Source organism: Strongylocentrotus purpuratus, unplaced genomic scaffold (assembly GCF_000002235.5).
Source record: "Strongylocentrotus purpuratus isolate Spur 01 unplaced genomic scaffold, Spur_5.0 spur5_scaffold_1, whole genome shotgun sequence".
Lineage (NCBI taxonomy): Eukaryota > Metazoa > Echinodermata > Echinoidea > Camarodonta > Strongylocentrotidae > Strongylocentrotus > Strongylocentrotus purpuratus.
In genome coordinates, this window is record NW_022145594.1 from 36,910,612 (window position 1) to 37,054,790 (window position 144,179).

At 37.6% G+C, this 144,179-nt stretch overlaps 5 protein-coding genes and 2 long non-coding RNA genes across 7 annotated transcripts; all 7 read left to right on the forward strand.

The window, feature by feature from the left end:
- The first annotated feature begins 152 nt into the window (after positions 1-152).
- LOC115921494 lies at positions 153-5,622 on the forward strand. The gene is made up of 4 exons (XR_004062905.1): positions 153-268; positions 1,679-1,764; positions 3,096-3,203; positions 5,584-5,622. It is a non-coding gene; the product is annotated as an uncharacterized LOC115921494 (long non-coding RNA).
- Positions 5,623-37,464: 31,842 nt separating this feature from the next.
- On the forward strand, positions 37,465-66,096 carry LOC100890655 (rho guanine nucleotide exchange factor 11). The gene is made up of 11 exons (XM_030978754.1): positions 37,465-37,860; positions 38,401-38,592; positions 45,108-45,215; positions 47,281-47,379; positions 49,192-49,234; positions 55,347-55,584; positions 55,852-56,020; positions 56,610-56,721; positions 57,864-58,001; positions 58,530-58,616; positions 65,840-66,096. The coding sequence occupies exons 1-11, from the start codon at positions 37,594-37,596 to the stop codon at positions 66,094-66,096; spliced, it is 1,710 nt and encodes a 569-aa protein (XP_030834614.1). The 5' UTR covers positions 37,465-37,593.
- A 6,729-nt stretch (positions 66,097-72,825) lies between these two features.
- On the forward strand, positions 72,826-78,175 carry LOC115921495. The gene is made up of 3 exons (XR_004062906.1): positions 72,826-72,909; positions 76,889-76,969; positions 78,156-78,175. It is a non-coding gene; the product is annotated as an uncharacterized LOC115921495 (long non-coding RNA).
- A 10,582-nt stretch (positions 78,176-88,757) lies between these two features.
- On the forward strand, positions 88,758-93,597 carry LOC587904 (rho guanine nucleotide exchange factor 11-like). Its single transcript, XM_011672493.2, has 5 exons — positions 88,758-88,905; positions 91,281-91,398; positions 91,903-92,157; positions 92,696-92,860; positions 93,185-93,597. The coding sequence occupies exons 1-5, from the start codon at positions 88,777-88,779 to the stop codon at positions 93,322-93,324; spliced, it is 807 nt and encodes a 268-aa protein (XP_011670795.2). The 5' UTR covers positions 88,758-88,776; the 3' UTR covers positions 93,325-93,597.
- Positions 93,325-106,499, forward strand: LOC105441410. Its single transcript, XM_030978755.1, has 6 exons — positions 93,325-93,608; positions 95,708-95,802; positions 101,096-101,351; positions 102,969-103,102; positions 105,843-105,907; positions 106,410-106,499. The coding sequence occupies exons 1-6, from the start codon at positions 93,325-93,327 to the stop codon at positions 106,491-106,493; spliced, it is 918 nt and encodes a 305-aa protein (XP_030834615.1). The 3' UTR covers positions 106,494-106,499.
- Positions 106,500-113,189: 6,690 nt separating this feature from the next.
- LOC115921352 lies at positions 113,190-128,278 on the forward strand. Its single transcript, XM_030978756.1, has 7 exons — positions 113,190-113,289; positions 115,949-116,047; positions 118,266-118,367; positions 121,603-121,803; positions 125,482-125,595; positions 126,251-126,385; positions 128,084-128,278. The coding sequence occupies exons 1-7, from the start codon at positions 113,230-113,232 to the stop codon at positions 128,276-128,278; spliced, it is 906 nt and encodes a 301-aa protein (XP_030834616.1). The 5' UTR covers positions 113,190-113,229.
- Positions 128,279-130,915: 2,637 nt separating this feature from the next.
- Positions 130,916-138,230, forward strand: LOC105441411 (probable serine/threonine-protein kinase roco11). The gene is made up of 5 exons (XM_030978757.1): positions 130,916-131,114; positions 131,508-131,702; positions 135,722-135,860; positions 136,620-136,777; positions 138,108-138,230. The coding sequence occupies exons 1-5, from the start codon at positions 130,935-130,937 to the stop codon at positions 138,228-138,230; spliced, it is 795 nt and encodes a 264-aa protein (XP_030834617.1). The 5' UTR covers positions 130,916-130,934.
- The last annotated feature ends 5,949 nt before the right edge of the window (positions 138,231-144,179 follow it).

The following is a 144,179-nucleotide window of genomic DNA, read 5'->3' on the forward strand; positions in this document are numbered from 1 at the left end:
AGCTGCCCAAGATGTTGACAGAAATGACACTTTCGTGAAACAGGAAACCACCATGATTCGCTCCGATCTGCACAGCTCAGTTACTGTACTACTAGGTCTACTAGGTCTACTACTATAGTACTAGCGCTTTGATTTTGCGTCACACGCAAAGTCCTTCTTCCCACCACCAGGCCCTGTACGACTCGACACACAAGCTTGTATGTATGTACATGCAGACGAACGAGGGGTTTCCTTACCCACGATTATAACCACAGAAAATTACCACCTGGTAAGTTTGGCAAATTGGGGATATCTTTCTTATAACTAACAATTGTCAACCTAAGTTAAAGGCTATTTGATCTTTTTCGTTGACCTATCAATCATTCTCATGAATTGTTATATGTTTTGTGTATTTTATTTTACCTTTACCCAGAATCCGGAACTTGGTCTTGGAATAGACAGTTTAGAACAAGAACTTTTCTTCACACCAATTCTCAAACATAAATATCTCCTCCCGATATTTACGTTCATCATGGAATTATGCCATGGATCATGCCAATGATAGCCTTGTCATCAGCGTACTTAACAATTGAGACATTGTCATTCGACGAGATACAATCATTTGTATTCATGATAAATAATGGTGCTGACAGCACACAGCCCTGGGGGGAACATGTATTCGTAGTGACGTAATCAGACAGGACATTATGCAGTTTTACCCTTTGAATTCTGCCTGTTAGAAAATCATGAAGCCAGAGTATCAGAGAGGGTTTTACATTAAGCGGTATGCTTCATCAAGAGGTGGGGCTGTATTGTGTTGGAAGCCGATGAAAAATCGAATGTTGTACGAACATAGCGACCCAATGTATCAATATGCTGTGCAACCAAGTGATTTAGCAATAAAACGGCATCATTAACAGACTTGCGTGGTTGGTAGGCAAATTGTAAAGGATCTATGTCAGGCAGTATCTGAGGGAAAATGTCACTTCTGAAGAATTAAGCGTTCAAAACATTTCATGACCAGTGAGGTGAGGGATATGGGCCGATAGTCATTGGGTTCACATGCTTGGGGTGTTTTGGCTGCTGGTACATGTATTATTGTCGATGATTTCCAGCACAGTGGGACATGGTTTTGGTCCAAAGATTCTTGAAAAAGAGTGACAAAAGGGGTGGCTAATTGCCAGGCACATGTTTTGAGTACTTTCCCACAAATACTGCCCAGTCTCATAGATTTTCTTGGATTAGTGCATTTGAAGTACCTGACAACATCATTGTACTGACATATAATAGGTGTGTCATTGAGCTGTTTCAAAGTATTTACAATCCTATTACTTTCGGCATCAAAACATTTGTCATCAAATCTTGGATAAAATGTATTGAATTCATTGGCTGTATCATGAACGGATCTAGATTCTGACACTGGTGGAGATTTCTGCTTCTTTTTTTAACCTGTCATCATTTGCATACACTTCCAACCTTAACGTGGATTATGAGTTCTGAATTTACTCTCTAATTGTTCTTTATACTTTTCTTTCGCATCAACAATTTCTTTCTGAATGTTAAGATTAATGATTCTGGTTAAGGTCAATGTTGTGGTCAAGACCTGAACCCCCTAAGACAAGGCGAGGGCTATGATCATGTAGCTTCACCTTATCTATTTGTTGTTGTTATAAAATTATTTATTTATTGTTCTTTTCAGATTGGTGGACCTGAATAGCTTCTCTTGCAGTGAGAGAAGACCGCCCAGCTGGTCCCCAATGTCCAGCTACCCTGATATGTACAGTGGTAAGTTTGCTCTTATATTGTTTGTCTGGAGCCAGAATGGCGTTAACACAGGTTTCATTTCATTTATTTTATGTAAGCACGGAGGGCCTTCCTCAGCCCAAGTACTGTTCTTCCATGTGCCCTTGCAAAGTGCCCTTGCATATGTATTAACAAAATACATACAACATACAATTGGGCTATTGCCCTCGGCACGCCTCGGGCAATAGCACAATTGTAACCTTCCCTTGAGCGTATAAAAACAACTATTTCTCTCAAAGCAGTCGTTAATACTTTTATATGCCAAAAAAAAAGTCAACTTATGACACCATCTTGGCCTTTCTCTAGTTTATCTGCACGGTTGTTTTTTATGAGTGTATCTTTGAGAGTATAGACTAGATCTAGATTCTAGTCTAAGCAAGACATTTTCACAATTTTGGGGGTGGGCCGGCCCTGTGGGGAATATGGAGAAAAACCTGCGCTTTCATATGACACCTCACTTATTGAGTATCACCTTCAGGATCACAACAGATAAAGGTTTGAATCTCAAATTGAAAAAAAAATTGACTTTTTTTGCATGGTCGCGCAACATCCGGTGCGCGATCAGACACCCTAGACTACTAGATCTATTTTCGTCTACGTCTATGCTGGTACTCGTCAAAAGCAACTAAACGAACATGTTTATGGATAATTTCACGTACCCTTTTTGTTGTTCTTGCTGTCAGCGAGTCTTGCATTTGATAAGTTGAAATCTTGGGAGAGTTTCTTCAGCCATTTTTGTCTTGTTTGGAATTGTCTTGTCTTGTATTAAAATACCGACCAATTCTTCGCACACGTACGGTATCCTCGATCGCTCAAACCATTTTTTAACATGTGAACCTATGGGTATTTCACCAAGACTGAACTATTTTCCCGGTAACCATGGTAACTGGGATTTTAGAACTATTTTTTGGAACTATTACATGGGTTTGGAATTTTACCGGGAATTTTACAGGAATAGTTAAAGTTTATGAATGTAATTTCGACCAATCAGATGGCTGGATTTCTTAAGTGAGGTATATAATGATGAATAACTCCCCCGTTTGTAGTGTACACAAACAAAAATCACTAGTTTCTGTTTTTCTTCCAAGTGCCTTCACCCTTGGGGCACAACTCAAAATTTACTATTACAGGTCAGGTCATACATTTTTGAAAACTTGAAATTTTGTCTGTTGGAACAAATAGGAAAGGTGTCCGCCACTGCATCAGAGAGACTTTACTGATTCAGCCAATTTTACTTTTTATTTGTTTTACAAAGTATATAAGGAACCTTTAACATTGCTTGTTTTAATATGATTTTCCTCATTTTTTTCCAGGTCCCCAGCAAATGCTTCAAAGATGCGTGATTGTACAGAAAGATGAGAAGGGATACGGGCTAACGGTTACCGGCGACAACCCAGTATTTATCCAAAGTGTCAAAGATCGTAAGTCTAGCTTCATCTCAGCCATATTTTTCTTAGAGTCAGAAGGGCATTAACTCTATAGTAAAAAAAAGTATATTAGTTAACGCCCTTCTGGCTCCAAAAAGATAGTATAAAAAGTAATACAGGGCTTGATACTAACGGTTGCCTGGGACATACGGTTGCATTAAATCTCTGTCTACATCCTTAAAAAAAAACATCAACAATATGCTAATCCAACCACAACTGTGTTTGCATCCTACCTGCTACCTATTTAATACCTAGGTGGAGAGTAGCAATGTAGATAAAATGCCTTGTTCAAGGACATAAGTGCAGCGCCGTGGCTCGAACCCACGACCTTCGAATTTCCAGCCAAGTAACTAAACCACTTGACTATGGGTGCGTTTATTGACCAAATTTGTGGCTAGAATCAGGTTTCTCAAACGTCTTTAAGGCAAATTTAGAAGGTGATAAACGCAAAGCCTTGTTTAAAGGTCTTTAGATATGGGCATATCTAAAGACGCAAGAAAGTGTGTTTTGAATGTGACATACAGCCAGAATCACGTTTCTGAGAGATGATAAACGCAAAGCTGTTTTGAACCCCACATACAAATCGGACCACCCAGGTTAATTTCCGGTTCGGAGGCAAGCGCGCGCCATGTGTTGTGTACAAGCATGTGTGTGTAGTTGACCTCCGAGAAACTGTCTGCTTCCCGGGTCAAATGGCGCAAAACAGCTGCGCAGACGCGACATCCCGCAAATCACTTTCGTATAGTGGGGTTCGATAGTGGGGTATGATAGTGGGGTACGATATGTACATATCTAGGTGGCAAGACCCAATAAAGGCACCCTATGACTAGGAGCACCAATGAATACAAAAAAAAATTGTCAGGTGTGTCCACAATTTAATGCATTAAACTTTGTAAAAGTTCAAGGGTGGAGATGAAAAGTATAATTAGAAAATTTATGTAAAAAAAGAAAAGAAGAAAGAATCCCAGGTTTTTGTATAAGCCCGATTCCACTTATGATTAATATATAATCCTTGAGGCTTACTTTCATCTAGATACCCGAGAGGGAGAACGAAAAAATAAATAAATAAAAGTTCCCAGGTTTTCTTGCTTTTGAATGAAACGGCTTGTAGTTTCCATAGGCCTATGTTGCCTCTGACATTTGGAGCCGTGAGCCAAACTGAGATTGCATCTGGAGTTGGCTTTAATCACTTCATTCCTCTTATGCAGTCTTCCAATGAATACCAATTATATTCTTGAAAATCCACCAGAAATATCAAAGGTAGTTTCCAATCGAGGGGCAGCGATCTGCCTCCAGAAGGAGAAGATATAGATTGGAGGAGATGGCAGGATGTAGGAATAAGTGTCTCATTTTACATCCTCTATTTGCGTCATCCGGTTAGCATTGTTAGATAATGTCTAGTCGAGAGCTGTTTTGGTGGATGAAATTTGGGGCATGCTGGCTCCGTGATGGAACCTGGGAGAAGTGCGTTTTCTGACCCTTCCCAATGTAGTTTGATTCAAAATACATGTATTTTGAAGGTAGAGGTGCCGTTGTCTAGAGGACAAGTCACTAGACTGGCATTAATACCTTTGACGAGACCTTAATCTAAATTTGCCACTCACCACCCAGGTGTAAATGGGTATCTGATACGTTCGAGCACTAGTTACTTTGGCGGCTCGGCTATAACCAGGCTGATAATATGTAAGGCGCCATGAGCATCACTGCGTGACGGATATGATTCTTCATGATTAATATTATTTATATTATTATTATGATTATGATGATGAAGATATATTAGGCTTTAATGTGTAGCATATCATCATGTTGCACACCAGTTGGACTAAATGGTACACAGTGATATGAAAGGGGGTTGTATGGTCTAGTTCGTTCACTTGATTCTTGATAAAAAAGGTTGAGAGTCCTAATTCCGGCCGGGTACTTACATCATTTAGGAAGACGTTTATCCACATTTGCCACACTTCTGTTTCCCCCTTGGTTTTAATGAGTACCGATAAACTGGAGCAGATTTGGCCGCTCGACTATGACGGGTGCAATTATGTATGAACGCCATACTTTTAGTACGTTTTATCACATCGTCTTCTTGTCTTCTTAGACAGGGCGGCATACAAGGCAGGAGTATAGATTCCCTGAAACATCAAAGGTCCTACACTGTTACCTTGGGGACTAGTAGGCCAGTGATATAAAAAGGGTATGTTCGGATAACTCTGTTTAGTTTTCTGTAGAGATATGCTGCGTACAAGGCAGGAGTACAAAGTCCTTGGAACATTAAAGGTCCTAAACTGTCACCTTGGGGACAGGTACAAATGTAGGCCAATGATATGAAAGGTGTCTGATAAATCTGTTCACACTGTTGTTGTTTTTCCTTCCTTAGATGGGGCAGCATACAAGGCAGGAGTACAGACAGGGTATAGGATAATCAAGGTAAGTCTTAACCCATTGTTTACCAGAACCTGGTGGTTGGCATATTTAGCATATGCAACTAAGACAATTCAGTGCTCAACAAGTTAATGCCCTTCTGGCTCCTTGCTGACAAAATATAAGATATTTATACATGTATCTTCAATTTCATCTGCTGAGAGCCAGAGCGTTAACTCATTGTACAGAGTTAACATCCTTCTGGCTCTTAACAGACAAATTGCTCTATGATTTTTATGAGTTGTAGACTGCCTCTAGACAGGAATATTGGGATACTCAGAGTACATCAAGAATGGAGCTCTACTAGGTGTAATGAAAGTTGATAGAAATAAACATTTATATTGTATTCAATTGAGCCCATCCCCCATTAGAAAAAAGCTCAGAATTCAAAATTAAAAGATTTTGGAGGATTCAAGCAAAGTATGGTGAGTAGTACTTCTGACATTGACCTTTCCCCTTGGAATCCATGTTTGAAATATGTTGTCATGAGGGATAAATTCAACAGTATTTCAGGATTGATGATCAGTTTCATCGCATTGCCCAAAATCTGGTGTTGCTTGGTTAATGCAGCATCCTGAAAGCCACTGTTTGACGAATGGTCATCCTTCAAATCTTTCAACATCTAGAACAAAATTCTGTGATATTGTGACATTAGGCAAAAGATTGTCTATGTTCTGAACAGTGGCAATGCTGTTTTTGTGCTGTTTTTTGTTGTTATAAATCATGGGTATTTTTTCCTTCATTATATCGACTGAAGCAGCAATTTTACAATCGACAGTCCTTGTACCATTTACAGTAAAGAGCATTGGAAATGATACTTTCAATGTTATTGTTTCATTATTCCAAACTAGTTCATAATGTGTAGAACACAACTTATACATGTAGATAACTTCTGTTGCTTTCTATCTATCTTTATATCTCAAATTGTGAATCGCTAATGCCACAGTCACACATTTGCGTATTTGGCTTGCGTATTGCTGCGTACTTTATATGGCAAGCAATTTTAGCATTTATTCCTATTCTTGATATCAAGAAATGAATTCCTGATATCAAGAAATCGAACTCAAGAATTCAATTCTTGATATCAAGATATAGGAATACATGTTAAAACGGCTTGCCATAAATACGCAGCACTATGCAAGCCAAATACGCAAAGGTGCGACTGAGGCATAAGACTAAGAAGTAGGCTTACGTATCAACTTAAAAAGACATCTCGTAATAATTTAACGCCCACTCCCTACTTGTACATGTAAATGGACACTTCATGAAATAAATGACCTTTTAGGTGTAATTTTGGCAAGCTAATAGAAACCAATATAATAAATGAGTACAAGGTCCATGGCTTAATAATTGTTTGACTCACAGCGGTATAGCAGGCCTCCACTGTGCTGAAATGAGTGCCTCCATTAAGGGCTTTGCTTGGGAAAAGGGTCCGGTTGCAAACCTTATTGGAATGGAATTTGTGTCAGGTAACCCTTGGAATACAATCTGATTTGTTGCCATAATCTTGATTGGGGGAGGGGGGAGGAAGGTGAAAAAATAATATACTGCTGCCACTCTAGAATGCTTTGGGAAATAAACAAACAGAAAACAAAAAACACTTCATCATGTAAAAAGTCACTTATATAATTTCTCTTTGATATAAAGTCTAATCATTATATTGAAAAGAATTATGTAAACATAAAATAACAGAGGTGAGAGGAGGAAGGGGGGGGGGCATCAAATGTTTGATTTGCTTCTACATTGGTAGTTGAAAATTCTGACTTTGTTTCATTTTCAAATTTTGTCTGATTTGCAGACAATGATTGATGTTATTCTTCTAATGGCCAAAGCATACTATGCTAACAATAACATCCATTTCATTTAATTTTTAAATTAGACGTATGATTAATGGATGTAATAATCTAGCTATCCACAAAATATTTCACAATTTTGATCATTTAAAGTTATGCAGAGCAGTGCATAAAGAGTAAATATTTAATTTGCTCTCAAACATCAGTGTGTGTGTGCTATCAAATTACATGAACTGCCCCCTCTCTGTCAAGAGACAATTAGTTTGCAATTAATAATTCATGCATTGGAGAACTTTTTTGTTGTTGCCTGTGTTTGCTTATTTATTATCCCCTCGCCGACGAAGTCGGAGGGGATATAGTAACGCTGCCGTGCGTCCTTCCATGCGTCCTTCCGTGCGTCCGTAACAAATTTGTTTCCGATTGATAACTTCAGTAAGGATTGACAGATTTTAATAAAATTTGATATGAAGGTACATGATATCAAAATACAGGCTAAGTTTGATTTTGGAGTACGTAGGTCAAAGGTCAAAGTTCATAGCTCATTTAATATGCGAAAAAATACACATCTGGTTTCCGATCGATAACTTCATAATGATTGTAAAAATATGATGTATTTTCAAACTTCCAATTTGGTTTCTGAGAAAAACACAGCACCGTCCATGCTTTAATGTCTTTTGTTGAGAAGGTTGCCCACGCAATTGATACATCGTCACACACTGTAGGTATATTCCTGGACTTCTCCAAGGCCTTCGACACGATCAATCACGAAATTTTACTTTACAAACTATCTCTCTATGATGTACGTGGAAAGGCCTTGGAGTGGTTCAGGAGTTACCTCTCTAACAGAAAGCAATATGTACACTTAACCCTATCTAGCCCGGGGGGGGGGCTTTAAAAGGCTTTAAAAGCCCCCCCCCCCTCGACATTTTTCGCAAATTTTTTTAACGCAAGAAAATCTTGCACTGAAATTTTGTGACTTTTTTCTTTCGAGTCTTGCGCATCTTTTGAAAGAAATTTTTCGAAAATCGGACCTACCATTACAAAGTCACGTGTCCTTTTGTCTTTGCATGTCAGCCCGAAAATCGCTCATTTTGTGATTTGTGTACCAAAAATATGGAAATCTCATTTTTCAAATAAAGAGATAAATCATTGGTTATTTGGTCTTGTTTATAGTTTAGGTGCTTATTTTGGGGTCAAAATAGTTGAATTATAGTTGGAAATGAAATAAAACAACAAAAACAATGAAATACATAAGTTTAAAAAAAAAAAATACATAAGAAATTATCAAAACAATAGATAACATAAGGAATAACCCTGTTTTTTTCAATTTTTTGTGTTGTATCATTATTCCAAATGGTCTAACAAATATATGTAGTGAAAAAGAATGCTTAAATATGAATAATGTCTGATTTATGGGCAAAATGTGAATTTTATGACCTTATTTGCATAAATTACCATAAATATGCAAATGAGTAAATTTTTCAAAAAATGGAAATTACCATAGTAGTCTATACACTTCACTTGACATGTATGCAAATTTTCGCGGCGATCGGTCGTTTCACGGCCGAGATCATAGGCTTAAACGAGCATGCATCTGAATTATGCAATATTAGTTGTGGTGTCCCACAAGGTAGTCTGCTAGGCCCGCTTCTCTTTATTCTTTATATAAATGACTTTTGTAAATTGTCTAACTCCCTGTCGTTTAATTTATTTGCAGATGATACTAATTTATTTTTTTCACACAAAAATCCAAACGTCCTGGTTGATATAATCAATGCCGAGTTATTAAATATATTGCAATGGATACAAGCAAATAAATTTTCACTTAATCTCCAGAAAACGAACTACATGCTATTTAGTAATTCTTTGGATTCATTACCCTCTGACATTATTTTTGACAATACCCCTTTGAAACATGTCCCTCTTACCAAATTCTTGGGTATAACAGTCGATGATCAATTTTCTTGGAAACCACACATTGATAATATTTGTAAAATCATTTCGCGCAATATTGGTGTTATTAATAGACTAAAATTGTACCTACCACAATCATCATTATTTATGCTGTATTCTTCATTGATCTTGCCATATTTGAATTACGGTCTTCTAGTTTGGGGCAATACACATCATACATTGTTGGAAAGAGTTCTATTGCTGCAAAAGAGAGTTATTCGTATTATCTGTAATGCCCCTATACGCTCCCATACTAATCCTCTGTTTTTGAAAATAACATCTTAAAAATTAAGGATTTGTACTTATTTCAGCTCGGTCAATTTATGTTTAATTACAATAATGGTATACTGCCCTCTGTGTTTAATGATATGTTTCTTAAAATCCATGCTGTTCATAGATACCCCACTCGACAATCCAATGAGTTTCACTTACCTCTTTTGAGAACATGTTCTGCACAGAACACGTTCATTTTGAAGGCCCTAAATTTTGGAATACTCTGCATAACGACTTGAAAAATTCCCCGTCACTAATTACTTTAAAAAAATTGTTAAAATGTTCCTTATTACAATCTTATAATATTTATAAATTTATTGTGATAGAACATCTCCTTCCCAATTTTTTTCTTTCCCTCTTTTCTTCTGCCCATCTCAAAAAAAAAACTGCTTGCCATCATGTTCTTGCTCTTTTTGTTTCAGCTATCTCAAGGTTTTTGAGCGCTCCCTATTTCGTGCTCGATCTCTACAATTTTCCTTTTCTCTCCTCTCCTTCCCTCCAAACGCAGCCCATATTTTTCCCCCTTTTTTTTTCTTCTTCTTTTTTCTGTTCTTTCTTCGTCATGTAATTTGTTACGTCTTCATGTTTACAAGCATTACGTGTTTTAATAAATGTTCTCTGTTGGCCACTATTCTTCTTTGATTGATTATGTATTCCATATTTTTTTCACACTCATGATTATCTGAGGGGTCCACAATTTACAAGCTCTGCTTTTCAGTGGACCTCTCCATTTCCTCAAAATATAAATGCAGTTAAATTTTAAAATTCATTTTTTTTCTTCCTAAAATGTATAAATTATTATTAAGATTTGTTTATTACAAATGTAACTATGTTTTGTATACATTTTACATTGTATTCGTTGTTATGTATTATATTTTGTTGGAAATGAAAAAATAAAAATGAAATGAGGTTCTGATATCCGCTCGGGCGTCAGTTGCTCTGGGCATGTATTTTGTCAAAATTGTAGGGTAAGGGTTAGCGTTAGTATCGCAATTGAGTTTTACTTAATAGGTTTTGAGTTCAGGTCATGGTTGTGTGTCCTATTGGTCCGTGGTTTGATTTCACGAATTCAGTTAGTATTTATAGAAAAATGCTGTGGAGCAATTGTCAGAGGAATTGTGGTACAACCCTTTTTGTTCTCTGATAAGCATTGATACATTTTTGCAGGTGTAGGGTACAATGGCTCTAATTATTCAACTATTGCTTGTTTGTCTTGCATACATTGTACAATGGACTTAAAATTCATATCTATTGTTGTATCTTGCAAATAAAAAGTAAAAGGTTCTAGACATCAATTTCTTTTTTGTTGCGGGTGGATGATACAATGGCTCTAAACATTTATATTTCATCATTCAATCTTGCATGTGAAATGACTAAACGGTGCAGTCTTCAATTACAAGATCGAGCATGCGATCTTTATTTACTGGGTGCAAGCCAAAACATTTCTTGACAATGATTAAAACCAGACCAGAAATGGCCTGGTGGTAGAGTTGCTGCCCGGCAAGCAGTAGATGGCAGATTCAAATCCCGCTGGTTCCAAGATTTGTCCTTTTTTTTTTTTCAATACAAAATCAGGCACACAATATTTTATTTACTGGTTGCAAGCCAGAAAATGTCTTTACAACAATTTAAACTTCTCACAGGAAATTCGAGATTAACGGTACAGTGTCGCTAAACATGATTATCTTTTGTATTTTATCTTGCAGGTTAACGGTATCTTGGTAACATCATGCAACCACGTGGAGGTCGTTAAAATGATCAAATGTGAGTATTCTCAGCATTTTCTGGGTATTTATTGTTCTTAATAATGGTAATGATAATTGCCAGTTACAGTCAAACCTGCTTTAGTGACCACCTGTCTACAAAGGCCTCATTTGTTGTTTCCCTTGAAAATGGTTTCACATTGAATCATGAACTAAAGGAACCTGTCTACAAAGACCACATGTCTACAAAAGCCACTTTTTGTGCCTCCCTTGGGCGGTCGCTATAGACAGGTTTGACTGTATATACATGTAGTTCTTATATGTTGTCGCACAGTGATGCTTATGGGGCTTAGACATAATTGAAGTCACTGTCAGTGTCACAAGTTTTTTAAAGAAAGAGAAATGTCCAGGAGCAGAGAGAGATTTTAGCACTACAGAACTTGACAAGAACTTTGAATGAATTTAATAGAGCTCTTTCGAGGGAGGGAGGGAAGGAGGGGGGGGGGCAATAATGCACTTTTTTTTTCTTTTTCACTTTGAATATACACTGTCGCTCATAAAGGTGGAATATTTTTTTTTATTCCAATTTATAGAATAATTTTAAAAATAATTTAAAAATAATAGATCTAGATAATAGTGTACATTCTCAGATTTTATTGAATAATAATTTGCCAATGTGTGTTTTGCATGACTGCTAAACCATGTGTATGCTACTATGCTTATCAACTAGGGGACCTATGCCCTTAAGTCATGAATGACAGTAATGAGGATTAATGCCCCACAAAAGGGCACTAATATAGCACATCGACACGGTTTTGATCCTGGGGCCTCACAGTTACGAAGCCATTGCTTTGTCACTGAACCATGACTGTACGCAGCGGGGGCTAGGGTAGGGGGCAGTTTCCATAAATTTAAAAAAACACAGAAAATGCAATAAATTTTCAATAATTTATTGCATTTCACCCCGGTGCCTAACATAAAAAAAAATTCTGTGTGCCCATGCCTTTAGCCATAAGGCATGGCCGTCCAGAGGATTTTTTAATGTTGGGGACCGGGGTAAAATGCAATAAATTATTGAAAATTTATTGCATTTTCTGTTTTTGTTTTAATCTATGGAAACTGCCCCCTACCCTAGCCCCCGCTGCGTACAGTCATGGTTTAGTGACAAAACAATGGCCTCGTAACTGTGAGGCCCCAGGATCAAACCTGTGTTGATGTGCTATATTAGTGCCCTTGCGTGGGGCATTAATCCTCATTACCGTCATTTATGACTTGAGAGCGTAGGTCCCCTAGTTAATAAGCATAGTAGCATACACATGCTTCAGCAGTTCCGCAAAACACACATTGGCAAGTTATTATTCAATAAAATCTGAGAATGTATACTATTATCTATATCTATTATTTTTAAATAATTTTTAAAATAATTCCATAAATTGGGGTAAAACTAAAATATTCCACCTTTATGAGCGACAGTGTATGTACTCTTTTGGCAGCATACCAGTGTAGTAACCCCATTCAATTCACTTTTCTTTCCTTTGTAATGCAGCTGGTCCGTTTGTAACTTTAACATTACTTGGTAAACCGCCTGGGCCTCCCACCTCACCCCCATCCGGCCCTTACCTTGGGATAAGCCGGCATGCAAGTTCAAGACAAACTGTAACTTCGCCTCAGCCCACCAATGTAAGTATACATTGTAGCTCATTAAGTAATTGATTGGAATTATAAAAAACGCCTACGTCGAAATGCAAGTCTACATTGATAAATAATGTTTGATGCAGTATAAAAGTGAGTACTTTGTTTACAGAATTTAGTCTGCAGCTGCGTACAAAGTTTTATCAAAAATAATAATAATAATGAATAAAGTGGGTTCTTGTATAGCGCTCATGTCTGTCAGACTTAACACTCCTGGCGCTCCACAATTATTACCCTGACTTTTTCATGGCTGCCGTTATGGCGCTCTAGCATTTCAAGGAATTTTATTCCTGGCAGGTTCCTATTTACATCACCTGGGTAGAGGGTGGCAAATGAAGATTAACGTCTTGCCAAAGGACATGAGTGCCGAGGCAGGACTCGAACTGCAGACCTTGTGATCCACAGTTCGGTGACATATCCACTCAACCACAACACCTCTAGATATGCCCTTATGTAGGAAGGTTGGATTTCATTTTTGCTAGTTGGTTTGTTCAGAAGACACAATTTCATGTCATTTTGTATTACTGTATTGTATATAAGATCCCTGTTGAATATTCAGATAAGGCTCTCTAAATATGTGATGACAGGCAAGTATTGAAAAAGTTTACGAGTGAGGCGTTTTATCACAGAGTGCCTGATCAGAACTTGGATAATATTGATTGCATGCTGTTATTTTATCTCAATTATCCATATGACACACTCTCATGCCACCGTATATGAATCATACATCCAAACATTTGTATCCACATTGCCTTTGTTGTAAACATGAATCATATTCATTTGGATTTTTCTTCCATTGTTTTTTGACACATCCCATTATTAATGCAGTGTGTCGATGTGTAAATGATGAGTTATGGTCGCTGATGTTGTTGTATATAGGCTCATATTTTGTTCTGCAGGGAGGGGGAGGGAGAGGGGAGGGGTGAGGGAGAGGGGAGGGGGGAGGGAGAGGGGAGGGGGAGGGAGAGGGGAGGGGGAGGGAGAGGGGAGGGGGGAGGGAGAGGGGAGGGGAGGGGGAGGGGGACAAGGAAGAGAGAGAGAGAGAGAGAGAAAGAAATGAAAAGGCATTATACATGTAGAAGGAGGGTATAGAAGTATTATAATGAAACATAATATCTATATTTACTAAGAAAGATATATCATCGACATAATATTGTGTCAGTTAAATGTTTTGCTTTCGATTAGAATCTTATTATGGTTCATATTTCTGATGCATTAATAAGTTTGAAGTGACATTGATGCACTCTCACATTAAAGTAAAATTGTAATTACAATTTTATGGCCATTCTCGCTGGACCGCTCAGGTTGAACGTTCGCACCATAGCAACCATATAAACAAACGCCGCCCCTTCGTCATTTCCTCCAAATAAAGAATAACTTGCATGTTGACTCAAAACCTATTCCATTCCCTCAATATATATAATCAACATTTTATCCATAATTTGTTAAACTTTTCCAGCTCTCTTCAACCTTTCTCATCTGTTCCCCTCTTTCTTCACTTATTTCATCTTTTTCATACATTTTATCTTTCTTTACTTAAAATTTATGAACTATATTCGTTAATAAACATTATACAATACACAAATCAAGACAACAAACGTAATGAAAGTGGGTACAAGTCAAGACTGAAATACATTATTCAATGTATTGGCTGCTGAGAGCCAGAAGGGCATTAATATGTATCTGCTTTTAACATGGAGATTATGCCTTTTTAGCTTTCAACACATCATACTGTGGGCATGTCATAATGTTTAGGGTGCACATGATTTGTGAGGGCATAAACATTATGAATCTAATATTAATATCATGCCAGTCGTGAATGTTATTTCCTAATCATTTTTTCTCCATTCGCTAGAATACTGGGGCTTTGCCATCATCACGGTGCAGAACAATTTAACTAATTTTCTTTTCATTTGCAGGTCTTTTAATTTGCAGGTCTTTCCATTTGCAGGTCTTTTCATTTGCAGGTCATATCTGTATGCCGAAACATCTGATATAATTGTCATTGTTGCATTAAACATTGCAACATTATTTGTTTGCTGAAAAATCCAATAGCATTTACATTGGTGGATTTAATAAACATTGAAATATCGTCTGTTTGGATACAAAAAGGGTTTAACTTGTATAGTTTTCACCCCTCTGGCTCCTAACAGATGGCCGGTATAGCATAATGCCGGGCTCGACACTAACAGGTGCCCGGGACTCATGGGCACCCTAAATAGGTCTAGACCCTCAAATTGATTTTTTTTTTTTTTTTTACATAGCATGTATTCTAAAACTTGCATTCCGGACCCCTTCTGAAGAGATTTGGTGGGGGGGGGGTGGGGGAGGAGGTGGTTAATTTGAGGCCCTGCATAATGTGATAGTGACGAGTTCTGTATACCTTTGAAAATATGAAAAGGACAAATATACCATGTTGAAATAATATGATGTAGGTCTTATCTGTACGAGAATGTTTATTAAACTATTAAAGTTCATTATACATCTAATCATTCTTTATTGCTTTTGTCTTATTCTATTATTACATTATGCCATTGATTACCTTACACATAATGCTCTGTATATTAATGTCATTATTAATCATCTTACACAGTTGTCCTTTGTATTAATAATACTGTTAATAATTAATAATTAATAATAACAAGCACATAGCTAATGAAGTCGAATGTCTGGAGCCAGAAAGGCATTAATCTATGTCATTTAACACAGAGTTAATGCCCTTCTAGCTCCAAACAGATGCAAGTGTTAACATCGGAAGCGTATTGATGTTGCATGTACCGTATTCCATTTCATTTGACAAGATATACGTCTTCTCAATGAAGTAATGATGAATGAGCTAAGTGATTTATGTCTTCGCAATCAAATGATGAGGAATTAAATCATGATGTATGTCTTAGCAATTAAGTAGTGATGATACAATAACAGTTTGCCTGGCTAGCAGTATTTAAATGCTTTTCTTGTAATAATTACAGACAATAACAGGTATAGTTTCATTCTTGAATACCACTCACATGTACAATTTACAAGAATGATTGTGGTAATTTGCTCTGGATCCTGCAAATATGCTAATTATGAAACAAAATGTTAAAGATAAACTTTAGTACTGGTAATGCGATTGCATTGTGAAAGAAAAGGTGTGGAAAGGATCAGAAACAGTTGATCATGTAGCATGTAAGTATTGGTGTGCACTGCAAGGTTCTGGAGTCATCAAAATCATAATAAATTTGACCGAGTCTTGGTAAAGTAACAAGCACTCACATAGAAAGCTATATATGGGACAACACACATGGTGTCGGGGCTAGTACTACCTTGGTTTCCTTGTCTTTCTATGCTCATTACTCAGCTAGTATACATTTTCTTCCAAAATTGTTTGGCACATGTCATTTATTTGTAATCTTGAACATTCAGTGTAAGTTTCGTTTGATTCTGTGGGAATTATTTTTTATTTTTTTACCAGTACTGGAGTTTATCTTTAATAACCATTTTATTTACTCTCACTTTCTTTTTCCTTGTAATTTACGAATTTACTTTAATAAAATGCACAGCATTTACACCCAGATGTATATTAGAATGTTAATAGTGACATATACAATGTATTATTAAAGCATAAATAGTGCAGTGTAGACTGTAGACATAGTAATGCTGAAAATTCTCTACATTGGCAATAAAACGGAATACATGGTTTTGTACCTAAGGTAATTCAAGTACACTTTGAGCAAATTCATTAGGGGAAAGACAGACTGGAATAATAGCTCGTTATTCGGAAACCAATGGCAATTTGGGCCTAATTTAGAACCGAGCTGTGTGTGCGATATTAATGCAGACAGGTGGTGACAATATGCCTGGCACAGCTCAGTATAATTAGATGTTGTTGAATGATTTGTTGTAGAAATGATGAGGTGGGGGTGGGGAGGGGACAAGGGAGGGAGGGAGAGGGGGGGGGGGGGGGAGTGTATAGGGAATGTTCAGGGTATATAATTATGCCAGACTTGTGGCCTTCTGTATATATACATAGCAGCCAACCATTCACATTTTGGAACAATGATTTCTTAATTTTCTTCCTTCAAACTTTTGAATTTGAGCCCTTTATGAGAGCCAGAAGATGACCTGTAATGTATCCATACTCTGTGTATATAGCTTACAACAAGGGGTTACTGTCTGATATTGAGAGCTAAAAGGGCATTAACTCATCAACACACAGTTACCACCCTTATGGTTATAAATAGACCATATCTAATACCTCTACATGAACATCTAAATTGTAATAGACAACATCTAATGGAACACTCTAAGAAAAAAGGGTGCAAAATAAGAGTTTGCACCCTTTACATAAAAAATCACAACTATTCTTCGAGTATGGAAGAAGGATTGCACCTTTTAAAGGGTGCAGGACTGAACCCCTAAAGGTGCTACAATTGTATCGGTTTGCACCCCTAAAGGAGCAGGATTGAACCATTAAGGGTACTAACATGTCTCCTAAAAGATGCAATCTGGCACCCTCCTTAAAGGGTGCAGGATTTAACCCCTAAAGGTGCTGCTATTGTTGCATCGGTTTGCACCCCTAAAGGTGCAGGATTGAACCATAAAGCGTACTAACATGTCCCCTAAAAGGTTCAATCTGGCACCCTTTTAAAGGGTGCAGGATTGCATTTAAAGGGTGCAGGATTGCACCTTTAAAAAAGGTGCAGGATTTAACCCCTAAAGGTGCTGCTATTGTTGCATCGGTTTGAACCCCTAAAGGTGGATAGTTGCACCGTTTTTTCTTAGTGTGAAGAGAGTACAGGTTTTGGGGCTGATATTAAAGATCTGCAGGAAGAAATTAACAAATCAGTATTCCGAATTTGTTATTAATATCTGTATATTTATGATTTTATTTTCCCATATTCTTCATTCCAATTGTAGTCTCAACAAGACGCACAAGTGAAATCAGAAAGACGGAACACATTCAAACGCATGCTGGAGCAAGAAAGGACTTTATTAGACGTAAGTACCAATATCATCAAAGTAGGACTTTTCTAGTATTCATCGCATATCCCAAACAACAGAGATTATTTCCTTTGAGATCTTGTGCAGTGTTCTTTTAACTGTTCAACTTTGCCAACATCCCATCGATATTGAAACATTATTGAAATCAGTGCACGTTTCAATGGGATATAGGCGAATTTGTACCTACATGTATGATGGTTTCTGATAGACAATCCATATGTTTGGAGCCAGAAGGGCATTAACTCTCTGTTTAGTTAACATAAGTTAATGCCTTTCTGGCTCTTAACCTATGATTTATTGTAGTGATAATAATGGCGGTATTCAGTTTTTCGTTTCATGTCGTCATCGTAGTATTGATGTTTGAATCACAGGCAGGTGGATATGAATTGTATTGCTTTTTTTATAGAATAGATGAATAAGCAAAAAATGATTGAAGTTATTAATGTCATGTGATATAGGCGTGACATATTGATATATTCATGACAAATATATCTATTCAGAGCTAGAAGGGCATTAACTCTGTGTTAAAGATTATGACTTAACGCCCTTCTGCCATGGCTCTAAATTTAAGTACTGTTAGAAAATAAGCTGTGGTGGTATTGTCATTAGGAGGGTATTACATTGTAACTCATGTCATATTTCATAGTGTTTTAACAACCTTCCCTCTCTCAGCACTATCATTTATTGGTTATAGATAGGTCTTTGAATTGGCAACTCCAAATTTAGTAATGATAAGAAATGAGTAAAGAGAAATGAAGTTATGAAACACCATACATAGTCTTGGCGTGATATCGTTTAGCTTTGTACGATAGTTATTTTGTCGTTGTAAGATAATACAATGTGTTAAATTTATCAGATTCTTAAATTGGCAACTTCACCTGCACGAAAGGAAAATCGATAGTGGGTAATTAAAAGAGATTGAATGGCCTAATCAGTATCATTTAGTCATGACTTAATGATCTTTTGGGGGTAATAAAGCAAGTGTCGATGGAAGTTCTAGGCAAAGGGAAAAGGAAAATGACAGCCTTTAGAGACCTGTTTTTCGGAACATTCACTTGCGCAGCAATAAACTTGAGAGATCAATTGAGGATTAGGGAGGTTAAAGTCAGTCAAAGTTGGGGGTGCGGCCTATGCGGCGGTGCGGCCTTATCGCCGGAAAATAGGGTATATAAGATTTTCAAATTGGAACAGGCTTCTGATTCTCTACTGAGTTTTTATTTAAAAACGATGCCCAAACAAGTGCTTTGCTATATGATGTTTCATTATGAATATTCTCGCATTCAGTGTTGCCAATCCTCAACATGTTCACACATTTAGTGGCTGCAGTGTTTGAAAGGCAGATAAAGCAAAAACTCTGGAATAGCAGCTAAATGACTGAAAAAGAAAGTATTCTCTTGCAGGAAGAGTAATATATCATTGAAATCCAGAATTTGACTTGCCAATTCCATGCATTACAGAATGACATTTCTGGAGAACTATCAATTTTTGATAAGGAATATTATAGATACTTATTAAAAAATGGTGTGATTTACAACTAATATATATTGTCGTGTTGGGATCGGTGTATTGAGTTATTGGAATATTTAGAGGTACATAAATATGAAGAAGCAAGGATAGACTATATTAAGAGTATCAAGAGTATTTATTATCTCCAAACTTTGGAGACTCGAATCCGTCACATCATTACAAACTTCCACACGAGATGAAGAGAGAGCCAGCTAGAAAGAGGGTCTTGATCTAATGGTGATCAAAACTCAACTCCCTTCAAAAAGCCAGAACATGTCATCTTTATCCAGAAGGATACAAGTAATATGAGGGTAGGTTACACTGTGTCAAAGGGACAAAGACATGAATGAGGGCCGCCAAAACAAAGGACTACTCGATAGTTTTATGTATGGGACTATAAACATATTAAATAGAGGTGGTCTTTCCTGGGAAGGGGATTATGAATGCACTTGGTCTTTCTATTGAGAAGGATTATAAAGATATAAACTTGGCTTTTAAGTGCATCTCAAATATTTGACCCGGCACCACAAAACCAACAAAAAGTCGCAACCAGCGATTCTCCGTAATCAGCTAAAATGTCAATTTAGGTGAAAAAAATAGATTTTTGTTTTTTTGCATTTTCTGAAAGAGTGGTCTTTTCTGTACCTAGTATCAAAATTTGGAAGTCTAAAACATAGTAGAAGATGTGTTTTAAACGGTTTTTCTAGACCAGTTTTTTTCGCACAGCCTTCGGTCTCTTCCAAAATTTGATCACTTTTCCCGAGCGAAATTATCGTAGTCCGGAAATGGTCGGTCGTTGCTAACGGGTCGTGCTACGCGGGCTGTGATTGGTCCGTTATAGCAATCAGTGCGGCGCGCCATTTTGTTTGTATCCGCTTTCACATCCGAGTTCCAGATTTGCGTTCGTCTTATATTCTCCGTTAACGACTTCGAGTAGCTTGATTGTACATCACATATCCAGAATTTGTTGATCAAGAGTAGACCTAAGAACATTATTATATTTTATACATTTGAGAGTGACAAGTTGCGAAAAAGTCTACAACGTCGTTACAATGCCAGGTTTTGTACGTGAGCAGAGCCGTGGGATGGTACCGGGGTGCACCAACGCAGATGCCCGGGTAGCTCTGGCGGTCAACGAAGCGATGATGCGGGGGCTAGCTGCGGGGGATCAGGCCAACCTTACAGCTTTGCTTACTGAACACTTCGGGCAAGACAGCGACGAGAGAATTCCTGATAATGTGGTTACAAATAATTGCCCAGATGTATACAAAACAAGATAGGTGACAAGCAGTGTTATGTAAGGGGGAACAAAAAGACTCCGGGTCCACCATGAATAGGCATTGTCTAGTGCAGGTGTCTCGGCACTATGTTGCAGTTCACTTAATCTGTCCAATTACAACTCTATACATTTACAACATAATAACTTTTGAAAGACTTAAGTCCACACATTGAAACCTCAGAAACATAATGAACAGACTATGTTTGACCATCAGGCCAAATTTCAGCCTAATCTGAAAATCTCTTCATAGTGGTTGCTATGGCCTTTTGATTCACCCTTCTATTGATTTCCCTGTGGTTTGCTTGCTCCGCATGCTTGAATAGCCCCAAACTTTAAAGCTCTCTTTCTCACAATTTAATACCAGTAACCTCTCTCACCAGCTCTTTTCATTCACTAAATTGAAAGGGTTAGGAAGCTTTAATTTGGACAAGTAATATACCATTTTAATGAGGAGAACTTCTTCTTTCATAATCAGATGAAATCAGGAAAATAATTTTTTGCGACTTTTTGGTGGTTTTGTGGTGCCGGGTCACATATGGTTTGTTTGTTTTGTTTGTTTGATTGATTTTATTTCTGCGTTCAAAAATATACAAATTCAAAGTCAAAGTACAAAATTTCGAACAATAACAAATACAATGAATACAATGTTTACAAAAGTAATTAAATGACAAATCATGTATAATTATATCATTCGAAAAACATGTACGAAGCATACAATAACATAAGAAATATGAAATATTTTCAATAAATTAGAGAGGTAATTTGGAACGCAGGAGACCACCATCGTGAGCGGTTAGGCTGGAAATGGATGGCGGCCTCGTAAAAGAATTGGCGACATAACTCTCTTCGAAAAAACTGAGTGACCAAGAGGGTGCGGTGCAAGTGCAGGTGCAGTGAGCAGTTGCATGATAAAGAATAATTAAGTCACGGTTTTGTTATACTAATTTAAAGAGAGGGGAGCATATGATTGTATTATTTGTCGTTTAAGTGTAGCTTTTAAGGAGTAGATGGTTGAACAAGACTTTATGTTGTCGGGTAAATCATTCCAAATGTCCGGGCCAGAATGTCTAACAGATTTGTGTGTTATTGATAATTTGGGGTTTGTAAGATGGAAGTTTCCAGATATGCGAGTAGAGTATGAATGAACGGAATTATTAAACCTAAACATGTTATCAAAGGATGGTGGAAGCAGATTATTAATGTACTTAAACATAATAACTGCTACTTGAGTAGTGTTCAGATCGAAAATTGTTAGTGTTTTAAGTTTATAGAATAAAGGATCAGTGTGAGCTAAGAAATGCGAACCTGTACAAATACGTATGGCTTTCTTTTGCAGTTTGAAAATAGAATTAATTTTTGTCGAACCACAATTTGCCCATACACTATTACAATATGTTATATACGGGAGAACTAGCGAATTATATAGTAGGAATAAGGTTGCATGGGGTAGAAGAAACTTTAACTTGTAGATTATTCCAATACTTTTGGAAATGCACATTGTAACTTGGTGTAAATGATCATTCCAAGTCAAGGCTTCATCTATAAGGACACCCAAAAACTTGGAATTAGTTTTCTTCTCTAGTAGCATACCATCGATTTTAATATATATAGGTGTTTCTGTATTATGAGAATGATGTTTAAAATACATGAAATGAGTCTTTTTTGTATTGAGTGAAAGTTTATTGGATTTAAACCAATCGGATACTTTGTTAATTTCATAATTCAAAGTATTGTTTAACATATTAAGATCTTTATGGGAATAAAAGATATTTGTATCATCGGCAAATAAGATAAAAGAAAGAAGGGGGGATGTATTGATAATATATCATTTACATAAATAAGAAATAACAGTGGACCTAAGATGGAGCCTTGAGGAACACCGCATTGAATTAAAAGAGGATCAGAATCATAACTATTAAATGTAACATATTGTCTTCTGTTTGTTAAATAATCTTTAAACCATAAGAGTGGCTGACCCCGAATTCCATAATGACTGAGTTTGGAGAGTAGAATAGCGTGATTGAGCGTATCAAATGCTTTACTCAAGTCACAGAATATACCTATAACATGCTCTTTGTTAGCTATGGCACTTGTAATTTTGTCATAAATTTGAATTAATGCTAAGTCAGTTGAGTAATTTTTTCTGAAGCCATATTGATTTGAATTGAGTATTTTGTGTTTAGTGATAAATTTGTGTAGCCTATTATGAACGATCTTTTCTAAGACTTTGGATATACTTGGAAGTAGGGAAATTGGACGATAGTTACTTATTTCGTGAGGATCATCTTTTTTGAGAATGGGGTTGACTTTAGCTAGTTTTAATAGATCAGGGAAAACACCTTGCGATAACGAGTTATTAAATATGTGAGTTAAAGGCTTTGCAAGTGGATACATTATTTCTTTTAGGAGAGACATACTTATTTTATCAAAACCGTGCGATTTTGAGTTGTTAAGAGATTGGGTAATGTTAATAATTTCGCTAGGATTTGTCGGATTTAAAAAGAGAGACTCTTGGTTTTGATTGGAAAGATAGTCTTTAAAGTGAGCGTGAATTCTATTAATTTTGCTGGCGAGTTCAGGGCCGATATTCGTAAAAAATGAGTTAAATGAATTTGCATGAAGACTAGGATCATGTATTTTAGTGCCATTTAATGTGATATTATCCGTGGGTGGGGGATTCGTTTTTTTTCCCATTACCTCTTTGATAATTTTCCAAGTTGCAGTTGTGTTTGAACTGGCCTTTTTTATTTTATTAGAAAAATGCAATCTACGGGATGTACGGATAAGTTTTGTTAATTTGTTTCGATAAATTTTATATGTGTTTAGGTTAGTGTCAGTTGGACTGTGTAAATGTGATTTGTAGAGGCGATTGCGTGTTTGTATTGATTTCAATAAACCTTTCGTTATACAAGGATTCCTGGGTTTATTTCGCTTATTACTCATTTTGCCTAAAGGAATATTCTTTTCATAATAATATTGCAATTTGTTACTAAAATGTTTATATGCAGTATTGACATCATTTACACTATATACCTCAGCCCATCCCTCGAAAAATAAATCCTGTTTCAGCAATTCTATATTACGTTTGGATTCTTTGCGATATATAAGCTCATCAAATGATTTACGGCCAGATAGTTTGCATTCACAAGTTAAAAATATGGGTAGGTGATCCGACACTTCAGAACACAATATTCCACCGATGGTTTTGTTGTTATGTACGTTTGAAAAAATATTGTCAATCTGAGTTGATGAATGTGTATTTATTCTGGTGGGTTTATTAATAATCGAAAAAAAGCCGTATGAATGCATCAACTGCATACAATTGGTTGAGTTACTGTTATCAGATGAGGGTGAGAAGTTGATGTTAAAGTCACCAAGGATAAAATTGTGTTTATTTTCATCCCCTATTTTATGAAGATGAAAATCCAGTTCGTCACAGAATAAATCACAATTAGAATCAGGGGGTCTATAAATCAAACCTATGATGACATTTTTGGTATTTGAGTTATTAATTTCGATAAATAAAGATTCTGCTTGTGTTAGTTTAGTATCTGAACGGATTTTGAAGTTTATGTTTTGTGTAATATAAAACGCAACGCCGCCACCTCTTCTTCCTTTGCAGTCCGCCCTAATCAACTTATAATTAGGCAAATTGAACATATCTGGAGAATTCTGATGTAACCATGTCTCACTTATTCCAATGACGGAAAATGCAAAATTATTTAAAGAGTGTAAAAGGTTTTCAACGTATTCGAAATTTTTGTTCAGACTTCTGGAGTTTATATGTAAAAGTGAAATATTGTCTGGTTTGTAAGAAAATGAATTTTTGAATTCTTGAGGTGTGTAGTATTTGCTCTCGTTTATATCGTCGACAAGAATATCGGGAGTGTGCGCGTGCGAATTCATTTAACGATACGTATTATGTAAAGTACCGAAAATTTGGAGGATGAACAACTGCATGTGTGATGCTGGTGCGTTTGTGTGTGTACGAAGTGCAAGTGTGCGGGTAACTTCAAAATATAATACAAATGAAAATACAATAAGAACCATCTTGGTCACAGTTACAATAATTGCTTAGGAGCAACAGAGCGGAGCCCGACCGCCCAAGTAAAGGGTGTATTTTTGACACGCAAAATAGAGGGGCTGGGAAGAAACAAAATGCTTGATAACAATAATGACAAATCGGAGTACGATTATTAAATGGCAAAGAGGGATTTGACATTCCCGCTCATCAAAACTAGTTCAGTCTATAACAATGGATTCTGTGATTGACACAGGAGTTTTGCAAAACAAAGAGATTTGTTGTGCGGAGGAGAAAAATGTATGCATGTTAAAGCAGACTCTGAGATGATGCTTAATAGCAATAACGTCATTTCGGAGTACAATAATATTAAATGGCAAAGAGGGTTTTGATATTCCCGCTCATCAAAAAAAATATTAAAAAAATCAGTCAATTACAATATAACAGATAGACTCAAATTTTTGGAATGCTATACAGATAATAATTATTGATAAAGAGTGATTAGTTCGGTTTTAATAATCCCATTAATCAAGATCAAAGGTTAATAAAAACTTGTCTCCAGCTTCCAGCCCAGTGGAGGGTAAGCTATTACATTCCTGCATGATACAAAATGGAGCTGCATGACACCCGAATGTATACAATCGTAACAACTTAGCATTAGTGAAAAAGTACAATTCCTTCAAGATTCAAATGTTTTACGTATTTGGGCGATCAAATTTTCCATTATTATTGGTCACAAAACAATAAGACACACCAAAACATAAATGCAGATTCGAAATGAAAGTAAGGCTGCTCAAACAATGGACCCATCGCTCTATGCGTCGAGTATGTTTGTGATAGAGCGCTACAGCGGGCCGATGTGAAGATCGGTCAACCGCGGCGCGGAGAAGCCACGCCCTGTTCCTATACGTCAGACACGCGTAAACGATAAGTCCATGTATTTGTTAAGGTTATAAGCACACGAAATTTCGAATGTATTTTTGATTGACACAGGTGATTAGAAAGATACATGCATGCTAAGGCAGGCTCGTAGGTACATACTTGATAACTGTTATGACAATTCGGAGTACAATAATATTAAATGGCAAAGAGGGTTTTGACATTTCCGCTCATCATAAAAAAGAAAGTTTCGTCAATTACAATATAACAGATAGACTCGAAACAATTGAATGCTATACAGAAAATAATGAATGATAAAGAGTGAGGACTTCGGTCTTGATAATCCCAGTCGTCAAGATCAAAGGATAACGAATACTTGTCTCAAGCCCATTTGAGGGTATACATTCTTGCATGATACAAAGTTCTACTGCATGTCCCCTGGAAGGAATACAATCATGACAATTTAGGATTAGTGACAACCGTACAATTCTTTCAAGATTCAAATGCTTTACCCATTTGGACAATCGAATTTTCCATCATGATAATTGTCATATACAAAAACCAAAAAAATATAAATAAATAAATAAAGTTTTGAGAAGAAAATTAGGCTGGTCAAACAATGGACCCATCGCACCCATGCGTCGAGTATTTCTGAGATAGAGCACCACTGCGGACATGGTACATGTACTTTACGATTAACAATACTACACAACAATATGTATATATATTTGGGTTTCCTATCAACCATTCATCAAATTTATGAAATATTGAATTGTATATAGGGATGCTTTGGAATGCTTCTATACAGTGCGTCCCAGAAAAAACGAAACCGATAAGTATCGATGTTCTATCGTAACTTAATCACAACTATAATTAATGAATGATACATATTTGGAAAGCTTAGATCTTCCTCTTTCATTTGATGCAACTTATATGATGCATATTTTACGCATGAGTGATTAAAATCAATTTGAAGAGAGGCAACCAGAAAGTCATTTGGCGGGCGGTATCTGAATTTCGAAGAAAAATTCACATTTCTAGAAAGTTGAGTTTCTGCCCTTTCATATGAAACCTCAATCAGGAAAAATGAGCGAGGAATGACAAAGTTCTGTTTGTTTAAAGTAGTGCTTGCATTTCCATAATTTTATTTAACGAATTCGTTTTCACTGGCTGCCTGCCGTATCAATAAACGAAATTAACAAAAGACTTATGGCCCGGTCCCACTGGCCGACGGACACAAAACGTATGCATAAAGGACACAGCGGACGAGCACAATTTCGGGGGTGGCTCCATCCGTTTTCATCCGCTCCAGAATGGACAAAATTTGCGAAAACAGAATGGAAAATAACGGACGTGGTTAGTATGTAGCGGGAATGTTAAGCGGATGTTCATCGGAAGCCTAGCGATGAAAGCGGTTGGAAGTGGATGACAGCTTTGAATCCTTTATATACGAGATGCATACGCTTACATCCTTTTCATTTCCGTGCTACTAACGATATATAGACGTTCCATGTACCTTATCTTTCCTCCCTCTTTCCGTTTTCAGCTGCAGCGGATGTGAGTTGCGAGGATGCCCAGAGGATGCAGAGAGGATACAGCGGACGTTTAACGGATGATAACGGACATAGAACGTTTGTTGCTCGTATTTGTCGCGGATTTACATCGTACACGGCGAAAGTTCATCCGTTCTAAAAGTTTTGTGCAGCTCAAAACTTTTTGCGCGGATGAAATCACAATGGACGGATGCTCGATGGATAGAGCGTATGAAACACGTATGCAATGAGTAACACAACGGATGCATAGCGTTTTTCAACGGATAGCAAGATTTTGTTACGTTTTACATCCTCTTTGCATCCGTAAGTGCAGTGGGACCGGGCCTTTAACTCCGTTTCGTTGACAATCAGCCGTAGACGAGAGTCTTCATGCATGGCTGATTGTCAACGAAACGGAGTTAAGTCTTTTGTCAAATCTGCTTTTTGCTACGGCAGGCACCCAGTGAAAACGAATTCGTTTGTTAAAATTATGAAAATGTAAGGGCTACTTTAAACAAACAGAACTTTGTTATTCCTTGCTCATTTTTCTTGATTGAGGTATCATATGAAAGAGCAGAAAATGAACTTTCTAGAAATATGAATTTTCCTTTGAAATTCCGATACCCCCCGCCAAATTACTTTTTGGTTTCCTTCCTTCAAATTGCTTTTAATCACTCATGCGTGAAATATGCATTATCTGAGTAGCATCACATGAAAGAGGAGACTCTAAGCTTTCCAAATATGTATCATTCATTAATTATGGTTGTGATTAAGTTATGATAAAACATCGATACTTCTCGGTTTCGTTTTTTCTGGGACGCACTGTATACATTTGTAGGTCACTTATTGGTCATTTTGTAAGAAAGATATTGAAAATTCAATCTTTTATAGTTTTGATGAATGGTTGATGGGGAGCACAACAGTTCTGAAAGTATTTTGTATTTCTAATTTCATTATAATAACTAATTTTTTGTTTTCTTCTTCTTCAATTTGGAAAATTCTCTGCCATATTTATAATGCTTGGAATGAACTTTTATAACATTCATGCCTTCATACATTTATATTTACACGCATCCATTACAAAAATATGAATAGACCATCTGTTGAGAAGCGGAAGGTTGTTAATTCTGCATAAAATAAGATGAATTCACCTCTTTCAAGCTCTCAGCACACAAGATACCAACGACATGCAATATTTTAAAAGCTGAAACATTCAAGAATATCTGGGCAGTGTCTCATGAAACCGTCATAAGTACAAGTTCACTGACATCCCATTGAAATGCGTGTAATAAGTTTAACACAGGTTTTAATGGGATGTCGGTGAACTTATGACGGTTTCGTGAAACGCTCTGATGTGTATATGCTTTCTGCTACTTGTTTGTGTGAAATAAAATTATACAAATTAATGCCCTTCTGGCTCCAAACAGATTATTTAGAGGATGAAATCATAACTTTGACTATTAAAAAATGTGAATTTGATGGGTCCCAGAGTCTTGCATTCTCGGGGCCCCCGATTAAGTCTCCCTCCGTCAAAAGGAGAGTATGGCAAAAAACGCAAGAAAAGCATCATTGTTGAATCCATCAACATTTTGAGAATACAGCACCTGTTACTTTTTATCCAATCAGTTTACTTTTTAGCTCTGTTTTATTTCTTCTTTATTATTATTTTCCACCCATTTAATTTTTTTAAATTTGGCTCTGAAACTGTTTGTTAGTGGGCCTCGCCGTTCAGCAGATGCAAATTGAGTCTGCACAAGAAACGGTCCCAGAGTCTCACGAACCTCGCGGCCCCCAAGTCGCCCTCTGTCAAAAAGAGAGCATGGCATTTAAACGCAAGAAAAGTATCGATGTTGATTCCATCGACGTAAGTAAACGAAAGAAACCAGAAAAGAACAATTATTTGTTTTTGATTTTGCATCGCTCTCAGCTTGCCATTTTGCTGTTCATAAGCTTTCTCTTTGCTTCAAAATTCTTTTTAAAAAGATTTCTTTTCGAAAGTATGGTCGACTTTTTGCGTAAATTGCATGATTTTATGCCACTCTCAAATTTGTTGAAATTTTGGTCTCTTTTTTGATGTCATGCATTCATTTTTTCTTTATGTTTCTTGTTATTTTGAAGGAGATTTGTCTGTTTTTGTAAAAGATTCCTGATCATTGGTTTGTTGTATGCATCTTGATTTTTGCATTGGATGTTTGAAAGCTTTTAGAACAAAAAAAAGGGAAAGATTTGGCATAAAAGAATACCAAGTTTGATTTGATTCTGGACTTTTTATTAAGAAAAAAAAAGGAGACAAATACAATTTGAATGTTCTAGACATGATTATCACATGATTTTCTGCAATCTATGCAAAGTCAAAATAAAGCTTTGAATCTGGTATAGAGAGGGAGCAGAGAAGAATGACAATAAACTAACAATGCCAAATACCGGTAGAAAAAAAAGTAGTGCCTTCTTTCCAAAGACTGTATCTTGAAGCTCTTCATACCACCAATTGCCTGACTTTCGGTATGTTTTGTGAACTGTTTCTTCATTTTTTTCGACATGTGTGTTGATTTTTCAATTTCTTTCTTTCTTTAGAACTCTCCTTTTTCTTTTGCTTGTTAAGTTTCAAATTTTTGATCCATTTCATATTTCCCCTTCTCCTGCACTGCTGATCGCCTGCAGCACACAGAAAATGAGTACTCGAATGATCCGTCTGAAAAACTCCTAAAGGACATAAATGGAATTAAAACGAGAATAAGCGTACTAGAGAAGCAGCTACAGAAGGCTGCAAAATCCATGATACACATCAAGGTAAGTCAGAGATATTAATTAAAATCCTCAAAAATGGTCTGCAATTGATATCTCTTCTGCAACTATATTATCATACTTGACGTTGATATCATTGAAAAACCCGTTCATTCCCCTTTACAATAGGCCTGTCTGCATCAGCTCAAGTTTGCCAAATAACCCGCTATTTTCAGACTCTGGATATTATCCCGAAGCTCAAAATTGCCTCTTCACCAGACCGAAACGCTCATCACAAACTAGCTCGGACGGGCGGTAATTATCCTGCTATTTCCCAAATAGCGGGATATTTGGAGCGAGACCAAGATTTCTTGCGATATTTTCTCGACCGAATATCCCGCTAAATAATACATAGTCATTACAAATGGGGCATCATTGTAAAGGGTAATAAAGAGGCTTTTAAATGATACCAACATCAATTCTTTCAAAATCGAATATCAGTTGGGAAAACAAATGAAAAATTGCCCTGTGATATGTTTCAATTTGGAACCAAACTTTGCTGACTTTTGGCTAATCTTGAGAATTTCTAACTTGTCCCTGCATAGCCTTTAAACAAGGCCACTTGTCTGATAGACGCCGAGCGACTAAAACGAGACTAATCGCAAAAACCTGAGTGAACGAGAGAGCGATAAGCGCTTCCAAGTAGCCTTTATCAATCCAGGTTGGATTTCTTATGTTAACCTTTGTTTCCGACTGGAATTCTCTACCGAAATGGTAGCGTCCAATCAGCGAACGTATCCTCGCATCGGACGTCAGCATATAGTATCCATCACACACACACACACACACACGCATGCACAGTAAACTCTACGTAATACGAACATATGCTCTACTATGAACTAAGAATGACGTACAGGCTAAGACCTCTGACCTCTACATCGAACGAAAACGAGTTGGACTAGAGCGTATTGACATGCTAATATGTATCTATGAGTAATTCATGCGGAGCAGTGATATCTACATTGCAAAAGGCCTCGTGACGGTCGTCACTCGGTCGCGCGTTCACCCCGGGTATCTAGACTCATCTCAGCCGCTTAGCCAGAGTCACGAGGCCTTGTCAAAAGGCTAGTCCCTGCATTGATCAAGGTATTTTCATAGTAATTAAAAGCATTTTACATAACTAAAATTATTCATACTTAACTAGAGCAAATTAAATTCCTATCTTGGTACATCACTTGAGAGAGAAACCTATAAAAACGAATATGCATTGAGTGTTGCGTAGATTTTAGAAAGCAATATTGTGTCCCAGAAAACATTCTGAACCCTGCTGGCATATATCTTCTTTAAATTTTTAAATTCTACTTAAGCTTTATTCCGATTAGCATAGAGAAAATGGAAATTACTTGATAAATAATTTAAACTTGCAAATGCTGTAGTAGTCGCCGCCCGTGAAATGTCATGTATAAATCCGCTAACACTGTTGAGAATACTTAATGCAGGAAAGGAATTGAAAATATACATGTACCGGTAAATGTGGGATGGATTAGAAAGAATGATAAAGCTATAAAAGTTGCAAAATGTATTAAAAAAATGAAATATTTCTAGTCGCTCTTTCAACTTTGGTAATTAATTGCTCTGAAATGTACTACATGTGTGCTGTAACCCTAAACCTAATACCTATCCGCCAGTGTAAAAAAAAAAACTTTTCTGTGTGCGGGACCTCCTTTTTGGGATTTGGTTTATATATATGTAAAAGCGATATTCTCTAAGTGATGCTTGATAATTTGTATCCACAGTTCTTTGGGAGATTTCCAGAGCTAAATATTTAACTGCTCCCATGTATTTTGTCAACAGTAGTATCCTGATTTAATAGATAGATAGATTTACGCGTACTGAAAGTAAATTTTTCATGAAAAGAAGTAGCAATTTTGTATGGATCCCCCCCCCCCCATGTCGGTAGTATTTCATTGAGCTTTTTTCATCAAAGTATCTGCAGTCATGCTTTGTATACTTTTTTTCTTAAATCGTCAATCATACTGTATAGATAAAAATCATACCAATTCATCCAACCTTTTCATAAATCACTGGTTTAAAGGGAAAGTTTTATCATTCAACATTACCTGTTCAATTTGTTTTTATTTACTTATTTTTGTGCGTTGCTTTTCATGTTGTAGTGGAGTTATATTCTATTTGATTTTCTTCAAATAACATTTTCTTTAGGTTTCCTTAGTCCTTTGTTCATTGAAAGTGAAATGTTAACATAATGGCAGCTACTTATAAAATTCAACTCAAGGGTAATTTCAACACCCTATTGTACATTCCATAGATATGATGTTCAGATTACGTCATATGTCATTGTCATGATCACACATTTCAATAGGTGACACACTAGGCTATTGAAATTGCCTTGGGTTGATTTTTTTTAAAGAAGTTGCTAATATATTTGTTGTTTTAACATTTAGCATCAGTTTGATTTTGTTGTTTTGTTTTCCTTTTTGAGTTTATAAATTTGCTTACAATTTTTTTTTTTTAAAGTTAATCCCCAAAACTCAACGGAATGATTGTTGACTAGGTTCAGATAAGTGCAATGCATATCATGTACATAAATCGTGTATAGTATAGCGATGTAAATTTATGAGCATTTTTTTTTAATGGCCTTTGGGTGGGGGGGGGGCTATTTAGGATGTGTACAAATGCAAATGACAGGAACATTGTGAAAATTATCTGTGGTTATTCAAATTTCAGTTTTGTAAAAGAAACTTTTACCTTCCTTTAAAAAAGATTCTCTATTAAAGTTATTTGATCAATACAATTTGAAGTGATTTTATCATGAATGTACCCCTGTTGAATGTGTTGAAATGCACTATTTAAGGATGCCAGTTTTCAGGCAATAGCCTGAATTCAGGCCCTGGTGAGTTATTTTTAGACCATAGTTTAGGCTTTTTTGTGTACAAAATAGCTTATTCTAGGTGATTTTCAGGCCCTCTGATCAATTCTAACTGGCATCCCTGACTACTACATTTAGGGTTTGGTTCCAAGATCCTAGCCGTAATCTTATAGAAAGTTGCAATTAATTTGAATTGATGGCAGCTGTGTACTCCTAAGATATTAGTTTGGACTTGTAATGGATTCAAATCAGTCGCAACTCTCTATAGGTAGCACGTAGCAGGGCCTAGCTTATGTGATGTTTGGTTAGTTGTTAGTTTACCTGTCGGCATCTTTCATGTTACAGTCTCTCTTTTCTGCTCTCCCTTTTCTTATTGTTTCTGTCTGTCTGCCTGTCTCCATTTCTCTTTGTTTTTGTCCGTCTCTTTGTCTTTTTCTGCCTCTGTCCCTCTGATTCTGTACATCTCTAAGTGTGTTTCTCTGCCCCCTTTTACCTCTCCATCTATTTCTCTCTCTTATCTTTGTTTCTGGAGGTCTAATTTGTTTCTTGACTCTTTCTCCCCCTTTTTCTTAATATATACACAAGACACTTCCTTTTCTTTTGTTTTTGTCTCTTTTTCTCTTTCTCTCTCTCTCTCTCTCTCTCCCTCAATCTCTTTCTCTTTCTCAATCTCTCTCTTTTTCACTGGTGTCGGGCTAAATATCGAGTCAAGTCCCAAGCTTTGTCGGCTAATCCACTGTTCACCAATAAACGGGCAAATGAGATTGAATTTAGGAAGACTCACAAATTTTCTCCCTACAATCAGCCTTCATAGAGAGCCGATCATTTTTTGAGTGATGTCTGATCTGCTTTGCTCAATGAAATCTATGTCAAATGAAACTGACAAATGATAGTGATTTCATTTGTCTGCAGATACAGGTCTGTTTATTTCCATTTTACTCAGAATTACTCTTTCTTACAGGAACAATATGTCCCTGAAAAAGTTAGGTACATGCATTTTGTGTGTGTGCCTATGGAGCTTTTAAAGCTTTGAATATTCAATAACAGTGGTGATAACTTATTAGGGAATATTATATACTGCAATTTTTTCATTAGTACCACAGACTAATAACCATGAATGTCCCCCCCCCCCCAAAAAAAAGGGGGTGGAAGGTCACTTGGCAGAATACATTTAGGTGTGAGAGGCTAAAATAGCAAGAACTTTTTTTTGCAGGTTCGTATGAGATAGAATTGTAGTCTTTGTCCTCTTTGATTGCAGTTTGTTCTCCATAAGGTCTTTTTTCATTCCTCCTTAGCACTAGTGCTTAACCCTTTCTGTGCTGTGGTTAAACAAATATAAATAAAACATGTAAAAAGCTGCCTCTACCATCACCATTACCGCTACCTCTGATGGCAACGACAACAACACTGATATTGATAACTGTGATGTTGACAAGAACAAGAACAACACCAACAACCTGCCTCCTTAACTGATATATTCATATTTTCTGCCCCCCCCCCTTTCTTTTCTTCTTCCTTGAATAGATACACATATTTTCGGCAGTGATACACGTATTTTGCATACCTACTTCAACCCATCGGTTATGAGAACAGAGTGGTGTTTATAACAAACCTAGGGGAATGAGTACATTAAGCAGTCAATGGGTTAACAAAAATATAATACTCCAAATTTAACCGTCATTTATTTTTTCAAAAAGAGCATCTGTGCTCTGAGGACAGTCGTTACAATCTGTGAGAGTGTCAAACGAAACTGTCAAAAGTGACACTATTTAAAATGAGATCTGCTCACTCTGGAATTGCCCAACAATAATTGCTCTGCAAATTTTTCAGGTTTCTGAGATAAAACAAATAAAATCCATACCTTTGCACTGTCTTTCAAAACTCAATGCTTTCAGATTGTGAAACTTTACTGCAACCACCCTACAATAATCCTTCCTTTTATCTTATGTTGATAATGAACAAACATGTATATATTTTGATGTTTTTTAAAAGAGAGTGAAATCAATGAAATGAAATAAAAGCTCTCCAAACTTGAATCTCAGGGTTTCTGAGACAAAACAAATACATGTACCATTGAAAATGTCCTATAAAATAAAATGCTTGCTGATCGCCTAAAAGAAATTTTAGTTGCTGTATAGAGTCTGTCTTTACATGAGTGAATCCTCATTTTAACAAAATATATAATTTTCCTTTTGCTATTTAAAGAAAGTGAAAGTTGCTGCTTTCACTTTATTTGATCACAATGATAACAACAACAACAACAACAAATGTTTTGTATCCCCTAATGATATACATGGACTGTAAATGCTAAAGCTTATGTAACGGAATCAAACAATAAATCTGAAGTTTCTATAACTTATCAGGCCTAAAATTTTAATATTTTTAGGGCAAGGCCACTTTTCTGAAGGGCACATTCCTATATTACAGCACAAATAGGAAGAATTGGAAAGGGCTGAAAAAATCTCCAAGGCCAATGAGAGGGGCATTGAGGCCAATCAAAGGGGCATCCACGGCCATGGCCTTGGTGGCCTTGGATTAATTTGAGCCCTGATTTATTCACCATTGCCATAAATGTAAACCTCAAATAGTTTCAGCAGTCTTTTCCCCAATCTAATGTGTATCATATCTTTCTTCATAATAGAAAAAGAAATAAGTTCATTCTTTTCTGCCTGACATAATTTCTTTTTTGCATATTTTCATTAACTTGCCTAACAATTTGCATGCTGTATGTTTTTTGTTTTGTGATATCTTGTCTCTTTCAATCTGAATGGGCAAACATCCAAACAGGACTAGAAACAGATTTATAAAGAATTAAATAATTAAAAACTAGCTCAAATTACTAAAAATGAATATGCATTAGTCTGTGCATTTACATCGTAAAGTCTATAAGCTTGCTTTACCCACGGTATTATACTAAAATGGGTGTTTGTAGTGTAAGTACGGTAGGTTTTAGATTCAATTTTTCAAATTCTCCTAATTTATATGAAATAAAAACAAATACAGTCAAACCTATCTGATAAGGCCATCCACAGGAAAAACAAAATGTGGCCACTACAGACAGGTGGCCTTTCTAGATGGGTTCTTCAACACGCATTCAGGGGCGTCGCCAAGGGGGAGGGGGGTGTGTGAGGGGTGCGACACCCCTCCACCTGTCAGGATATTGTCGGTAAAATTGCGCTGCCGTCAGGAAAAAAGAGAAAAGGGGGAGGGGAAAAAAGAGAGGGAAAGGGAAAGAAAAGAAAAAAGAAAAGGAAAAGAAAAGAAAGACAGGAAAAGAAAGGAAAGAAAGGAAAAGAAAGGAAAGATAAGAGAAGAAAGAAAGAGAAAAAAGAAAAAGAGGGAGGAGAGGAAAGAAAGGAAAAGAAAGAAAAGGCGGAAAAAGACAAAAAAGAGTAAAAGGGAAACAAAAGAAACGGGGGTGAATACACAGCAAGACGCAAGCCAAATACACAAAGGTGTGACTGAGGCATTAGAGACCGGTTTTTCAGAACATTCAATTGTACAGCAATAAACTTGAGAGAACAATAGAGGATTTGGGAGTTTAAATTCAGTGTGGTTGAACCACTTACCGGTGGCAAGAAACAAGAAAAGACCTTGAGGCGATAGGAAGGGTAAGAATACGGTACAACTGTCAACAAAGACCACCAAAGGGGAAAAGAAAACGACGGCCTTTAGAGACCGGTTTTTCAGAACGTTCACTTGCACAGCAATAAACATATTTATGGCAACCGTTCTAACATTTATTCCTATTTCTTGATATCAAGAATTACCATTGCTTTACTACAGAAAAATCAATAAATGTTAAAACCGCTTGCCATAAATACGCAGCAAGACGCAAGCCAAATACACAAAGGTGTGACTGAGGCATTAGAGACCGGTTTTTCGGAACATTCAATTGTACAGCAATAAACTTGAGAGAACAATAGAGGATTTGGGAGTTTAAATTCAGTGTGGTTGAACCACTTACCGGTGGCAAGAAACAAGGAAAGAACTTGAGGCGATAGGAAGGGTAAGAATACAGTACAACTGTCAACAAAGACCACCAAAGGGGAAAAGAAAATGACGGCCTTTAGAGACCGGTTTTTCAGAACGTTCACTTGCACAGCAATAAACTTGAGAGAACAATTGAGGATGAGGGAGGTTAAAGTCAGTGTGGTTGAACCAGTTAACGGTGGCGAGAAACATAGGAAAGACCTTGAGGCAATAGAGTGGGTAAGAAAGGTCATATGCTTGGAAAGGTTTGATATCAGAAGTAATGATTAAGTCTGTCTCGGGCCAAAGAAGCAGCAAGGCAGACAGTTTGGGAAAGCAAAGTCAAGAGGCGAGAAGGAACTGAAAGGAAAGACTCTGAAGCAATAGGAAGGCTAATAATACAGTCCGACCTGTCCAGAAGAGGAATAGATAAGTGACCTTTATCGATAGGTTCATCTAAACGCGTATTTATTTAAGTTTGTGTCGCTATGGAATCTCCAAGAATATAGACTCATGCTGGTTTTGAGAAACTGGCCTGTAGTTACTTCCCATGAAATAAGATCACCTTATCCCTGCCACAGCACTAATGTCCTTCTGCAAGGCATCGATCTAGAGTTGTCGCTATCCACCCAGGTGATGTAAATGGACACTTGTATGATATTCCTTGAAATCCTCTGTGCATTGATGATGGTTGATGGTGCTGAAACCAGGATGATAATTTCCAAAGCTCCTAGGAAGCACATAGGAATGTTGTACACAATGTAGCATGAGCTACACAAGAATGCAATATGATGATAATTTCCAAAGCTCTTTGAAAGCACATTGGGACGTTGAATCACACTATAGCATGAGCACAAGAATGCAATATTATCCATGTTATTTGTCTTCTTTCTCTTATCAGACCAAGTCATTACCAGGAGAGGCGATGGATCCCGAGTTTGAAGATGGCGAGGCAGCTACCTCTAAGATGCTTGGCATGGAGTCTGTCACCCCTATGGAAGGAGTGGTAGAGGCCAGTGTGCTAGAATCAGATGTAAGTATCTATCTAGACAATTCTATTCCGAGGCGCACAAGAAAAATAGAAAGAATAAGAGAGTTTGGATGAGTGTGGTTGTGCAAGTACAGGGTATTGTTGAAAAAGATGAGATTTCAGCTTGGATTTAAAGGTCTCTAAGGAAGTTTTGATTCTCAAATTAAATGGTAAATTATTCCAAAGAGAAGATGCTGCAGCTGAAAAGACCCTTTCACCACAGGCACTCAGGTCATGGGGATCTTAAGAAGATGCTGGTGTGATGATCTTAGACTACCAGCTGGTGTATAAGGCATAACAAGGTTTCGTAAATAGTTTGGAATAGTTTGGATTTACAGCCTTCCATGTTGGGTATGGTACCATTGATATTGTTTGAGTAATGAACGTCCAAAAATTCTTTGTCCTTCAAATGCTAGCACTTTAGCCTCACCATCATCGTCCTTATCATCAGTATCCTAATCATCGTCATCATCATCTTTATGACCTTCATCATTATGCCGTATAATGTATAATTTGGTTTGATCATCTTTTCTCACCAAGCAGGCCAGAGTGACGACCGACTCTGCGGACATGCCTCAGTTCCAGATGGCTACCGTCGAGAGGATCGATTTGTTCAGCGCCCCTGCAGTCTCCGAGGTGCACTCCCTCCACGCCCCTGGACCCCCACCTCAGGGCCAGGGCCAGATGAAAATCATGTGTATAGACGAAGACGACTTCCACTTCGATACTGAACCGGTAAGATATCTATAATAATAATAATAATATGGATATTTATATCGCGCCAGGATCCGCCGGGCTCTGACGCTCATGGCGCTGTACATATTAAAATCACGAACATATCACTTTCTTAACTCAAGTAAAGGTAAACTACAGCAACACAAATTGTTACGCCACAATTATAATTGTCACAATTAAATAGCACTGTTTAGAAAGATAAATATGTGGTAGACAAAATGCTTTGTTGACATGATCCTAACAAATGATAACTTTTTTTCAATGAAGTTTAGTTATCACATCCAAAGGATATTATGTCTTTGGAAGAAGACAATCCAATATTTGGCAGGTAAGTTTACCATGGTTGATTAAACACTAGGCTTTATATACACATAGTTTTTAACTACAAAAAGTAAAAGTCGTCAACAGGATTCTCTCAAATAGTTAGCATTTTGGGGGTCATTTTAGTTATGTATGAAGAACATCATGTATATGGGCAAGGCAAACTTCCGATCCAACAACAAACTGGCTACTATCTATCCTCTATCTCTTTCTCTCTCTCTCTCTTTCTCTCTCTCTCTCTCTCTCTTTCTCTCTCTATAGTCACGTAACCTCCAAAATATGTTAGTGTGTGTTTTAAGTTCATGCTCAATCCATGTAGTATATTTGTTGCTCTTTATTTAAACAATACAGATTTCAGGTCTTTTTACTAATTTATTCCCTTCTTTATTTTCATACTTTATTCTTAGTTGTATATGTGGTTGTTTGAGCTGTGCACCTTTTTATGCCTCCGTTACGAAGTAGCCGGAGGCATTATGTTTTCGGGTTGTCCGTCCGTACGTACGTCTGTACGTACGTACGTCCCGTTCTCGTAATCGCGTTATCTCAAGAACCGACGGATGGATTCCTACCAAACTTTGGTCATGTATGTAACTTGTAGAGCCAATGAACTGATTAGATATTGGGGTCACGAGGTCAAAGGTCACAGGGCTCATTATGTATGTAAAAATAGCTTGTGATCATGTTATCTCAAGAACCAATTGATGGATTCCCGCCAAACTTAGGTCATGTATGTATCTTGCAGAGCCAATGAATTGATTAGATTTTGGGGTCATGAGGTCAAGGTCAAAGGTCATGGGGCTCATGTGTGCAAAAATGGCTTGTGATTGCATTATCATTAGAACCGATGGATGGATTACCATCAAACTCAAGACATGTATGTATTTTGCATTTGGGGTCATGAGTTCAAAGATCGAAGGGTCATACATGTATATGAGAAATAGCTTGTAATCATGATATTCTGAGATCCTGTTAATGGATTACAACCGAACTTGAATTTGAAATATTTATTCCGTTATGGTTTGTAAAATTGCTCTATGATGGAGGCATCACTTTCGACTGCGCGCAGTCGAAGTTCCATCGGCTCCGGAAGTAAGTCGAAATGCATCATTTTACCTAAAAGTCAATTCTGCATTTTGCTCCAAGATTGATAGACTGTTTCATGCTTTTGTCCTTGTTTGAGCTTGATATGTGTGTTTGTGTTGCATTCATCATCGTTTGGTTTCGCAAAGAGTTCAAACCGTCCAATCACTTGAGGTATTGCGGGTCATGTGACTTTGTGACGTTCAGTATCTTAGGCTGGGAGACAATTTAATTTTAAGACAATTATGGACAATGATTTAAAATGTTCCACTAAAAATAGAATGTAAAGGTTTATTTGGATATTTCTTTAGTACTTACACTATTTAAAGTGATTTATTATAAAGGATTTATAGTTACATTTAGATATTATTATACTACAGGGTAATATATACCGTAATTAACGTTGTATCAACCGCCCTCGTGTATTAACCGCACCCCTCTTTTTCGCCCTAAAAAAAAAAAAAAAAAAAATTGCTGACTTTTTTTTTTGCCGACTTAAAAAACAGTAGAGGGCCTAGGATAGAACCTTGTGGTACGCCGTGTAATAGAAGAAAAATTGGAGGAATTATTATTATAAACTACAAATTGAAATCTATCAGAAAGATTACTTTCAAACCAAGATGACAGACAAATTTGAGTGTTGTTCTAGTTTCCGAGTGGTGAGTCAACACACCGATTACTGAGCTGGGAGACATTGCCAGGCATATAGCGCTAGGTGGAGGGGCATAAATCGAAGAAAAAAAATTTCGGCGGCAAAAAGGTGTGGTTAATACACCGTTAATTACGGTATTCTATTGCACTGATAGAGGGAGACTTCAAATTCTCCAAAAGAAATATCCAAAATAAGACCACTAAAACATTGCACTTTCATTTTGTAGAGTGCAGTTCTATTATAACAGTGACTTTCAGATTACTTAATCCGAAATCAGGGGGATTCCCTAACTTTGCATGAGCACAGATGTATTTTAATGATAAAGTAAAAAGAAAAAGAAAGAGAATAAAACATGAACAAAAATAGAAAAATAAAATATCAACCAAGTTTGGGATCAAAGCTTGGTATAAAAATCTATCCATCCATGCACTGATTTTTTTCACAAGTCACTTCAAAGGACTTGACATTATCTCAAGAGGTTGTAGGTTTAGGATTGTTTACGATACCACCAACACAAGACCTTATCAGCAGAAAGATCATTCATTCCAGACTGCCGCTCCATCCACGGGAGTAGATGTAGGAGCCGGTAGGATGAGAGCATACAGAATTATTTTGGAATTCTGCAGAGAAAGAAGAATTATTGCATTTGTATAGCTAATAACTTTAGTAATACGATTTTAGAATAGTATTCAAATATCTATCAACACATTCAGAAGTCAGAAACTTTGCCATCTTATGCCAATTAAGTGAGACCAATGATGCGAACATCTGTGAAAGATTATTCAATTAAGCTTTTAGGTCTTCTTTAATAACATAGGGGCTGGGTGTGCAGGAAAGGAGTACAGAAAAATAGTTCATAGATCTCTTCTACATTCTCGTAAGGAATGATAGGCAGGGATAAACCCTGTCTTTCAGCATAAATACACCTACCATATTCTTTGGGGTGAGGTTTCCTTTAACCCTTTTCCCTTCAAAATTGGGTTTAACCAAGGGAGTTAGCCGAGGTCTGAATTTTTGTTTGTTAAATTTGATCTTAGACCTAGAATCGGGTTTAACTGAATAAGTAGAAAACGGAGCACAATATGCATAGCTATGGCCTTCTGGCTTTTAACAGAAGACGTAGATGGTACGCTATACTGCTGATAAGGTCTTATGTCACTCTCTTGTATCATGTATAAGCTACACCAACATACGTCAGCATCACCACATCAAGAGGCACTGCTATACATTCTAAAAAGTCCACACAAATTTATTCATTAAGGTGATATAAACATCTGCCAAAATCATAGCTGACAAAGGAAGTTCAAAGGTCATATCCTGTTCTATTCTATGGCGGGCAAGGTTTCAGGATCAACCTATATATTACTTTTAATACAACCTTGCATAATGTGGAAGGGTCGATATACTGACATGATAGCAATTTACCCTTTAGCTGCAATGCTGCAATCTGTTTCATTATACACCGTATTGCTGAAAGAATCACTTTCTACATCTATAAATCTGTGCAGATGCATAAAGGCTTATTGATTACATGTAGAATAAATCTGCAATATTACTTACCATGGCAATAAGGCTATGCTGTCGATAAGGTATAAATTATTCATAAACAATCTTCACAGGGCTCAACACTAATGTGGGTTTGGGACAAGCAGGGATGTGTCCTTTATGAAGATCGAAATGATACATCTTTATTTCTCCCAAACCCTCCATAAAACATTAATTAAACATTAATAAATAGAAGAGATGAAACGTGATACTGGTCCTGTTAACCAAACCCTGAAATTTTTCACCCTGGAGACTACTATTTGAAGTAGAGATGTCAAGGTCAAGTGGATTCGTCGCTGGACTGTGAATCACATGGTTCGCGGTTTGGCCCCACTGCGGCACATATATCCTTTGGCAAGATATTAATCTGCATTTGCCACTCTCCACCCAGGTGTAGTAAATGGGTATCCTGTAGGGAGAATTTCCTTGAATGCTTGAGCGCCTTCTCATGGTAGCTAGGCTAAAGGCGGGTTAATAATATGATATAAGGGCCCTCTGGGAGAACAGTATTTATACTGATAAGGCTGTAAACAAGACACGTTATTATTATTATGTATATTACCAGATTCATCTGGTTCTGTGGTCATTGGTGAAGGCTCATATACGAGAGGTCCTGGGTTCAAATCTTGCTCGGTGCTTACATCCTTGGACTAGGTGTTTCACCCACATTTGTCCCTCTTGACCCAGGTTTATTCAAATGGCAATGCTGGGATAGTAACAATTGCAGGGCCCGTTGGAAGAACATTATGAATACCAACGTGGCTATCATGCTGGGTAAAAAAAGAAAAGAAAAATTAAGATAAAAAAAGAACCAAATGAAATTAAATGAATGAAACAGAGGCCTAAGTTATGAACATCCGATACTTTGCTCCAAGACATCCAAGAAAGAACAAATGTATGAGGTACTGGTTAACAATACAAGATGGCTGCCCTTCAAATTTCAGACTTATAAGAAGGGTATTTCCAATTTGACAATGTGAAAGATAAATCATGTTGTCATATATAAACTAAGCTTTTACATGTTCATGATATGATTGTCTCCATTTTTTCAATGTTAAGCGTGTGTGTTGCCTGTGTGTGTGGCATTATGCAGCCGTCTTTATATCAATGTTACATTCATGTTTTCCTCTTTTCCTGAGCAAAATACTATTAATTTACATATTTTGAGTAGTGCCCCAAGAGTAAAGGTACTTGGGAGAAAAACAGAAATTAGGGATATATTTGAGAGTGTGACAAATGGGAGAGTTATTCGTCACCACATCACAATTCACTGACATAAATGCCAATTTGAGATTCGCACAGATGTAGTGATCTCACATTTTAAACATCCATAACTTTCTTATTATATATTGGTCCCATTTATATCAAACATTTTCAATTCTGTCTCTCAGATTTTTCTGCTTTTATTTAAATGAACTTATTTCAAAGATTGGATTGCCCTTCACGAGACAATTTAACATACATTTAGAATAAAGTTCTTAATATATATATGTGCAATTTAATTTATTTCATTTCTAAATTTTGTTAAAATGTAAGCTTTGCTTAGATGTACATGTACTTCTGCATTATATGCAATTACATGTATGTAGTATCAAGAAAAGGGTAATTCTAATCTTATAATAATTTTAACATTATTAATCGCCAGGTGATTTCCATTTGTTTTGATATACTTAAGAAAATAATGTGATCAAATGTAATTCTAACATTTTAAGAATATTGCAGTTATCTTTAACTTGTTGACATAACATTTTAAATTTTAAATATGAGGAACGTGAGTTTATTTCTTTGAATTGAACTGTTTCAGAATGCAGAATGTGTATCTTGTAATTGTTTGGCACAAAATAACATCTTAACTAAAGGGCACTACTTTCTTTTAGTAAATTCAGCTCACCTTTTACTAACATGTTCTTTATTTTTGGTTACATTATTCAGAAGTGTTATTTTTGTTATATGAATGTATAGCAAAGAATCATTGTGTTGCCATTTGTGACTGCTTCATTTCATGGAAGAATGCCATAAGTAGAATCCATGATTAATTCTTGATATCGATTGGAATTAATATTGTGCTATCTACCGCAACGAGTGATAGTTTCAGGTATATCTTATTATGAGGTTTCTATAAAGATATAACTAGGAACAAGACATTGAAAAACTATTTATGATCATATATATTATGTTGCCCTTAAATATTTGAATGATTTTCCCTCTTTCATAAAATGTTTGTGAGAAATGTTATTCTTGATAAGTAAAGATTATATCTTCTCAAAACTTTACTGATAGGGCATCCTATTTTCAATTCAGACATCCAAATTTAGTCTTGGCTCTAAAAGTTTGAGTGCTACAATGTACTTGTAGACATGTGAATCTGACATTTCATGACGTGAAGCTGTTTTCATCCATGAAAAATATATGTACAGGGTGTATTTATGCTAAACCTTTATTTCTTGGGCAAAATCTACGCGTTTTCACCTGTCACCTGACCACATGTCACACTCAACCCAGGTGATGTCAATGGGTACCTGGCAGGAATTATTTTTTTGAAATGCCAGAGCGCCTTAATGGCAGCACAGCTAAAGCCGGGTAATAATCTCCAAGTTCGGAAGCGCTTAGTGATTGTAATACGCGCTATATAAAGACTGAGTACTATTACAATATACATGTGTTGTTTTCTTCTTTGTGGTTTTTTTGTTTTGTTCTTATGTTCCTAGTTTCCCCTGGTTTTTTCTGTGAGAAAGGCCCAAGGGTCGTAGGAACTCAACATTCCTTTTATGTCCATCCAGGCAACTTCAGGAAGAGCAGGAGGGGAATTTGAATCATTTTTTCTTATTTTAGATCTCATGTCTTCATTACAGTAGTGTGTCTTTTGAATGCTAAATAGAGAATAATAATAACCGTTATTTATTGCACTCTTTTACAGCCTGAAGACCATGGGCCATTCAATGAACTTGATCAGCTTCAGAAGAAGTCAGCACACATGGCAGTATTCATACACTATCTCATATCCAACAGTGACCCCTCAAGTCTGGTAAGTTGAAAAGCCATCCACAGGCTAAACCACTGGTCGCGTCTTATATTTTCGTACCACAGCGAGCCCAGATTCCAGTTTGAACTCCTTTCCATACATAACAAGCTATGAAAGCTTGCAAAGAGGTCACAAACAATTAGACTTTGGTTATTTATTGCTTTGCCTCACTATTTATAAAGGCAAACAAACTAAAGAAATACTGAGATTCGAACCCTGAAGTCTACTCCAAAGTTCTTAGACTCCTTACCGATTGCGTTTTATGTAGGTTGTCTTTTCAAACTAAAACGTTTTTGTTTGTGTTAATGTTACATTAACACAAACAAAAACGTTTTAGTACAGTACAGTACCTAAGATATCTAGTAGTATATCACTGTGTATTATGTATTGAGTATATGTTTTTATTTGTTGTTGTTGTAATTTTTACCATGTATTGTCACTCGCCTACAGGGCTCCTTTGAAAAGCAGGCCTTGTGGCTCTGAAAGGACTACCCTGTTTTTTAAAGAAGACTGAATAAATAAATACATGAATAAATAAGTTGAGCTAACAATGAGTTTATGAAAGTTTGATTTGTATAATTACTTTCACCCTATTAACAACCCTACCGGATTCCATGTGCGCATGCGCTGGTTTCCTTTGCGAGTGCGCATGCCCAGGTTTCCTTCGCGAACACAATGTGGGCGCGCTATGGTACAAAATAATAAGACTCCCCCCGGTCAGACCTCCCTGATTATATAATGATGACTGTGATAATAAATCCCTCCCAAATGGGCCATGTTCGTTATGTAACCAAATTAAACGCCTACGTCCTTGTGAAGTGCGTCGAAACAAACGTGTTTTATTCACCTGTTACAAATAATTGTTTCTGTAATAGTCAAAATGCTAATAGCATGCATTACCTGTTATGTAGGGCAATCAATCATGTTTGTCCAACCTAGCAACAAGTAATGTTGCAATTTGCATTCTTATTATTGAAATGCAAGGATATATAACGGGTGAATGCAATATCCCGTTGCTGGGTAAATGTGTATAAATATTTATACATTTTGAAAATCGTCTATTACTTGGATCCTTGTTATTTATTTGGAAAATGAATACCGGTAGACCTTTTTACTAATGTATTTCAGTTTATCCAGACATGACTAGCCGTGTTGACGCGATGGCAATTTTGGTTGGCATAAGGTCGTGTTTAGTGCTAGTCAGCGTAAATATGGTAAAGGTCGGCGAAGTGACCGTCTGAACGATAGTAGTCTTAGCTTCGTCGACCTTTACGCCGACTGATAATACTCCTGGAGTTTTCCAAGAGAAACGCGCTAACACGACTGGAGGGTTGTGTAGTTGACCGTGAGGATGCTCTCACTTGGCACTCTGAGTATCTGTGACCTTTCACATGGGTTGTTTGTTTACAATCTAAAATGAACATTAGATTCCGCGCAGTTAAGAGGCCGACCCTGGGTTGAGGTCGACTAGTGCGGGTCCAACCACTTCCGGAAGTTACGCGAGTGAGTCCAAGTAACAGAGTATGAAAAACTAATGGTGTAATTCAAATATTTATGGAATATTTATTGCTGCAGGAAAAAACCTGCGCCGACCAGGAAGCCCCGTTGAACATGGCTATCGTCTCCCAAACCCCTCGCTATCAACTATTTTTTAATGTGCATAGCATTTTTATGGATGGAATTCCCTGTTTAGTTGTTACTTTGTGGGACAATCCTCTGGCATCCTTTTACTCGTCAAGATTAACTTTTGTTTAGAATGTATGCATAAACAGGTCTATTGGGAAATAATTTTATTGCTGCAAAAAACGTGAGGTCTGACCACTTGTTATTCTTATCTTTGAGAGCTGACCAAGCCTATAGAACACGAAGAAGAGGAAGACAAAGAGGAATTAGAGGGAGGAGGAGGAGGGAAGCAGGGAGGGAGAAAGTAAGAGAGGAAGAGAAAGAGAAGGAAAATAAAATAAAAGAATTTTAGATTAGCAATTTTCTTGACTCACATTTGATTAATCATCATGTATAATAATGTATAATTCATTTCTTCCCTCTTTGCATTTGTTTTGATATACAGTTTTTCTACCTAGTAACAGATTCATATGCCAATGGTAATTTGAGGGATATGAAGAAATGGGTCTACGACATCTTTTCAACTTTCTTGGGAAGTGCAGGGGTAAGTAGGGGACATTCCTGAATTCATACTAGCCAATTAGAAGGGTTGAGTAAATCAAGTAAAAAGGATAGTGACAGAAATCGTATGATGAATATATTACTGTTTTTACCAGGAGATACCGGGCTATTTGAGGTCTTAATACGGACGGGGGGGGGGGGGGGGGGGGAGGGGGGGGGGCATTATACCCCCCCCCTTAGATCTCGGCCTACGGAGGTCCAATTAATGTGGAAATTAGCATGGTGATAGATTGAAGTATTTTTAATAAGATGGTTAGTTTATTTTTGTTAATGTTTTTTTAAAAATTAATATTTTGATGACAATATGCATTTTTTTCTTCAAAAATGCGTGATTTTAAATATTGCATGGGCAGATTTGATTTGAAATTGCTGTTTTAGTTGAGTAATAACATTAATCAATTGAAATATAATATTTTCTAATACAATCATACAAATAAACATACACACACACAGGTACAAATATGTTTGCTACAAGTTGTTTTCATATGAAACTATAGTTTGTACAATATTTTGTGGGTGAAAAGCGTCAGTTTCGTTTATACAGTGCGTCTCAGAAAAAATGAAACCGAGAATTATCAATGTTTTATCACAACTTAGTCACATTTATAATTAATAAATGACACATATTTGTAAAGCTTAGATCTTCCTCTTTCATTTGATGCAACTTATATGATGCATATTTTACGCATGAGTGAAGAAGAGAGGCAACCAGAAAGTCATTTGGCGGACGGTATCTGAATTTCAAAGATAAAATCACATTTCTAGAAGGTTGAGTTTTTGCCCTTCATATGACACCTCAATCAGGAAAAATGAGCAAGGAATGACAAAGTTCTGTTTGTTTAAAGTAGTGCTTGCATTTCCATAATTTTATCAAACGAATTCGTTTTCACTGGCTACCTGCCGTAGCAACAAGCAGAATCGACAACAGACTTGTTTCGTTGACAATCAGCCATGCATGGAGTCTTTTGTTTTGTTTTTTCTGGGACGCACTGTATTTATAATTACCAATTTCTTATGTATTATACTGTTTTTAACTTCTTATGTATTTCATTATGTGAATAAAAAAATAATTGGCCAATACTAAACAAATATAATCATGAATGTATGACTGCATTACATGAACTAAATCACTCATGATTTTGATAAAGATCATATAGGAACTATAAATATACTTACACACGCACATTTGTGAGAATTACATATTTTGATTGACATGTAATGATATTTTGTCACCTAACACCCGAACCATAGGTCCGCCCATAATAAATTTGGTATTAAAATGTGTGGGAGACATGAGGAAAAAACTCATGAAATTTCAGCGCCACAGGTTAGGGGTTTTGATGCAGCGGCAACAATTTGACAGGGAGGGGCCATTATACCCCCCCCCCGTCCTTATCAGGGTTAAGTAAAAAGTGCAGGGATAAGTAGGGGACATTCCTAAATTCATAGCCAATAAGAAGGGTTGAGTAAATGAAGTAAAAGGATTGTGACAGAAATAATATGATGAATAAATTACTGATTGTTACCAAAAGATATAGTTATGTAGTGAAATTGACAGTAAAACCACCCTTCTGGTTTGCCTTTTGATAATGCTTAATTGATTGTTATGTTTTCAGTCATGTAGACGTTGATGTATTCTTTCAATGTGTGTCTTTCCTCGCAGTATATTTCTAAAAATACATGTAAATAAATACCATCCTCATATCTTGATTGCTGTCATTGTTCTGATGACCATATCAAATCACTGATAATACATCTTGTGCACCTTTCTGTCTCTTGTTTTGAAAACATCCAGCCTCTAAGAATACAGATGGAAGAGAGTCTAGTGAACAATATAGGTAAGTTGCGAAAGTATCAACACTTTGTATGGTTTCGAGTTTGAAGTTTGAGTTCATTGGTTTCACATTTCACATGCAGCTTCAGTACAGATAACACAATATATACAAGACATATTGTGTCATAATTTAAAAAATTATTATGGTATTAAATTGACATATTATCAGACTACAAAATTACATATCACCAAATATATTTGACAACTATTATCATTTAAAAAGAAACCCACACAGGAAAAGTACATAACTGTTAAACGTACAGGAACCTATATAAAAGCATTTTGTAAGAAATAATTAATGCAAGCACCCTTTTATTCATTGATGTGTTGAAAATTTAGCATGCTTTTTTCAAAGTCTAACAACAAGGATTTTTGTTTAATTTTTTTAGAATCGTAATGGATTCTATGAATCTGATAGAACCAGTTAGATGATGAAAACCTGTCTAGAAAAAAAAATTAAATGGATTTTAAGATCTATTTTGTATCATCCCATTTCAACAATTGTCTTTTTACTTTTTTGGATGTTTTTTCTTTTATGTAGTAAATGGATCCATCAACTTTCAAGAATCTATAGAAATGAAAATTAAAAATGAATGTAAATATGAAATGAAATGATAATGGAAATGGAGTTGGAAATGGAATTGGAAATGGATATGGAAATGGAAATGGAAATGGAATTGTAAATGAAAGTGGAAATTGAAATTGAAAAGGAATTGGTAATAGCAATGTAAATGGAGCTCAAGATGGCGCACTTCTAGAGACAACATGCATTTTTGCGAAGTGAGAAAACCCGAGGAAAAAAAGCAGAAATGTCTGCTAGGAAAAGGATCTTAGAGAACCTAAATACCATCGCTAAATACTTTGAACAACCTGGAGACAAATCAGATAAAGAAACATAAATTATGGACAGTAGCGGGGACAAAATGGATACTCAAAGTATGAGTGAAGTACCTGCCGGTCACATCGATAAATCTATCCCCGAAGCTCTGGGCGTGGAATCTGCCATCAGTACGATGGACCATGTTGACAAGAAACGACGAACAAACGGCAACGGAGATCAGGCAAGTAACACCGCAGCTAATGATACAAAGGAATTGCTTATGACGATTATTAACAAAATAGACAATACAAACAGTAAAGTGGACAAAATGAATAATAACTTGACATCCAGACTAGATGTGGCTCTGCAGAAGATGGGCGAAAACAGGAAAGACATCGACGAATTGAAAGACAAACAACAGCACAATGATTTTGAGCTTAATGAAACAAAAGACAGAGTAAAAGAGCTTGAGAAAGAAAATCAAAGAATGAAGGAACGTTTGGTTGATCTTGCAGCTAGAGAAATGAGATGCACAGCTGTTTACTTTGGCTTTCCTGAGGGCTGTGAGAAAGGAAATTGTGAAGGGCTGATCCAGTCGTTTGCAGAGTCACATCTGGATATGCAGGGGCAAGACCTACGTATAGAGAGAGCGCATCGCTCTGGGCTGGCATCTAAAAGAGGGGCTCCTCGCCCCATAATGGTGGCTTTCAATCGGTACACGACGAGAAGTGCCATCCTCGCAAGTGCCAGAAAACTCCTAAAAAACAAACCTTTTGTGTATGAGGACAAGGAAAAACCCATTTTCATTGATGAAATGCTACCTAAGGAGATAAGAGACCTACGAAAGAAGATGTCACATACCAGACAGAAGCTGAAGGAAGAGCACGGAAGGGCTTACTTCAAATATCCAGCAAGGCTCTTCTACCGCGACAAGCAAACACAGAAGGAAGTGGAGTTTAAGAAAGGTTGAAAATTAAAGACACCATCAACAGAAAGAAGAAGAATTAAAGCAACAAGTAAGGAAAGAGCAAGATGATAAAACAACAAAAGGCACTTTTGATTAAGTTTGTTGAACAAGGAGGGTTATATCAGATAATTTTTAACAACGCGATGTGTCGCTTGAGCTACGATGAAAGAGGCTGAGGGAACAACCTCATGCACACCTTTTTTTGTGCATTTTTTCCTATTGTAACTGTTTATGTTTTTTGTTTGAAATAGTGGGACCAACATTTGATGGTTACATGATGGACAATGGATTTGAAATTAATGACGCATAATGTAAATGGATTAGGGGACTTCAAGGCTAGGAAGCGATACTTCAATTTCCTGTTAAAGTTAAAAAAGGATGTAACTTTACAGGAAACACATTCCACCGAAAAGAACGAAATCTTGTGGAGAAATCAAATCAGATCAAACATAATATTCAGCCACTGAACATCCATGAGCAGAGGAGTGTGTATAATATTCAGAAGAACTTCGGACATTAAACTTATTGACTCGGTCAAAGATAAAGTAGGACGCTTTTTATGTATCAAAGTTGAAATATACAAGAATTTTTTTGTTATAGCCAATTTTTATGCACCCAACAATGAAAAAGAGCATGTAGAGTTTTTTAATGGTTTTAATTCAATACTGCAAGAATTTAATAATGAAGGTCATACATGTATAATAGGTGGTGATTTTAATCTTATTCAGGATTTGGGCATGGATAGAGAAGGGGGTGCTATGAAAACAATTTGGAAGCATTCTTGTACCCTGGTAGACAGTTTGAAAGATTATTTTCATATTATCGATATTTGGAGAGTAAGAAACCAAACAACTAAAAGATTCACTTGGAGGAGATATACACCATATGTCCAATCAAGACTAGACTTCTGGCTAATCACAGAAACTTTGCAAACTGACGTTGTAGAAAATGATATATTTCCATGTGTGCTGTCAGACCATGATTATGTTACATTGCACTTACATGTTAAGAAACAGAGAATGGGGCCTTCATACTGGAAATTCAACAACAGTCTATTAAATAATGAGGAGTTTGTTGAGGCTCTTAGTGACAATGTCTCTTTATGGGTTGATGAATATGAACATAAACATGACAAAAAAATGCTGTGGGACTGGCTAAAATATAAAATACGAGAGTTTACTATCCCATTTTCAAAAAAGAAAAAATGTGAAAAGGAAAAGCTGAGACAAGAGCTAGAGGAAGAGCTGAAAAAAATATATGAAATGGAAGGGGACAGTTTGAAAGAAGAAACTTTAATTAGAAAGAAACAAATTGAAGAGAAATTACATAAAATTTACGACTATTTTGCGGATGGGGCAATTTTGAGGTCAAAGTGCACTTGGTATGAAAAGGGTGAGAAAAGTAACAAGTACTTTTTATCATTAGAGAAAAGCCTGGCTGAAAATACATGTGTTGATGTGTTGGATACAAAGGATGGGCTTATTCGAAAACAAGCAAACATCCAAATGTTTATTAAAGAATCCTTTCAAACATTTTTTGAGAATAGAAATATGGTATATCAAGAGGATTGTATGGAATATATTTGTCAAAGTAGACTTGAGCAGTTAACAGAATCAGAAAAGGCCTTGTGTGAAGGTTGCATATCATGCAATGAGGCAAAAGAGGAATTGATGAAAATGGCAAAAAATAAAACTCCAGGAAATGATGGCATCACAGTAGAGTTTTATGAGGTATTTTGGCCTTTGGTTTCAAAATATGTGATTGATTCTTTTAATGCTTCATACAATGACGAGTGTATGTCAGTTTCACAAAGGCAGGGAGTAATAAAATTAATTCCTAAGCCCAACAAGGACAAACTTAAACTTGGTAACTGGCGACCAATCACTCTGATAAATGTTGACGCAAAAATCCTTTCTAAATGTTTAGCCAAAAGGATATCTAAAGTGATAGAAAATTTGATCAACAGTCAACAGACTGCTTTTGTTAAAGGGAGATATATTGGAGAAGGGATTCGATTAATATCAGATCTCATGTTTTATGCAGAAAAAGAGGATTTACAAGGTATAATAATGGCATTGGATCTCACTAAGGCATTCGATTCATTAAGCCATTCATTTATTTTCCAATGTATGGAAGCCTATAACTTTGGGCCCTCACTAATACAGTGGGTTAAAATTCTATATAAAGATATCAGTAGCTGTGTTTTGTTAAATGGGTTCACTACAGGTTACTTCAAAGTTAGCAGAGGAGCAAGGCAGGGTGATCCTCTTGCACCTCTGTTATTCATTTTGGGATTGGAAGTATATTTGAATAGAGTAAGAAATAATGGCAATATTGTGGGTTTTGAAGTGGGGGGGGGAAGGAAATAAAATACACAGCTTATGCTGATGACATAACATGTTTTTGCAAAAGTAATGAGTCCCTAAAAATTGTATTTTCAGAGTTTGAGGAATTTTCAAAAATGTCTGGTCTTTGTATAAATAAATCTAAAACTGAAGGCATGTGGATCGGTAAGAATAGGCATGAAGGTGAAAAGGACAGTGCTTATACATGGCCAGAGAAGGGCATAAAAGTTCTGGGCATATATTTCTCATATGACTTTGAAGAACCAAGGAAAATAAACTTTGAAACTCGAATTAAAGAAATGAGAAATATACTTGCTAAATGGAAAAACCGAGGACTAACATTGATTGGCAAAACACAAATCTTAAAAACCTTTGTAATGTTGAAAGTAATTTATCTCTTGTCCAACATTTCATTGCCCACTGAATTTGTCAAAGAAATTGAGAAGCTCATGTTTTCATTTATGTGGAACGGTCCGGACAAAATCTCAAGAGCAACTATGTATGCTGATTACTCAGAAGGGGGACTGAAATTCCCAAATATTCAATGTATGATAAATACTCAGCTGGTAAAATGGGTTCAACGATATTTTCACAAATCAGATCACAGCTGGACTATTCCTTTTGAGAATTTCTTAAGGTTATATGGTGGTAAATCTATTTTTGTCAGTAATTATGCAATTGAGAAACTACCAAAAATCGAGGATATTCCTCCATTTTATGTTGCCTTATTGAAAGCATGGTTAAAAACAGATATTCATTGTGAATTGGTTACTAACGATAGAAGTCAGGTCAGTATACTGAAGCAGAGTGTCTGGAATAATAAGTTCATTCTGGTTGATAACAGGTCAGTATACTGCAGAGCATTACATGAGGCAGGGCTTTGTAATATATACCAATTGTTTGATAACAATGGAAAAATTCTCCATTTTGATTTTTTGGAATGAAAAAGGTGTTTCAAACAAACATTTTTTACAATACATGGCAATAGTGAACTCTGTGAAGAAAGAGTGGAAATGTGAATTTGTTCCCTTGGTATTCGAAAAAAAATTGAATAGAGAAAGTGAAGAGCACTCTCAATTAGAGTTCCTGTTATCTGAACTATATAAACTCAAGTCGAAAATAGTGTACAAGGGTTTTCTTGCTGAAGTAATAGCAAGACCAGTTTGTGAACAATTATTCTCTAGCACCTTTGATATTCAAGAAAATGACTGGTCACAAATCTATATTTTACCTTTCAAGTGCACAATTGAAGTAAAAATGAGAGTTTTCCAATTCAAACTGTCACATAACATACTTTATACTAATAACAGATTGTATAAGATGAAATTAGTTGAGTCAGAGATGTGTACCTTTTGTAATTCAACTTTAGAAACACCTGTTCATTTATTTTATGACTGTGATGTTGCTTCTAAGCTTAGACAGGAACTTGTTGATAATATTGGCACGAAATTTAAAGTTAAGTTTGAAGATCTCAGCAAGAAAAGAATAATGTTTGGATTCATCAAAGATTGGAAAGGGCCCAATATGATGTTACTGAATCACTTGTTGCTTATGTTTAAAAGATATATTTATATCCAAAAATGCAAAAACGCAAAACCATGTTTAAGTGGGCTCATGTCTTTTATCAGTAACACGAAATATATAGAACTTAACATTGCAAAACAAAAGAAGATTGAAGGAATGCACTATAAGAAATGGTCCCCTGTGGAAGAATTATTTTGATTTTAATCCTATGATATATACTGTAGAAAAGAAAGTGTTACCCACTATTTCTGTATTGTTGGACATTTTTCATTTGTTTTTACCTTTGTAATTATTGTGCAGTGATTTTTATGATTATTGTTATCATGATGTATGTACGAATTACTTGATAAATAAAAGTAATGTAAATGGAAATGGAAAAGGAGTTGGTATTAGAAATAAAAATGGAAATGGAAATTGAAATGGAATTGTGAATAGAAATGTTTACCCTCTCTTTCTTCAGAGCATACCATCAACACACAGCAGAACAATGAAGAGGCAATGAGGAATGTCTTCATTGCCGCTCGCAACGTTGCCAGGGAGGAGGTGGATGACCTCCTAGCCGACTTCCGTCACACGAGGGCGCGCGGTCCGGGTTCCATCTTCGGAGACCAGTACCTGACCAACGAGGACATGCCAAAGAGCCAGGAGCTGAAGATTGTGGAATCGACACTACTACCCCATCTTGACAGGCTTACTTCGTGAGTATCAATGCTATTATGTTCTCTTCAGGGTCAAACCTGCTATAGCTGCAACCTGTATAGAAATACCACCTTTGTGTAGAGACTCTTTTCGGGTTGTCCGTCTGTACGTCCCGTTCTCGTGATCGCGTTATCTCCAGAAACAATTGATGGATTGCCGCCAAACTTGGGTCATGTATGAACTCTCTTCACTCCCTTCTCTCTCTCCCCTCCCCATTCTCTTACCCACTCCCCGTCCTCTCTCATTCTCCTGTTCCCTCTCTACAGATCTGAAGTAGAGAAGGAGCCTAAGAACCAGGCCCTTGCTGCATCACTCAACACCTTCATGAAGCAAGCCGGTGTGAAGAACCAGACTGGTAGTGCTCTAGAGAGGGCCCCTAGCTTCATCAACAAGGACAGGAGAGGGCCCCTCAAGTTCCCCCACTCTACCAAAAAGGTTAGCTTAGCTCAAACATTGATTGTACCTTTCTTCGGTGGAATAATACAATTTAATAACCAATTTTATTTTGTTTAAGGAGAGCAAAAAAAAAAAAAAATCATCTTTACGGAAAGCCAGCTTACATTTTCAGTTTGCATGTGGTGCTGTTTTTGCACTACCTAGATTTCTTTTTAATCTTACAATATTATGAAAATAAGAAAAGAAAGAAATCATCAGAAATTGATGGAACAAGTCTTTATCACCCCACTCGTGATATACTGATGCAGTACTTCTTCAGCTTTCAAATTCTTACATTCATCAAGATCCTATCCCTATTTTTTCCTGATAGTTAATAAAGGTCATGTGTACGCTGTATTGCTTTGCATAAAATGAAAATCATACATACTGTAATCGTCATGTTTTCAAGAAAACAAGTATTTGAACTCTGCTTTCTACAACAAATGCAATGGTTTTGAAACTCTTGATTGATGAATTCCTCAATCCTACTATAAAGTCTGTTTTGCCTTCAAAATATTGATTTTTTTTTTTAGCATGCATTTCTTCTCAAACTTAATCTTTGTCATTCTCTTTTCTCTCTCTGTTACAGCAGTCGGTGAAAGGCCATGTATTTCAAAAGAACCAGTATTTAAACACCACCTTCTGCAACCAGTGTCATGGTTTACTATGGGGCATTGGCTACCAAGGCCTTCAGTGTACTCGTAAGTTTTGCCACATTTAATATCGTAGTTGTTGTTTTTTCTCCATATTTTCCTGAAAGAACGGTTTACTTACATTCTCAAATGTTAAGCATCCATTTTAAACAAAGGTTGTTCTTGACAACCTGAAAGCTTGTCTGAGACTTGCCCGACATAGAAACATGTAATCTATGCAGACTGGGTTCCAAGTATTGTAGTCCATTCATTAACAACAGGTTAAAGGAATAACCCATCGCTAGGTCCCCAGGAAGAAACATGCTTCAATTTGAATAAGTTTTATTAAACCGGTCTTTTGGGGGTGGAGAAATAAAATGGTCCCTAGAAAATGGGGAAATGGGCATTCCAAGGAAATGGAATGGTCCCCAGGAAAGAAACATCCATGAATTTGAATATGTTAGTAAACGAGTCTAGTCTATCCTATGATAACCTTTCTGTCTTTGTCTGTGTTTTTCGTTGTTTCTTTCTATTCAGTTTTTTAAACCAAATTGAGGGGGGGGGGTATAGGATACAAAGCACAAGTGTAAATTTCCTTTAACAAATGTAATTTAAATATGTACATGTAGTATTAATATGTCACATGATTAATTAATTTAGTCCTACTAAAAAACCCATTTGGCAAATTTCACTCAATACGGACAAAATGTAAGCAAAATTTATGCTGAATACCATGTAAAAATATTTGAATTCCCTAAAAGATCCACAGATAGTATGAATTTGATGGGATGTACACTGTATTGTCTTTCAAATAATCGGTTTAATGTACTTATCTCATGTGAGTCAGGTTCATGTCTGGACACAAATTACCACAACCCAAGATAATCTGAATTACATGGAATGTATGTAGACCGCTGTATATCAGACTGCAAGTTTAACTTTAACTTTCACGAGTCAAGTCCATTCCCTGAGCAGATTTGAACAGAATTGAAAATTCTTGTAATAACCCAGGATAATCTGATTTCTTTTTTCTTTCTTTTCTATAATATAATCATCTTTATTCAATATTGCTCTTGACTTTGCAAAAACATAACAAAACATATATATAGAGTTGAGAATTCTCAAACTTTTATATTATGTATATACATGATATAAACAATAGAATTTAAAAAAAATATCTGATTTCTTGATTGTAATGTATTTCTTTTCAGATTGTGAATTTAATGTACACAAACAAGGTCCCTGTCTGGAGCAAATTACCTCGGAATGCCCGGGCAAGAAGAAAAAAAGGGACAAGGAACACAGAAAAACAAAAAGTAATTTCCCTGCTAACATTGCCATCGGCCAAGGTAAGCATTTGTTTTCCTGTTTTACATCTTTGAACATTTTATTGTATTATCAAAATATATAATGTCTGTGTTTATTTATTAATATTTTATCCTGTTCTATACTTGTTAAAATGATATGTTAATAATAATAATAATAATAATGAATGTTACTTGTATAGCGCATATCACTAACACAAAGAAAGTCCCTATGTGCTTAGGAAAGAAGGAAATAGAGATAGGGCGCAATAGAAATGAACATTTAAGCCTGATACATGAACATAATTAATTACAAACAACAATAATGATACGTAATTCCTATAAAGCTTTCATGTAATAGATTGTACACTCAGGTAATACAAATTTTTCAAATGAAAATTAAATGAAATTAAATTGAATATTAAATATGTACATGATACTATAACCATGTTGTATTTTCCTATCCATTATCTAACTTATCTAACTTCAACCCTGTCTGTATTTTTCGATGTGCTACATATACTGAATGCTAACATCAACCCTGGACTTGTTAAACTTTGTCAATAATACCAGGTAAAGATGATTCCAAGGCGATTCCTACCCCTCTCAGTTCGCCCATTACTAACGTCATTCACATGCAAGGAGACAATGAAGAACTAAGTAAGTGATCTAAAGAAGTAGACTTCATTCTTCACATTCGTAATTAGCTAAATGTCAATTATGTATCTCATTGTGTTCAATTAATGTATATTTCTTTTCAGTATGGGGTTAACTACTGTTAATTGTATTTTTGACTATGATTGTATGTGATAAACTGCTGTTTATTTATTTCTATATTATGTGCAATGGACCTTGTGGCAGATTAGCCCTGTGCTAAACAAGTTATCCAATAAAGTCTATCTTCATGCATGGAAGAAAAGTAATCTTTTTTGCAAGACATGGACGAAAATAGAGAAGGAAAGCTATTCGTTGCTGATGAAAGATGATCTAATGCCTATCAAATATTTTCTAGTTTTGTGCTTAGTATTATATTGCATTCTTCCCCTTCTTCCCCCTCTTCTCTCCTCCTCCTCTCTTTCTCCTTCTTTTCCCCCTCCTCCTCTCTCTCTTTCTCTCTCCCTTTCTTTCCTCCTCCTCCTTCTTCTTCGTCTTCTTCCTTATCTCCCTTTTCTCCTCCTTCTCCTTTCTCTTTTCTTCTTCTTCTTCCTTATCTCCCTTTTATCCTCCTTCCCCTCCTTCCTCTCTCTCTCTCCCCTCCTTCTTCTCCTTCTTCCTCTTCCTCTTGTCCTCTTCTTCCATATGTCTTCTGTGCATTACATCATCATACAAAGTCACTGGTATCTTATGTTCATCAATGAGGTCAACCAATGATTAGTTTACATCATCATTGCATAAAGTCTCTATCATTTTATTCGTCTCGCCAAGGTAACTAATCTGCATTCGATATTTAATTACTTTATATCGAAAAGTCATTAATGCCAATGATATCGGTCCTGGCATGTTATGACCAGTATCATTGTTGTAACGTATGGATAGTTTGTTTATTTGCTGTAATTACACTCAAAATCCATCCATGATGTACATATAAATGATATCTCTCTTGGTCACACACAAAAACATTGTTCATTTTTTGTATTAAAGACCAGTTATGGTCATGCGATTGCATTGTGAAAGAAACGTTGTGGAATCGATCAGAAAAGGTTGATCATCTAGCATAGAGTATTGGTGTGTACTGCAAGGTTCTGGAATCATCAACATGATAAGAAATTTGGCCCAGTCTTCGTAAAGTTACAAGCACTGTACACAGAAAGATGAATATGGGACTACGCACACGTGTGCGACCTGTGCGTTTATCTCTCACACACCAATAGATAAACTAATTTACCAAATATATCAATTAGTAGGCGGTTTCCCGGCAAAATTTGTATCATCATGTATTAGTCAAAACATACTCTTTCACATGATTGGTAATAAGAGCTTCCATTTCATTTTTTGAAATTGGGGCGTTTCCAATACTGGTCTTTCCCTGCAAACTCAGTCTTACAGAAAACCAGTGTTGAATTTCTGTTACTGTAGTAAGAGGTGAATTACTCCTATGTCAACTCATGGATATTGTTTATGCATTCTATCTGTCACAGTGACAGCCATTTTGAAGCTCTCATACTGTTCCTGTAGCTAGAGAGACACTTATCAATGACATGCAATATCTTTCAACTAGAGTCGACCTCTACGATGACCTTGTCCTGTTTCAAGTTTTTCCTATTGTAAAATCGTAGTCACTATAGGCCTGTTCTCATCAGCTCGAGATTGCCAAATATCCTGCTATTTCAACTATCCCAATCCAGTTAATTTGCGTCTTCATCAGTCGGAAGTTGCAATTAGCGAGATATTTGGTCGGGATAATCATCCCAAGATATCTTGGGATAGTTTGCAAAATATCCCACTATTTGGCAAAATTTCCTGCTATTTGTTTGTAGCGTCTTCACCAGCCCGAAGACTCGTACTATGCGCGAACGCTTAGCAAAATATCTCAAGCAAATTTCTCAAGGTCGAGTTTCAAGTTTTGAGGTCGAATCTCGATCTGATGAAGACGGGATTTGTAACTTCAGGATTATTTCCCAAATCAGAAATAGCGGGCTATTTGGCAATCTCAAGCTGATGAGGACAGGCCTTATTTAAACAGAATCCAAAATGTCATGCACTGTGATTAGCGAGGCAGGATGTAATTTGTAATGAGATACAGCATTTATAATATACTGTTTGAAGCTTTTGTACTTTTGTCACCAGAAGTTTATATGTGTGTACACATAGTGAATATTCTGAAAGGGAATTACAGTTTGTATTTTCTGAGGGTTTGCTAACATTATGATGCAATAAACTAGTGTGTGTGTTTTTTTTTTTGTTTTTTTTTTGTTTTTTTTTGGGGGGGAGAGGGGGGGGTTCTTTTTTAAAAGAGGTATTAAAGCATAATGCACTACACATTCTGTATCATCTTGATCTAACGCGTGGATAAGGACTTTATGTGTATGACCTTTTGTGTAGCTTCTTTCATTTTTCATCCCAACTTCATATTCATTACATGTTTACATCCACTAAATGCACGTTCAGATATTACATAATAACACCCCCCCCCCCCACAAAACAGCAGCGTTTTTTTAATGTGAAATGTGTAAATGAATAGCAACTGTGTGCAACAAAGTATCCTCTGTGTTATAAGATACAGAAAGGTGAAGCATATTACACTTGAACGTCATACAAAAATTATTTTAAGAAACGAACTTGTTTTACCGCTGCATACTGAACTAGGCTTAACATATTTTATGTGAACATGCCTCTAGTACTACAGATAGCGTGCAGTAAAATTGTACTTTGAGAAGGATGTGATGTCTTTATTGTCTCATGGCAAATGCTACAGGATTGATTGATGTAGCAATATAATGTAGATAATACAATATCAGTTTCATTTTCCACGTAAGAAACCTTGAAAAGTGACGGAAATATTAGATTTGACATTTCTAGCCGGATAGATATCAGAAATTGACAAAAAGCTGGCTGAAGATTCTAATGGATGCAGGATTTTTCAAATGAGTTTGGCACAGAAATGGTTGAATATTATTTATAAATATTGTAGGATTGTGTAAATAGACATGCTACCCAACTATATCACCAGTTCCCTCTTACTTAGAACTTTTAAAAGTCTTTAACGTGGAAGAAACTTTACATTGGAAAACGGTCCATAGATATTAAAGCATATGTCTATTTGCATCAGATTCAAGTATTACCAAGAAATAGAATAAAGAAGCATGTGTGGAAGGAGAAGAATTATTAGTAGTAATAGTTGTTGTTTTTGTTGTAGTAATACAGTTTTGTAATTGTAATAGCGGTAGTGGTTATAATATATCTCCCAGGTAGAACATGTATATATGAAGAAATCCAAGTTCTTTTGAAGCAGAGAAGTCTTATTTCCTCGGTATGAGAGTACAGTAGTATTTATATATTGTTAAATACTTCCTCAACCATTAGAACAGTATTTAAAGACACATATTTTTAATAGACATTTATGGGGAAGTTAATTGTATAATTGATGAGTTCTTTCAGTTTCATTTTGTAACTGACTTGTCAATCACTGATGAATATTGCTTAAAGTAATACATTCTGAACCTGAATTTTGTCTTGCATAGTTGACATTGTAATTGTATATTTTTTTAGCAATGTTATTGTAGTAGTGGTGGTATTTCATGAGTCATCCTATACAGGTAGTACTCATCGAACATTGTTATTAATAGGGTTGGTGTGAAGTAAACGACTGAAAGTCATAACAAAAATGTCTACAACTTTTAGGGAGGTATCATTGTTTGTTTTTTATCGGTCATTTTTTATGATTCACTCTGTAGTATTCAAAGAAGATTGTAATGAATAGGGTGGTAATGGGATATAAAGTAAAAAATTATATCAATCTTATGCCTATTTTTTACGAGTTATTTTTATGGGTCACTGTGTAGTATTCTTGAAAAGTTGTGATTGATAGGGTAGTAATGGGATAGTAGGCTTTAAATAAATAAAATCTGTAGATTTTTTTGTAAACTGGCTAATTCATTAACAGCTCTTTTCTACTTCATATTTTATGAGTCACTCTGTAGTATTCATGGCACATTTTTAATAACGGGGTAGTAATGGGAACGTGGTTCACACAGCAAAGAATTTAACTCTAAATATTTGTTTCCTAAGTGTTTTGAAGAGGGGGGGGTATAGTAATCCAATCTGCTTTTTTTCATTTACTTTTGTAGTCACTCTGTAGTATTCATGGAACATTATTCAATGTTAACAGGGAAGTAATGGGATGATAGAAGTATAGAACTTTGAAGCCTCTTGAATTGTTTCTTCTTTTCTTAGACTACTTGATCACTTTATGAGTTACACTATAATATTAATAAAACATTGTTGAATAGAGTAATAATGAAATATAAGAAAGTTCAGAACTTTTAGCCATAGCTTTGCTTCCGCAATGTACACAGTATCTATTTGAATATATATATGCAATTTAATCCCCCTTTCTGACCATTATTTTATGAGTCACCCTATATGATTCATGGAACATTGTTATTAATAGGGTAGTAACAGGATCGCAGAAAGTTCAGAACTTTTAGCCCTAGCTGTGCTTCCGTAATGTACCCGATATGTACATAGATGCAATGTAATTCGCCTTTCAGACCATTATTTTATGAGTCACCCTACATGATTCATGGAACATTGTTATTAATAGGGTAGTAACAGGATCGCAGAAAGTAAAAAACCAAAGCCTTTACGATTGATACCATCGATACTACCATCAACAATCACATACATTCTAGTGTTACATGAGATCCCCCACAGATCCACACAGTTCCACTCAGTTCATATAGTATTAGCGTGGGGGTCGACGAGTGTGTAACAAGTACTAGAAAGAAGCGTAGTTCTTTTTCTTCTGTCAAACAAGGACATATTTATTTATCGGCATGCCACGGAAGTCATAGACGCCTATGGATCTCTCTTACTTTTTTTAACTTAAGTTGTATTTGATGGAGTAGAATAAAGGATATTTCTTTGCAGATTGGATTATCTCTGTAGTGTGAATGAGGTAATTCCTTTTCTGTATGGATAAGAGGAATTTGAATGTATAGAAAAGGAAGCATTCACACAAGAATCTTCGTCTGGATCCGGTCACGATACAGTGTCAGCTCCTCGCATGTTGACAGATTGTCGACAGAAGATTATTCCGATAAACCCGATGTTACAACTGATTATTTATTGACATTTAACCATAGACTTTGGTAACTACAGGCTACATGTACAAGTACAGCCTCAGTTTTTATTTGTTCAAATACGTGTACATGTATGAACATGACTTTGAGTTTGCGTTTTTCAGTGAAGGTGAATGTAACGATGTGTATATTGAACCGGAGAGCAACGGCGTGAGAAGGGATCCCTTTGGCCAACTGGATGAACTACACACTGTATTGAAATCATCTTGGAGATTAACTTGGAAATTTACCTTGAAATTTACGTGGAAATTAACAATGCTAACTACTATATCTTCAAGAATGCTGCAGTATAAACACAGAGGGTGTAATTGGAATATTGCTGTTGTACTTCTTACTAATCAATTATGTATCGCTTTCTCCTCGATTGCTTCGTCATGCCATTATCCATACAGCGCAATTGAAACAAGATTCGCAAAATGGTAGGAATTCAACCAGTCTTCAATCCCTTTTTTTAGATTTATATTTTTGCAAATGCAGCATGAAATGTTTTCTTTTGAATTGCAGGAGTTTTATATGCATGGTTTGCAGCCTTTTATATTATTTGCAATTTGCAATCCACCATTTTAGTTTGAGTTTTTTTTTGTTTTAATTGCATCTTGAACAGTTGAGTCGACTATATTAGTTTTCTCTTGTTGTCATTAGTTTGACCTAAATACATGTACATGTATATGACAGAGCTCAACACTAACAAGCACGTGAGACACATGGGCACCCTAAATTTTAGTTCAGATCCCCATAATTTTGACATTTTACATAGGGTCTATTGCATACAGACTGTAAATTTTTTGATCTGGACTTCCTTGTAACATTTAGTGTAGAGCCCTGTACATGTACATGTATGTGAGATGAATTTTGTAGCGTAATAACTTTTCATCTGTGCTTCGATGCCTGTTTAGATATAGACGTACATAAACAAACAGATTTTCATCTGGGTATTCTTTATTTGGATATCACCCCCTCCCCTAGCTTCATTTTTAGTTTGAGTTCTAATACTGTGAATGATACATGTTCAATGTAGACAGGTCATTTCCCAGAAAAGCATGATTTTACCAGTGTTTGAAACTTGTAGTAGTACAAGTAGCAGAAACTCCAGAATGAATTTTGATTGAACGTAACCCTGTCCAGATGCATGCCAGGGAGTGTTTGGTCATTCAATTTATTTGCAAGCACTTTTGAGCATCACTTTTACATTGCAGATTAACCCATTGATTCTTGGAACCAGGTTGGCTCCTGTAGTAAGCCTGCGGGAATTAAACAATTCAATTGCTGAAATATTTTATTGCATTGCACTAGATTTGATTATGTTGGTGATAACCTGTATAAAATGTTATGTTGAAGCTTTGGTTTATTTGCATGAATGGTGAATGTTTTACTTTGTTTTGGGGTCATGATATGAATGGTAACATTATTACTTGCTAAATATGTTTTATTATTAATTTGTATCACAGACATTAAACAGTAAACAACTAGATTGTTCATACACTTACCAAGTTTGGTAATATTTTAAGTATGTGAAATTTGATTTGTCCCGATTTATGTTTCTTGAGAATGACATATTAACGCTTTCATCTAAAAGTATTCAACAAAGGCCCTAATTCTTTCAGTCCCCCTTTCATTTTTGAGTTACGTACAAGGAGTATGAATAATTTAATTGTTAACTGTAAATGTTCTAGTCTTTTGCTTATTATTTAATTAATGGTACAGTGTAATTTGAATTATAGATGCTATAAATGGCTTCAAAATCAGCTTTTCTTTTGATTGTTTTGAATGCAAAACAGATTACAGAAATATTATCAACTCGTACTAGTACATGGTGTACTTGATCGATCCTTCGTAGCAATGAGAAAGCTCTGGAGGAAACTACTATGAAATCGGTAGAGCATGTGGAGGTGTTGTGTTATAGTGGTTTATTTTCGGTTCAAGTGTTGGGGGTTTGAATCCAATCTCCGGAACTGACGTCCTTTGACAAGACATTTATCATCATTTAACCCAATCGCCTGTCTGAACTTGGGTATTCTATAATAAGCCTATGGGAATCAGAGAATTCAGTGGTTAACATTTTGCTCTTTATTTCTCTCACAGTTCAAGTCGCCAAGAACATTGACGTCTCCAACATTGTGGACCAGTTCGAGAAGAAGGACAACCTGCCCAACTCGTCTCTGGACAGCACGGTCCTGTCGCCCTCGTCTCTGGACAGCCAGTCCCAGGGTGATGACCACAGGGGGGCAAGCAAACAGCCCAAACAGAAGAGGAACATCATCAAAAGATCGGCTAGTCTCAAGTCTGAGGTTGGTCCAGCTTTCTGCATGCCATTGTTTTGGTTACATGTCCTCTGTTAATCTAGTTTGTTGTCCCATTAGTGATCGCTAAATAAACATCAAAAGATCGGCTAGTCTCAAGTCTTAAGGTTGGTCCCGCTTTCTGCATGCCACTTTTTGGTTACATGTCCCATGTTAATCTACTTTGTTGTCCCGTTAATGATCGCAAACATTCATTTTTCACAAGAGTTCGGCTAGTCTCAAGTCTAAGGTTGGTCCCGCTTTCTGCATGCCATTTTTTGGTTACATGTCCTCTGTTAATCTAGTTTGTTGTCCCGTTAGTGATCGCAAACATTAATTTTTCACAAGAGTTTGGCTAGTCTCAAGTCTAAGGTTGGTCCCACTCTCTGCATGCCATTTTTTGGTTACATGCCCTCTGTTAGTTAAGTCTGTTGTCCCGTTACTGATCACAAACTTTCATTTTTCACAAGAGATTGGCTAGTACAAATTCTACGTTTGGTCCCGCTGTCTGCATGCCATTGTTTGGTTACATGTCCTCTGTTAATCTCGTCTGCTGTCCCGTTAGTGATCGCAAACATTCATTTCTCACAAGAGCTCCGCCAGTATCAGTTCTATGTTTGATCATGCCGACTGCATGCCATTTGTGTCCCGTGTTTTCTCTCGTAGTTTTTAAAATTGTATTTGATGAATGGAAATTTACCAGTCGACAGCAGAAATGTCGATCAGTAGTTATTCTTGTTTTAAGGCTGTCTATCGACATTTAGTAGTGTATTGGCTTGTTGCCCATTTGTGTTTTCTGTTGCCATTTTGGCTGTTCAGGTTATTGTTCCATTGGAAATAATAATTTTTTACGAATTTGAATAGAACACCAGCTTTTCTTGTTGGACGTTTTAAATTATCAATTTTTGATGCTTCGTTTATTATTCAATGGATGATCAGAAATGGCCAATCTCTTGTAACAGGTTTTCACAGTTTCAAATCTGAGGATCAATCCTGCTGACTGCACATCATTTTTGTTCCATGTCATCTTTTGTCGTTTGTTTCTTATGTTTGTTGGCCGCCCCGGATCGGAAATGGCCAATCTCTTGTGAAAGTTGTTAAAGAGATATCGGCCATTCTCAGTTTCAGGGTTGGTCCCTTTGACTGCATACCATAGATGTTCCTTGCCCTCTTTTGTCCTTCAATTTTGTAAATATTAGTTTGTCGTCCCATTGCAGAGCAGAAATATTCAATTTACATCAGGCCCACATGTACAGTCTCTTGTTAGATGTTTAAATAGTTTGTATCAAACATACTCCAGTGACAATCAGTATCTGCATTCAGTATCCTACCCCAACAGAATCTGTAGTTGATAAAAAAAAAGTTAGATTTTTTTTTGGAACCTGCCATCTACTGCTTGCTGGGCAGCGACTCTACCACCAGGCCATCATTGGTCCACGGCACTTGGTGCAAGCGCCCAAAACTTATTTAAAACAATTGAAACTTCTCTTAGGATGCCTTAAATTCAAAGAATCTATTACTTCATCTCTGTTCCAAACACATACCCAATGGTCCTAACCCAGACCCTTGCTCTTTAACCTAACCACAACATAATTGCAACCCTAACATTATATCTATGACCAAAATCAAGCCTGGAGCCATTGTCCCTGGAGCACATATGTCGGGAGCTCCGATTTATCTTGCCCTTCTAATTTATTTTCATCTGTTGTTGACCAGTACATTTTGTCTTTAAAGTCCTGAATGGTCTTTGTAGTAGCATCTGTCTTCAGTTCATTCGTGTTTCAAGTTGTCTATTGGCATTTGTTACTTTATTATCCTGTCGCTAATTGAAACTTTACAGTCCTCTTTAGTTCCATCATTCTGTAGACACTTTTTTTGTTGATGATTTACCTCAGTGTATTGGCCTTTTCCCCACAGTTTTGTTAGATATTTTCTCTTTTATTGTTTGTGAAGCCCACCAACCTTCTCTTTTACTCGAAATTTATCAGACGTTATGTTGCAGTAAGCACCGATCTTCATGTGCACTCTATTATTTTGGGACGTTTTATGTTCTCCTTAACACCATTTGTTTGATTTTTTCAGTCTTAAGTTGCTTTGATAGTAGTTGTTTGTTTTATTGGTACATGTTTCATCTTGTTATTTCTTATGTCATTCACCGATTGCTAATTGAAAATTTCTCAGTTCTGAACAACCACATTGGTCTGCAATTTGTATTTTTTTTTAATACTTTTCGTTATCAGTTAGTGTTGGCCTATTTGTGATAATTAAGATTCATCAGTCCTTGTAAATAATTGTATATGAGTCTGCTGTTGATTCTTGTTTGATGTATTCAGTCATTGTTTTGTTTATTGATATGTTACTAATTTGGAACTACCCAGGCTGCAGTCTACTTGATTTTTATTTTTATAGACCATTCATCTTGTTGGATATATTTTTAAAGTTATTTTGATTTATTTTCCCATCACTGTCTACAAAATTGGTCAGTTTTCAACAAATTTAAGGAAATATTATTTTCCTCTGTCGACATTGTATTGTTGCTTATTTGTTTCATTGTTGTGATATGAAATAGGGATGAAAAGCTTCTTTTATTATTGTTTTTTGTTCAGTTCATTGATTTCTATTTTGGTCTTTTTTGTTTTGTTTTATTTTGGCGAAGCCTTGCTTATGGAATTATATTTCATATTTTTTATTTGAAATATTTTATGATTTTCTTTGTTAGGTGTGTTGGTATGTTCAGGCAGGAGTAGAAATTCTGATGGTGTACATGATGGTGATATGCTAGTGTTAGGGCTTTTTGTGGTGATGTTGCATATAAAGAAAATGATGATGGGATGATGGTTCTTATTAGCTGAGGAATGCTGGAAAGAATACTTGTGTGGGAAGTTTTGTTTTTCTTGTTGATGTTATATCTTTTTCATCAAGTTCGTAAGAATTGGATACATTATTGTGAAATGTCTTTGCATTTCCCACTTGCCTTCCAGTTCCATAAGAGCACTTTAACTTTCTGTTGCTCTTATTACATATCATCAACGTAATATTTTGTTTCACATGCATCCCACATAAATATATAATTTCTGCTATTATCAGTTGGTGTTTTATGGTTCAGTAGTTTGGTACTTTATTTGTTTTCATAGTTCCACCGTCGCTGTTTGAATGAGAGAGAATTAATTGTAGAGTGTTTAATCATGAAAGAGGAGCGTGATAAGCTATAGGGTACAGGGTGCATCATGGGAGTTAGGGATGTGATAAGCTATTATATCCTGCATCAAAAATGTGTTGGCTTTTGATTGGTTGAGAGCTCGTCACATGACCAGAAATATTTGAACTATTTTTAGAAAGTACTATAAGAGTACTATTTGGGTTTACTATTTGGGAGTTTAAAAAAAAATTGATTTAAAAAAAAAAATTAATTGAATTTTTGATTTTCTTAAATCTTAATTTAATTAAAACAAAATCTTTAAAAAATCTTTTTAGATAAAAATTGACATTTTTTTTGTTCTACATTTTTTTTCTTTCCCAAACATCTATACCATGCCTCTATTTGAGGTACTCGTTAATACTATTGGAGTCACCTCTTGCGCATAGTTTTAACCACAACCTCTCAAGACATGTATATTTGTATACTATTCATGGGGTGTATGGGGAGGATGAGGGATGTGATAAGCTATGATATATGGGGTATGTATTCAAGTTGTATGGTGCAGTTGAGGGATGTTATAAGCTATAATACAGTGGTGTATCAACAGGGATTTACATGTAAAAAGCTATATGAAAGGTGTACATAGGAGCAAAGGGGTGTGATAAGCTACTATTCATGGGGTGTATGGGGAGGACGAGGGATGTTATAAGCTACCATACAGGGTGTATGGAGGGTGTTATAACCTACCATGCAAGGGGTGCATGATAGGGGTTGAGGGGTGTGCTAGTGGAAGAGAGACATGTGTATTCCATCCCTTTTACAGAAATCCACATCCAGCAGTCTGGAAATTGAACATCACAAGAAGAAGATGAATTTTATCAAACGATCATCAAGTCTGAAATTAAAGGTTAGTTAGAGATAGATCATGAGGTTTGTTTGTATTAAAACAAATGGTGTTTTCAATAGTTGCTCTCTTTTCCAAATTAAATAATAGTGATAACAATTTGGTCGCACCTCATTTTTATCAGGGTCAATAAAACTGTAGGAAATGTTAAGGAAAGGGCTCAAACCTAACAGGTGCCTCCCCCTCCTCAAGAATTTTCAAAAATTTGACGAAGGACTTTTGGGTCCAGTCCTTAGAGGCTCACTACACTACTTATAGCTACTTGCGCCATCTAACAGTGCCTAATCGGTGCCTGATGATCCCCCTTTTCTTATGTAAATTGAGAGCTGATTTGATGTGATAACCACCTGGCGGTGAACTCGCAGGGTGGTCTAATCCCCCTGGCCAAAATAGTACAGATGGGCTTTAAAACTTAATCCTGACCCCCTTGGAAAAAGTTAGTGTGGAGCCATCTTCAATAGACCTGCACCTGTCAATCATAATGTTAACATTTTCATTTTTATGTATACTTTTATGGATACTAATTCATTGACCAGTACGTGTGCAGTGACTTTGGTTATTGATTAATGCAGTCGTGGCAATGGTGATAGTGATTATGAAGAGGAGAAACGTAAAATACTATATGAAGATGATGATGATGATGATGATGATCCTGCTGCTTATGATAATGGTAATGATAGTAACAATCATTGTGATTATTATTATTATGATATGATGATTATGATGATTATGATGGTGATGAAGTTTATGTACCCCCCCCCCCCTGAATATGTTTACCTCAACCCAGTCTTGATCCACGCCTTCCTTTGTCTGACCTTTCTTCACCCTCATCGCGCCTCTTGCCTTAACCCTTTACCCCCTTCCTTACCCCCTTCCTATAACCCTCTACTCCAAGCACCCAACCCCATGGGAGCTACATCATTACCACTCTGGACCTCTTTACCTCTCAACCTTGCCCCTCTATTTACCCCTCTAACTACCCCTCTATAACTCACCAGTCTTCATTCCCCTCTTCCCCTGTCTGACCTTTCTTCCCCTGTCTGACATTTCTTCACCCCATCCCAGCCATTTCCACACCCCTTCCTTATCCCCCATGCTGTACCCCTCTACTTCCGGCACCCAAGCCCACAAGAGCTACATCATTACCCCTCTAGACCTCTTTACCTCTCAACCTTGCCCCTCTATTTACCCCTCTAACTCTCCATCCTTCCCCCACCTCTTCCCCTGTCTGACCTTTCTTCACCCCTTTCCCACCGCCTTCTGTACCGCTTCCTAACCCTCACCCTGCACCCCTTTAATCCCGGCACCCAACCCCTCAAGAGCTACGTCATTACCCCTATCAAAGTCATTACCCCTCTCGGACCAAGGGACCCATCAGAACATACTTTGAACAGTGCAAGTCTTAAATGTCATTATCAGTGTGCCAGGAAGGCCGTGACCAGTGGTCGTTGCTTGCTGGAGTATGTGGACTATGTTATAGTGATGGGCTGTAAGTACATGCACTTTAGTTTATCTGTGTCTTTGTATTGATTAAAAGAAACTTACAATGATACTCCGATGACCACAATGTCTTCCAAGTTCAATTTGCCATAGCAGAGGCGTCTTAAGGCCCAGCAAAATCTAAGCATTATGTTATTTTAGGGGAGAAGTGTTAATGGTGATGATGACGGTAATGTTGATAGTGATGATGACGGTAAAGTTGATAGTAATGATGATGATGATGAGAAGGGGAAGGAGGAGGACAATGAAAAGTAGGATGAGGATAGTGAGGATGATGATTGAGGAAGAGGAGGAGCATGACAAATAACGATAGTAATGATCACAATGGTGTTGATAAGAATGTTTTTGTTGATGATGATAATACTGATGATGATTATGAGGATCAGTGATAAGTACTTTTTTAAATAAAATTGATGCTTTCCAATTGAACCTGTTTGGGATTTGAATATGATAGCTGTCAACCGTTTCCATTGTGGACTTGTTTCCCTATTGTTACATTTTTAATGTCATAGATTTAAAACCATCACCATGTCTAGAACTTTACAAGCGGAGAGGCTGTCATCCATTCCTTAGTACGCCATAGTGGAACCATCTGTGTTGTACATGAGTCATATATATATTTCTTTAGTATATTCCCATCGCAGTATTTTTGTGCATCATGGAACACGTCGTTAGAGAAATACATATGTACTTTTGTATAGATTGTTGTAAAGTACTTCCTGTTAATACCATATCTTTGTTATAACATTTTTATCAATAATTACAATGTATGTAATAATAGTTTGTGGTATTTATTTATGTGTTATTTTATTGCCATAATCTTGTTAACATAAACCATATCCTGTTAGAGTCGTTGGGTGGAAAGAAACCAGAGGAAAAATGAATAAAAACGACAAAGGTTTTTTTACTGAGAGATTTTGTTTAGCAACTGAAATTTCTTTTTTGAATTCCAAACATACTTTTGATGTCTACATTTGAGTAATTCATTTAATTCATTGTTCATTATAAGTCTTATGCAAGAATATGTATCAATTTGAAACTAAGGTAATTGCTTTTAAAAAAACACCTCAAATTGCTTAGTATAGGTAGATAATTATTTTATTGAAAAAAAATTAGCATTGAAATAATATCTCTTTTGTTTGTAATGCTGTAACGTGAAGGATAGTGCTATTTGACACAAAAACAATTTGTCCATACTTATGTACTCATTAATTGACCTTTGACCTCTAACTTCATTCATGTATCATTTCTAGGGAGAAAAGAAGAAAGAAGAGAAGAAAGAAGAGAAGAAAGAAGGAAGGAGAATCAGTGAGAACAAGCGATCAATAAGGTGAGTTACTCTTTTAATTATTTTTGAACTTATAGATCCTTTTAATTCATTTCATTTATATAATTGCTAGTTTTCCATTGGATGTATCAATTGATAGATAGTCAATGGAGTAAAGTGATGGTTCAGAATGTACATGAATTGTATTAATAACGATTCATATTTGTATAGAGTAATATTTGTTTATGACAAGCGAGTGATGATAGATGCATTTCTATACCATTTCATTCAGCCTCTGTTTTTCAAGACACATTTTTGCATTTTAGTAATCATCCATTCGGATTATTATGATTAAATTTGTATAATGATTATAATTATAGCTATGATTATAATAGACCAGTTCACGGTTAGCACATGGCTGCAATGACCCCGAATATCCACAGATCTTCAAAACATGAAGAGGTCCCACTTGTTACATTTTGAAATAATCACTCCTACAGCGATGGAGATGCTACATACTTAGCAGCCTTTGTGTCCCCTTTTCAAAGAATACTTCCACCTGTGTATCATGGACTGCTCTGCTTGTGAATAAATGAATAATAATTACATAACTTTCATGAGCACGTATCCAGTATTCCGTCTCAATGTATTTCACAATTCGTTCTGCAATGACCTTTATCTGCTCATGCTCAGACTGCAACCGTGAACTGGCTTATTAGTATCATGATTGTTACGTGAGATGTTTTTGTTTGAGAATCCTTAACATGACAAAGATGACATTTTACGCCAAAGATTGATTTGCTTCCAAATTGTAACTAGAGTAGCCTCATGGCAGGCTATGAGTTAAGAGCCAGAAGGGTTTTAACTCCTTCAAACAACAATGAGTTAACGCCCTTCTGGCTCTCAGCAGTAGACATCAAATAGAGTTAGGTTGCATGGATTTACTTTAATTTTGGTTGTGAATGAGTTTACTAATGAATGCACCTTGTGTCTCTCTGTGAGCAAGCACCCTTAACCAAGGAGTATGCTGAACATTGTGTACTACTTTGGGAAAAAATTTGATAGCCAGAAGGGGCAAGTGATTTGTTGAAATCTGAATTTTGATTGATAGAATTTAGCGTTAATCATATACTTGGTGCAATTTCAACTACAAAATTGACGTATAGCAATGAATAGAGACGTAATAAAGCTTTTCGTCTTACACTCATCAGATTAAATTGCAAGAATGAACAGAATTTCATGTTTCTGTTCTTTCTTGCGATACACTCTGATATGCAAGACGAAAGCTTTAGTAATTCTGTATTCGTTACATTTTTTTCCAGCATATTTGAAACTTGTTAACCTGTTATGTGCTGCGAATGCCAATAAGCATTTTTGGTGACTTGCTTCATTCGCCACTTAGCACAATAATGTAAATACAATGGGCATATTGAATGAGTATTCGTAATCCCTTTTAATCCTGATACTACACTGCAAAAACAAGGGTGTTGAATTCAACACCATTGGTGTTAAATTTAACGCTTTCCTGATATCTATATCGGAAGACACCAGCTGGTGTTATTTAACACCAGGGTTTGGAATTAAACAATTCAATTCCACTCCTGGTGTTAAAGTAATTCCGCCTTTGGTGTTAAAACCTAACACCATTATTTCAACTTGGTATTAAAGTTCAATTCTAGTTTTGGTATTAAAAAATTCAACACCATTTCTTTCAACACCAGTGGTGTGTAGAATTTAATCCTGATTTTTTTGTTAAAATCAATACCAATGATTTAACACTCAATTCAAAGAATCCTGTGATGTCTGTTGGATTTAGTGGTAACAATTTTCTAACTTTTCTGTCTGCAGAACAAATTTTCACACTTAACGGCATGATTGCGCTGATGAAATAGGATAATAATAATATAATATAATAATAATAATAATGATAATGGCAAAGGATATTGATGTCGTGTCGGGATTCGAACCCTCGACCTTCGCATCTCCAAGTCAAGCGCCTTAAACCACTCGACCACGACACTTGACTAAAAATTCTATAACCACGATATCCCAAAGAGATTATTGACAGCAAGCTCGCGCATGCGCATGCACGATACGACGTCATATCATATGACAACTGTCGTCCAATGATTTTGCTTGAATCCACTAACTTATGCGCATGCACAAGTTTAACACCATGTATAACACCAAGACTTGGAACATCAACCTGTAATTAAATATTTCAACACTGTTGGTGTTGAAAGGACGTGAACGGACGTGAAATTAACACCAAGGGTGTTGTTTTTTTCTATTCCGGGCTGGTGTTCAAAATTTAACACCCTGGTGTTTGCAGTGTAGTACAAAACACTTCTCGTGAAATTCCTGACATATTGCAAACATACATGGGCCACTTCCCATGTAGATTTAATGCAGCAATTTGGAATTTAAGTTAAGTAGAAAGTGTACAAATAGTATAAAAACAATATCATTGGTTAATCACAGATAGTGTAAATAGTCTGTTTGGAGCCAGAAGGGCATTATTTCAATAAGGGCTGTTATCAGAGGTCCTTGTTAGAATCTCCCCTGTCGGTAAAGATCATATCAAGTATGCGGTTCTGTCTAGTTGGTTGCTTGACAAGTTTGTCGACATTGAGATGCCGCTGTACGGGGTTGTATCTAGATCAGTGAAATCACTAAGGACCACAATAGCAGCATCCGAGAAAGAGTTACCTTTGTGGTCGCTCATATATACTACATGATCTATGATCTCTTCCTTCATTGGAGGGTGCTTAAAACATAAACAAATAGGCTATTTTATTTATACACTACGTCTGACCTACACGCTTTTAAAGATAAAGGTCAGCATTTTGCAAGAGAGCACCTGCTTATTTGTATTGATTCAAAACAATTGCCCACATCATTCCTCCTTTTTTTTTGGGGGGGGGGGGTGGCTCAATAACTTTGATTCATACGATTTAGTATATAAAATATGCATTGAGCAGAAAGGGCAAGTAGTGTACATACTATGTGTCCATTGGCATTTGATACCATATATTTTTGAAAGAAAGGCAGAATAAATTCATTAACTTTCAAAATTGACAAATTCTTGAACAGATAAAAATCAATGTTATTCCATGCAAATTAGATTGGCAGGTTTTTATGATCTGCACGTTTACTATACATGCATCCGTATTTCAGATACATGAATGTTTATACCAAAAAATATAGCAATCATAGAAAAATACAAGTGTTGCCAATTTGGATAAGAAAAATCTTATCAATTAGCTATGAAAAAGTCATTGTTAAATAAGATTGATTCAAGTAAGGTCCCTCAGCAATAATAAATAATGCAAAATTCAATTAAAGGCCACCTGTCAGAAATTTCTTCATTTGCGTGTTATGCCTATGGAAGGTGAATTTCGTTCACATCATGAATCTAGATGACATTGTTTATTAAGCAGTATCTCGCTTATTTTTGCTCTATTTTATCTCAAATTTTAGTTGGAACAGCACACCTATACTTGTTCCAAAAAAGTGGTACATGTCTATTTTTAAATTTTTAAAAATGTATTTATTAACAAGTTACATAGATCAATATTGTAAAGGACGATTACAAATCTTTGTAGTACAAGATATACCGAGATATGCATTGATGTTTAGAATTATTGATGCTCAATGTTTAGATAAACCTGGTTATAGAGAAGCAAAATACATTCTGCTCTGTTTGCCAATGAAGATTGATATTAAAATCCAACGGTATGTTTATCTTGTGGAAAGCCTGGTACAAAAAAGGGGTAAAAAAGAGAGGTATCTCAAAGAGATGAGTGGATCATTATACATATTATTTTATTATTATTGACCTTGTATAATTGTTGAATTTCAGGGTCCCTTTGAATTATAAAGAGGAGGGGAGGGGGTGTTTCCCTCAGACCCATGAAAATGTAATTATTCTTATCCTACATGTACATTTACAATCTCAAGGATTAGGTTTCTGAGGAGAGCATGAATTGTGAAGTGTTTTGAAGTTTCGTCAAGATCATAATTTCTCTCGTTCTCTCTCTAGTGATGTTGTTATGGATGGACAGTCCGTGGCTGCTGTACTATCACCATCTAAAACTAGCTCATCATCAAGTCTATCAACAAAGTAAGTAACCCTTATCTGATCTCAAATTCTAGTAAGAAAATCTTAGGTCACGAAAAAATCTGTAACTTTAAGTTAAGCTTGATATTTTTAACTTTGAGGTTATCTTGTCATTAAGGACATTGCAGACATGCTGGTGGTTAATAGTACCGTAAACATGAAGTTTGCTTCAAGTTTGAACCACGACCGATCTTCAAACTATTATACATTTTTTTTAAATCCAAGTCTTTAGGCAGAAATAATTATCCCTTCGCCGACAAGGTCGGAGGGGATATAATAACGCTGCCGTCTGTCCTTCCTTTTGTACTTCCGTGCGTTCGTCCGTCCGTCCGTAACAAATTTGGTTTCCGATCGATAACTTCAGTCATGTTTGACAGATTTTAATGGAATTTTATATGTACATGATATCAAAATACAGGGTAAGTTTGATTTTGGAGTACGTAGATCAAAGGTCATAGCTCATTAAATATGCGAAAAAATACACATCTGGTTTCCGATTGATAACTTTAGTAATGTTTGAAGGATTTTAATGAAATTTGATATGAAGGTACATGGTTTCAAAACACAGCCTAATTTCAATTTCTGAGTACCGGTATGTAGATTAAAGGTCATAGCTCATTAAACATGCGAATCTGGTTTTCGATCCATAACTTTAATATTGTTTGAAAGATTTTAATGAAATTTAATATGAAGGTTCATGGTATAGAACACAGCTTAAGTTCAATTTCCGAGTATGCAGGTCAAATGTCATAGCTCATTAGATATGCGAATCTGGTTTCCATTCGATAACTTGAGTAATGTTTGACACATTTTAATGAAATTTAATATGAAGGTACATGGTATCAAAATACATGTACAGCCTAAGTTTGATTTCTGAGTATGTAGGTCAAAGGTGAAAGGTCATAGCTCATTAAATATGCAAAAACACCTAATTATATATGTGAAAATGTGGTTAACTTCCTTGCCTAGTAATGTAATAGTATAGTCCAATGGAGGTAACTTGTTCTGACGTGTATAGGCCATTTGTACCCTGCGAGGGGATGCTACACTTTGCATTGACTTGTTTATATAAAGACTGAACTGAACTGTTAGCAATCTTGATCAACAAGTGAAAGTTAGTTTTGATCCTGTGAGAATTTATTTTTTTCATTAACAGAACTCAAGATCAACTTCAGGATCTATTTCTCAGTCGAAGTCAAGATTCCCCAAAGACATAGGGGGGATTCAAACATGAAGGCTTATGCAATCTGCTAAACCGATGGGAAGGATTTCATTTTCAGTACTCACATATTTCCAATGCATTTTATCTTACGTCATCTTATGCTTTGATAGTAATGACCAGATTGATAACTTTAAGAATGCTTGGTTTCTAATCCTCAGTCGAAGTCACGACTTTAGAGTTGTTGAGGAGGACGACTCGGACATGGAGGTTGAGATGAACACTCCTAACTGGCAGAAGAAGATCGACCAAGACGTCATCAAGAAACTCAAACCAAAGGAGTTCAAACGGCAAGAGGTCATCAATGGTGAGTCTAGAGGGCGCTGTCTCTATGTAATCTAAAATCCTGTACCTGTGAAGAAACATAGCAAGGCGTAATTTACCACAATATATCAACGTATCTACCGGTACCTATTATTGCTTAGTCCTCCAGACAAGCAAGCCATCGAGAAAAAAAAGTCACAATTGTGCATACCCCCACCCCTAATGCCTCATGCAGTCATATATTTGCGTGTTTGGCTTGCGTATTGGTGCGTATTTATGGCAAGCCGTTTTAACATTTATTCCTATTTCTTGATTTTAAGAAATGATTTTCTGTTGTAAAGCATTGGTAATTCTTGATTCTTAATTCGTTATTCTTAATATAAAGAATTAATTTCTTGGTATCAAGAAATAGGAATAAATGTTAAAACGGCTTGCCATAAATATGCAGCAATACGCAAGCCAAATACTCAAAGGTGTGACTGAGGCAAAAGACACCACTATACCGTCACGTACGCACCACGCGCGCACACAATTTTCCTCTCTCTTCTCGCAGCCATCTTGTCTGGATATAGCTAAGTCACCGTGCCCTAAATTCTGAGTTTTTAACTCTTTGTCGCGTTTTTGGTGCCTCTTAATTAGTAAATTTCTGTTCCGTTTTGTTTTCTAACAATTTTGATTCGGTTCTTACCCTTAGTCACATTTTTTGTTTCGCAATAAAGATATTAACGAGTGTTAGGATTTTTAACTTTAACTATCCATTGTATATTCTTAACTGTGTACAAAGGCAGTGAAATGAGTACCGGTATGGGAATATTACTTTAATATCCATTTTGCCACTAGAAATCTTGCATTGGTCACCAATGAATTAGCATGGATGTACAACACACAAGACTGGAGAGTGTATATATCTAATGTGAAAATTTTGCAACCTACAAAAAAAAGGTATAAAGGGAAAGCCGTGCTGGATCCAGTCATAATGTATTCATTTATTCTCACCTGAACATCGATGGAGTACCTGTTCTTCTTATTGAAGTAGTACCTGGCTCTTTGCCCCACCAGGGTTCCTGATGTAAACATGTGTCCCATCAACAGCACCCACAACTCCTGGAAATCTGCAGTACTGGAAAAACTGCTTCTGAATAGTAGTCACTCTTTGCCTTGTAACTTGTAGGAAACTTCATGACTTGTCCCTTTCTTCTGACAACAGCTTCGGAAACATTCCTCACTACTCTCCATTCGGCAAAGAGATGAATGTGACACGGCATGCCGCCTCCTCACCATGCATCCTTTAGATCAAATTACCCTTAAAGGTGAAATTCAAAGAAAATCACAAATATGTCAACTAATGTATCACTAGAAACTGGTAAGCTAACAGATGGCCATCGTACAAGTTATAGGTCAACTACATATCGGGTGATTTATAAAAATACAAATACAACCACCTCCATAGCAGCTGGGATATACGAGAGATTCGCCGGAAAAATAATGATGTTTTAATGACGTTACTATATGGACCAACACTGCCCAAGCAGACGACATCCCATAGAGAATGAACATAATTTCAAAGCTATTATTTGTCAAATTATAATGAGTTTAGTGTATATAAATGTAATGGCATGTCAAACCATTCAAAAGGGATATGACCCGATTCTGATAACTAAAATCTTTTGCTTGTAAATACACAGGATAGGGGTTAATTAACAATCAAAGAAACCAGACTTTCAAATTGAAAACCCCCCGGAATGATATTAAGGACGGCATTTGTTCCCTCTTGAAACGCCGAACATACCCCGGTGTGTGCAGCTGAATATACAATGGCGTCTTATTTTGTTTACAAGCGACAGATTCCTGTATTTTTGTATCGCTGCATTTGTCATCAAAATAAAACCATGCGTGGGGTTAAGAGTGAGGCAATAGATTATACATTTAGCCTGACGGTAGTGAAGTAAGAGAAAGAACTCAAGAAAAGATGAAAACACAGGCACTGGAAATGTGTGAGATGTCATGGGGCATCGTCTGCTTGTGCAAGCCATGTCCATACTGTGATCTCACACATCTCAGCAGCATTCGGAGAGCTCTTCCGGTGCTATGCCGGGGCTGTATTTAAGCGTTTTGTAATTTATAATAATCATTACTTCGAATGTTTCCAAGCATTGAATTTTGATAACCTTGTCGAATCAAAGTTTCAACTTTGCAATAATGAAAATAAAGTTAGTTTTTGAAATCAATGAATATCAACTTTAAAAAAAGGAAAAACAAGCATTCAAATAAATAATTTTTTTGCTGGTTTATGCTATTATTTTTTTGCATCCCCAACTGTCACTGTCACTTTAAAAAAAAATTATCCTGATTTCTAGATGTGGTGTGAATCAGTTTAACGTAAAAGACAAAATTGTCCATGCCTTTTCTAATCTCCTTCACGGCTTCACCTTTTTAAAAATTTAAGTACACAAAACAACAAATCACAAACTTGTTTCCAACACATAATCTTAATAATTTCCTCATGTATTAAAGCCAAATAACAGTATTGGGAAATGCCCCACACACAAATTATGAAAATTATGCTTTCATCACCTACCATGTGAAAGAATAAATATCATAACTTATCTATCAATGTATGGAATATGACAGAAAATGCTTATAAATTGAATAAATATATGTAAACACACATGTGCATGGCATTGGGGGCTTGCACGGTCGTAGGCAGACCAGCGGAGCGGGGCAAACGAACAGTGAATTTAGGCGGTCAACATGAATTGAAATATTTCTGCATTTTAATAACGACACTAGAGTTGGATTTTACAACAGAAGCCCTTTTTTATAGCTATGTTAACAATATTCATCAAGTAGTTTGGCCATGTTTTCGGCAACTTTCCCAATACAGAATTTGAATTCAAAGTACCTCAATCTAAAACAAAAGGCTCATCCTCCACCGGGTTTTCCCAATCTCAGAGGCCTCTGCCCTGTTGTGCTGCTATATATTGCTCCAGCTCTTCCTCCAGGTACACCAGCTCATTATGCTGAATCAGCTGCATTTATACCATCTTTACTGGAGTGAAGATAAAATGAAACAAATGTTTAAACAAAGTTTTTAGAATAAAGAAATGTTACTTGTGCTTGTGACTTTGTGGGTGATCCTGGCTCTGGAGACCAAGACAAGTTAATTAAGACAATTAGAACCAGATCTAAATTTATTAAAAGCTTTGCTTGTCATAAACAGAAATAACCATCTGATATGGGTCATTTCTTTAATAAAACTGACATTTGTTGAAATTATATAATTGGAGGTCTAGTGGAGCCAGACGTAGTCTCAGTGGAACAACCGGCGATATAGAGAGACTGAAGCTTTTGGTCTATGCTTGTCAGTGCGATTCATTTTGGGGAACATTGGCATTGCTGATGCCACTTCAATTTCTATTTAGGTACCAGTGAAACAAGTGATGGACATCATTGCCAGGCCTAGGCTAGAGCCTGGTATTATTATCATTATCATGAATTTGTAATAACTAGTGTAGGTCTAGGCCTAGTCTAATTGGCATGTGTCATGGCATTGTTGACAACAAGACAAAATTAAACATGACAGTCATACTCAGATATAGTCTACTCTAGGCCCGGCTAGGCCCAACTCCAGCCCAGGGTCAGGGGGTGCGAGCTCCGCCGCCGCCTTGGGCGTTGGACTTGAGCTCCCTCAGACTCGGTCCCTGAACGCTGGAATTGAGAGGCTGTCGGATATGAAAACACCGAACATTTCATGGTAAATGGAAAGTTATAAAGCATATCACATAATGAAATGTCAATAAAGTGAAGAGTATGGATTCGATTACATGTACAGGTTTTATACTTACGATTTTAAGGAAAGGATCGAGAGATTAAGAGATTTCAATTGCACTAAAATCGGGCTGACCAGATAGTATCGTAGATTGTTTTGGCGGTGAATTATTTGGAGAAATCAATCGAGCATAAATTATCTCCACCCAGTGCTGCAAACGGATTGGTTGATAGCTCTCAAACCTGGTTTGAGAAATTACAAACCTCCCTTCTGAGCAGTCTGTAAATTTCGGGTCTGATGACGTACATAAACCATGGTCTGAGGACAAACTTGCTTTGTGAAATGTAATTTCAGACCAAAGTCTGAACTCAAACCCGAAACGCGTCATATGACGTACGAAAACCATGGTCCGAGGACAAACTTGCTTTGTGAAATGTATTTCAGACCAAGGTCTGAACCAAGGTCTAAAACGCGTCATATGACGTACGAAAACCATGGTCTGAGGACAAACCTTGCTTTGTGAATTCGGGCCATTATGTTATCGGGTTGTACGTCCGTCCGTACGTACGTTCCGTTCTCGTGATCGTGTTATCTCAAGAACCCACTGATGGATTCCCGCCAAACTTGGGTCAGTATGTATCTTGCAGAGCCAATGAACTAATTAGATTTTGGGGTCACAATATCCAATGTCAAAGGTCACAGGACTCATTAGGTATGCAAAAATAGCTTGTGAACGCGTTATCTCAAGAACCCATTGATGGATTCCCGCCAAACTTGGGTCATGTATTTATCTTGCAGAGCCAATGAACTGAATAGATTTTGGGGTAACGAGGCCAAATGTCAAAGGTTACAGGGCTCATTATGTATGCAAAAATAGCTCGCTTCTGTTTTGGGTTGTAAAATCGCTCCATGGCGGAGGCATCATTTTCGACTGCGCGCGGTCGAAGGTCCATCTAGTTTAATGATTTGTGAAAGCTTGTCAACTCCTTTGTTTTTTGCTTTCTTTAGATCTTTAGAAAAATTGTTGACTCTTTTGTTTGTAGTGGCCTTTGTTTCGCTACTTAGTTAGGATAATTTGTTGACGCTAAGAAAGTTTGTAGAGTCTTTGGTTTTTTGCTTTCTTTGGAAAGCTTGTTTTGTTTATATTTCCACAGATTCACCCTTGGTAAGTCAGCTACTGCACTGCCTAGTACAGCTTGCCCCTGGCTTTGTCCAGCTGCCATAACAAGACAAATGTGAAGAAAGCTAGCAAGGCAGCGAAGCTTGTTTTCGTCCCCCTTGTCGGCAAGTAAGAAGCGGAAGAGCTCAATGGCCCAGCCTCTGGCTGGGTTGGGAGCTAAGAAGGCTAAGAAGATGTCTAAGCCGCAGTCGGCCTTTTCTTTAATTTCGGGGCTTGATGGAACAAATGTTTGGGCAACTAGGGTTCCCAGTAGTCCCAACAGGTGCCCAGGGTTCAGGCGGAGGCTTGGCCCTTATCCCTAGACCCGGTCGGACCTGACTCGAACTCAGGTTCATTCTCTGGGGTTTCGTGGGTGGCTGCTCTGACATCTGATATGCCGTTTGGGTCCGGGTGCCTGATGCTTCTTGTTGGCTTTCCATCCCGTGCCGTCGGCCCGTTGGTGGGGTTTAGACCCTCAGCTCCCGCTGCCCTCGGTGCGCCTCCAGGGGAGATGTCGGCAGCTACCACAGGTAGCTTCCCCCAGCAATGGGGATCAGTGACCCTTGCCCGTCAGTCAGACTGGGACTCTGCCTCCAAATACTCCCAGAAATATCTCCCTGACACTTTTACCCCAGCTATCCCTGGGGAGAGTTGTCCGTCTTCTTTATTCAGACATTTCCTTCTGTTTTGCAGAAGGACATTGATCGGAAGAAGCAGACGGTCGATATGGCCTACTTGCCGGCCTGCTGCATCCACATCAAAACAGTGGGCTCTGGCACTGGCACCCCGCCGTGCTTTGGGACCCTTCCGTGCTGCGGCACCCTTCCCCCAGCCTCGGCTAAGCCATGGCAGGGGGTCTGCTAGAGGTTCGGGGGAGGGGGGGGGGGGGAGGACGCAAGTCTTCAAACTTTCCCCCAGACCAAGTGGCCCTTTTGAGGCGTTGCCCGGGACACTCAGAGACGGGGTGGGCGGACGGCTCCGGTGGTTCCTTCCCTCTTGGGAAGCTATCAGTCACTGCAGACACTCATCCCTCATGCTCTCAGTCGTGCGAGAGGGCTTTTACATAGAACTGGTAGAGCCCCTCCTGGGCTGGGCCATTCTAGTTTGTCTGCCTTCCTTGTCCGCTCCTTTCCAGCAGCTCATTTCAAGCGAGATTCTCATGTTGCTTCAGAAGGGTGCTATAGAACGGGTTGCAGACCACCCATTGCTGAGTCTCTCTCCGATCTTTATCATCCCCAAGCGCTCGGGGAAACTGAGGTTGATGCTCAACATGCAGAGGATCAACCTCCCCATCGCTCCGGTGCATTTTCGCATGGAGCATTTGTCGACTATCCTCCCGACCATAGGCCATATGAAAGCTGCCTTTTGGCTTTCCCCCAACACCTTCACTTTCTTTTATCTGAAGGATATTCCAGACAGTGAAGAGTCTTTTGCTACGGCGCCGTTGAGGGCGGCAACGTCTTCCTTGGCCCCCGCTAACCTCCTTTTGGGACATGCCCCCCGCTTACATCTGTGTTGGTCTAAGCAATAATAGGTAGATATGTTGATTGAGGCGAATTAGTTTAATCAGAACTGATTTTATTATTTACTATATAAATCTACGTATCTACCTATGTCTCTCCCTCCGTCCCCTCTTCTTGACTGGCAACATGTCCCTAGTTTGTGTCTTGGACTGCTCGTAAGAGAGCAAGATAAGGGTATAGCGGTGTCTCTCAATGGCTTGCTTGTCTGGAGGACTAAGCAATAATATGTATCGGTAGATACATAGATTTATATAGTAAATAATAAAATCAGTTCTGATTTAACTACTTGTTGCCGGATCAAATCGTCTGTGTAAAGAGCCAGAAGGGTGTTCACTCTGTGTAAAATAATGAGTTAACGCCCTTTTGGCTCCAAACAGACAAAATATCAGATTACCACACAGAGAAGATCCACATCAGGAGTTTGAGGTCTATGTAAAGTCTTTAACTTGTTTAAAAAGATTTGTTTATTAATTCAACTGACAATGTTTCAGTTCATAAATAAATATTTTCTTGTACTTATAGCAGAGCTGCCTCACACAGAGAAGACCAAAGAAAGAAGTCTCAAGGTCCTGTCTAAAGTTTTGTACTACCTCCATGAAAAGAACTTTTAATCATGAATGAAGAGTATTATTATCCCCTCAATGACAAAGTCGCTGCCGTCTGTCCTTGCGTCCTTCCATAACATTACAAATCTGGTTTCCGTTCGATAACTTTAGTAATCTTTTACGGATTTGGATGACATTTGATATTAAGGTACATGGTATCAAAACACAGCCTAAGTTTGATTTTGTACTTTGTAGGTCAAAGGTCATAGCTCATATATGCGAATCTTGTTTCTGTTCGATAACTTTAGTAATATCAAAAATAATATCGCTAGTGATATTCGTTTGTCTCGCAATGTGGTCAATAAGGAATCTAAAAGTTCACGACGTTTAATGCGCTATCTGCAACACTTCGTCAGGTGATGAAAACTACTGTAAGCAAGGGTCTTTTAGACTTTACGGGAGGACCGGCGGAGCGGTCTATAATTTGATCGATAATTGGAACAATAACGCACAATGCCTATTGGTCGACGCACAGGGTGATCGACCAATCACCAAGGCCGCTGGTTCGGCCGCTGGTTCGGCTAATGCACCAGGCCTATTGGCCGACGCATACGGTACTCAACCAATCAATGGGCCGCTGGCTCGGACCGTCTGCTGAATGGAATCGACAGGTGTTGGACGCCAGGAGGGTGAGTGTCATGGCGGCGTATCGTCCGCATCCAAAATTTGGGGATATCGATCCCGTTGTCTCTGTTGAAATTATTAGGATTGAGACGGATATTGATAGCTTCTTTTACCCTCCGTGTATACCAATGCCGTTCCTGGGAAAGGCACTGAACCCCGTCCCAGTCTGGTTGATGCTGGTTATCCCAAGCATGTTCGGCTACGGCTGAGTTGTCAGTTCGGCGAAGTCTGACGTCCCTCTTATGCTCTTATTGGATCCTTGGGGCGTGTAAGTTGTTGACGTAGGGTGGTATCTGATCTGAAAACCGTTTGAATGCCATGGCTCTCTAGGCGGCGCTTGAGTTGTTGGGAGACCCCATCAATGTACGGCAAGACTGTAAATGTCTTGTATACCTTCTGATCCCTGGGTTCCGACGACCTATTCTTGGTATTGTGTATAAAACGGCGTGGGTAACCGTTGAGACTCAGGGCACTGTGAACACGGGTCCGTTCTTTGCATGGCTGTTGTGGACTTGTCACAATGCGTGAAGCTCTGTCAAATAGACATTTCACTAGACCTCTCTTCACCGATATGGGATGGTGAGAGTCAAACGCTATGTACTGGTCTGTGTGGGTAGGCTTCCTATAGACTGAGGTGGAGAGCCTATGGTTGTCGTGTCTATGAACTAGAGTGTCTAAGAATGCTATCTTCCCTTCACACTCTATCTCTGATGTGAAATGTATGGTTGGTTCAAGGCTATTCATGTGTTTAAGCAGCTTATCTGTTTCAGAGATGGGAACTATGATGAAGGTGTCATCTACGTATCTCTTCCAAACACGAGGCATGCAAGAGAGGGGACATGTGTCCAACGCTTCTTCTTCGAAACTCTCCATGTATATGTTGGCCACTTAGTAATGTTTGATGAATTTTTAAGAAATTTGATATGAAGGTACATGGTAACAAAATACAGGCCAATTTCGATTTCGGAGTATGTAGATCAAAGGTCATAGCTAATTAAATATGCGAAAATACCTAATTATATATGCGAAAATGTGGTTATCTTCCTTGCCTAGTAATGTAATAATATAGTCTAATGGAGGTAACTTGTTCTAACTTATATAGGCCATTTGTACTCTGCGAAGGGGTGCTGCGCTTTGCATTGACTTGTTTATCTCCAGTTACAGTGATTCAATGTATAAATATCTTCTTGTTCTCCTGACAGAGCTGTTCCACACTGAAGAGACCCACGTTCGAAATCTGAAGGTCCTACGGAAAGTCTTCTTCCTACCCATGTTAGAACAAGAGATTGCCGGCCTGACTAGAGAGACCATTTACTACATCTTCCCAAACATCGATGAGATGATCGAGATCCACGGTTCGCTCAATAACGCCATGACAAGGCAAAAGAGAACGTCACATATAGTTGAGGAAGTCAGCCAAATTCTCTTAGAGAGGGTAAGGAATAATACAAGAAGTATAATTATTAGTATAATAATTTGAGGAGGAGGGGTCGTAGTAGTAGTAGTAGTAGTAGAGGTAGTGGTAGTGGTAGTGGTAGTGGTACATATGGGAATATTGTATCATCTGCTCAATCTGACTTGCGTACATAAAACATATAAGCAATTTTGCATGAAAAAGTGAAGTTTTCTAAAAGGTGCGTTTCTTTTCAGCATTGGGGTGCCTGGGAGTCACTTGGGTAACCTTTCAAAAAGTGTAAGTTAAAACAAAAATGGCGCTTTCTCTGTACTATTGTCAAAAAAACCATAGTAATCCTGCACAATGTCGTCTCTTATTTGCGTTGGAGATGAGCAAAATAGCGAGTTTCAATTGCACTTTGGCCGCTCTCGCAAGCCCTCACTCGTTCCATTGTTGACAGGCGGCCTTGGGGTGAGCGGCTAATGAATATACTAATCATTAGCTTTCTTCTGGTGTTAAACTTGTTTTGATTGGTTGTATATTCTTGTCAGAATTTACCCATTCACATAAACTACCTGCCCGATGAAGCCAGTGCAGTTGCCTGTGACCCCTAGCCCTGCACTCAACACTGTGTGGGAGTTAGTTTGTGGTTAAGTTATTTTATGAGACCAATCCTGATGAGCCAACGTTTCCATATGTGGCAGTGGTAGTACAAGATCTTCCCAAATGGCAATTAGATGATTGAAAATCAAGGTTCTCTCAATAATCCCTTGAAAAGGGAAAGGAGAACATCATATATTGTTCAGGAAGTCGGCCAGATACTACTACAAAGGATAAGGGTCAACTATTCGTTCTTTTTGTTGAAGGTTCTCTGCTGAATTTCACTTGTATCAGCATCTTGACCCCCTCCTGTACTTCCAATTTTTTTCAAACACTGAACTTTCAAGTATTAATTTTTGACTTTTAGTTTTAGGTTTACCAGAGTCTGTTATATCCCCTGTTTTCAATTTGCAGGTGTTGGTATGATCCGTTATGTTGCTTCCAATCCTTATTGGTTGACATGTTAGCTAGTGATCATTTAAATCATTTAGATCATTTCTTTTTCTTCCAGATTTTATCCTTTTCATTTTAATAACAACCTCTCTTTCTTTTTGAATCACTTCAAGAAGTTTATTTTCAACCGTTATATCCTCATTTGTCCCCATCTCTCCTGACATTGCTGTATAGTTTGATGGGGAATCTGGAGAGAAGATGAAGAGAGTGTGTGCATCGTTCTGTCAGAACCAGAGTATAGCCATGGAGCATCTCAAGCAGCTCATCAGGAAGGAGAAAGAGAAGGAGAAGGACAAGAAGGAAGGATCTGTATCAAGATTCATGGATGTGAGTTCAAAATCGCTTACTTTAATTTTGTACAGGTGACAGAAATTGGATTAAATACCGCTGCCAATCTCTATTTCCTGTGATTGTAGCAATTTGCAGCGAATAAAAATGGGTAGGAGCATTTTGCAGTCAAAGTGCTGGAAAGACCTCTAGTAGCTTTGGTTGAAACAACAATCAAGCAAAAATAAGATAATTATTTCCATTTTCTTCAAATGGTCTATCTGTATTAGTTTGAGTACAATGAAACCTGTATAATTATGAAGACCGCTCAATGGACATGAAAAGTGGTCTTTATTGGCAAACGGTCTTTGCGTGAAAATTGTAGGTAGTCTGTTTCGGAAGCTGCAGGGATACTATAAAACCTGCCTTACCTACATGCACAACCAGGTTTAACAACATTTAGAGAGAGCGTGAGTGAGAGAGAGAGAGAGAGAGAGAGAGGGGGTGGGGAGAGGATCAAGATTGGCTAATAGGCTTCTTATAATACATTATTAATATAATATATATATATAATCGGTATGTTATTATTTTTATGCCTCCGTCCGTCCCATTCTCGTGATTGCGTTATCTCAAGAACCGATTAATGGATTCCCGCCAAACTTTGTTAATGTATGTATCTTGTAGAGCCAATGAACTGATTATATTTTGGGGTCTCAAGGTCAAAGGTCAGAGGTCATGGGGCTCATTATTTATGCAAAAATAGCTTGTGATCACATTATCATTAGAACCGATGGACAGATTACCATCAAACTCAGGACATGTATGTATATTGCAAAGCTAATGTTCTGATTAGAGTTTGGGGTCATGAGGTCAAAGGTCAAAGTCATGGGCTCATTATATATGTAAAAATAGCATATTGCTCCGATTGTCTCATTTTCGCTCGCTGGAACATTGCCAGCACAAACCACTGACCTCTACCTCCTGGATGGATCATCGCCCATTCCCATTCACTATACGTTACATACTAAAAGGCTGTATTGTCTGACCGTTCATGAATATTCATGTTTTTACTTACCTCGGCAAAATGTTTGCTGTTACTAAATGGACAAAATTACGGTGGGGGGGGGGGTGGGGGGTTGGATGAAATGGACATAATGAACCAAGCAGAAGTGAGCTATGATAATTCATGCTTCTTATCCCTCGTGTGCTTGACCTATAATCTTAAAATCGCTTGGCAAACTGAGTCCAAAGTTCGACTTGTTTCACATGTGTATTATAGGCAATGACGAGCTTGCAATCTATTTTGATCAAATTACGGTGGGTGAACTTTCAAAAGTCAATGGGACATGAGGGTTCCAATGAAAGAGCTAGTGATAACGTAAGTCGGGGTGGATGTGCTTTTCGTTTAAACAAAAAATAAATTGTTAACGATTTTGGTACAATTCCATAGGTTAACATGTATGGCTGCTGACTCTGACGATAGGGGGCGTTGTGAGATGAGACTAAACGGAGCTATATGCTTGTAAACGCATTATCATTAAAACCGACAGATATACCCAGAACATGTTTTTTTTAAAAGGTTGTAATCACGATATTCTAAGAACCTGTTAAAGGGATAGTTGACTTTTGTTGCAGAGGGCGCTACACTAAACATTTTTTTCTGAGATAATGTGAGATCTTGTTTTATATTGCTTATTTTGATAATTTATTGTTAGGTGAATTTCTTGTCATGTGAAATTATGAGGAAGGAAATAAAATATCATTTAAAAAATAAAAAATAAATAATGGAAAACTGAGTGTCAAATTTGAAAGAATAGACCATTTAAATGACAAAATCATCTTTGTTTGATCAAAATCAGTTCAGAGACGGCTGAAATATCCATAAATATAACCATTTTTAATATTTGTGGTGCCCCACAATTATTCAGTAATTTTGAACCAGCTGTTGAAAACGAGATAGCGCCTTATACGTTTTATTCCAGCCAATGCCAATATCGGCTTTTTGTTGGCTTTTTTGTGTTGGTTATAATATGCACAACCAGCCGGCCCATGTCTTGTTATTATTAATTATTTAATTAATTAACCGTCACCATATTTGTATTAAAGTGGAGCTGAATTGGTATGATCATGCTCAATCTAAATTCACACATTTTGGGGGCTAAAATTACCTTCATAGCAATTTTAGGTTCTAAAAGGGCACTAGAAATGTCATATATAAGAATAGGAGCAATAACCATGCACTTTGAAGGCATTTGCGGTCTTTAACAAGAACTCAACTATCCCTTCAATGGATTTCAATCAAACTTGAATTTCAAAAATTGCTTCTGTTTTGGTTTGTAAAATCGCTCTATGGTGGAGGCATCATTTTCGACTGCACGCACTCGAAGATCCATCTAGTTTTCTTATATGTTTCTTATGTTTTGTATTTGTTGTAGGAAGCTGAACGGAACCCACTATGTAGAAGGCTATCACTGTCAGGCATTGTAGCAACAGGATACCAACGAGTGACAAATTACCCTCTATTCATTGAGAATCTACTCAAGTACACACCTGGTAAGTACCCAGACTAGCTAAATGATAACTCCATTAATAATGATAATTATGATAATAATATTAATTTTGATAATAATAAAAAAGAAGGAGGAGGAGGAGGAGGGGAGGAAAAGGAGGAGGATAATTCATCAAAATCTTCCCTGTCATCATCGTTGCAAGAATTTGTGTTGTATGTATTTGTCTCTTTATACTTAAACCATCCCTCTTTCTCTCCTTAGCCAAAATGTCTTGGTATGAGCGATTTGGACGTGCCTGGGAGAAGAGCAGGGAGATTCTATCCTACATGTATTACTGACCAATGAATTTCGACAATAGATTCATGCAAAAATGTAATTACAACCAATTGTTTTGTGTGTCCTCCAAAGCCAAGTTCCGAGTATGAGTGATTTGAACATGCCCCAGAGAAGAGCAGGGAGATTCTGTCTTATTTTTTATATTCAATGAAATAAAACCATAAATACATCAAATGTCTCTTAATTGCACCGTTTCTCCTTCTCTCCAAAGCCAAAAGTCCCGAGTACGAGCGACTTGGACGTGCTTTGGAGAAGAGCAAGGAGATCCTATCCTATGTCAACCAAGCAGTCAAGGAATGTGAGAACCGGTGGCGTCTTATCGACTACAACACCAGGATGGACAGAACGCCACTGGACAAGTCCAACAATCCTCTCGTCATGGATTACAAGAACATCAACCTGACACTACATAAGATGATCCATGATGGCGTACTGACGTGGAAAGTCAATAGGAATAAAAGTATAGGTAGGTAGTAAGTGATTTTTTTCAAAGCCTGTCTGCACTAGTTTGGCCAGCAGGGATTAGACCTCCCTGCATGGTCACTGACAGGAGGTTATCTCATCAAATCAGCTCTCAATTAACATAAGAAAAAGGAGATCATGGGGGACCAATGGGTACCGCTTATGCATTGTTTGCTATATAAAGGGCGCAAGTAGCTACAAGTAGTGCAGTCCCGCTTTAAAGGTTTGTATGATATCAGGAATAATGGCGGTAATACACATTTTATCTTTATTTTATCTTTGCTCTTGCAGATACCACAATCTATGTAAATATGTTTGATTTCAAGATCATTCAGACAAAGAATGTTTAAGGCCATTGATTTGTTTTCGTAATATCTATACGAAATACATACGAGAAGAAAAATCAATGGTATGCTGAAAAGTTTTGTCTTTCCCTTTATTCAAGCTAGTAATATGAATCCTTCAGGACTTTTTGTAAGAAGTGGGAGTGCTCACATTTAAATCGTTGCATTGGTTTCTTTGCTTTCTTTGCTTTCACACAGAGGTACAAGTGCTATTACTAGAGGAGCTGATTGTTCTGCTGTCAAAGCAAGATGAGAAGTTGGTGTTAAAGCTCCATTCTACGACAAACCAAGCTAGGGAAGAATTGAAGACCCACAGTCCTATTATCAAGCTCAGCACAGTCCTGTGCAGACCGGTGTCCACAAGTGAGTATCTTTTGATATCATTTCCTGTCCCTATCTAACCTTCTATCCTTCTATCAATTAATCAATCTGTCTGACTATCTTTCAATCTACCTGTCTATCTGTCTATCTTCTATCTATCTATCTGTTTATCTTCTATCTATCTACTTGTCTATCTATCTATCTTTCTGTCTATCTATCTGTCTATCTTCTATCTATCTTTCTGTCTAATAGCTTTGAGTCTGTTGGGGTGATAATGCAATGGACCATAAGACACAGGTCCTCTCTTCTGTCTGTGCCCTGCCTTAACTTGTAATGCAATTTTGAACTCTCCATCTCACTCCCCAGATAAGAAAGCCTTCTTCCTTGTCAGTACCTCATCAGCGGCCTGTCCTCAGATCTACGAGCTCTGCACCAACTCGTCTCAGGAGAGACAGTCCTGGATGGACGTCATCCTATCCACGCAGGATGTGGAGCGGAAGTCCTAGATGGGCATCTTTTTCTCCATCTCTAATCACATCTCTCTTCTCCTCTTATCCCCAGATAAGAAAGCCTTCTTCCTTATCAATACCTCATCGGCGGCTGGTCCTCAGATCTACGAGCTCTGCACCAACACTTCTCAGGAGAGACAGTCCTGGATTGTTGTCATCCTCTCCACGCAGGAAGTGCAGCGGAAGCAGGCCAAGGGATGGCGCCGTAACGCCAAGATAGCGGCCAACCCCAGACCTCTACCACAAGAACGCCTACCTGTCTATGAGGAGAGCTCAAAGATGTGAGTAGACTTCACTTTTTGTATTTATCTTTTTGGTGCAATCCACTTTAATCTGCCGTTTTCTTTTTAGCCACACTTTTCTTTAAACTTTTAAGTCTGACTTGAATTTAGTTTTAGTGTGTTTTAAATTTTGTTTGATTTTATGGATTTTATGTAGGTTGTCTTTTCAAACTAAAATGTGCTCTGTGTTAACGTACCTAACATATCTAGTAGTTAATACCTGCGTGTTATGTATATGTTTTTACTAGGGACTACCCTGTATTTTAAAGAAGTCTAATTAAATAAATAAATAAATAAATAAGTACGAGCCAGAAACTCCCATGTGTGATGATGTGATGCCCTCTTTTGGGAAGAAAAAAGGAAACATTTCTTTCGATTTCGCCACATTTCCTTTTTGTATTTCCTAATCTGTGGTATACTTATAACTCAGCCACACTGTCAAATTGATCCAGTTAGACTCTAAACCCACTGATTGTTGGTCGTAGGCATATCGTCGCCTGGCTAGCAGATGGGCGTTAGCCCGAAATTCAGGTAAAAAATGAAGGGCGTTAGCACTAAATTGCCTCAAACTTTTATAAAACTGACTTAATTTTCCAAACAAAATTTGTTGCCCTGTTCTACCAAAACATTTATATTAGTCTTTTAACCCTATTTTAACTGGGCTATTTCAGACCAGGTTTTTACTGTGGGAGGGGGGGGGGGTCAATTTGACCCCCCCCCCCCCCTAAGATCGCCTCGAAAATTTGCATACATGTCAAGTAAAGTGTAAAGAATAATATTGTAATTTCAAATTTTTGAAAAATTCACTCATTTGCATATTTATGGTAATTTATGCAAATAAGGTCATACAATTCACATTTCTGCCCATAAATCATACATTATTCATATTTATGCATTCTTTTTCATTACATATATTGGTTAGACCATTTGGAATAATAATACAACACAAAAAAATGGAAGAGCCAGGTTATTCCTTATGTTATCTCATGTTTTGATAATTTATTATGTATTTCTTTGTTTTTTAACTTATGTATTTTATTGTTTTTGTTATTTTATTTCATTTATATCCACAATTCAACTATTTTGACCCCAAAACAAACACCTAAACTTTAAACAAGACTAAATAACCAATGTTTTATCTCTTTTTAGGAAAAATGACATTTCCATACGTTTTGTACACAAAAATGAGTGATTTTCGGGCTGATACGCAAAGACAAAAGGTCACGTGACTTTGTAACTACCGGTATAAGTCTGATTTTCGAGAAGAAAAAAAAGTTTTAAAAGATGCGTACGACTCGAAAGAAAAAAGTCATGAAAGGAAAATGTTATATCTGCCGCGGTTTCGAGGTAGTCGCGAAATTTCGACGGGAGGGGGGGGTCAAATTGACCCCCCCCCCCCCCCCCCCAGCTAACATAGGGTTAAGTTTCAAATCAATTTTCGGGACGGAAAGCAGTTTAAATATAAAACAAATCTGTAAATACCAATAATTCTAAAGGTAGTTTTCGAGTCGCTCGCGCGCTAACACCTTCTGCCAACCGGTCGACGATATATGTAGTTTTTTTTTTTTTGGGGGGGGGGGTCTGTTGTCAGTCTGTTATCGCTCTTTTTGGAGTGACTAAAGTATTACTCACATTGTGTCATCAACTAATGTTCGTCGCCCTAAAACTCAAATATTCGATGGTAAGAAGTCTCTGTAAAAAGTGTTTTAGACTGTCCTTGCGTGGCCTATAGGATGAGTAGATAAAGACACACCCTCCTACTCACAGCAAACACATGTGTGAGAGATAGTTTTGGGGGTCTAGTGAAACTATGCTCACATAAGTTCTGTGCATTTGATTCTTCTCATTATTATCTTCCTCATGAAAATAGCCTGAAAATCCATACAGTGTTTCATGTATACCAATAATTTGTATCCAGTCAGCCAGAAGGTCACTTTACAGCCCTCTTGCAGGCAACCAATGCATTATGATCTATTGATAATAACCCATTGACTACTGCATTGTGAAAGTCCCATAGGCTCAATACAGGGACCACCAGGTTCCCGTATGCAAAGGGGATGTGATATCAGATGATATAATGGTTGTCTTTTTGTTTACAGTGACGAGAAGCCGGAGATCAACGGCCCACCGGAGGTGGTCAACTATGTGGCCCTCGCTCCCCAAGCAGAAGTGGTCAGTCTGACCAACAGCTCAGGTCAGTAGCTCCAAGATAACAGTAACAAAATTAGAGTCTAAAGTGTTGTTGGTTCTTCTGATAATGTATAAACATTTCAGGCCTGTCCAAATAAAAGGGTTTAAAGGGAGTGGGTCGTCAGTTTCCATGTGCAGAAGGTCATAATTCGCTGACACCAGACTTGGTGAAAATACCTGCACAAATAGACAGGGAGCCAGGGGGGGGGGGGTCAACCTAGCTGGAAAGGAAACCAATTTTCATGTCCACAGATGTTAAGATCACATAGCTCCATATAACGAATTGACCGCCTGGCATGTTCTAAGTGGTGGATGTGGCCAGGGCGACGCCCCCTCCAAAACAAAGCGGCCTTTTGATGACAAAATAGCATTTTGTAAATAATATTTTAAGGGAACGTTGAACCACCATGATGTTGGTGTCATATGAAAGAAAATTAAATTATCTACATTTTGATACCTATTTCAACGATATTAGGATTAATTAACATCGCAAATTTAAGTAAAAAACATGATTTTGGGTGATTTTTTTCGAAATATTGAATTTTATCAAAAAAGATTATTTTCCATATATCAAACTGCTTCCAACGCGCCTGGTGGAGGGTGTCTGTCAGACTTCCCTAAAATACCCCCAACCCCAATATTGAGCTACATCAGCTGGAAAGGAAACCCAAATGGAACCCATATGAAAATACTCGCCACAGTCCAAAGACACACTTATGGCCATTGCCAGACGATTTAAATGGTTGGAGTGACTGCCAGACGCCTATTGATGCTAGATATAGATTGTGGAGAGAAACCTTGCGGGACTAATGTGAAAGGCATATTGTACTTAGGTTTAAACGTCCCTTTCCTGCACTCCTATCAGCTGATCTAGCTCAATATTGGGGTTGGGGTATTTTAGGGACGTCTGACAGACACGCCCACCAGGCGCACCGGAAGCAGTTTGGGATTGGGGAGGGGGCAAAAATTCCAGGGGGCTCACATTTCAGGGGCAGTGGCAAAATGAGCAAAATGTTTTTTTTTGTTTGGGGGGGGGCAGAAGAAAAATTTGCATCGTCACCACTCTTACATATTACATGCAGGCCCGGCAGAATGTTTTTCAAAGTGGAGTATCAACGATCAGGCGAGTGGAGCGTAAATTGGAGTGGGGTCCAGGATCTTTGCCCCGACAGGGTCAAGGGGCGAAGCCCCCGGAAGCTGCAAGGGTTTTAGGCATTAAATTACGGTCAGATAAGCATATTAAGATACCTTATTTGTGACACTGGCAGGTCACTAATTAAAGTAGGGTCCAGGGTCCTGTTTCCCATGAAGCTCGGGGCTTAAGGCATTTAATTATGGTCAGATGAGCATTCAGGGGCCCGTCTTAGGGCCCCTGGTGAGGTCCAGGGTGCAGAGCCCCCGGAAGCTTAGGGGTTTTATGTATTTAATTACGGTCAGAAGAGCATCCAGTGGCACGTTAGGGCCCTTGGTGGGAGGGGGCGATGGGGGGGGGCAACTGCCAATGTCCACATTTCCTGAAACATCCCAGAGTACAGAAGAAGAACTTATCAATTGCACTCAGCGCTCGAAATCCTTTGATCTTTCTGCACTACTAAGTGTCTAATCACTTTTGTCAAGTTAATATATCGAGATACTGGCCAAAATCAGAGGAATATCTACAATAAAGCACCTTTTTGGCTCAAAATTTATATTTCACACACTACATCAATCATTGAAATTGATAGCAATAACCTGACCGTAATTAAATGTCTAAATCATTAAACCCTTGAGCTTTCAAGGGCTCTGCTCTTAGCTATTCCCTACCATGCAACTACCGGTACCCTAAAGCAACCCTTGCATGTATGCATGCTCATCTGATCATACTACGTCTCAAATCCCTGAGCGAGCTATACCAAGGGTTCTGCCCCCTACTCGGGCCTATACGTACCAAGGACACCTAATTAAAGCAACATGGATACCCGACAAAACAACTGCATGAGCTTCCACTGGCTTAATTACCCCCTGAACACTACCAATTATGGTCCTAAAGCTGACCCCTGGTACCCATTTGACTGTAATTTAATGCCCCGAATCCCTGAGCTTCACGGGGCTCCGCCCCCTGAACCCCAATCTTCTGAATGGAATCCGGACATCTCTAGAAATCAGCACTATTGACTAGAGCTGGTCTGTCTATCGTACGTCGTGCATTTTAGTTCAGCTTTAAGAGGTCTTTATTTAATTGATTTTTAAAGGCTACGTGTGTATTTGAGTTTTTGGGTGGGAAGGGTAGGTTGTTCCAATCTTTGAGTGTGTGAGGGAGGAAGCTGTTAAGGTATGCTTTAGTCCTCTTATGGGTCGTGTTGACTGTTTTACGTATGGTGGGATATTGACTGCCGCTTCTTGATGAATAGCTATATAGAGTACCGGTATGGAGAGTCTGCTAACTTTCCTCCACTCTTGAAGAGGGAGCCAGTTCACTGAATTCATATGGTCATTCACTCCTGTAATTCGGCGGTAGTCATTGACGACAAACCGTGCTGCCCGTCTTTGGACCATCTCTATCTTATTTATGAGGTTAGATTGATAAGATTGATAAGGGTCCCATACATACGATACCAATAAGTGTCTTGTTGTGTCACAAAACAATAAAGCATCACAATATTATATGCACATCTGACGGTAACAAATGCCTAAAACCCCTGAGCTTTCGAGGGATCCTCCCCCTATATTTAGCAAAAGCCCTATAGCTAACGCGAGCTACTGAATGTCCATCTAACTGTAATGCACTTGGACCCCACGCCAAATCACTTTCTACCTAATGGTAATTACTCAGTACAATGCAGGGGCGGCGATTTCTTTTCATGACCGGGAGGGACGAAGTGAGGGGGACGAGGGAGCATTATAGTGACCGAGAGGTGCAAGGTGACGGAAGTGACTACCCCCTCACATGTTTTTGGAGTTTTGTTGTATTAAAAAATTACATTCCTTAATTAGCAAAACTATATTATCAAAACAGAATACAGATTTTCTACAATATTTCTTTGTACATTTTGACGGATATTATGCGAGGGTGCGTAATGACTGAGCAACAAGATTTTTTGCATTGAAACCCAACGTTTTCTTCAGCACTACCATGCAAGGCACCTTTTAGATTTTCCCATTCATCTTCAACTGAGGGACCCTCTGGAAATTCTTTAGAGGACAGCCGGGATTGGACACCAGATACATACACTAATGCATTCTGTTTCAGCTTTGCATTATCTATTCTCGGCACTTTGGAGCTCCCTCGCATCTTCTTCAGGTTCAGCTGCACTGTCATCATCACCAAGTTGTGATCCGAGTCACAGTCTGCGCCTGGATATGCCAGGGACTTTTTCACACTATTTTTGTAACGCTGGTTCACAAGAATATAGTCAATCTGATAGCGTGCAGTATCCCCAGGTGCTTTCCATGTATAGCGACGTGTATAGCGAGGATGCTGTTCAAAGAGAGTGTTGATAACCACCAGTTTTCTCCTCTTGCAAAACTGCACTAGCATATTTCCCCTATGGTTTTGCCTGCCGAGACCCCACTCATCAACGGCATCATCGTGTTTGTGTGAGCTTCCGACAACAGCATTCCAGTCACCGAGAAGAATACGGTAGTCATTTCCTTTTTCCAGTTCCTCATCGATCATATCGTAAATATCCTCCACATCTTTGTCCTCATAGTCACTTGGAGGCATGTACACCACCAACACAACGATGTCAACTGGTGATCCCTTTATTCTGACTGCTAGCGGTCTATCGCTTACAGCCTTAATCCTACATACATTTTTTGCTGTTTGCTTGTCCAGCAAAAGAGCAACACCACGTTGTCTTACTTTCCCTTCAGAGTATATCACTTTGAATTCATCACTCATTAAGTCACCACTGTCAAGCCATCTAATCTCAGTCAGAGCAAGCAGGTTCATGTTATAACGTTGCATCTCACGTTTGATAGTTTCTATCTTGTCGTCTCTTATTGTTCTAGTATTCCATGTGCCAACATGCAAGTGAGGACTTTGTTGGATGACGACCTGACCATCCTCACTGCTGGTCCTGCAGGACGCGACACACCGGCATCTAGTGTCCAGGGTCCCGATAACGTCTTTGGCTTGATTTGAATTGACAACTATCATATAATATATATTGGGTCATCCTGAGGATAATACTGCGGTGGGTTCCCGTTGCCTTCCGCAGGACCAATTTTCACCATGGCTGGACTCCACTAGAAGGTTTGCTTTCACTACAGCTGACGAGTACCCTCTACCCGGATCAGGATAGGCTATAGCCCCCGCTGAACATCATCCCAGTATTTCTATGGTCTCGGGGAATCGATTATCTGTATACAAATTTCTCCCAATCTTAAAAATGTTGTAGCTGAGGTTATGCTCTAAACAAGGAGTGACATTTATTTTTCATTTTGATGTCAAGATTATGACAAAATTTGTGGTCAAAGACAACGAGTCCAAATCAAACTTCAGTTTGTACATGCACTTTTGATGCCGGGCTAAAATGAATGCGATAGAATTTTAAATGTCCCGCAGAAGTTCTAAAGGTACCATGTCCCATTTTGCACCCAACACCAAATTCTGGAGAACTTTGCAGGAATTATTGATATTGTCACGTATGTCCTATCTGTGAAATTTAAACGTTAGCAGTGCCCTAGATTTCAAATTATCCAAGGAAATCCGTTTACTTTCTAGACTTTACTGTCAGACACTATTGAGTGACTGACTGGCTTTTTTTTGTCTGGTAATAACATACATAACATAGGCTTTAAAGGGTACATGAGCATTTGTCTACACCAATAACCCACTTCTTGTAATGGCCAAAAATAAAATGGTTGAATCTCTGCGCGGCACAATATAGGTAAAACATGACGGGGAGAGCATTTCATGAAAACAAATGAAATTGTGAAAATGCATTCTTCATTATATGTCAATTAGGGTCAAAGGTGCAACTGGTTATTTTGCAGGGTCAATGGTCATATTAATTGTCTCAATCTATCTTTCATAGATCCATAATGATCAATATGCTACACAGTTGAAACTTGACATATGGATAGACCATATAATGGGAGGAGCATTTTATTACAAATGAAATCGTGAAAATGCGTTCTTCATTCCGTAAATTAGAATACGTAGAAGTATAGTTAGAGTTGATTTTACCGTGATTGTTCTTGCTAATTTTCTCATGTTTTTTTATAGTTAAGAATGGTTTTGCTTTCTGTGGCAGGCCAGATTTATGTTTTTTCTGACGTATTTTTTGTGTTATTCTTGATCTTCATTATTAAAGATGATACTGATAGAAATGACGGAAACGACGACCAACTGACATCTCTCAAACATGATTCGGAGAGCAAGCGCGATGATATTTACTACGGTGGTCTTTCGGCACCGCCAGAGATCCTCGCTCGGGGGCCGAGAGCACAGCGAGCGTATGCCGAAGCAGCTCAAGCTGGCACGAAGAAAGTATTCAGAACGCGCCTGATGCTTGTGGGACAAGAACGTGTTGGAAAGACAAGTCTAAAGAAAAATCTTACAGGACAAGGGTAATCTCTTTATTATTCCTTTATCTATGTATTATGTATTTCTTCATTTCACTTTGAAGAACAAATAAAGACAAGTTTATTGACTTTACATTTTCTGTTCGGATGCATGACATTTTTTTTTAACATGATAAATGATCAGGTAACAAGATGATTTTTATCTGGTTTATTCTGTCATATCGATAATGAAAATAATTCCCTTTGTGATTACTTTTCCTTTTTTTCTTATTTTATCTTTTGTTGGTAATAGAATCATTTGTTATCAGTGAAAATATATATGTATTATATAGATGACCCGACACATGCTCCGGCGACGATTGCTCCGGTGACAAATGCTCCGCAATATTTGCTCCGACGTCAAATGTTCCGCCAACAGTTGCTCCGCTGACAATTGCTCCGCCTATATTTGCTCCGCCGACAGTTGCTCCACCGACAATTGCTCAGCCCCAAAAGTGCCCCGTAAAAATACAAATGCTCCAACATTGCTCCTCCCCAAAGTACCCCGTTGAAGACAAATGCTCCGCCGACGTATCAGGAGTGCCCGGCCGTAAAAGACAAATGCTCCCTTTTGGAGCGAAGAAAAAGAAAGAAAGAAAGGAAAAGAAAAGAAAAAAAAAAGAAAAGAAAAGAAAAGAAAAGAAAAAAAGAAAAATGGACAAAACAACATGGAGAAGAAAAAGGCAAGAAAAGAGGGGGGAAAAGGGTAAAGACAAGGGAAAAAGAACACAAAATAAAATATAGCAAGATTTAATATCCATATTTTTGCATTGGCCTATAAAATTGTGTCGGAACGGTGTCGGTATAATGATGTCGGTAAATTGTGACGGCGCACAGTGGGCCAGGGAGGGACCAAAGTGCGCCAAAACTCAATTTTTGTGATTTACTTTTTTCAATTTTTTTCTTGCCCAGTTAAAAGGTAACACATTGAGGAATACCTCAGTAAAATATTTAATTTCGGTATGCACAATAAGGGTATAAATTTACTCCTTCAAACAGCAAAATCCTACATATTCACAGTTTTAGTGCAAAAGTGACTTATTTTATAAATCTTTCAATTCAACATGAAGTTTTTAAGTTATTGATATGAAATTCATGACATTTTTATGTCGCAATATATGGGAGACTTCTTTATCTCCACAATTTATTTCATTAATTCACCAATTTGAGATTAACAAAGATTAAGTTATTTCAACTTCGAAATATTTATAATTCATCATTTATTTATCAGATTTTTTAAATTGTACTCGGATTTGTCTGATTTACCAAATTCAGCTCATTGAACGTTTTGAATACTTTGAGTATCGATTTTACTTTGGTGCTTCGGAATATAAGAGAGTATATATCATTATCATAAATATTATTATATGTATTGACTAGATGTTTCTGTGCTTTTATATTTTTAATTAATTGTAGGGTGATTAGTATATATCAATTATAGTTTGTAAATATGATATTGAATGTATTATTATCTAAGTATTGCGCTTAGAAACATTGTAATAAGCGCTATAGAAATATAATGTATTATTGTTATTATTATTATTATTGTTGTTGTCGTTGTTATTATAGTTATCATTGTAATTATTACTATTATTATAATCATCATATAATTATTTGCTTCAGATTTGATCAAAACGAGGAAATAACGGACGGTGTAGAAACAACAAACGCATATGACATTTGCATCGAGATTGCAAAGGCTGGCGAAAAAATGTGGTCCATTCACAAGAAAGGTCATGGGAATGAAGATACAAAAGGTTAGTAGAACTTTAACAAAGATTTTACCTTTACAATACAGAAAATGAAATTTTCTGCATAAGTATATCTTTAATTCTGACATTATGAATTTGTCAATCTGTTGCTGACAAATGAGGACGGGAAACACTTTGGCTGTGGTTTATAAATGTCTTTGACTATATTAATGTCACAGAAGGAAAATGCTGACAGAAAAGTACCACGTCCATCTTTCCCGTGTGACAAACCACCCATTAAAACCAAACATCCAACCATGTTGGCAATTTGAAAAGCTAAAGAATAAAAAAAGTGAGACAACCTTTTGGATTGAGAATAAAAAATGAAAAAATAATAGTCAATCACGGAAAAAGTAATACCACTTCCTATCCCCCCCCCCCCCCCTGGCACAACTACACTCCCCAAATATCCATTGAACTAACTGAATAAATAAGAAAAAATGATAACCCGAGTGAAATGAGACTAAGAAGCATAGAACTCATACAATCAAAATGGAATAACAGCCTTCATATATATACGGATTGCTCAAAATCCCCATCAGGCACAGCAGCTGCCTCCTTTTTTGTCCCACATTTTGCAATAAGGCAATCAAAACGTCTTACAGACCATACCTCAAGCTACCGAGCAGAGTTAGCAGCAATAACAATTGCCCTACTATGGGTTGAACAACTAAACCTGCACGCAGGGGTTGTGATATTCACAGACTCCCTCAGCGCACTCCTCTCAATGCAATCAATGAAAGGAGATAAGTCAGATAACTTCATAAACGGCATCAAGTATATATATACACAAGACTGGCATACAGAGGCATTCAAGTCCATCTAGAATGGATCCCCTCTCACTGTGGAATACAGGGAAACGAAATAGCGGACCTTCTCGCAAAACGAGCCCTAACTGAAGAGATACAAATAAATAACAAGTTATGCTTGTCTGAAATGAAAGCAGTATTAAAATAGAACTATACAAGAGTTGGGAAGAAAAATGGCAAAATTACAATAAAACAAACGTAAGACCTTTCAAACCAACAATTCAACATAACTTTGAGAGCACCCTTTTTAGAGACTGCGAAGTCACAATTCGCAGGCTCAGACTTTGCAACATAGGACTAAACGCAGACCCCTCAAAAGTATGGGTATCCCCAAAAAACCAACCTGGCCAGGCCAACACAAATTGTAAATACTGTAACACCCCTGAAACAATAACACACTATCTGATGGAATGTCCAAAATATACAATAGAAAGAGCAATGCTGATAATGGAAAGTGATATAACGAGCCCAATCGAAATAATGAAACTCCTAAAATCAACAGAAAGTGCGACCCAGAGAGCACTGATCCGCTTCGTTCGTAGAACGAGACGTTTTAAGTGTTCCTAATAGTTTTTTTTTTTTTTGCACATATCGCACGACAACCTAATGCCCTAAGATGTTTATACCTACTTTGATAGGAAAAATAAGGTTTTACAAAATGGAAAAATACTAGAAGAGAACAGGTAAGAAAGAGTAAAGACGGATTGAGGACGGTAAACCCCAAACAAGAGACTCTGGAGATCTACCCCAGAATCCTCTCACCGGCACCAGAGTTGCCTAGGCCAATGATGGCCGAGAAGATTGCGCAATGTACCGCGCCGGTCTGGCAGGAAGGTGCCAATTGCGGTGAGGGGTTTTCATGGACCAGTAGATCTGAGATTATATTATCCAAAAAAAAGAGAAGAGTATGAATTTACAAATAGTACCAACAAATAGAAGAAAAAAAAGAAATAAAGTGAAAGGCGTAAATATTCTAAAAAAGAATGAAACGCCGATAATACCAAAGAACAACAACAACATGAAATTCCAGGTATTGGCCTTGTTATTGCCATATCTCACGAATCAATAGAGATATGAGGCTCAAACTTAGGGAAAGTATGTATCACCAAAGGAAGACGATCTCATTAGATTTTTTGAGTAACTAGGTCAAAGGTCAAAGGTTACAGAGGTCAACTTGTGAATTCCAGCTATTAGCCTTGTTATTGCAAAATTCCTAGAACCACTAGGGATATCAGGCTCAACTTGTTTTTAACATGTATCACCATATGAAGACAATCTGATTAAATGTGGGAGTAACTAGGTCAAAGGTTAAAGGTCACAAAGGTCAACTTACAAAGTTCCAGCTATTAGCCTTGTTATTGCAAAATTTCTAGAACCACTAGAGATATCAGGCTCAAACTTGGTGATAATATGTATTACCATAGGAAGACAATCTGATCAGATTTCAGATTAAGAAGTCAAATGTCACGGGTCCATTTCTGAAATTACAGGTTTTTGCCTGCTATTGCGATATCTCAAGAACCGCAAGAGATTGGCATTTTGTCTACATTTTGATATGTCCCAAATCCATCCATTTTGTATACTGAATTTAGGGTGGAGGTAATAGGAGACGACGCATTTGTCTTGTTATTCTTATTATGGATAGTATGTTGTAAGAAGTCACCAAAAACATATCCTATTCAGCCATAAGTTTCGAAAAAAAGTCATATTTTAGTCCAGATGTGTATTAGAACAACTGAAGGAGTTGCCTCACATCACATCATATTTCTAGCGATCTGGTAATTTTAACTTACTATCCGTAAAGGCAGGATTGCACATCAAATTGTCCATTAAAATCATATAATTTTAATCAATTTGGAGTCATACAATATAATATTACAATGTAATAAATTATACGATTATAGTAGAATACGATATATGATAATTTACTTTCACAGAGGATGAATACATTAAAGCTGTAGCGGATAAAATAGCAAAGAGCCTGACCGTGACCCCACCACAGGTAATTATCATCTCTATACAGGTATTGTTTTTTCTGATTTGAGGTAAGCCAGTAAGGGAGAATGAATTGGCTATCGTACTTTTTAATCCAAATAAAAATCTCTATAAAAGTAAATGTAGTAGTGGGTTGTGATTATGATGGAGAGGTGAATTTCTGCCAGAAGAAAAAAAATGTAAATATTCAATGATCGTCCAAATGAATAAATAATGTCGACAATTGTGCTCAATGAATTTGATAGCAATATACCTGAGTAGTATTAAAGTGAAGAATGATAATTGTATGAACTATTCACAGACTCTAGCACATGTGTTAGCTGTTTATCTGCATCTAGTCTTAAGTACTTAGTCAATCATGCAATTAAACAATACATTGCAAAGTAAATGAATAAATAGTGGGATCGTCTCACCAACCACTTAACAAATGTAGTTCTAGTTGCTAATTGTGATACGGCTAGTGCAAGCTGCAAAATGACAATCTTGATACTGATTTATTTTGAGTACAGGATCAAGAAAGTTTTGAACCATACAGCAGAGGCTTGAATCCTGAAGAACCAGGTTTGTGTATATTTTTTTTTATTGATTGTTAGCTTTAATTTGTTTGTGTTGTTTGTTTGTTCTTTTTTCTAAGTCAATCCTTTTATCATCGTCCATAAGATATGAAGTACAAAAAAAAGTTAATGACAAATAATTATTTACTTGTTAAAGCTCCTTTTAAAGTGTTATCACATATATTTTGTCATAACTCAGTGCACAATTAAACTGCTATCAATTCTGACTTTTTAAATGTCTGTTACATGAAATATTCTCATAATACTAATGATAATGATAAAAATAGCCACATTTGTAGACCTATAAATAGAATAATAATAATGCACATGCTTCACTCCCTGAGGAGTATTCTGGCCAGGCGACATTTCATAAATGCACACTGGCCAATTCGACCACATTAACTTCCGCGTTCTCTGCAATAGTACATTTTGATTTTTCCAAACTGTGACAAATGGGGACAGAAAAACACTTTAAATCAAAACTAAATCATATATTTTCACTTAACTTTAGATTACAATTTTAAAGCACATAGTGTCTACACTTTATAAATGTCTTTTATTCTTATCGTTCTTCTTCTTAATATTATTGTTATTATTATCATTGTAATTATCATTATTATGTAGAGGTGTCGTGGTCGATTGGTTACGATGCATTGGCTCTCTTTTCTGTCCACCACTACTATATCTGGTCTACGGGCCTAGATCTCTGGATCTATCTGGATGTTAAAATCCTAGAGCAATTTCACGTCAGCATGTGCTACGACCTTGTCCGGCTTATGATCATACTTGTCTGTTGCTTCAAGTCCATTGTTGAAAACGATCCACTATTTGATTCTGGCTTCATTGTTGTGTCGTTTGAGGTACTCAACTTGCGACATTTTACTGCATTTACTGATCAGGTAACCCACTACCTCTTCCTTTGTTCCACAAATTCTGCGAGTGGGGACACATCGTGTATCTCAACTTTCGCCTTAAATGCATTTGTCCACAGTGCCTGATCTTAAGCTGCAGTGATAAGACCTTCTGTTTCTTTCTTCAGGTCTCCCTCCTTCATCCAGTCCCATGACCTGTCATCCTTGTCCTGCTATGTATGGCGCATCAACTGAACATGTAGCAGCTTAGCCTACCAATTCTTAAGACTTCCTTGATAGGTCCATGTATTAGGTCTCATACTTGTAGCCATCTTCTTGCATCCATCAGGCAAGGTGATTATCTCATTCTTCTCAACCTTCCCTCTCTTTAGGATGAGAAACCACACTTCTTGAGTCCAAACTCCATTCCAATGTCATCACTGAACACATGGACTGTGTTCACTAGTGAAACCACCTCTCCTTTATCTTTCCCGTAGAGCTTTAGGTTATCCATGAACATCAATTAATTGATAGTCTCAGACTTATTGCCTAAGCGATATTGTCATTTGGATCTTCGTAGGATAATCAGCAAAGGTATCCAGCAGATGAAAAAAGGCAGTGGTGACAAGCTGTCCCCCTGGAAAAACCTCGCCGAATTCTAATCTCTCCTAGAGAACATCTGTTAAATGTCAGCTTCATTTTCAGTTCAGCACTCTCTCCTGGATGAGGCGCTGAATGTTAAGAGCTACTCCTACCAATATAAGTGTCTTAAGAATCCAGGATGTGTCACCATAGCATACGCCTTGCTGTAGTCCATCCAGGCCATTGCCAATTTTTCTTCTTTTGCAGTTCCGCAACACTATTTTGTCGATAAGGAGTTAGTCCTTTGTACCTCGGGAGCCTTTCTGCTCCTTAGGTAGGAGCCGTGCTGAGTCAAGGTGTTCATATATCTTTTCGGCTAACATTCCAATCAACAGTTTCCACATACGTGAAATGCATGTTATAGGCTTCAAGTTATCCACAGCGTTTCCTATGGAGGGTTTCTTCACACACAATATTGTTCTTCCATGGTTCATCCACTCAGGCACACTACCTGTTTCAAGTATGTTGTTGGGCTGCTGTACAATTCGTCTTTGAAGATTGGGGAAGTACTTCAGCCAGAAACCTTGAACTCTATCTGGCTTATGTCCTTAACAGTTAGCTACCTTCCTTATTTGGTTTTGAACATCTTCCACAGTAATGACCACATTCTCCTGTCACGTCTCATCCGTTAACCTTTCTTCAACATCAGCTGGCCATTCTGCCTCTTGGTTGTGTTCAGTTGGATTGTTCCAGATACCACACTCCAGAAGTCACAGCTATAACCTGGGGATCTGGCATTATGTCGCTGTTGTCAGTAACTCCGTCCAGCCTCTGATACAACCTCCTTTGTTCATACTCAAACATACGGTTTTGTCTGTATTGGCTTATTTTGTGCTTGTATCTTCTCAGTTTTGCAGCTTTCGCTGTCAACCACTGCTTCAACAACTCAATGACGACCTTTCGTGCCTTCCTTTTCACATTGTACTTGTTCTCGGTATGAGCTAGCCCCTTTATTATGTTACCCGGGTTCTTCTCCTTCCTCTCTAACTTGCTTAATACTCTTCTTAGTTGGTCTATCTTTTCTTGGATTCTCTTTTTCCAAAAGGTTCTTTTTTCCACAATGGGTTCTCTTGTGAAATACCCACGTTACAGGAGGCAACCACGTATATTGGTCTGGGTGATATCAGTTGTCTCAATATGGCTCAGGACTACATTCACCTCCTTAGCAGCCTCGTGCAGTCTCTTCCTGTCAACTTGCTTTAGTGATCTTAGCTGGTGCTTCTCAATTTCTTCTAGAACCTTTCTAATACTTTACTTGAGGTCCTTTTACCTTTCCGTCAGGTCTTCGGTATCTTTGAAGTGGATTTCAAGACCGCCATTGCCCTGCCTTTCCATCTGAGGCGCAACGTCATCTTGGCTCATCTGTACGACATCAATGCCATGATTACCTTGGGCTACCTCTTCTGCAGCATGATCATCCCTGTCATTTCTCCCTCCTATAATGCCATCTCTCTTCTCTCTATTTACTTTTCTGTTTAATTTCTTCTAATTTAACTTCTGAGAGCTACTATTTGGTTCTAATTGCCCGAGCCTGGTCTACCAAGTTCTGCTCTGTTACCCTGAACATTCCTCTCTCCTGCCAACTATTCAACATTCTCCTCCTATATCCACTGGTCCCTGAATTCCTCTCGAACTAACACTCCATTACCACTCTGTATAAGGCTTGGTTCCATTTGCTTCGGTCAGTCACTGGATGATGACCGCGAGGTGCCTGCCCGTGAACACGGTACACCTACACTGCCGGATGAGAGCCTGTCACGATGAAACCTAGGCCCGCCATGTTCAGTCGTATTCACGTCATTATTTTCATTTCTGTTTCTGTTTATTTTATGTTCATTGTTTTTTATTGTCATTATTATTATAATTATTGTCACATCATCATCATCATTATTACTGTCTGACTACAATATAGTTCTTGCAGTTGTAATATAGATATAAGACTTTTTTTTTTTAATGCTCTATAAATGTCGAATTAGCGAATTAGTCAATAGACTGCAAAGTATTTTGGAATAACTTTCCCATTTCCTGTACAATCGGATATTTAAAAAGAAATGCCAATTTCTTTCACAAGCTTCTTTTCCCTCCAGAGCTTTTATTCTTACTATGGATAGCAAGTTGTTAGAATTCACCCAAACATGTCCCTTTTAGCCATACATCTTGAAGAAAATCATATAATTGTTATCATTCTGGAGTCATACAATATAATATTACAATGTAATAAATGATACAATAATAGTAGAATACAATATATGATGATTTACTCTCACAGAGGATGTATACAAAGAAACTCCCGCGGATGACATAGCAGAGAGGCTGACCGTGACCCTATCACAGGTAATTATCACTCCATACAGTTATTGTTTTTTCTGATTTGAGGTAAACCAGTAAGGGAGAATGAATTGGCTAGCGTACTTGTTAATCCAAATAAAAATCTCTATAAAAGTCAATATTGTAGGGAGTTGTGATTATGGTGGAGAAGTTAAATTTTGCTAGAAGAAAAAAATGTAAATTTATGATGACCTTCCAAACAAATAAATTATGTCAAAATTTTGCTCAATGAATTTGAATGCAATTCACCTGAGTAGTAAGTAAAAATCGATAATTATATAGGATGTTCTAGACTAAAATGCACTACAGCGGCTGTTCTTATGCCTCCGTTACGAAGTAGCCGGAGGCATTATGTTTTCGGGTTGTCCGTCCGTCTGTCCGTACGTACGTCCATCCGTCCGTACGTCCCGTTCTCGTGATCGCGTTATCTCAAGAACCGATTGATGGATTCCTGCCAAACTTTGGTCATGTATGTAACTTGCAGAGTCGATGAACTGATTAGATTTTGTGGTCACGAGGTCAAAGGTAACAGGGCTTATTATGTATGCAAAAACAGCTCGTGGTCGCGTTATCTCAAGAACCGATTGATGGATTCCTGCAAACTTTGGTCGTGTATGTATCTTGCAGAGCTAGCCGATGAACTGATTAGATTTTGTGGTCACGAGGTCAAAGGTCAAAGGTCACAGGGCTCATTATGTATGCAAAAACAGCTCGTGATCGCGTTATCTCAAGAACCGATTGATGGATTTCTGCCAAACTTAGGTCATGTATGTTACTTGCAGAGCCGTTGAACTGAGTAGATTTTGGGGTCATGAGGTCAAGGTCAAAGGTCATGCGGCTCATTATGTATTCAAAAATAGCTTGTGATCGCATTATCATTAGAAAAGATTGATGGATTCCTGCCAAACATATAGATCATGTATGTATCTTGCAGAGCCAATGAACTGAGTAGATTCTTGGGTCATGAGGTCAAAGATCAAAGGGTCATATATGTATATGAGAAATTACTTGTAATCACGATATTCTGAGAACCTGTTAATGGATTACAATGAAACTTGAATTTGAAAAATTTCTTCTGTTTTGGTTTGTAAACTTGCTCTATGACGGAGGCATCATGTTCGACTGCGCGCAGTCGAAGTTCCATCTAGTTTCCAACTAGGATGCAGTGGCACCCTGGGGTGCCGCGAAATAACATTAATTGAACATCTGTTTTCGGATCAATTTTGAAATAAATATTAATTTTGTGAGAAAAAAATATTAAGAACAGCCATATATTTTCATGAAGAAATAACGTTTTGAAGACAATTAAGAGTCTTTTTCCTCACTCGCTTCACTCGCTCGCAACATTTAGAAATAGTAGGATTTTAGGCAATGAAGTGGCTGAATAGCTGCATAATTAATCAACGAGGTGCTAAAATATGTCTTTTGACAGCGAGGTGCCCCAATATATCTTACAATTTTATATAGAAGTTGCATTTTTACCACACTTGTTCGCTTCACTTGCCCAGAAAATTTTGAAACTGGACGATTCTAAACAACAAGATGCCCGAATATCCTTATATTTGTGCATCGAGGTGACCAAATATATAATACCATATCTTATTTAGTGTTTTATGTTTACAAAAAAACATTTTACCACTCTCAAAATGTCATTGTTTTTGCTCGCTCGCTCCCAAATCTTAGAAACAAATGTGTCCGTAAGTGTGTATCTGGCACTTGAGATATACCAGATATATAAATGAATCTTCTGTAATATTTTGGAATTAGGGCGTTACAAAACTTTTTTTTTTAAAGTGTGCCGCGACTAGGAAAAGGTTAAAAAAAACGCTGCTCTACAGTATGTCGAGTCCCTGATTTCCATATGCGTTTCCTTCATGATATTAAATATTGATACAAAATTTTAGTAGCCACAAAGTATTTAATTTATATGTATTTTTTAGAAAACTGATTCTTATCATCATGCTGTTTTGAACTTCAATTTCATTACTGCAACACAAGGTAACATTAACCATTAGTATTAGCCATTCAAGTATTCATAAGCCCTGGTACATGTATTAGCTGTTTAAATCTTGATTGTCAAGTTCTTAGTCATGCAATGACACAATAAATTACTATAGACCAGACCAGAATGACAGTTTAAACTAATAAAGAGTGGCATCATCTCATCAACCAACCACTTTCGTAGTTGCTAATTGTGATACGCTTAGTGCAAGCTGCTCGACAATTTTAACACTGTTTTATTTTGTGTACAGGATCAAGAAAGTTTAGAACCACACAGCGATACTACTCCTGACAGAGGCCTGAATCCTGTAGAAGCAGGTTTGTGTATTTCTTTGTTTTGTTTGTCATAATTCTTAGTTTGAGTTGTTTGTTTCCTTAACACTCGATCAATCATTAATTCATCGTCCATAAGATATAAAGTTTTAATGAAAGTTGATAACAAATAAGTATTTAATTGTTAAAACTACTTCTAGAGTATATATCGCAAAAAAATTGTTATAACCTAGCGATAATTTAGACTTCAATCAATTCTTACTTATTTAATGTCAATTACATGAAATATTCTCATAATAATGATTATGATAACAAAATTAGTCACATTTGCAGGCCTTATATAGGCGGTAGAATGATAGCGCACACGCTCCACTACCGTGGAGAGTATTTTGACGAGGCGCCATTTTACAAACGCACACATGCCAATCCATTCACATTAACATTCGCATCCTTCTTTGCACCCATTTAACACCTGGGCGGAGAGTGGCAGATGTAAAATAATTATGAATGTATATATATATATATATATATATCCTACAAATACATATATGTGTTTCTTCTTTATTACAGAAGAATATTTCCTGGATAATGTGCAAGCGCCCAAAGAGGAAGAGGGAGAAGAGGCAAAAGAGGAAGAAGAGGAAGAAGAGGAAGAAGAGGAAGAAGAGGAAAATGACAATATGCCATATCAAATAGCAAGTCTGGTCGAGAAAATGCTTAAGGAACAGGTTCACCTAAAGGTAAAATTGATTTTTGAACCTTGTATCTTTATGTGGGATAATACGTATACAAGATTTCCTACAATGCCTTTGTTTTATCCTAGAATCTTTCACTTCTTTGTTACATGTTGTTATAGGGTGTATATCCTTGCATGCATAATCTATCCGCGTGTTACCACAGGAGACCAAGGAATAACAAAATGTTGTACCTAGACTAACGAATGACCGGTAAGTGTAACCCTTAGCAGAATGTAATGAGTCTGTTTCATCAAAAGCGCGACGAATCATATTTTTGTGCAGCTAACAGAATTAACAGGTGCACTAGATAACTGTCTGATAAATGATTGTTCTGTAACATGACCTTAAAGGCTTAAACGTTAATGTTTTTTGTTATTTTAATAACTTATATTGCTTCTTCATTTCAACAAGGATATACCACAAATACATTCATAGGCGTTTTACAAATTAATAACATCCATCTTATAATAGTACATTATGTCAGAATCGTTAATGAGAACAAAAATGGATGAAGGCAATTGAAAATAAGTGCGGCCCTTTAAACTGCACTATGGGTTTCCATTTTTGTCTCGCCTGTGTAGTAAAAAGCGAGACATAGGCGCCGCTTTTCCGGTGGCGGCGTCGGCGACTGCGACGGCGGCGGCGTCAACATCAAAAACTTAACCTAAGGTTAAGTTTTTGAATTTTTGATATAATTTTGAAAGTTTAAGTTCCTAGTCAATGAAACTTGGACTATAGGGTTATCAAGTATCACAAATCATATGACACAAATTCCAGGTCACAAGGTCAAAGGCCAGTAGACTTGAATGATGTTTTCACAACTTAATATGAGAATTAATATTTTTTTTAATTAATTTGTTCATATTTCATTCAAGTTTTCGATCGTGATACATTTAATAGTAACTAATTCTTCTGATGATTCTTAGTCAATATTCACTCAAAATGTGATTATATTTAGAGGATTTCATTTTTTGGGGCCTGCTAATGGGCCACCCTGCATATAAATAATGTTCCAACCTCAATTTTTCATCATATCGAATTGGGTAATGCAGGCGAGACCGCCGAGTCTCAAGGTAAAGCATATCTGCCTAAAACTGCCTGAAAATCACAACGAACCTTATTCTCGCACAGCTAACATAATTTACCAGTTTTCTAGATTACTTTCTGGAGAATGAGTGTGTGTAACATGACCTTAAACGTTAATGTTAACAGAAGCTTTTCTACAGAGCTGTGACTGTCAGCATACATAGATATATCCACCTTTGGCAATGGATATGATAATCTGTTACATTTAATTGTTATCATTGGATAATGGTGTGTTTCCACAGACCACAGGAGTGTATAACTGCAGATAATCCATTACAGCCAGAAAGATGGAGAGATGGAAAGTAACAGTATTTCAAAATCCAAGAAAACATACATATAAGTATACCAGCTGATCTCAATCTTGTTTGGTGTCAGGAGTGGGATAAGAAATCTGTGTTAGATCCTGAGGCACATGAGAGTGAGAAAGATCTATCAAGGGGAAAAAAGAAAAGCTGCCTTTATTGGAACAGGTATACATGGAAAACAAACTTTGTAGTAAACAAAAACGTTTTTTTAAGGCTCGCTGCTCCTTCAGAGACATGTTGGACTTCAAACATTCTTGTTTGATGCACTAGAGTGAATATACTTTCTGCTTTTTGTTTTCAAAGAAAAATGTTTGTCAATCATTCTTGAGCAAGAACAAAACAATAGATTTGAACAAAGTACACGTTGTGACATATCGGTAAAACAAACATTGTTACATCAGTTGCACATATCTCTATTTATCTAGTAATACAATAAATGTATTGCGTTTGATAGAAAAACCCGCTCAACTTCATGAAAACGTTTAAGCATCTTCTCAAAAGAATTCAAAGATAGCCGTTCCCTTTTACATTTCGCAGAGAATATATATTGTTTTGCATATAAAATGACAAAATTAAAGATAGATTGCATACCATCTGGGTAACCAAAAAAAATCAAAAATTAATCAAAAGCACTTCATTGTTTAGAATAGAGCTTTAGAAGTCTTAAATGAATTGAACCGAAAATAACGAAGTTTCGTAGAAAGGCAACTTTTTAATGGAATAGTGTAAAGTTTCTTCCAGTCTAAAAAAATATTCTATGTGGGCGTGCCTTGAACCATAATGCATGGCCCTACTGAGGATTTTTTCTTGTTGGGGGTCGGGGCAAAATGCAATGAATTGTTGAAAATGTATTGCATTTTCTTTGTTTTTTTGTTTTTGTGGGGGCATCGACGTACCCTGGTGCCCGCTGCGTACAGGCATGATTTATTGGCTAAGCAATGGCCTCGTTAGTGTGAGCCCCCTTGATCAAAACCGTGTCGATGTGCTATATTAGTGCCCTTTTGTGAGGTATTAATCCCCATTACTGTTAGTGATGACTTAAGGACGTAGGTCCTCTAGTTGATTAGCATAGTAGCACACACTTGCTTTAGCAGTCACGCAAAACAAACACTCCCCAATTGTCATTTAATAAAATCTGAGAATGTATACTATTATTTATATCTATTAGGAATAAATCATTGTCAAAATCATTCAATAAATTGGGGTAAAAATAATTATTCCACCATTATGACCAACAGTGTAGATGTGTATTAATTTTGTTCATTCCTCAGGAGAAAGGAACATACAGTACTCATAGCGGTAGAGGAGAAGGAGTCTCACTGAGTATATGGGACTTTGCCGGACACGACATATACTACACAACCCATCAGGTAAAAGAACATTTTATGAAGATTAGATTCCTTTTAAATTCTACCGTAGTGCCATGAAAGCAAATTTGTAAAGTATTTTTAGATTCTAGTATTTAAAGAAATGGAATAAATGTTATTGACTATTGACTACATATACAGTAGGCTTGCGGTAGCACCGTGTGAGAGAGAGGGAGGATTGAGGAGTCCTGAACTCTCGGTACCGTTAATCTTTCTTGAGGATGTGTAGTCCTGAAAAGGACTGTTGGTGTAGTCTTGAAAAAGACTGTTGGTGTAGTCTTGAAAAAGACTGTTGGTTATATTTCTTAGCTTATATTTCTAAGGAGAACTATAGCGCCGATTGGAGGGGATGGGTAACGGGAGTGGCTCGACGTTTCGAACAGGTTGACTATCCGTCGTCAGGAGTGGGGAATAGCAGGTGTGTGTGAGCTTAAGTCACCAGGGTGCGGACGTGGGGTACTATACATGACCGTGTCACCGGGGTGTGGACTTGGATGGTCTGCTTGTCCGTCTGGGCTGGAGTCTCCGGGTTGCGGACTTGGGGGTGCTTCAAATCCATGAGTGGGGTGTGGTATCGCCGAGACGCTTTGTATGTTACCGACGTAGGCGGTGTTGTGGTGTCGGCGAGATGTTGTGTGTATCGCCGGCATATATCCATCGTGGCATTCATGTTCTAATTATTTTATATTTCTCCTGTGATTTTTTTTCTGTACATGTTCAGTGTTGATATCTCATTCTCAAAGAAATTAGAAATGAAGACCATTATTCCATTTTCTCAATATAAAGCTTCAGTTCAGGGCCCATGGATGTATGTACTTTTAATATGCACAGTTGTTGGCCTACATATTGGTATTAACATACGTTTTTATACAGGTGCATTAATGTGTGGTCCAGTTGTAGATTCAAAGTCATGCCAAGGGTCTAAATTATTGCTTCTTTTATTTATTTGATATTCCACTCTACGAGAACAGACTTCACATTAGTTTAACCCTGTTTTAACCGGGTTTTCAGACCAGGTTTTTAAAAAGTATTATATTGACACAAAATGAATCACAGACATTGATAAGTTTGAGATTTAGGTACTTACATTGTTTATTATGGTACATATGGTAACATATTTACATGAGCATGCATAAATTTGCATACATTATCAGATACACACTGATGTGTATGCAAAAAAAAACATAGTATAAACTTGATGTTTTTGCTGTAAGCCAAACAAATCTTTAGGCTCCATGGGCAAAGTAAGAAAAGTCATGTTATACTTCTGATAATATTCAAGTCTTTTGTTTTCGTGTAATTAACGAAGCACATTTAATTAATTATGAGCGTTATTATCAAGTATAAATAGTATTTTGGGATCGTTTTTGAATTTCTTATGTATTCCTTTTTTTTTTTTTTTCTTTTTGTATTATATTGTTTACATTTTTTATGTTTTGTATTATTTTGACAATGATATTAGATATGACAACCATAAAGACAAGGACAATTTACAATTATATGGGGAAAATTGATTGTATTTCACAAGTTTCATAACATGTCCGTTCCATTACACACATATGTATGGAAAAGTCACTATTTTGGGATGACCTTTGACCCTTATTGGTCATGTGACCTTGTAATGCTTGGTCCGATCTTTGAAGATTTAGTACCAAAAGTTGAGCAAGACTTCAAAAAAAAAGTCATGAAAGGAAAACTTTATATCTGCCCCAGTTCCGGAGTAGTTGCTAAATTACTACAGGGGGGTCAAATTGACCCCACCCCCGGCTAAAATAGGGTTAAAAAGCTGGCTTCTTAATATTTAATAAAGTGAAGAAAAGTCCTGTCAACTGCAACAACTCTATAACTCTATATGAGACCTCTTGCCCTTACTGATGAACTATACTCTCTTTATTAATAAAGTTAACAACTAAATTATTCATACCCTTATCAAGTTATCTTATCTTATTGTTTAAGTATGAAAATGTGACATATTGAACCTTACATCTAAAAGTATTCAACGAAGGCCCTAATTCAACCAATCCACCTTGCATTCATGAGTTACGAACAACACAAAAAACATCAAAATTACAAAGGGTATAAATGATCTAGTTGTTAATCGTATATAAACAGTGCCTGATGTCCCTTATTTTGTATATAAATAATAGAGCATATATAAACAACACAGCATGGTAGTTATTAAATTCTTATTATTATTGTTATTTATTCCCTTCTCTTGTAGGTGTTTCTGACGTGGCGAGCCATTTATGTGATTGTCTTTGATCTCAGTAGAAGTTTGGATTCTGTCGTTCCCCCTGAATCCAGAGACGAAAATTATGAGATGGTATTGTTTTAAATTTCATTTATTATACAGTAGTTATTTGCCAAATTTAAATATGTAAAGTTTTACATATTTTCATCATTCGTTACTCATGTAAAATTTATTTTTAAAGTATAGATATTATGAAAGCTCTTCTTAATTTTGACTATTTTAAAATATAGATTCAACTACCGGCTTCCTTCGGGATTAATACATGTGTACATTTTTGGTATAATTAAATCAGTGATATATTAACCGTATTTTTTGTTTGAGAGCAGGGTGTGATATTAAATAGTTGAAATTTCTATCTCTTTGAAAAGTCCATCTCTGTTCGAAAATACACGTAGTCCTACAACGTCATCTTTGTCAATGGCTTCCACATGTGGGCATTTCGTGATCAACTTTTGAGGGGGAAAAATCCAATCATAATAGCTGGTAATTTTTTACCAATTGAATATCAATGAGTACTGCTATTTCTCTTGATGAATAATTTACCAACTCCTTCTGTCATCTTCTCATTCATCTCATTTACCCCATCCTTTAATGATTATATGTCTGTTAGTATAGCAAAAAAGTATTTTCCCTAAATGTATACAGTAGTTATGAAGTTTTAAAAAGCATTGCCACGCTTCAAGCTTTGTTTATGTTGGAATCCTTGGTCATGATTATGTTATGGTAATATCACAATGTAATTACATAATTGTGATAATGTATTAATCATACGATTTGATAATCATGCTGTAATCGGTTTGTAATATTGGAAAATTATGAAGATAAATAAATCAAGAAGTCATTCAACAACAAAAAGAGAAAGGAAATTATGGCAGATGTAAGGAGTGGGGTGTGCAGGGGCGTAAATCCCGGGGGGATGGGGGGATGGCCTGTACAAATATCCCCCCTGAGATTACAAAAAAAAGAGAGAAAAAAAAGGAAGAAGAAGAAGAAGAAAAAAATGTGATTGTTTCAATTTCAGCATAATGCATGAGAAATTAGTTATTTTTTTATGTATGTATATCTGTATAGCCTACACGTATACAGTATGTCACAATCATTAAGAGTAGTTGCGCGACGAGCGCGAGCAAGCACTTCATAAACTTCAGAATAATTTTCGTTATTTTGCAAGGTATTATTATAGCCCAGACGTAAGCTTCCGCGCTTCGCGTGAGAGGGGATAAACTGAATTCAGACAAGGATTAAGAGTCGAGAACAGTACAACGAATCGTTTGCTTTCTCTCATAATTTTAGGAAATGTCGAAGCTTCCGCGCTTTGCGCGATAGGGGGAAATTGAATTCAAATAAATAGGGCTTATTAAGAGTTAAAAAATGTACAATATATCGTCTTCTTTCTCTAATAATTTAAAGAAACTTCTAAGCTTCCGCGCTTCGCGCGAGAGGGGGGGGGGGAAACTGAATTCAGACAAGGATTAAGTGGGGGAAATTGAATTCAAATAAATAGGGCTTATTAAGAGTCGAAAAATGTACAATATATCGTCTTCTTTCTCTAATAATTTAAAGAAACTTCTAAGCTTCCGCGCTTTGCGCGAGAGGGGGAAATTTAATTCAGAAAAATAGGGCTAATTAAGAGTAAAAAACGGTGCAATAAATCGTCTACTTTCTCTAATAATTTAAGGAAACGTCAAAGCTTCTGCGTTTCGCGCGAGAGGGGGAGACTGAATTCAGATAAAGAGTCAAAAACGGTGCTACGAATCTTCTTTCTATAATATTAAAATCAAACGTCTAAGCTTTTCGCGCGGGAAGGGGGAAACTGAATTCAGACGAGGAGTAAGAGTCGAAAATGGTACAACGAATCGTCTGCTTTCTCTAAATTTTAAGGAAACGTCAAAGCTTCCGCACTTCGCGCTAAAGGGGAAAACTGAATTCAGACAATTAGTGCTTATTAAGAGTCGAGAACAGTACACCGAACCGTCTGTTTTTTCTCATAATTTAATTAAAATCAAAGCTTCCGCGCTTTGCGCGGGAGGGGGAGAAACTGAATTCAGACAAGGATTAACAGTCGAGCACGCGGTTCAACAAATCTTCTACTTTATCTCATAATTTAATGAAACGTCAAAGCTTCCGCGCTTTGCGCGGGAGGTGGAGAGACTGAATTCATACAAGGATTAACAGTCGAGAAAGGTACAGCAAATCGTCTTCTCTTCATGATAATTTAATGAAACGTCAAAGCTTTTGCGCTTTGCGCGGGAGGGGGGGGGAACTTCATTCAGACAAGGATTAACAGTTGACAACGGTACAATAAATCGTCTTCTCTTTCTAATAATTTAAGGAAACGTCTAAGCTTCTAAGCTTCGCGCGGGAGGCATATCACCACACCCTCCCCAATGAACGTGCAAGCGCTCTTTAAGTGATTCGCTTGCTCACTACCGCCCCTACTTAAAATAAGATCCCAGCTCCGCGCCTGCATTAAAAAATATAGGTATGATGGTGACTAAGTTGACGAAATAATTCGTATATTTATGTCGTCGAGGAAAATGACCATTTGCGCATACGCAAGTACTATAGATAGTCCATAGGAAAAACAATTTAGCCTTCAGTCGGCCCCGGGTTTACAGTGTTAAATTTGTAGATATTGGGACATTTAATTTTGTCGGTAATTGGTGGGTAGTTTTGTCGGTAATCGTTGGCCTCTACACCCCCCACTGAAAAAGGTCCAGCGACGCCCCTGACTACTACTACAAAAGAAAAAGCAAATCAAACATAAATAGATAAATCAATTTCAAATCAAATCAAATCAAATCAAATCAAATCAAACTTTAGATCAGTTGCATATATAAGCGGGGTGAAGAGGGGCACGCGCCCAGGACGCGGTACTAGGAGGGGGTGCAAAGAGGAAAGAGAAATAGAAGCAGGCCCCCCCCCCCCCCAAAAAAAAAAAAAAAAAAAAAAAAAAAAAATCCAAGATCGATTGAACTTTGTGTAGACCCCTCCCCCAGGACGTCTATCAATTACATGTATGTGCCCCCCAAACATCAAACTCTGGCTACGGCCCTGAATAGAAGAAAAGGTAGAGACAGTATAGTTTCTAAAGGATTATGAAATCTGTGCCCTAATCCTAAGTAAAGTCGATATTTAAATGCGAAACTCCTCTTAAGCTCCGATCATCCCCCCTACTCCTCGGTACGGATTTACGCCCCTGGGGGTGTGTATGCATTACCCTTTTAGAATGATTACAAAGTATGGTGATTCTGTGTGTTTTTATCATTGGCCTTATCATACATTCTTCTTTACAATGAAAACACAGGCTAAAGGAGGTGCCACATCAGAACTGACATGTCTAGAATTCATCAATTTCTGGTTGTGTTCCATCTACGCCCATGCTGTAGTGCCCTCTTCGGTCGGGAATAAGAACACGTCTAAAACCGCCCAGAAATCTCCACCAATATTCATCGTTGGAACCCATCGAGAAAGTGTAAATGGAAATGCAGAAGAAAAAATGAAAAGGGTAATGGTTTATGTTGATAATAAAATAATAATTTTGTTTACCCGATGAATTAGCTCCATCAGCATCAGCTGTTCTTCCTGCCTATACCCTCAAATGCCGAGATGTGGGCCTCTTTGATGTAATTTCGAGCCACTTTTGGGACTTCCGCTGTATGGTGCATGCATGCGGCAAGCGTGTGGTACAGGTATTATGCATGCGCAATATACGTATCTGAAAGCCATTTCGATCGTGCAGTGAATTCAAACTCGTCTTGCCTTCGGAGCAACTTTTTCCAGGTCGCATGCTGTGTAGGATTTGTTGGTAATTTTACTCAAGTCACATCTCTCACCCGGGGATATCTCTGAAGGTTTTTTTTTTGTGTGTGTGTGCGACCAGCACACAGCACATTCACAGTATCGCACCATATTCCAACTGACAACTCAGTGTGTAAAAAATAAATAATTGCTTACGATATATTATGAAAAAAGCCAAAGTGAAAGGTACTACCATCCAACTATTGCAATGATATATTGACAGCAGGCACAGTGACTACCGTCTGCCACACCCTCGCGCCTGCCGAACCGGACTACACAGTACAGCCGCATAACATAGACCGGAAACGACTAAGCTATTCCAGAGTGCATTTGAAAAGGTGGCATGGTACTTACATCCAGGTTTTACATTTGGAGGTATTGGCAATAGCGAGAATTGTAATTTTAATTTCCACAAGGGTGAAAAGTGCCAAATATGGATTAATGTCTAATGAATCCTCTACCCCTGCATTGTACTACGCCGCTAAACTCCCCTCCATGATGTGTTTTGAACCAAGAGTGAGAAAAAACAATTACATGAAAGATACACTTTATACTCCACTTTCACCAACAAGACCGACACCAGAACGACAAAGATCAATCAAAATTACCCTACCCTGAATTAGACTGAAAACTTCAGTCTCTGATGTTTGTTTGTTTGTTTATTTATTTAAATACGGTGATTAAAAAACATGCTTTCAGCTTAGCATAGCTGTTTTTCAGCATTTCCGTACATGGTACATTAAAATACATATGAATAAACAGATCAAACACAAAAGTTAAACAATAACAAAATACATAATATAAAATAAGTAAATGTAAAGAAAGAAAGAAAAAAAATACAAATACAAATTTAAACAAAATAAATATAATACAAGTTCAACAAATAAAATACAAATGCAAGTTAAACGGAAGGGGAAAAAAAATATTTATAAAACTAGAAAGGGTTGATGTATAATTGAGAAATCAATCTGGTGAAAATATTTATGTTATTTGCTAAGTGGATTGACTCTGGGAGTTCATTAAACAGTTTGATACCAATATAAAGTGAGCTATTTTTAAGAAAGTTTGTCCGGGGTGTGCCTAAGTGAAGAATACATTTGTGGTTGCGTAAAGAATAAAAACTTTCCTTAACAATTATTTTCGAACATAGAGATGGTGGTGCCAGGTTATGGATCCGTTTAAAAATTAAAATTAATAAGTCCTTTTTGATCTTATTGCTAATGCAATCAATTTTTACATTATTATATATATCTTTTCTGCTATATCTACAATCTACATTCAAAACTATTCTCAAGGCCCTATTTTGTAATATTTGCAATGTAAGTAAATGATGGGAAGAAGGACAAAGCCAAACGACATGACAGTAATCAAAATACGATTGAATCATTGTGTGATATAAGACAATAGCAGTGTCCCTATCAATATATGGTCTAGCTCGTCGCAACACGTACAAATTTCGGAGTATCTTTGATTTTGTATTTTCAATTTGGGGGGACCATGACAATGATTTATCCAAAATGACACCTAAATATTTTAATTCGTCAGTAATTTCCAGAGAATTACCATTGATACATACTTTGACATGCTGAAATTTCAAAAGATTTTTCCTTGTCCCAAACAGAATAAACTTACACTTTCTTTCATTAAGTAGTAATTCATTATGTGAAAACCAATTTGTCACTAGATCTTCGGTTAAAATTTTCTGTAACTGAAGCGGATCTTTAGAGGCAAAATAAACACAAGTGTCGTTTGCATAAAGGGATATGGAGCAATTTCGCACAACTTTCGGCAAATCATTTAGAAGAGGAGGTCACTGCGTTCTCGAGTCAGGTCCTCGTGTATGAAGATGTTGGCTCCTTTCAGTTTTGACCGCGAGTCATATATCTCTCTTCGACGATTGTAGCGAATGAACTTCACGATGATGGGGTTAGGTGGAGCCCCACGATCACCTTCCCTACGTCGCCCGCGAACAGGAATCTAGCTGTGACTCCTATCCAGATCTTCTCGCTTCAGATCAATTTTCAATTTCTCCTTCACCACTTCAATAACCAAATCATCTGTATTCTCCTCCGGCGATTCGTGGATGCCATGGAACCGTAAGCAGTTTCTTCTGCTATAAAGCTCATGCTCTTCATTGGCTTCGTGGCATGCCTTTATCTCTCTCTTCAGTGTTGACATTTCTCTCTCCAGCTTGGTGATGTTGGCCACTTTCGACTCAAGGTCAAACTCTAAAGCTGTATATACGTCGTTCGAGACCTTCTCGGTTACAGCAATGGACACCGCCTTGACGATAGCGTCGATTACCAGTTTCGACAAGAGGGTAGCTTTAATGCTAGATTGCAAATCTTCAGACACTCCACTTATCTCTCCTTCCCCAACTCCGTTCATTTCAGCCATAACATTCTCCTTTATTGCATTCGTCTTTCTAGATTTCTCACCTCCCTTTGCTCCATCTTGTTTGCAAGCAGTACCACTGTCGATCACTATTCCCTCCATTTCCCAAATCTCAGTTGATTGAACAGCGTTCGCTGCCTTCAGCTTTCCCTCCTCTTGGTCTCTTTCTTTCATATCACAAAATCCGCTAGGCGTGTCACCATTGACCGAACCATTCACAACTGACCGATCCATTGTCAAGGTTTCGATTGAGCGACCAACCGGAATCTCACCTCCTAACACCTCCTAACCCTAAGTGGCCATCGCATTGGTCATTTGGATTCAGTTAGGAGTCAGTTTGGCAGTGGATTTGGGCTACCCTATGGTATTTGAACAGCTGGACTAGATATAGCTTTTGGATTTACACTTTCTTGTGAATGGATATTTTAAAGGAAAAGTTCTTCCTGATATTATTTTGGTGTTGATAGTACCAGAAAATTAGAGAAACGGATCAGTGAAAATTAGAGCATTATCTGATTAAATAGGTTTATACATTTAAATTAATATTTATTTCATCCAAACAAAATTTTCAGTCATATGGCGCACCCTAGATGTAATCATTATAAATATCTTTTACACAGCCCCATTTCTTCATTGATAAGCTAGAGAATGAAAATTCATGAATTTTGCACTACCATGCAAATGTGAGAGAACTTTAAAAGAAAATTAATAGAGTATCCAATTTGCGTTTCATTGATATCAATTTTAAAATGTAATGACATTCTTATTTTTAGACAGATTTTGTTTGATTCTTCACTGATCTGTTTCTCTTATTTTCCCTTATTTAAATACCAATGAGATATCATGGTGGACTTTAATTGCATAATGCTGTTTCATATCGGCATTCTGTTTGTTTGCATAGATTATCCATGTTCTCATCTAAAGTGAGGTATGAATAACATTATGACTAAGATGCGTATTTTCTGCTCATATCACTATTTTTGTCTTCTAGATTCACTGTGCCTTTGAGCAGATCCGCGAATCTATCAAGAAGAAGCCGTTTGAGTGCCATGTAGTCCCCAAGTTTTATGCCATTGAAAACAGCTTAGAGGACAAAGATGAAGAGGTACAACAAAAATAATTATCAACTATCACAATTTATAGTAACCCTGTAGCAAAAGCCGTTTTACGGATTACCTATCCAATCCAAAAGGTAATGTGGCTTCTCCTTGCAGTTACAAAGTGCTGCACAAATTGCTCCAAATATTTCCTCACTCAAAGAATCATATGATTATATGATAATTCCCAAAACACTTTCAATTTCATGCTAATTCCCAAAAAGTTATTAAGTAAAATAATATAACATTTATTTTAATCTATTGCTCATGACAAAATTATAATATTTAGGTAGTACATGTGGTTATACAGACATTGATTTTCATCCATTGTGCTTAACGAAAATCAATTATAGGTATTTATTACGTAAAATCAATTGACTTTAAAGTGATATTTTTGTGCAATAAGTCTAATATTCTTGAACATGCTCAATTGACTTTATCGTTGAATATTTAATGACAATGCCTTTGTTTATACACATCCTAGATACATTTTTCTAAATCTTTTCTAGTATTGCTGTGTGATGTTACCATTGTTATTTTGTGATATTTATTTCTATGTGTTTATCATGATGTAAATATCTGATAGACAATGTCCGAGCTGCATATGTCACGTTATAGAGTTTAAACAATAATAAACCAACCAATAACTTCTTTCCTTTGTAGCTAGTCGAATTGAAGAAAGATATTGAGAAAGTAGCGATGAAAGAGCCTTACATGGGAGAAGAGATTCCACTCAGATGGCTCTTATTTGAGGAAGCTCTGGCTGCAGACAAAAACAATTACTTGTCATTAGATAAGGTACGAGTGCAACGTTTATTTGTGCCATTTTTTGTTAGATATTGAAGTGGAAGAAAATTAGATCGCAATTGTTTAGACATGTAGTTCACATTTGAATTTTAAGACTTTTAAATCCAAATTGAGTTTTATTCTTTTGAAATTATTATTTTTCTTCAAATTTGCCATTTTTATGTACTGAATTTTCCAACGAATTGGTTCTTTATGTATTTCATTTCCAAGGAAAATTAAGTTTAGTCCTTATTTCATTTATTCATAGCTTTGTACAACTCTCCTGATATTTGTTGGGAATATGTATTGTTATTTTCCTTCTATGAATATTCATGATATTCTTAATACATGATTGGTCAACTTGTGTTCAGGGGATAAAATATAATTTCACTAGGTAAAACAAATCTCTGCCAGAGCTCCGAATAGCTTTTACTATTTTGTCCTGGACAGCACTGCGCATGCTCTATTTATCACAATAAATCATATGTATCTACCTATTATTGCTTAGTCCTCCAGACAAGCAAGCCATCGAGAGAAAAAAGCCACAAACATACATACCCCACCCCAGAACACCGCCGACCTCCAGCTCACGCGCGGAACGCACACACATAATCTCTATCTTTCTCACAGCCATCTTCTCTGCATACAAGTCACCGTGCACTAAATTAAGAGATTTTAACTTCTTGTCGCTTTTGGGGGTAAATTTCCGTCCCGATTTTGGTTCGGGTTTGGGCTTAGTCGCATTTTGTTTGGCAAAAATTAGTGTTTAGTTTTGCCGAGCTTACTTCCGTCTTGAGTTCAGTCTCGTTCACAACTTTTCTAGTACGAGTTTTTTACACCTAGTCAGTGTCTGTGTGTGTGTATAGCACGACTTGGTACAGAATTCGTTGTGCATACCTCTTTGTTTCTTGAAGTTATTGTTAACGGTTGTTGACTCCTTTGTTCGAGTAGTATTTTGTTCACTACTCGTTCTAGTTATGTTGTTGGCGCTAAGCTAAGTTTGTTAACTCTTTGTTCGTAGCGGCCTTGTTTGCTACTCATTTAGAATTTTTAACGCTAAGTTAGCTCGTTGACTCTTTGTTACTCATTAGGACGCTTTAAGAAAAAGCTTGTTGATTCGTCTGTTTTGCTTTCTTTGGAAAGCTTGTTTGTTTATATCTCCTCAAATTCACCATGCCGAGAATATAAAGACTACTACAAGCCTTAAGCCCCTAACGGGGTATGTCAGCCTTGTAAAAAGCCTCGGGCTTCAAGGCCCGTGGGTCTGTTAACTGTTAACAAACACGAAGGTGACCTGGGTTTCACGGCCGACTTTGTGCGGGAGTGACCCTGTTTTCACTAGCGAGGTGCCTGAAATCAACTACGTGAAACGAGGGTTACGTGCTTCCCGTGAAGCGTTGGAGCGAGACGACGCTGCTCACACCGACCGTAAAAACCAAGCTTAAGAAAGCTAGCGATGCCCTGGTCACACCAGTCATAAAGCCTAGCTTAAGGAGCTAGCACGGCCGTGGAGCACCCCTCTGGCTTCCAAGCTTTGGCTGGGTCAGGAGCTCGGAAGAAGAAATCTACGCCAAGGTCAGCCCTTGGCGTCAATTCTGTCACCCTTTGCGGGCGGTGGCTCAGTGCCTACTTTTACCCGTGCCCTGCTGGCGTTGAGCCAGTCCCGGTCACACCGTACTTTGATCCAGATTCATTCTTTGAATTTTCAAGAGTGTTTGCTTTGGCGTCAAAATCGTCGCCCCGTGCCGTCGGCCCGCTGGTGAGGGGTTTGGTCTTCAGCTCCTACTTTTCTTGCTGCTCTTCTGGGGAAGGTGTCGGCTTCACCACGGGTGTCTTCCCTTGGCCGTTTCAGAAGAAATTTACGCCAAATTCAGCCTTTTCTGCTACCGCTCTGGCAGAGCTTAGGGCTTTTCACAAACAACTACTGTTCCGCCAGGTTCAGCCCATGTGTCCACCCAACCTTGGTAGTTTTCAGTCTATATGTAGGGCTGGCGCCGAGAATAGAAAGACTGCTACAACCGTGCCCCCTTGACCGGAACATCTCGCCTTGTAGAAACCGCAGGCCGTGGCGTTGTTGCTTTACAACAATCCGTGCCGTTAGGCGCGGAGGTGACCCTGGGTTCACAACCGACATTATGTTCGGGAGTGACCCCGTTTTCTAAAGCGAGGTGGTTCCATCCACCTCCGTGGAGCGCGACGGTTCCGTGCTCGCTTAGGCTTCCTGTGAAGCGGTGAGGCGATATGGCCCCAGTCCCACCGGACATGAAGCTAGACTGTTCGGCAGCGGCAGCGTGTTTTCTGGCTTGGTCGGTAGCTGAGGAGGCGAAGAAGTAATCTGGCGCCGAAGGTTTGGCGTCAAAAGCTCTGGTCAGCCTTTTCTGTATCCGCTCAGGCGGAGCTTCAGGGTTCGATGATACATTCGTTCTGGCAACTGGGGCTACCAGTGGTTCCGACAGGCGCCCAAGGTTTGGCGTCAAATTTATCACCCTGTGCGGGCGTTGGCTCGGCATTGAGCTGAACCTGGTCGCAGAGTACTCGGATTCACATGTATACTCCAATTCTCGAGTGTGTCGGTTTTGGCGTCAAAATTGTTACCATGTCTATGGGAGCCAATAGTCGGGCTACTGGGGTTTTAGTAGACCCGATAGGCACTCCCGATTGTAAGCGAGGGCTTAGCTCCTACCCGTACCCGTGCTTCGGCCGGCACCTGACTCAGATTCGGATTCGGATTCGATATCTGATTCTCAGATGTTGGCTTTCCTCCCTGTGCCGTCAGCCCTTTGTTGGGGGTTAAGCCTTCAGCTCCTGCTGCTATTAGTGCTCTTGCAGCAAGCGCGTAGCAAGGATTTTATCTTAGGGGGGGGCGGTTTGCTTGCTCGATTCACTTACATAGCGCGCAAGCGCTGAAACTTTGACGTTTCATCAAATTAATAGAGAAAGAAAACGATTCGTTGTACCGTTCTCTTCACTCTGAACTCATAGCCTGCCATAAGGCTACATGCACGGTATCGCTATAGTGCTTTGTACATGCGAGAGAGCTATCGCTTGAGTGCCATGTGCGTGCAATGCAGCATTTGTAATAGCAGTTATTGTTCATGCCCATTAGACTGTGCTGTGTGTTTTGCACTCGCCATTCAAAGAACCATCGGTTAATCAGATTTTCTCCTCAACAACCTGGCACAGGGGGATTTGGGGCTTGGCACAATGGGAATAAGCCTTGTGGCATGATAAGAGTTAACCCTTGTCTGAATTTAGTTTCCCTTCTCGCAGGAAGCTTTGACGTTAAAGAAGACGATTCGTTGTACCGTTTTCATCTCATAATCCTTGTCTAAATTCAGTTTTCTCTTCCTTGCTCTCTCTCATGACAGATGCCTCCCCCTTGGGGTAAGGCGGACATCGCCAAGGCAGGTTATTCTCTGGGACCGGAAACCATTTGAATGTGCTTCCGTACATCAACGTTTGGAATCGACGTTGGCATTGTTACATTGCCCTGTCAATTCTGACGGTCGTTATCCCTACGGGCTTCGTCCCGGGGATTTTGTCATAAATATTAATACGAGCACTGGCAATAGTACTATGCCAGTCCCTCCTCAGATAAATAATTTCCACTATACTTTCTCACAGCTTGGTACATTTTGTATACTATATTATACTCTTTCAATTTTGTCAATGGCCCAGTTTATACCCGTCTTAATAATAGGATGTAGTGCCTTTGAAAATCTCAGCATAAGATTCGGGCGCCAAGTTGCCTTCTGTTAGAGTAATACTTCATAGATGTTTATATTCTGTTCATGCCTTGTGTAAAATGTAAAGCTACAGTTATTATATTTATTTATTTCATAGATACTATTTGTGATGTTGTTATGCCTCCGCTACAAATAGCCGGAGGCATTATGTTTTCTGGTTGTCCGTACGCCCCGTTCTCGTGATCGCTTTATCTCAAGAATCGATTGATGGATTACCCCCGTGGGTCATGTATGTATCTTGCAGAGCTAATGAATTGCTAAGATTTTTGAGTCACAAGATCACAGGGCTCATTATGTATGCAAAAATAGCTCGTGATCGCGTTATCTCAAGAACCGATTGATTGATTACTACCAAACTTAGGTCATGTAAGTATCTTGCACAGCCAATGAATTGATTAGATTTGGGGGTCACGAAGTCAAATGTCATAGGGCTCATTATGTATGCAAAAATAGCTCGTGATCGCGTTATCTCAAGAACTGATCGATGGATAATCGCCATACTTGGGTCCTGTATGTATCTTGCAGAGCCAATGAACTGATTAGATTTTAGGGTCGTGAGGTCAAAGGTCATGAATCTCAATATGTATGCCTATAAATAGCTTGTGAACGCATTATCATTAGAACCGACAGATGGATTACAATCAAACTTGAATTTCAAAAACTGCTTCCGTTTTAATTTGTAAATTGCCCTTTGGCGGAGGCATCATTTCAGATTGCGCGCAGTCAAAGTTCCATCTAGTTTACCAATCATTTGTTGAATTTGAAGCCGTTTTTTTAAATTCTCCCAGACCAAGGAACTGTCAAAGCCAGTCGGAATGGATTCAGAGCATGAACTTCTCACGATGCTGACCTTCTACCATGACCTGGGGTACGTAGTATACTACGGAGGCATTGAAGACGACCAGTCTCTCCTACGTGACATGGTGATCCTTAATCCTCAGTGGCTTATTGATGTCTTCAAGCAGGTCATAACCATCCTGGATCCTGCAGAGAGGGTAAGAAACCTCCCCTCCATTGAAAATGATATTCTGGGTTTATATAGAGCTAGCTTAATACATCAACAATGTATGTATTAGCTTTACATTATTATGAATCTTTTCCTCCTTATCGGATTCAGACACAATCTATGTGTTAAAAAATATAAAATTAGAAGTACAGTACACTTTTTAAAAAATTGCGGTAAAGTGTGCCACTATGACCTATGTGAAAAAGACTGTAAAGAAGTCTCTTAAGAGACAGAGTTTTAGAGTATTGAGAAGAATGACATATTTTGTATGACATTGATGTAACAAAGCTTTCACCTCACCATGTAGAAGTAGTTTACAAACTATATTCATATGTCCAGTTATTCCAACTGCCATTAAGTTGACATTGTGTTTTAATTCCAGGACGGGATCGTGAGTGATGCTTGGACCTCTCTTGAGAAGGATGGTATCTTAGAGGATAGGTTGATTCAGCATATGTGGCAAAGCTTCTTGGAGCAAAAGGAGGCCTTAGTCAAGCTTATGGCCAAGTTTGATCTCATCTGTGAGGCTCCTGTAGAACGACTCCAGCAAGAGCAACAGGATGAAGTGGACACTGAGGTAAATCTCCAGCTAAATGGTGCTCCTACCCGTGCTCCGGCCGGCCCGCAGCAATGCCCCAGGTTTTATGTTATCAAGAGTATAGGGTTAGGGTCCTGGTTAAAATTGGATTTCAGTTTAGGGTTAAAGTAAGGGTATATTGTATGATCCAGTGCTGAAGTAAGGAATTTTGTTGGAATAGGAAATTACCACGAAGCAATTATCGCAGGGGCTAAACATCATCATGTTTTACGTTAAAGTGATAGTTGAGTTCCTTTGCAGAGGGCGCTACACAAAATAACCTTTTTTGTGAGAAAGAGACAACCGAGTGTCAAATTTGAGAGAACATACAATGTAAAAGAAAAAAATCATCTTTGTTTTTTCAAAATCGGTTCAGAGACGACTGAAATATCCATAAATATAATCATTTCTAATATCTGTGTGCTACCACAAATATTAGATAATTTGAACCAGCCGTTGAAAAAACGAGATAGCGCCTTATATGTTTTATTCCAGCCAATGCCGATGTTGGTTATTTGTTGGCCTTTTTGTGTAGTTTATAATACGCACAACCAGCCGGCCTGTGTATTATTATTATTAATTAATTAATTAATTAATTAATGGTCACATATTTTTTTGAAAGTGGAGCTGAATCAGTATGATCTTATTGGCTCAATTCCACACATTTTGGAATCTAAAATTACCTTTATAGCAATTTTAGGCCCTAAAAGACCACTAGAAATGTCATAAATATTAATAAGAGCAATAACCATGCACTTTAAAGGCATTTGCGGTCTTAAAGGTAAAACAAAGTTTTGGTATGGGGTCATGAATTTGATTAAAATGAACATATTAGAAGCATATGCGATCCTACAATATTCAGTGATTGTTGTCGCGATTGAAATCGAGTCTAAAGTTATGAAATTGTAAATAATGAACTCTTTATGTTGTATAGCTCCCTCTCAAGGTCAAGATATTAATTAAGCTAAAGAACAATGCTTCTTGACTAAATCGACCGATTAGCTATTCCCGTTTGGAAATTATATATCACAACTACATATTCTGAGATTTTCATGGTTCACCATTGTGCGGACGTAGGCGCTATTTGAAATTTATCAAGATTTACCAGGAGCACCGGTAAATTTTTATATTCAATATTTCTCGAAAGCAGAAGTGTTTTAGGAGCCAAAGTTTCTAGTGCTTATAATACATCCACAGGGGCATTCAAATATACCAAAATTGTAAAGAATCACCATCCACCCAATTTTCAAAATTGCCCAAAACTTTGTATTACCTTTAAACAAGAACTCAACTTTCCCTTTAACTACTGCGTTGTGGCGTGCGCCTATAATCCAGCTAACAGTGGAAGTTACAAACTGATTCAGCCGAGGACGCAGGTTCGAAACTGAGTCACGTCTTTCGGATGGTGACGCTAAAAGTCGGTCCCCAGACGTAAATAATCATATTTGATTGATACACGTCTGTAAAACCCCAACACACACACACACCTTTAACCTCAGAATATTGTGACTAGAAATATACGGACAATAAAGGAGCAAAACAAGAGACATGTACCAGCTTTGTATATAGGTTTGTTGCACAAATTGACTCAGGATTGAAAACGGGTCCACAATGTCCTATTTTGGATATCATAATTTACCACAATAAATCATATGTATCTACCGGTACCTATTATTGCTTAGTCCTCCAGACAAGGAAGCCATTGAGAGAAAAAAGTCAAGGACGTGCATACTGTTCAGTCCCGTTCACGACTTCTCGTGTACCAAGTTTTTACGCCTAGTCGGCTGTGTGTATTGTATTGTAAACTTGTTACAGAATTTTTGTGCATACCTTGTGCTTTAATATGTGCTTGTTGATTCCTTCGTTCGTAGTGGGTTTTTTCACTACTCGTTTAGGAAATTTTGTTGATAGCGGCCTTTGTTTGCTACTAATTTAGAATAATTTGTTGACACTAAGATGGCTCGTTGACCTTTTGTTCGTAGTGGCCTTTGTATAGAGTGGTAAAATGTGACGTCATCAAAAATCTAATTTTAGAATTTCTCATTTTTTACTTCATTTTCCGAAAGAGCATCAAAAATAATGTCCTGGGGGACCTCTTGTCACTGGCGATATAGTTTCGCCCGAGACAGTCGGCTAAGACTTCCAAGTCCAGTTGCCGCTCCGCTATCCAGCACTCGCCGTGGTCTCCAAAAAAGCGGCCTCCAACCTTCGCTTTTTTGGTCCACTGGCTATTGTTGTGAGGTCACAGTCTCCATTGCGGATTCAGCGGTACCTTCCTCTGCATTCCATGTAGTATGTAAGCTCTCATCAACTAAGTTTTCGGAGCTTCCTTGGAGCATTGATCCTATCTCGGTTCGGATGTCCGTTCCGTGCGGGATTATTCCTCCTCTCGCTCTTGTGGCCTGGGCGCGAACCGCCCTGCTTTTCTCTGCCTTGGTCTCTCTCTCGTGACAGATGCCTCCCACTTGAGGTAGGGCGGTTATCGCCATGGCAGGTTGGTCTCTGAGACCGGAAAACATCCAAATGTGCTTCCGCACATCTGATTGCAGATAGCCTCTCCGGTGGCAAGATTTTCCCTTCGGACCGGTTGTAAGTTTCAATTCTCTTGCTGGCCTCTCCCCAGGTTTTGGGAAAGGTGCTTTCTCAGAATACAGGCAGGTCTGGATTTGAGGTCCGGGGTAATAATTGTGCTGCCAAGCGTTTAGAGTCCTTGTAGACGTTTGAAGCACTATTGAAAGGCGGATTATTTTTGCTAATTTTTCCTCTGTTACTGGAAGTGAGATTTAGTCTCTGATGGGCGTTGGTTTATTTTTGAAAATAACCAAGACTTGCCGCAGTGAAAGTCAACTCTTTGTTATCCCCATGAGCCCTTTGTCTGCCTTCTTGGGAATCCATCGTCAGAGACACCCAGTCTGCGGATCCTGAGACCCATTTTTCTGGTGCCGAGCCTTGGGCTCACTATTGCCACGGGTATTGGTACCCGCTGCTCTCTTTATGGTGCATTCTTTTGCTTCACCGCGAAGCTGCCTCTCGACTTTCTCTTGATTCCTTCACAGCCGATTTTCCTTAAGAGATTTGCGGCAGGTGAAGAATCGTTTGCTACAGCGACGTTGTTTGCGGCAACGTCTTACCTGGTTCCCCTGCTAACCTCTTTCTTGGGACATGCCACGGGTATTGGTACCCGCTGCTCTCTTTATGGTGCGTTTTTTTGCTTCACCGCAAAACTGCCTTTTGACTTTCTCATGATTCCTTCACAGCCGTTTTTCCTTAAGGGATTTGCGGCAGGTGAAGAATCGTTTGCTACAGCGCCGTTGTTTGCGGCAGCGTCTTCCCTGGTTCCCCTGCTAACCCCTTTCTTGGGACATGCCTCCCGCTTTCATATGTGTTGGTCTAAGCAATAATAGGTAGATACATATGATTTATTGTGGTAAATTAGTTAAATCAGAACTGATTTTATTATTTATCTACCTATGTCCCTCCCTCCGTCCCCTCTCCTTGACTAGCAACATGTCCCAAGTTTTCTCTTGGGCTGCTCGTGAGAGGATGATTAGGTGTGCGTGCGTTCCGCGCATGAGCTGGAGGTTGGCGGGGTTCTGGGGTGGGGGTATACACGTTTGTGACTGTTTTCTCTCGATGGCTTGTTTGTCTGGAGGGCTAAGCAATAATAGGTACATACATAGATTTATATAGTAAATAATAAAATCAGTCCTGATTTAACTAATTTATTATATCTTTCCAAACATGTTCCTTTGAAAATGTTATTTTGTGCTGTGAAATGTAGGGACTAAGTAGAATTTCGAAAGCTTTTAGAAATGGTACCAAAATGTCTATTTTTGAAATTTGGAATCAAAATTGCTCAATCGGTCAACAATTTAGTAGCAGGAATGGGATGTGTAAAATGAAACGATGAGTGAATTATGAAAAGCTTTATTTTTTGCTTAGATCTTGAAGAACCTTTTTTTTTATCTTGGTATATTTTTTGTTTTTAATTTATGTTTGGATATGTTTTGATATGTTAGGTATCAAATGAAACAGAGAAGGTGGTAAAGAAGCGCTACTATGTTCCTTCCAGGCTAACATCACCATGCCCCCAAGAGGAGATTGAACGGATCAAATCTTCTACAGACTTTTATGTGGACTTCAGAGGCTTTTTACCAGGTGAGGGTGAATTCATCATCTGTTTACGGCCACAAGGATGTTAACACGTGTAATGTATCGTGGAGTTAATGCCCTTCTTGCTCCAAAGAGACTATATGGCAATTATATTGCACAAAGGTTTGTATAAAGTCAAACCTGCCTACAGTGGCCTCCTTTCTATAAATGCCACATGTCTAGAATGGCCATGTTACATGGCTATTCTAGACATGTGGCCATGTATTTTGTCTCCCTCAGAAAATAAATGTGTGTCTAGAAAGACCACATTTCAACAGTGGCCACTTGCTCTATTTTCTTTAAGTGGCCTTGATAGACAAGTTTGAATGATCTTTATAGGTTCTTGCCAAGGATGACCCATGCATCCACAGTTTGAAGTTTAATATGTCCATCTCACATATGGATTTGAACCACTTCAATATTGGATAATTTCGGAGTGTACATAAATTATCCACCACGCAAGGTGCTCAATGTGCACCAATATTACCCCAGCTCTGCTGGGCTTATGATTGTAGGTTGCTCCCAGCAAATCAAGGAATTTCTTTAACACCTGGGTGGAGAGCGGAAAATGTAAATTAATGTCTTGCCAAATTAAGGACGTTTCAAGGTGGTCAGGTGTAGAAACCACTAGGCATAGTTACGACTTTGTTAATAGTCGGAGTTTAGTTTTGAAGTATTATTGCAGCTAATACATTTTTTAGTGTGCTTTCAAAACTTCACTAGCCACAATCTGTTGGTCATCTCTCTTGTTTGCCTTTTCCAAAGATGGGCTGTTTCATCGGTTGATGGCGAGAGCAGTCAGATGGATGGGTGAAAGAGATGGGGAACCAGTCAATCTTTTCTATCGTCACATCAGTCTAATGTTTGATGAAGAGCATCATGCCTTACTGGAGATGAAACCTCCCCATGAAGCAACTATCAAGGTCTGAGTCAAGTATCAGCAATATCTTTTTTGTCATGGTGGAGATACTGAATTGTAGGTCAAGTTTTTAAGACCGCGCATCGGATCCCTTCATAGGCAATAAATAGCCTCAACCTGGCAACGTTATGGTAGTTCTCCTGAAGACGATCAGATCGTTCTGTCGATACGTAGACAACCAAGAGCTCTTCAGGTCTCTTATTCCTTTGAAAGTAGTACATTGTGTAACCCTGAAAACTTTACCTGCTATACAGCATCAAGGTCTCGTTCTTAGTGCTCTAATCTAAAAAGCGGCAACTGATAATAACTCAACCTTTGTGTATGTTTTTTAATTGGTTTTAAATACACATATATTCTTAGCTAATAAGTATATTTAAGATATGATCACAAGTCCAATGCTTGTTTCTATTTTTAATCTTTTGTAATGTATTGTTATATTTAGTTATTATCCCCTCGCCAACGAAGTTGGAGGGGATATACGGTAGTAACGTTGCAGTCCGTCCTTCCTTCCATCCTTCTGTCCTTCCGTCCTTCCTTCCGTAACAAATTTGGTTTCCGATCGATAACTTCAGTAATGTTTGATGGATTTTAATGAAATTTAATATGAAGGTACATGGTATAAAAACACGGCCTAAGTTTGATTTCGAAGTATGTAGGTCAAAGGTCATAGCTCATGAAATATGCAAATTTGGTTTCCGTTCGATAACTTTAATAATGTTTGACGGAATTTAATGAAACAAGTTTGAGATGAAGGTACATGGTATCAAAACACATCCTAAGTTCTAAGTTCAATTTCCGAGTATGTAGGTCAAAGTTCATAGCTCATGAAATATGCGAATTTGCTTTCCGTTCGATAACTTTAGTAATGTTTGAAGGATTCTACTGAAATTTGATATGAAGGTTCATGGTATCGAAACACAGCGTAAGTTCAATTTCGGAATATCAAATATATATTTACAAATATATAACAAACAAACATTGCAAATTTACACATGACAAAAGAATATATGTAGAATAAAGTAAGGTTGGCTGTAACTAATCGAAAACATCAAACAGGAGGGTTGACAAAATAAGCAAAGCTTGATAGTATGACAACCCTCATTGTATTTTAATTGTATAATGTAATAGATGCTCTCCTTCAAATCATGTTTGTGTGTGTTTGCTTAAGAGCATACTCTGTAAAATGAACACAGAATAAATACATTTATTGATAATTTTATACATTAAATAACCCTCTCAAAATTGAGGGAAACCGTACACATTTACACACCATCACATACCGGTAAATAATTTCTTAATCTTTTTCCCTTTACGTTGGATTCTGAATATGTCAGGTCACTGTATACCGAGGAGCGGTGGCTGATTCTGATCATAATGGGGATAGTCATAAACCTCCAGCCCCAAGTGCTGTCAAAGAGGTAGGTAGCTTAACAGGATGGTTTCAATTAGTACAATGAACAGAGATGGAGGCGCATACCATTTCTCTGACATTTGCGACGCGGCTTTCATCTTTTTGTTTTCAATTAGAAAACTGGTAGTTGGCTTTTGTCTGCCAGTACACATCTGAAAAGGTCTCTGAACCATAGAATTGAAACTGGCACAGGTAAACAGTTTTTGGATGTGTCATATAGAACGTGTGTTTCTAATAGAAAAAAGTAAATACAGTTAACTCTGCAAAGGTAGAATCGGTTGGGACCGCAAACAAAGAGTTTGACTTAGGCAAAATTCGACTTAGGAAGTGTGAACATGATTTACTTAGGTTGGTAACAAAACTTTAACATACAAAAAATCTATGTGTACTTGAGTAATGCAGAGTAAACTGTAGTTGATTTGACATCAATGGTCCATGTTTTGAAGTGTGGTGGGACTTTAAGTCCAGTTAGAGTAGGCGATAGTAAAGTTAGACCAAAGGGCACTAAAACTTGACTATTAAAGAAAACAACTACAGTTGAAGGCAGGATTAGCTCTTATTCTATTTCTGAGTCTGGTTAAGTAAAGCCATATTCTACATCCTGTTTATGTTGTGGTTTAGCTATCAAACTGTGAAACTGTGTACTTCATCAAAATGGTAGACCTGTCTCAAACTCTTCTGTGTCAGTAGGTTACTGCACAATTGTAAATGAACTTCCAAGAGAATATTAAAGAAATGGTTGATTTCTGGGAAGAGGTGAAAATAATTTGTGAGCGTTATCATTGTATAATGCAAGTGTGGAAGAACATCAGATAAAAATATTCCCTGAAAAGCATGGCTCTTCAAATGCCTTAATATTCTAAATATGGCATGTAACGTAAAAATCGGGACGGATTCTTAAGCCACATGTTTATGTAGTCCCATATACATCTTTCTATGGACAGTGCTTTTAACTTTACCAAGACTAAGCCAAATTTCTTATCATTTTGATGATTCCATAACCTTGCAATACACACCAATACTTATATGCTAGATGATCAACCTTTTCTGATCGATTCCACACCGTTTCTTTCACAATACAATTGCATGACCAGAACTCAACTTTATCTTTAATAGTTCACAATTAATTTCCTTCGAGATGCATGAGAAACAAACCTCAAAATATATGTACTTTTTATGTATCAGAAAGATGAGAGGAAGTTTTTTTCTCCACCCATAATGGCAAACGCAATTAATGCATGTCCATGTGTCCCAGACTTTGTTATGTTAACCCATTATCTACTGTGTTAAGCCTATGGGAATGGGAGAATCCAGTAGTCAACGGGTTAAGAGACATTGAGCCAGTGTGGCCTGTGATCAATGCACTATCCTAATGACATTTTCGTTGTACAATTCTCTATTGTGAGTTGTGAATTTTAATCAAAGTTAAATAAGCTTGAAGATGCCCCCCCCCCCCCCCCCAAAAAAAAAAAAAAAATGAAATAAAATATCTATCTTGGTGTTGTTTGTGTTTTTATGGCAGGTAATGGACTTCGTAACAAGATCCCTTGATAGCCTTAGGCAGCAGTGGGCTAAAAGGATCAAATACGATGTCTGCTTTCTATGCCCAACTTGCAGTAAGAAGAAACGGTTCCAAGACTGCTTCAAGGGAAAGTCACTCCAGTGTGGACTACATAGCTTCCTTACGGCTGCAGTCAAGTCAAAGTTTGGTAGGGCATTAAACATTTCTCAGTTTGAATGTGGGCTGTCTTTTCAATGAGCTCACAAATGTCTTACCATTCTATATAAGTTAATATAGAATATTATCTCTTTTGTCAATTAAGTGGGGGCTACCTGTTATCATACTTGGTGTCAGGAGTAAGATTAGATCAATGAGGATAGTTTTTATACTTTTAAATGTGTCACTTTTTGTTGTTGTTTCAAGGGCAAAAACTCGAAGCTGACTCTCCGCCATGCCTTTCATCTCACTGTAGCATGCCCAAGGCCTCAAACTTCAGTCAACCCATGTAAGTTAATAATGCTACGTTCCATAGGGGTCTTAACCCCGTATATAAGTTTTACACCAAGCTACCCCCACCCCACCCCCCCCCCCCCCCCCCTGGCTCAAAACAGACGCCGGGTTGAGAGCTTGCAAGAAAAAGGGAAAATCCTCAGAGATGAAAAAGTAATGTCATTTGAAGTCATTTGATTATGATAAAAACTTTCTTGTATTGAAATTTAACAGCCAGTACGTGTATAATTTCTTCTTTACTCCACAACGGTTTTGTGAATTTGATACATGAGAGCAAGATGTTCATTTGGACATAATTATCTGCTTTCACAGTGCCCATGTATAAATTGAACTTCCTGAAATTGTGTTGCTGCTAGCTTCTGTGACTGCGAGCAATATTACTTTCCCTTATTTTTCTGAAACTGTTTTGTGACTGATTTGGATAGTTCGGTTTAGTATTCCCTTGTAAAAATAGAACAACCTACATGCCATATACAGAGTAGCTATTCTGTATTTGCATGAATTAAAGAGATTTTGTTGTCAAGAAACGGAAGGGAAAATAATTTAATGAGGTGTAGGGAAGAATCAAGGACAAAATATGGACCGTTTTTAAAAGGAGAAGTTTAAATCTGTAGGCATACTATTCATTACAGTACACATGTTACATGATCAATGATGGTCTATTGGACGTATCCACTAGACCACAACACCTCTGATTTCATGTATTCATTGATCGAGGCAATCAACCTGAAGATCGCACTTTCTCTGTAGTAGGTAAATGATCAACACCTTTATCAAATGATCATGTAACATGTGTAATGAATAGTATGCCTACAGATTTAAGAAATCGATGGGTACCTGGTAAAACGATGTAGAAAATGTAGTTGTCATTATTATGATCACCACCATTTTCATTGATATAACCTGTATTTACATACAGCAATCTGCCGAGGTCACAAGTTAGTCTTGGTCCAAACACAACACTTCCACGGAACACCAAACTATGTCCTGGAAAACATGTTGAGGACATTGAATTGTTAAACCTGTCTCAGCAACTCAACTTAGATTCATATCTTGGACTAGAACTTTCACTTGGCTTTTCACTTGATCAGTTAGACGCTTTCAAAACGAAGAGCTGTAATGATATTCCTAACGCTGGGCTAGATATGCTGAGGGGTTTTAAATCACAAGTGGGTCACCAGGCTCAGATTCAGGATTTCTTAGGGGGGGGCCCAAATTTTGAAATCAATTTGAAATTTAGTGTGCTGAAATTTGAAAATTGTGCCACCCAATATTTCGCTCAGTGGGGGGGGGGGTGGCAGCAGTGGCGGATCCAGGGGGGGGGGGGGGGGGGGGGGGGGGCCTGGGCCTCCTCCCTTAAGAAAAAAATAACGTAAAATCACATGATTTTTTACCTGTTTTGGGGGTTGGGCCCCCCCCCCTGGCGCTCAAGGGGGTACAAATTTTAAAATTTTCGAGGACCAAAAAAAAAATATACTCACTACCCCTCCCTCCCCCCCCCCCCCCCCCGCACTGAGCGACTTTTCGACCGCCGCGATTTTCTAATTTTTGGGAACAAAAAAAAAAAAAATGTGCTCACTACCCCCCCCCCCCCCCCCCCCCCCCCCCCCCGCACTGAGCGACTTTTCGACCGCCACAATTTTCAAATTTTCGAGAGCAAAAAAAAAAAAAATGTGCTCTCGTTACTGTGAGCCCCCAGGATCAAAACCGTGTCGATGTACTATATAAGTGCCCTTTTATGAGGTATTAATCCCCATTACTGTCAGTTATGACTTAAGGACGTAGGTCCCGTAGTTGATTAGCATTGTAGCACACACATGTTTTAGCAGTCACGCAAAACAAACATTCCCCACTTGTAATTCAATAAAATCTGAGAATGTATACTATTATCTAGATCTATTAGGAATAAATCATTGTCAAAATCATTTAATAAATTGGGGTAAAAATAATTATTCCACCATTGTGACCAACAGTGTATGTTGATTTAGAACCTTTAGAATTTAATTTAGCAACTATTCTGTAGGTTATGATTTTGACATTTATGTCGTGCCAGGAGATTTACAGCTTCTGGGTAACCTAAATGAGAAGGTTGTTCAACATAACTTGAATGTGTGTCTTTAAAATATGAATAGAATATCCAAACAAACAATCTAAGAAACCCATGAAGTTATTTGAAATATTAACTAGGATTTTTTTTAAAGGGTAATTGATGGAATTTAGTCAGATTACTGTTTGCTATTTCACATTATACAATTTCATTAGTACGCGTATGAGTATTTCCCAGTATTTCCCGGTATTTCGCAGTATTTCCCTTGCAATTGCCAACCCTGTCTTAAACCTGATACTGTGTTTAGGCTTTTGTTCATAATCGGGTTTAAATAAGGAACTGTAAAATGGCTGGCTGAAATGCTCCGCAGGGAGTGGAGAATGTGGATACATTGTGTGCAGGCAAGCCTGAAATTGATGACCAGAGTAATGACATCATACATTTATCAAGCGCTATATAAACCTAGAATATTATTATTATTAACTTAGTCCGAGGTCCAATTTTTTTTTTAGACCGAGGGTCAGGTTAAACTATATAAGTATTAGTAAAATGTGTGTTCTTTACTAGAAGTCTAAAACACAAATCATTTTAAATAGTCGACTGCAATTTAAGGATATTCCCTTGTGCGGCTGGCAGACGGGTGTATTCGCCTTATCCCGTTTTGCTAAATGTTGATGTGTCCTACCGTGTATTGCCTTAAGCATATTGTTGTTGCAATAAAATACATGCAATTTAACTTCAAAAATACATGTAACATGTATGGGTGCATGAGCTCATTTGATACGAAACTACTTATACTTACTATCCATTTTCACTTATTCTATTACCTTAACATGAGAGAAATCTCTGTCATGTTTAAAGAAAAGGTACACAAATAATATATAATAATCAAAACCAAATAGGCTGGTTACAATAAATTTAGCTTTATGTTACTCGCGCATGCTAAGGCCCTTCTGCCAGCTACGCATCGCTTTCTCAAGGTGTTTATACATTTACTAGTCAAAGAAATTTGAAGAAACTTGGAGAAATTTAAGGGGTTTCATTATGTAATCACTGTTGAGAAGGCGAGTGATTTATTAGCAAATCTCTTAATCAATATACATGTAATATTTTAGAGTTTCATAACTTAATCACTGTTGAGAAGGCGAGTGCTTACCAAGTCTCTTCATCAATATAAATGTAATATGTTCATAATTTAATCACTGTTGATCGAGTCATACGTACCGGTATAGGTCGTACTCTTGTTGAACTGTCCTAAAAATCCGCTGACCTCTACTCTGAGGCAAGGGAGCAGGATTGCTGATCGCGACAGCGTCGGGTACATCGTCGCTGTCCAAACCGGTCGCAACAAGAAAAAAACTGGCATACCATTGTTCCCATGCATGCCACGGGAGGGTCTCCCGGTGTCCCCCGAAATGGTTGATACTCAAGATCTTTGTCGCCAATGTTATGTTGCTAACACAAGACTCAAAGGATGACGAGGGACTAAGAGTTTAATGGTGATGTGTATGTTTTATTCACAGCCAAGAATCAAGAGGGCTGCACCTCGACACAACAGACGGTAAGTGTAAATTAACGACAAAAGTGTCAGATGTGGGGAGTCCAAGAGGGAATAGGAATTTTAGTTTGAAAGTGACACAAAAACAAATAGACCTCTTAATTCTCCCTCAAAATATCAGCCGACTTGCATGCTAGCAATTTGCCAACTTGCAGAATATATAATGCATGCTTGCAGCCACCTGGAATTCTGTCATTTTCTTTTAACATAAATCGAAGAAAATAGTGGGTTGTTTTGTTGACTTCTTGGTTAGTACTTTACTAAATGTAGCTGGGTCCAAAAAGTAAGAAAGCTCCACATATCTTTGCTTGAGGTTCATGAGTTTATTGGTGTAGCTAGCACATCATGCTTATGCTGTGCATGCAAGTGGTCAAGTGCA

Coding starts and splice junctions, on each gene's coding strand:
- LOC100890655 (XM_030978754.1), top strand. CDS start 37,594: ATGAGCTACACAAGAATGCAATATGATGATAATTTCCAAAGCTCTTTG. Junction 38,593..45,107: donor TCCACTTCGATACTGAACCG/GTAAGATATCTA, acceptor ACTCTTTTACAG/CCTGAAGACCATGGGCCATT. Junction 56,722..57,863: donor CCAAGGCCTTCAGTGTACTC/GTAAGTTTTGCC, acceptor ATTTCTTTTCAG/ATTGTGAATTTAATGTACAC.
- LOC587904 (XM_011672493.2), top strand. CDS start 88,777: ATGAAGAGAGTGTGTGCATCGTTCTGTCAGAACCAGAGTATAGCCATG. Junction 91,399..91,902: donor TCTACTCAAGTACACACCTG/GTAAGTACCCAG, acceptor TTCTCTCCAAAG/CCAAAAGTCCCGAGTACGAG. Junction 92,861..93,184: donor GTGCAGACCGGTGTCCACAA/GTGAGTATCTTT, acceptor CTCACTCCCCAG/ATAAGAAAGCCTTCTTCCTT.
- LOC105441410 (XM_030978755.1), top strand. CDS start 93,325: ATGGGCATCTTTTTCTCCATCTCTAATCACATCTCTCTTCTCCTCTTA. Junction 93,609..95,707: donor TATGAGGAGAGCTCAAAGAT/GTGAGTAGACTT, acceptor TTTTGTTTACAG/TGACGAGAAGCCGGAGATCA. Junction 105,908..106,409: donor TGACCGTGACCCCACCACAG/GTAATTATCATC, acceptor TTTTGAGTACAG/GATCAAGAAAGTTTTGAACC.
- LOC115921352 (XM_030978756.1), top strand. CDS start 113,230: ATGCCATATCAAATAGCAAGTCTGGTCGAGAAAATGCTTAAGGAACAG. Junction 113,290..115,948: donor AGGAACAGGTTCACCTAAAG/GTAAAATTGATT, acceptor TTCATTCCTCAG/GAGAAAGGAACATACAGTAC. Junction 121,804..125,481: donor CAGAAGAAAAAATGAAAAGG/GTAATGGTTTAT, acceptor TTTGTCTTCTAG/ATTCACTGTGCCTTTGAGCA.
- LOC105441411 (XM_030978757.1), top strand. CDS start 130,935: ATGGATTCAGAGCATGAACTTCTCACGATGCTGACCTTCTACCATGAC. Junction 131,115..131,507: donor TCCTGGATCCTGCAGAGAGG/GTAAGAAACCTC, acceptor TTTTAATTCCAG/GACGGGATCGTGAGTGATGC. Junction 131,703..135,721: donor AGGATGAAGTGGACACTGAG/GTAAATCTCCAG, acceptor TTGATATGTTAG/GTATCAAATGAAACAGAGAA.